The sequence below is a fragment of the Nomascus leucogenys genome, chromosome 24 (genome assembly GCF_006542625.1).
Source record: "Nomascus leucogenys isolate Asia chromosome 24, Asia_NLE_v1, whole genome shotgun sequence".
Taxonomy (NCBI): domain Eukaryota; kingdom Metazoa; phylum Chordata; class Mammalia; order Primates; family Hylobatidae; genus Nomascus; species Nomascus leucogenys.
Window position 1 is genome coordinate 26,722,527 of NC_044404.1, and position 139,078 is coordinate 26,861,604.

At 50.0% G+C, this 139,078-nt stretch overlaps 7 protein-coding genes and 2 pseudogenes across 11 annotated transcripts in view; 3 read left to right on the forward strand and 6 right to left on the reverse strand.

Annotated features, from left to right (window-relative positions):
- Positions 1-4,256: 4,256 nt before the first annotated feature.
- GPN2 (GPN-loop GTPase 2) lies at positions 4,257-27,985 on the reverse strand. 2 transcript variants are annotated; one of them, XM_030805675.1, is made up of 5 exons: positions 26,664-27,985; positions 25,943-26,099; positions 22,645-22,805; positions 20,587-20,717; positions 4,257-4,326 (listed from the first exon to the last, which is right to left on the reverse strand). In XM_030805675.1, the coding sequence occupies exons 1-5, from the start codon at positions 27,072-27,074 to the stop codon at positions 4,299-4,301; spliced, it is 888 nt and encodes a 295-aa protein (XP_030661535.1). In that variant the 5' UTR covers positions 27,075-27,985; the 3' UTR covers positions 4,257-4,298. The 2 variants fall into 2 exon arrangements, with proteins under 2 accessions (XP_030661535.1, XP_003271714.1); XM_003271666.4 differs by lacking the exon at positions 4,257-4,326 and adding an exon at positions 15,802-16,171.
- Positions 27,471-37,479, reverse strand: GPATCH3 (G-patch domain containing 3). The gene is made up of 7 exons (XM_030805668.1): positions 36,993-37,479; positions 34,293-34,717; positions 31,235-31,409; positions 30,372-30,431; positions 29,658-29,779; positions 29,399-29,526; positions 27,471-28,208 (listed from the first exon to the last, which is right to left on the reverse strand). Exons 1-7 carry the CDS (start codon positions 37,441-37,443, stop codon positions 27,992-27,994), a joined length of 1,578 nt encoding a protein of 525 aa, XP_030661528.1. The 5' UTR covers positions 37,444-37,479; the 3' UTR covers positions 27,471-27,991.
- An 11,736-nt stretch (positions 37,480-49,215) lies between these two features.
- Positions 49,216-51,796, reverse strand: NR0B2 (nuclear receptor subfamily 0 group B member 2). Its single transcript, XM_003271667.3, has 2 exons — positions 51,134-51,796; positions 49,216-49,812 (listed from the first exon to the last, which is right to left on the reverse strand). The coding sequence occupies exons 1-2, from the start codon at positions 51,663-51,665 to the stop codon at positions 49,571-49,573; spliced, it is 774 nt and encodes a 257-aa protein (XP_003271715.1). The 5' UTR covers positions 51,666-51,796; the 3' UTR covers positions 49,216-49,570.
- Positions 51,797-59,711: 7,915 nt separating this feature from the next.
- On the forward strand, positions 59,712-82,117 carry NUDC (nuclear distribution C, dynein complex regulator). Of its 2 annotated transcripts, none has more exons than XM_003271668.4 (9): positions 59,712-59,944; positions 62,105-62,182; positions 76,843-77,046; positions 77,139-77,204; positions 78,038-78,157; positions 78,252-78,446; positions 81,107-81,190; positions 81,285-81,403; positions 81,850-82,117. In XM_003271668.4, exons 1-9 carry the CDS (start codon positions 59,864-59,866, stop codon positions 81,899-81,901), a joined length of 999 nt encoding a protein of 332 aa, XP_003271716.1. In that variant the 5' UTR covers positions 59,712-59,863; the 3' UTR covers positions 81,902-82,117. The 2 variants fall into 2 exon arrangements, with proteins under 2 accessions (XP_003271716.1, XP_030661422.1); XM_030805562.1 differs by lacking the exon at positions 59,712-59,944 and adding an exon at positions 60,162-60,506.
- Positions 82,118-85,263: 3,146 nt separating this feature from the next.
- On the reverse strand, positions 85,264-96,245 carry KDF1 (keratinocyte differentiation factor 1). Its single transcript, XM_030805563.1, has 4 exons — positions 96,127-96,245; positions 87,051-88,121; positions 86,391-86,465; positions 85,264-85,861 (listed from the first exon to the last, which is right to left on the reverse strand). Exons 2-4 carry the CDS (start codon positions 88,087-88,089, stop codon positions 85,779-85,781), a joined length of 1,197 nt encoding a protein of 398 aa, XP_030661423.1. The 5' UTR covers positions 88,090-88,121; positions 96,127-96,245; the 3' UTR covers positions 85,264-85,778.
- Positions 96,246-111,201: 14,956 nt separating this feature from the next.
- On the forward strand, positions 111,202-112,104 carry LOC115833014 (annotated as a pseudogene).
- Positions 112,105-116,666: 4,562 nt separating this feature from the next.
- On the reverse strand, positions 116,667-117,115 carry LOC100584178 (annotated as a pseudogene).
- A 7,126-nt stretch (positions 117,116-124,241) lies between these two features.
- On the forward strand, positions 124,242-131,368 carry TRNP1 (TMF1 regulated nuclear protein 1). Of its 3 annotated transcripts, none has more exons than XM_030805635.1 (2): positions 124,242-125,190; positions 130,564-131,368. In XM_030805635.1, exon 1 carries the CDS (start codon positions 124,347-124,349, stop codon positions 125,028-125,030), a length of 684 nt encoding a protein of 227 aa, XP_030661495.1. In that variant the 5' UTR covers positions 124,242-124,346; the 3' UTR covers positions 125,031-125,190; positions 130,564-131,368. The 3 variants fall into 3 exon arrangements, with proteins under 3 accessions (XP_030661495.1, XP_030661494.1, XP_030661496.1); XM_030805634.1 differs by having other exon boundaries at positions 124,242-125,172; XM_030805636.1 differs by lacking the exon at positions 130,564-131,368 and adding an exon at positions 125,739-126,207.
- Positions 131,369-135,753: 4,385 nt separating this feature from the next.
- The window catches only part of TENT5B (terminal nucleotidyltransferase 5B), a 7,831-nt gene continuing 4,506 nt past the window's right edge, over positions 135,754-139,078 (reverse strand). The window contains exon 2 of the mRNA XM_003271669.3: positions 135,754-137,688. Within this exon, the coding sequence (XP_003271717.1) occupies positions 136,675-137,688 (1,014 nt within the window). The 3' untranslated portion in view covers positions 135,754-136,674. The remainder of the gene's footprint in view (positions 137,689-139,078) is intronic.

Genomic DNA, 139,078 nt, shown 5'->3' on the forward strand with positions numbered 1-139,078 from the left:
TTTCACTCAGGCAAGTTGCCACCCGTCCGGCCCGAGAGCTGGGAACCCTCTAGAGCAGCGGGACGAGGCAGGATCGCAAAATGCAGTGCCTGCCCGTTGAGTCATCAGCTCACCCGGCTGGGTCTGGGCCTGGGTCTGGGCCTGGGCCGGGCCGGCCGCGGGGTTGGCTGGAAAAAGGCCGCCAAGATGCCCCCACCACACTCCGGAATCCAAGCAGCCCTGGACCTGTCGCCGAGAGGCTTGGATTGTGTCCCTGGCTGGCAGGCTGTGCGACCTTGGAAAAGCCGTTATACCTCCCTGGGCCTCAGTTTCCCTCTTGTATCATAAGGGGCTTGGACTAAAGGCTAACACAAGAGTGAAAATGGCGGTTTTGGCCGGGCGCGGTGGCTCACGCCTGTAATCCCAGCACTTTGGGAGGCCGAGGCGGGCGGATCACGAGGTGAGGAGATCGAGACCATCCTGGCTAACACGGTGAAACCCCGTCTCTACTAAAAATACAAAAAATCAGCCGGACTTGGTGGCGGGCGCCTGTAGTCCCAGCTACTTGGGAGGCTGAGGCAGGAGAATGGCGTGAACCCGGGAGGCGGAGCTTGCAGTGAGCCGAGATCGCGCCACTGCACTCCAGCCTGGGCCACAGAGCGAGACTCCGTCCCCCAACCCAAAAAAAAGAAAGAAAGAAAATGTGCGGTTTTGGACTCAGACGGCCTGGGTTTGACTCCCAGCCTGCCTTGGCCAAGGCTCTTAATCTTGCTTACCTTTGTGTCCTCGTTTATAGACAGGGGAACTGAAAAACAGTACCTAACTTTTATAGTTGCTGTAAAGTAACCCATAGGACAGACTCAACAAATGTTAGCTTTTTTTTTTTAAAGACAGTCTCGCTCTGTCGCCCAGGCTGGAGTTCAGTGGCACGATCTTGGCTCACTGCAACCTCCACCTCCCGGGTTCAAGCAATTCTCCTGCCTCAGCCTCCCAAGTAGCTGCGATTACAGGTGCATGCCACCAGCCTGGCTAGTTTTTTTATATTTTTAGTAGAGACAGGGTTTCACCATATTAGCCAGGCCGGTCTCAATCTCCTAACCTCAGGTTATCTGCCTGCCTCGGCCTCCCAAAGTGCTGGGATTACAGGAGTGAGCCATGGCGCCAAGCCTTTTTTTTTTTTTTTTTTTTTTATACTTTAGGTTTTAGGGTACATGTGCACAATGTGCAGGTTTGTTACATATGTATACATGTGCCATGTTGTTTTGCTGCACCCATTAACTCGTCATTTAGCATTAGGTATATCTCCTAATGCTGTCCCTCCCCCCTCCCCCCACCCCACAACAGTCCCCGGAGTGTGATGTTCCCCTTCCTGTGTCCATGAGTTCTCATTGTTCAATTCCCACCTATGAGTGAGAACATGCGGTGTTTGGTTTTTTGTCCTTGCGATAGTTTACTGAGAATGATGTTTTTCAGTTTCATCCATGTCCCTACAAAGGACATGAACTCATCATTTTTTATGGCTGCATAGTATTCCATGGTGTATATGTGCCACATTTTCTTAATCCAGTCTATCGTTGTTGGACATTTGGGTTAGTTCCAAGTCTTTGCTATTGTGAATAGTGCCGCAATAAACATACGTGTGCATGTGTCTTTATAGCAGCATGATTTATAGTCCTTTGGGTATATACCCAGTAATGGGATGGCCAAGCCTTTTTTTTTTTTTTTTTTTTTTTGAGACAGGGTCTGGCTCTGTCACCCAGGTGCGACAGTGGCGTGATCTCAGCTCACAGCAAACTCAAGCTTCTGGTCTCAAGTGATCCTCCCACTTCAGCCTCCTAGTAGATGGGACTACAGAGGCCTGCCACCACACCCAGCTAATTTTTTATTTTGTTTATTTATTTTTAGATGGAGTCTCGCTCAGTTGCCCAGGCTGGAGTGCAGTGGTGCAATCTCGGCTCACTGCAAGCTCTGCCTCCTGGGTTCAAGCGATTCTCCTGCCTCAGCCTCCTTAGTAGCTGGGATTACAGGCATGCACCAGCATGCCCAGCTAATTTTTTGTGTTTTTAGTAGAGATGGGGTTTCACCATGTTGGTCAGGCTGGTCTCGAATTCCTGACCTCGTGATCCACCCACTTTGGCCTCCCAAAATGCTGGGATTACAGGCGTGAGCCACCACGCCCGGCCTATTTTTTATTTTTTATTTTTGAGACAGGGTCTGGCTCTGTCACCCCAGGCGTGACAGTAGCTTTTGGTCTCAAGCAATCCTCCCACCTCAGCCTCCTGGTAGCTGGGACTACAGGTGCCTGCCACCGCACCCAGCTAATTTTTTATTTTATTTTTAGTAGAGACAATGTTTCACCATGTTGGCCAGGCTGGTCTCAAACTCCTGGGCTCAAGCGATCCTCTTGCCTCGGCTTCCTAAAGTGCTAGGGTTACAGACTTGTGCCACCTCACCAAGCCTCAAATGTCAGCTATTAACGAATCTTCCAGCTTCAATAAGTCTAGGATTTGGCCAGCATTTTTTTTTTTTTTTTTTTTTTTTTTTTGAGATGGAGTCTCGCTCTGTCGCCCAGGCTGGAGTGCAGTGGCGCGATCTCGGCTTACTGCAAGCTCCGCCTCCTGGGTTCACGCCATTCTCCTGCCTCAGCCTCTCCGAGTAGCTGGGACTACAGGCGCCTGTCACCACGCCCGGCTAATTTTTTGTATTTTTAGTAGAGACGGGGTTTCACCGTGGTCTCGATCTCTTGACCTCGTGATTCGCCCGCCTCTGCCTCCCAAAGTGCTGGGATTACAAGCGTGAGCCACCGCGCCCGGCTTGGCCAGCATTTTTATGCCTAAAGCAGAATCATGAGGCAGGCCCAGTCCTGAGGGGCAGCCTTATTGCCAAAGCTGACCTGCACGCCTGCTGAGCCCCCTGAGAATGCTGCCCTCACATCAGGTAGTCACTCTTCCACCTGGCAAGATGGAGAGAGCTGAGCCCAGGGTCCAAGTTTGGCTACACCCATAGGACTCAAAACTGAAGGGTTTTGTCAGAACTCCTGCTTCTACAGGGGAAGCCGGCAGGAGCACTCTGATGCCTTCCGGGTCCCCTGTTTTCTCCCTTCCTTTCCTAGAGGTGGGTCAGATTTCAAGCCTCCAAACCAGGGACTCTAGGCAGGGCAAGTAAGTCCACTCAGCTCTAGAGGTGACCTGATTTCTCTCACCAGACAGGTCTGGTGACTCTCTTAATGTGCTGCATCCTGGGAAAGGAACTTCTTTCTTTTCTCTCAGCCTCTCACCTTTGTCTGTTAGCTCTGGACCGCTCGTAGTTGCCCCATATGGGGAGAAGTGAGCTGCCCTAAGGTAGTGTGTCAGTGTTGAAGGATTTTAAACCAGATGCTGTGCATTGGAATATCTCTAAATCAGATGCTTACTAGGGCTAAATGTGAGCTGGCTTAGGCACCAGCTTCTTTTATTTTCTTTTCTCTCTCTTCTTTTCTTTTCTCTGTCTCTCTTTTTTTTTTTTTTTTTTTTTTTGAGACAGGGTCTCACTTTGTCACCCAGGCTGGAGTGCAGTGCCATGATCTTGGCTCACCGCAGCCTTGACCTCCCAGGTTCAAGCTGACCTCCCAGGTTCAAGCTATCCTCCCACCTCAGCCCCTCAAGTAGCTGAGACTACAGGTGTGCAACACCACACCCAGCTAAATTTTGTAGAGACAGAATTTCACTATGTTGCCCAGGTGGGTCTTGAACTCCTCAGCTCAAGCAATCCACCCACCTCAGCCTCCCAAACTGCTGGGATTACAGGCGTGTCCAGGCTCTTTTCATTTTTTAATGTTTAGTTTTTATGAGTACATAATAGTTGTACATATTAGGCACCAGGTTCTGACCACAAGGATCCCAAACCTGTTTGTCTGTGACTTTTTTTTTAATCTCTTGGTGAACATTTCTTGCCAACTTTTCCTGGCCTAGATTTGATATTTGAACAATTTCAAGGCCAGGCACAGTGGCTCATGCCTGTAATCTCAGCACTTTGGAGGGTGAGGCAGGCAGATCTCTTGAGGCCTGAAGTTCGAGACCATCTTGGCCAACATGGCGAAACCCTGTCTCTACTAAAAGTACAAAAATTAGCCAGGCGTGGCGGCATGCGCCTGTAGTCCCAGCTACTTGGGAGGCTGAGGCGGGAGAATCGCTTGAATGTGGGAGGCAGAGGTTGCAGTGAGCCAAGATTGCGCCAAGGCACAAGATATCTTCTTGGAGGGCCTGGAGGAAATCTAAGAAATTACAGGTCCTGGAGGTGGAGGCCATGGGTAGGTGAGTCCTGGTCGTCTTCTTCAGTTGCTAGGAGTTGGTAGTGCCTGATGAGAAGCTGGTTAAAAGTCTGGTTAGATAAGGAGGAGATTCGTTGTTGCATGAACTTTATTAGGCAGGGGAGGAGAGTACAAAAGGCCGCTATTCCTAGGAGGGGTCCGAGAAATGGTAGGACCCAAGCTAAAAGAAGCATTTTTAGGGTGTCCCAAAGTGAGAAGCCTGTATTCGTTTTGAGGAGTTTTTGTCTTATGTCATTAAGATTTTTTATGTTAGTCTCGACAACCTGGGACTCATTAATAAAGTAACAACAGCTTTCTTGGAGGAAAATGCATGTGCCTCCTTTTTCAGCTGTCAGGAGGTCTAGGGCTCTGCGGTTTTGGAGGACTACTCCGGCTAAAGAGGTGATTTGTCGTTGCAGGGCGGCTAGTGACTGCGCAGTTTGTTCAATAGTGGATTCTAGGTGTATCTTTAATTCATTAACCTGCGAGACTCCGTGTCCGAGGGAGGTGGCCCCTAGAGCGGAGCCTAGAAGGGAGGTTGCAAGGGAGAGGCCAAGCATGGCAGGTATAAAGACAGCCCGTCTTCTTCTTGGGGCCTGATTTATGGGAGGGTGGTTAAGGTTGAAGGCGATGGTCCCTTCGGAAAGGGAGAGGAGGGTAAGTTGTGGCAGGAGTGTGACGGGGAAGCAGGTGGTATTGATGGAGGAATTGATTGTTTTGTAAAGAGTGTGGTTACACCAGAAGAAGTATCCATTGGGGGCGGAAGAGTTAGGGTAGGAGGTGGAGGTATTGTAGAAGGAAAAGGATTCAGGGGAGTCTGTGTAGCAGGTAACGGCCTGGGACGTATTGAAGAGGGGAACACCGGATATTAAGGGGGTGTTGGGGGGTGGTGAATGATCAGAAGTGTTGGTAATGTTTGGGAGGGCGACAGGAACAGCAATAAGCGGCGGTTTATTAAGGCTGGCACATAGGAAGCAGTTGGAGGGAGAGATATTAGAGGCGTTTAACAGTTGGATTCCTTCCTGTAGAAGTAAGAGCCAGGACTGCTGTACTGAGATGGAAACGGAGGCACGGCACCAATGAAAGGGTGACTCTGTGGGCTCAGACTCAGACCATGCCACACCGGTTGCAGTCAAGAGATCTTTATTGGAGAGCCGAAGTGGAAGAAGAAAGAGAGCGAGGGCTCTGCAGCCTCCGTCTTTTATGCCTAGGGACGTTACGTGGGGGTCGCTTGTTGGCTGAGGGGCTGGGTCTAGGCTGAGGCGGGAAGGCGTGACCTCTGATTGGCTCCTTTTGGCGGGCCTGTGTTGGGGAGGAAGAAGAACCCGGAACCAGCGCCATTAGGGTGCTCTTGTTACCTAACAACAGTGAGCCGAGATCGTGCCACTGCACTCCAGCCTGGGCAACTGAGCAAGACTCTGTCTCAATTTAAAAAAAAAAAAAAGTCCCAGAAGAAAAAGCAGGTAAGAATGCCAAGTTCCACTGGAAATTTCTTGGTGACCTCCCCTTCCCATTGTCCCCTCCACTTGATCATATTCTTTTAACCTTTTCCAAATTTCAAAGCCCATATCCAGGTCACAACTAGGTTAGCCACTCCCATTAACACATGTACAGAGCTTTGGATATGCTGTTTTACCAACCCTTTCCATGTATGTAGGTACATGTGTTCAGTTCTGATTTCATATGTACTTGATCCTACCTCTGGGTTTGCAGCTATCCTGGATTTCTCATCTCCTCAGAGAGCTACTGGATAATGGCATCTTTGTCCCATCATTCCTCCTTTCTTCCCACAGTGACTCCTGCAGGGTTTTGTATACTGGAAAGTGCTCAAAACTTGGATATATTTTTTATTTTTATTTTTGAGACAGGGTCTCGCTCTGTTACCCAAGCTGGAGTGCAGTGGCATGATGATAGCTCGCTGCAGCCTTGAACTGTGCTCAAGCAATCCTCTGGCCTCAGGTTTCTGAGTAGCTAGGACTATAGATGTGTGCCATTGTGCCTGGCTAATTTTTTGTTTTGTTTGTTTTTTGAGATGGAGTTTTGCTCTTGTTGCCCAGGCTGGAGTGCAATGGCATGATCTCAGCTCACCACAACCTCTGCCTCCCGGGTTCAAGCACTTCTCCTGCCTCAGCCTCCCAAGTAGCTAGGATTACAGGTGTGTGCCACCATGCCCAGCTAATTTTGTATTTTTAGTAGAGATGGAGTTTCTCCATGTTGGTCAGACTGGTCTCAAACTCCCGACCTCAGGTGATCTGCCCGCCTTGGCCTCTCAAAATGCTGGGATTACAGGTGTGAGCCACCGTGCCCAGCCGTGCCTGGTTAACTTTCTAAAAATTTTTTTTGGGCCAGGTGCGGTGGCTCACGCCTGTAATCCCAGCACTTTGGGAGGCCGAGGTGGGCAGATCACGAGGTCAGGAGATCAAGACCATCCTGGCTAACACAGTGAAACCCCATCTCTACTAAAAATACAAAAAATTAGCTGGGCGTGGTGGCGGGAGCCTATAGTCCCAGCTACTCAGGAGGCTGAGGCAGGAGAATGGCGTGAACCCGGGAGGCAGAGCTTGCAGTGAGCCGTGAATGCGGCCACTACACTCCAGCCTTGGTGACAGAGCGAGACTCCGTCTAAAAAAAAAAAAAAATTACTGTAGAGACAGGGTCTCGCTATGTTGTCCAGGTTGGTCTTGAACTCCTGGCCTCAGGTGATTCTCCAGCCTCAGCCTCATAAAGTGTTGGGATTACAGGTGTGAGCCACTGTACCTGGCCAGAACTTGATTTAAAACTACACTTCCAAATGCCTGGTAACCAGGATTAGTTCCAAATCATGATGGAAATGGAAATACAGCTGGTCCTGGGATGAGGAAGGGCTGTCCAGAGATTGAGCTCACACAGATTCAAGGGACCTCAGCCTTATCTTTTCTATAATGCCAGATTATCCCCCAGAAAATGGAGGCCCAGTGCTTGCAAATATCTTCTCCTCCCAAGAATTTGAATGGTATGGAGAAAATCTGCAACCTAAAATTACCTAGTGAAGAGATCTAATCTTCCCTCTGTTATGCATAGTTACTTCCAAATGGCTCTTGGAATCCACAGGAGTAGGTGATGGAGGCCAAGATTGCCTTCTCACAACCAGCCAGGCACCCCAGCAAGGCCAAGGCCACTGTGGCTACTTCCAGAAAAAGCAAGGTACTCTTCCCTGCCTCCATATCTCTGTCTCTCTCTCTCTCTCTCTCTCTCCTCTGTCACACACACATACACACACACACACACACACACACACACACACACACGTCCAGATGTCCAGAGGCTTACATCAAAGCTTGCTTTTCTGACCAGCAGTGTCCCATTTCTGCTTCTTCCTAGAGAATAGAGTATAGTAGCAGCAGCAGCAGGCATAATAAGTGTGTGTCAGGCAGTTTCATACCTTAATCCTCACAGTAATACGTTATTACCTTTGTTTTGCAAATAAAAAGACTGAAGCTCAGAGCAGCTAAATAACCTAATAACCAAGGTTATACAACTACTCGTGTGCTGGTGCTGGGGAGTGGAACAGGGTCTGACTCCAAGCCCCATGATTTTCTTTTTTTTTTTTGGAGACAGAGTCTTGCTCTGTCACCCAGGCTGAAGTGCAGTGACACGATCTCGGCTCACTGCAACCTCTGCCTCCTGGGTTCAAGCAATTCTCCCGCCTCAGCCTCCCGAGTAGCTGGGACTACAAGCACATACCATCACGCCCGGCTAATTTTTTGTATTTTAGTAGAGATGGGGTTTCACCATGTTGCCCAGGCTGGTCTCGAACTCCTGAGCTCAGGCAACTCGCCTACCTTGGACTCCCAAAGTGCTGGCATTACAGGTGTGAGCCACCATGCCCAGCACAAGTCCCATGATTTTTTTTTTCTCTTTTTTTTTTTTTCAGACGGAGTCTCACTCTGTTGCCCAGGCTGGAGTTCAGTGGTGCCATCTCGGCTCACTGCAACCTTTGCCTCCTGGGTTTAAGTGATTCTCCTGTCTCAGCCTCCCGAGTAGCTGGGATTACAGGTGCGCGACACCACAACCAGCTAATTTTTTTTTTTTTTTTTCCGTAGAGACGGGGTTTCACCATATTGATCAGGCTGGTCTTGAACTCCTGATGTCAGGTGATCCGCCTGCCTCGGCTTCCCAAAGTGCTGGGATTACAGGCATGAGACCGCGCCCAGCCAGTCCCATGATTTTTAAACTACAATAGCTGTTTTCAAACTGTGTTCAGGTGGTTTCCCAGAAGCTGCCATGGGGCAGGAGCCGAGTGGTCAGTTTCCCGTTTCCGTATACTTTGGCCAAAACAGCCACACATATGTCAGTTTTGTATATTAGAGTTTCACCAGTTAAAAAATATCTACATTTGGCCAGGTGCTGTGGCTCACGCCTGTAATCCCAACACTTTGGGAGGCTGAGGTGTGTGGATCACCTGAAGTCAGGAGTTCGAGACCAGCCTGGCCAACATGGTGAAACCCCATCTTTACTAAAAAATGCAAAAAATGGCGGCCGGGCGCATTGTCTCACACCTGCAATCCCAGCTACTTGGGAGGCTGAGGCAGGAGAATCACCTGAACCCAGGAGGTGGAGGTTGCAGTGAGCCGAGATTGCACCATTGCACTCCCGCCTGGGCAACAAGAGCAAGACTCTGTCTCAACAAAACAAAACAAAACAAACAAAAAGGCCCAAACTAACTACATTATGTTATGGTGCCCTGCTCCTATCTTAGACTTTCTAAGAATCAAGAAAGCCTTCTTCTGGCTGGGTGTGGTGGCTCACACCTGTAATCCCAGCACTTTGGGAGGCTGAGGCGGGCAGATCACTTGAGGTTAGGAGTTCAAGACCAGCGTGGCCAACATGGTGAAATCCCATCTCTACTAAAAATACAAAAATTAGCCAGGCATGGTGGCATGCACCTGTAGTGCCAGCTACTTGGGAAGCTGAGGCAGGAGAATCTCTTGAACCAGAAGGCAGAGGTTGCAGTGAGCTGAGATTGCACCACTGTACTCCAGCCTGGGCAACAGAGCAAGACTCTGTCTCCAAAAAATAAATAAAATTAAAATGAAAAGAAAGCCACCTTGCTCTCCTCTCAATCTAATTCCACCCTAGTCTCTGGCAGAAAATAATTGTCTTAAATGAGAAAAGACTGTGAACTGGACCAATTTCCAGGCTCATTCACCAAGTTTAGTTTCTCTTAACCTGATTCCACTCTTATTTCCTTTAAATTCTTCACCCTGTTCACAGGGTCCACCTCATCCCTGCTGTGTGGGGAGTGGAAAAGGCAGGTTTCTACAAGGAAGGTCCCCTCCTCTCAGAATCCCCTTAGTCCCACCTACCCACTGAGTCAGGAGCCAGGAATGTCTGTGGGGGCAGCAGACAGGTATGTCACCCTGGGGGTGTCAGAGGCTGATTCATCTCTCATCTCTACTCAATCTTCTCTTTACAGCTCTCTGGGAAATTTAACCCTTTGTCTAGAAATAAAAGAGTAAGGGCCGGGCGCGGTGGCTCACGCCTATAATCCCAGCACTTTCAGAGGCCGAGGCGGGCAGATCATGAGGTCAGGAGATCGAGACCATCCTGGCCAACATGGTGAAACCCCGTCTCTACTAAAAATACAAAAAAATTAGCTGGGTGTGGTGGCGGGCGCCTGTAGTCTCAGCTACTCGGGAAGCTGAGGCAGGAGAATGGCGTGAACCCGGGAGGCGGAGCTTGCAGTGAGCCAAGATCTCGCCACTGCACTACCCCAGCCTGGGCGACAGAGCAAGACTCCGCCTCGGAAAAAAAAAAAAAAAAAAAAAGAAATAAAAGAGTAAAATCCAGGACTCTAGGCTGGGCACAGTGGCTCACGCCTGTAATCCCAGCACTTTGGGAGGCCGAGGCAGGTGGATCACGAGGTCAGTTCAAGAACAACCTGGCCAAGATGGTGAAACCTGGTCTCTACTAAAAATATTTGCCAGGTGTGGTGGCAGGTGCCTGTAATCCCAGCTACTAGAGAGGCTGAGGCAGAGAATTGCTTGAATCCGGGAGGCAGAGGTTGCAGTGAGCTGAGATAGATAGCATCATAGCACTCTAGCCTGGGTGACACAGCACAACTTGGCCTAAAAAAAAAAAAAAAAAAAATCCAGGACTCTGAAAAGCATCAAGTCTTCAAATCAGTGGGGCTAGATACAACATTGAATACATATTATGGTATTAAAGAAATATTTGTTGAAAGAAGGAAGGCAGGGAGACATTCTCTCCCTTTTCTCCTCTAGAGTAAAGCTAATCTGAGATTTCCTTGTCTGACTGTAGAGAGGAATAACTTTTAGCTCAAAAAAAAATTATGTGAAACTTTCATCTCAAAAAAGATTATGTGACCAGGCGAGGTGGCTCACGCCTGTAATCCCAGCACTTTGGGAGGCTGAGGCAGGCAGAAATCCTGGAGCCCAGGAATTGGAGACCAGCCTGGGCAACATAGCGAGACACCGTCTCTATTAAAAAGAAGAAACTATGTGACCTCTGAGATTATATGATTTATGAGTTGAGGGAAATCTTAACCCATGTCCCAGTCTCCCTTTGCTGTTTCTGTGATTCCACAAAGCAATGTGGAGGCTCCAGGATTAAATATAGGAAGAACTTGGAGGTGACAATTCAGTGCAAAGGGAGGCACTAGGGGACATTCCTGGAAGCTACATTGACATGGCAAGCACACTGCATTAGACTTCACATTTGGCCGGGTGCTCATGCCTATAATCCCAGCACTCTGGGAGGCTGAGGCAGGAGGATAGCTTGAGCTCAGAAGTTCGAGACCAGCCTGGGCAAGATGGCGAAACCTCATCTCTACAAAAAATACAAAAATTAGTCACACATGGTGGCACAGGCCTATAGTCCCAGCTACACAGTAGGCTGAGGTGGGAGATGGCTTGAGCCTGGAAGGTGGAGGTTGCAGTGAGCTTGGGCAACAATGCAAGATCCTGTCTCAAAAAAGAAAAAAAATTCATGTTTATTTGGCATGGCTGTGAAAGGGCCTCTCATGTCCCTCCTCCACAACTGCTTCAGAGTTTTAGAATGAGGAGGAAAAAACAAACCTCGCTGTGCGTTCTCATCCAGAGCAATTTACCAATACTGTCTTTTTTTACTGTCTTTTTTCCACCTCAGTTGGCCCCTAAATCCCCACCCCATCTCGTCACAGCCCGTCTTGGCCCATCTGGACACCTGGGCTTCTGGGGCTGCCTGGAGTTAGCTCCCTGGCTGGAAAAGGTCACACTGGGCTCGAAATGACGCGCACAGGTTTCCCCATCTTTGGCAGGCCTGATGCCATGGAGGTATGTGCTGCAACTCCTTCTAAATGGGACAAGAAAAGAGTGAATGGCCCAGATCAGGCTGGGTATGTAAAGGCTCAAAAGCCAGAGACAAGAGAAGAAAAGAGAGAGGAGGGGACTAGTGTTTTGCTAGAGAGTTTCCCCCTAGGATTCCGGGATAATTGGGCCTCTTCACTGCTTTCAAAATTGGCGAGGGCCTTAATAGTGCTTGGGTGGGTCTGAAACCACTCCCCTCCCCAGTCAGGATTCTTGAGAAAGGGACAGGGAATTCCTCAAATCGGCCTTCCCTTTCTCTTTCCCACAGATCCTAATGGGACCATACTTCCTATATTCTCAGCCACCAGCAGGTGAGCATTTTGCTAATCCAGGCAGACTGGATGTGCTTCAGCTCTGTGGGCTTTAGGGCCTCACCCTCATGCCTAAGCCTCTTTGTCAGGCTGGAAACCTTTCCAATTACCTGTGGTCCCTGCTAAGTTCTTCCAATTCTACACTGTCTTCTAATTGTTGAGGTTCCCAATTCAGAGCCAAGAAATGCACATAACCTAATGTCAGTGGTTAGTAGGGATGACCAGGAAGGTCCCTTCTAAGACACTCAGAGAGGGCTTCCTCCCTCCCGAAGTTGTAGAGAATTGTCAAGGGAGGTCTGGAGATGAGAAGAGCAATTTCAGACGCTATCAGTGAGATGTAAAGTGGCAGATTTTTTGGAAAGCATTTTGGCAACATGAATCCAGAACCTGGAATATGTCAGTTATTTCATTTCCAGGACTACCTCACAAGTTAAACATCAGAGACTCAGACGATGACTTGGGTACGAGGATATTAATCACACTATTTACAAAAGTAAAAGCTGGTGATGACTTGTAGGCTGGTAGTATGTATAGTAGGCTAACCACAGGAGTATGGATAGGTAAACAGTGTTATAGCCAAACCATGGACTATTACCATAGTGACATTAAAAGGGTTATTTACTTGATTGTTTGAGACGGGGTCTCACTCTGTTGCCCAAGCTAGAGTGCAGTGGCACGATCATAGTTCACTGCAGCCTCCACCTCCTGGCTCAAGTGATCCTCCCACTTCAGCCTCCCAGAGTGCCAGAATTACAGGAATTGTATCTATTTTTTATTACATGGAATGGTGTTAACTGAAAAAGGCAGGATACAACACAATTATAAAATATCCCACTTATATAAATGCAATATCCACCCCTAGGTATAAAAATAAGACTGAAAGAATACATAAAATATCTCCAGGTGTTTACAGAGATGAGAAAAAAAGAGAATACACAAAATATACATTTGAATATAGAATTTATTTTTCTTTTAAACAGATGACCCCATAGAAAGTTTCTGTTATGGGATTCTGGGTGACTCATTTTCTCTTTTCATTTTCGTTTTTTTTTTCTGAGATGGACTTTCCATCTTGTTACCCAGGCTGGAGTGCAATGGCGCGATCTCCGCTCACTGAAACTTCTGCCTCCCGGGTTCAAGCTATTCTCCTGCCTCAGTCTCCCGAGTAGCTGGAATTACAGGCGCATGCCACCATGCCCTGCTCATGTTTTTGTATTTTTAGCAGAGACAGGTTTTTGCCATGTTAGTCAGGCTGGTCTTACACTCCTAACCTCAGGTGATCTGCCTGCCTTGGCCCCCGAAAGTGCTGGGATTACAGGCGTGAGCCACCGTGCTCGGCCTTCTCTTTCATTTTCTAAGTTTTTTACTTTCCTATATTTATTAGGAAATTTTAAAATAATCTTAAGGATGACTGCCACATGCCAGCCATAATGGAGGATGGTCTTTCTTCTACCCTAGACATTTCCCACTGAACAGGCCTCACTTGGATCTCAGACACCTTCCTTTCCGCACTGTGCAGATCCCCTCAGTATATGCAGAGAACAGAAAATCATTTTGCTGCCAGTGGAAGGTAGACAGAAGCTACATTTATTGGGGAAGAAAATACCCTTACTGTCAAACCATGGCCTGAAAATAAAGGCCTTGGATTACTCCCACCCATCTCCACTCCATGGCAGCAGAGAATGCTGAAGGTGCTTGCATACGAGGCCATAAAGTTGTAAAGGATGCCTTCCAGCCCCCATTTGGTTTGTTTTGGTGAGAGCTGGGGCCTCTGTGATGGGCATCAAAACCCACGACCACAGCCGTTGGTACTGCTTTCACCCACCTAACGCCCTGATAGAGGATTTGTCCAGTAGCCTGGGCGTCAGGATTCCTGGGCTCTAGGCCCCACAGGTGATTCACAGCTAGCCCCAGGCTGTGCCTCACAGCCTCAGTTTTCCTGGCTTGCTCTATTGGTTCTTCCTACCTACTCTGTGGGGTGTTAATAGGGGTGAGGTGCTTTGAACTTCTCAGATGAAAGAGGCTGGGAAGCAGCACCCAGTTATTATCCCCTTTACGGCCAGGCGTGGGAGCTGAGGTTGCTTTCATACTGTTCTAGCCACAGTAGCCTCCTCATAGCCCCTCATTCGTCTGCCTTTGGCTCTGGCTGCCACAACCAGAAAGCAAAGCAGTCAGTCCTATTTCAATGCTGTTTCAGAACAGATGTCCCTAAGTGAATTTGCCAACTGCCCAAACCACTGGTGAACTATCTATGATTCAGTAATACTTTACAGGTGCCTAATTTCTTTATCCTGATTGGCTGCAAAACCTGTGGGACAAGGGCTCTGACTTCTTACCAATAAATATACTAAAGGAGGGATACTCACAATTTAGTCAGCAAAATGGGTTATGAGAGAGCCAGGCTGACCAAAGTTCAAACTTCTCATGTTTCTGCTTCCTCACTGTAACATGGCTAATGGCTTATTAATTCTCCCCATCTTGTCTATCTCTAATGAGGATTGTGTGTGTGGAAACACTCTACAATACCAAGCACTTCATATGTGTTAAAAAGTCCAAATGTGGCCGGGTGCAGTGGCTCACGCCTGTAATCCCAGCGCTTTGGGAGGCCAAGGTGGGTAAATCATGAGGTCAGTAGTTCAAGACCAGCCTGAACAACATGGTGAAATGCCGTCTCTACTAAAAATGCAAAAATTAGCCAGGCATGTGGTGGGCGCCTGTAATCCCAGCTACTCAGGAGGCTGAAGTAGAGACTTGCTTGAACCTGGGAGGCGGATGTTGCAGTGAGCCGAGATTGCGCCACTCGACTCCAGCGTGGGCGACAGAGACTTTGTCTCCAAAAAAAAAAAAAAAAAAAGTCCAAATATATGCAAATAAAACTTGGCATAACAGTCTTGCCCGGACCATCAGTCCTGCCCCTTCTGCCACCAGGTTACAACTGCTAAAAAATTAGGCTGGGGTGCCACCTACTGGTTGAAAAATATATGAACTGCATCCAGCCAGTTGCAAGAGCAAAGAAAAAACTTCAAGCCCTCTTAATTTTTGCCACACTCTCATAGGAACTGCCATATTATATAATTAATATTTTTCTTTACACAACTTATTATTATTTTTTGAGACAGAGTCTCGCTCTGTCGCCCAAGTTGGAATGCAGTGGCACAATCTTGGCTCACTGCAACCTCCGCCTCCCGGGTTCAAGCAATTCTTCTGCCTCAGCCTCCCCAATAGCTGGGATTATAGGCGTACGCCACCATGCCCAGCTAATTTAAAAATTTTTTTGGTAGAGATGGGGTTTCACCATGTTGGCCAGGATGGTCTCGATCTCTTGACCTTGGGATCTGCCTGCCTCGGCCTCCCAAAGTGCTGGGATTACAGGCATGAGCCACCGCGCCTGGCCTTGAAGTAAACTTTTAACCACTACTGTAAATGGAAAACTAGTTAACACTTGTCAACAATAGAATAAAACCATAAAACAAATACAATGAATATAAAACATTAATTAAGGTCTAGCTAGGAAGTGCTGCCTGTGAAAGCTGAAGCTTGAGGCTCTGTTAAAACTGAAAATTGTGGGACATAGTGGCTCACACCTGTAGTCCCAGTTACTCAGGCATCTGAGGCGGGAAGATCGCTTGAGCCCAGGAGTTTGAGTCCAGCCTGGGCCATACAGCGAAAACTTATCTTTTAAAAAACAAACCTCAGAACCAGAAACTGAAGATTAATAAAAACACATGACTAGAGACTGAATGTAAATCCTATGTGACTGAATGTGAATTACATGCTTTGGGGAAATACTGATTTCCAAGGCAAGGTGACACTCCCTCATTCTTCCGCAAACCCCTGGGCCCAGAAGACTGAAGAAAAGTTTGGAAGTCACAAAAAGTAGAAAACAAACTCTTGTATTGTAGCACATTCCATCACAGCCTGACTAGGACCAGTGCTCGACTTTCCGGTGGCAGGTCCCAGAGCTCACGGACACCACTGACAGTATGGGGGCTGTTCTGCTTGGCGCCACGTCTGGCTTTTTGGCCAGAAGTCCTTTGCAGAGCTGAATATCCCCTTGCCAGCCCGCCAGCTCTGGCTGGGAGGACTTGCTCTGGGGTCTGCAGCCTGCCATCAGGAGCCTCCACTTTCCCCAGTGCTCGGTTATGCATCCTGCTCTCCAGGGTCCACCTTGTTGCTACAGCTGCATGGCTTCCTGCTCCACTGACTGGTTCGAGGGTGCCAGGTACTTCTCCTGGATGCCCAGTGTGCTGAGGAAGGGTGTGTCAAGGCTGATAGCATAGGCAGAGGATGGGGAGCTGGTCTGGGCAGGATCTGACTTCCACTGATGCCTACACTCCAACCATGTCCATCCCTCTCTTCCTCATAATTATAGGGACCAATCAGGTATGAGAAGCCTCCAAAAACCTCCAGACTCAAATGCTCCTCTATCTGCCTCTTCCACACACTGCTGCAGATCAAAGGACTGGAGAGTGCTAACCTTGCAATTTTGCATTATGGCACATGCTCTGGAGCCAGACCAAGGGAGTTCAAATCCTGATGATGTCTGGGTCTGGGGTCTGACGAGACGGAGGTTAGCCATGGCTAGGTTGGCTATGTTAGGACACCATGGCTGTTGTACTACCAAATGCTCCAAAGTAAGAAACTGAGATTCTACACCCAGCAAAACCATCCCGGGAGAGGGACCTTGGGCCTGTTGCTTCAATTATAAAAGGGGTTGAAATGAGGATTAAATGACCCTGCAAGTAAAGTACTTAGCCTACCAAATGATGTTCGAGTTACAGACCTTTCTTTTTCATTTTTTGAGATGGAGTCTCACTCTGTCACCAAGCTGGAGTTCAGTGGCACGATCTCGGCTCACCACAACCTCTAACTCCCTGGTTCAAGCAATTCTCCTGCCTCAGCCTCCAGAGTAGCTGGGACTACGGGCACATGCCACCACACCCAGCTAATTTTTCTATTTTTAGTAGAGACGGGGTTTCACCATGTTGACAGAGATGGTCTCCATCTCCTGACCTCATGATCTGCCCGCCTCGGCCTCCCAAAGTGCTGGGATTACAGGCATAAGCCACCACGCCTGGCCAAAAATAAATGTTTATACTTAAAAAAAAAAAAAAGAGAGAGAGAGAGAGAGATGGGGTCTCACTATGTTGCCCAGTCTGGTCTCAAACTCCTGGCCTTGAGCAATCCTCCCACCTTTTAACTCCCAACATGTTGGAATTACAGGCATGAAGCCATTACACTTGGCCCATGCCATCTTATTTGCAACCCTCGAAACCTGTCTCAACTTTGAACCCCTATGCCTTTGCATATACTGTTCTCTTTAACTTGAATTCCCTTTTCTTCTTCATTAGACTGGCTAACTCTCACCTTGAAATGATGCAACTTACGTGCCATGCCTCCATAAAGCTTTCCTTACTCACCTACCCTTCAGCAAAGCTGACCACTCCCTTATTTGTATCAGTCCCTACTCTCTTACAGAGAGCTGCTGAATCTTAAGGGGATTAGGGTCAGGGCAGAATCTAAAATCAGCACAAATGTTTATGGTTAAAAATACTCTTGAAAATTCCTCAAATTATTTGTTACATGCAGCATACATGGTTTGTGAATAGAATCCTTTATATATACGAATACATAAAGTAACGTACAGATGCTCCTTGACTTATGATGGGGTTACATCCTGATAAACCCATCCTAAATCAAAAATATCTTAAGTCGAAAATGCATTTAACACACATAACCTACCACACATCATAGCTTAGTCTCGCCTACCTTAAATATTCTTAGAACACTTACGTTAGCCTGCATTTGGGCAAAATTATCTAACACAAAGCCTATTTTACAATAAAGTATTGAATATCTCATGTAATTTATTGAATACTAAAAGTGAAAGATTGATAGGTACCCAAAGTATGATTTCTACTGAATGCATACAGCTTTCACACCATCATAAAGTGGAACCATCGTAAGTTGGGAACCATCTGTACGGTGTACAAAATACTACATTATTTAAATTGCTCCTCCCAGCCTAGGCTGCATGGTGAAATCCCATCTCTACAAAAATTAGCTGGCCACAGTGGCACATGCCCATAGTCCTAGCTATTCAGGAGGCTAAGGTGGGAGGATCACTTGAGCCCAGGGAGGTCAAGGCTGCAGTGAGCTGTGACTGTGCCACTGCACTCCAGCCTGGGCCAAAGAGTGAGACTCTGTCTCAAAAAATAAACATAAACTGCCCCTCCCAGCTGGGAATGATGGCTCATGCCTGTGATCCCAGCACTTTGGGAGGCTAAGGTAGGAGGGTAACCAGCCCAGGAGTTCAAGGTCGCAGTGAGCTATAATTGCATCACTGCACTCCAGCCTGGGCAAAGGAGCAAGACCCTGCCTCTAAGAAATAAACATAAAAATTGCAGGCCGGGCGCAGTGGCTCACGCCTATAATCCCAGCACTTTGGGAGGCCAAGGCGGGTGGATCACCTGAGTTCAGGAGCTCGAAACCAGCCTGGCCAACATGGTAAAATGCCGTCTCTACTAAAAATACAAAAAATTAGCTGAGCGTGGTGGCGGGCGCCTATTATCCCACTTACTCGGGAGGCTGAGGCAGGAGAATTGCTTGAACATGGGAGATGGAGGTTGCAGTGAGCTGAGATTGCACCTTTGCACTCCAGCCGGGGCAACAAGATCAACAGTCCATCTCAAAAAAAAAAAAAAAAAAAAAGGGCTAGGTGTGGTGGCGCATGCCTGTAATCCCAGCTACTCAGGAGGCTGAGGGAGGAGAATCACTTGAACCCTGGAGGTGGAGACTGCAGTGAGCCGAGACTGCGAAATTGCACTCCAGCCTGGGCAACAAGAGCGAAAGTCCATCTTAAATTAAAAAAAAAAAATTGCTCCTCCCCGCTTTTGCTGAGCACATGCAGTCCAATTGGCCTACATTAACTGCAGGTGTGACGCAGCTCCTTAGTACCTTCATCAGGGACTGCACACTCTACTGCCATCATTTGTAAGTCATTCCTCCAACCCCCAACCCATGAGCTTTGTTTCCCACATATGGCTCAAGAAAGATCAGTAAGTGCTGGCTGGAATTATTTTCCTCTATGCCCTAAGACTCTGAGTCCCCCTTGTCTCCAGCATGCTGCACAGATGCTGAATCTGTGAGAGCATCAGCCTAGAGGGCCTGGACTTTCCTGTCCTGCTTCACGCATGGCCTGTGACCTGATGGACACCTACCCATGACCTTGGCTCCAGCCTCACTAGTCACTAACCAAGCACCAAAGTCTGGCTGCCTCTTGGACAGCTCTGGATGTCCCATGGACCCCTGAACGCAGCACATCTGCCAGCTCTTGTCCCTTTCATCCATGTGACAAACCTCCTCCCTCCTCCTTTTCCTGCCTCAGTGATTAGTACAACCACCCACCCACTGTCTAAGCCAGAGATCTGGGAAGCTAAATTCTGCTCCAGCTCCATCTACCCCATTCAGTCACTGACTCTTACAGTCTATCTCCTTAGTATTTTTCCATTCCACACCTTTCTTTCTATTCTCACTACAAATCTTTCAACCCTTCTCACCTAGCAAGACTGTGAAACTCTTTTGCCCCCAATCACATCCCTTAAATGCATTTTCCACAATTGCAGGGGCTTTTCTAAAATGTACATCTGATCATGTCACACCCTGTTCAACAGTACTGCTTAAATACTGGTTCCCACTGCCCACCCATGAACCGAAGTACACATTCCTTAGTAGGGCACTCAGGCCCCTCCCTCAGCAGCCCTGCCTGTACCCCTGCAACGCCCTTTCCTCTTCACATGCGACACACCAGGCAACTGGACTCCTGCATCTCTCCCGAATGACTAATGCCCTCTCATTTCTGGGCCTCTGTATTTGTTACTCCTATTGATCAATATCCTCCCTTGTCCTCAGTACAACCAACTCTGAAGCCAAGGGACCACCTTTGCACATGAGAGACAGTCATCAGGAAGCCCAACTGATCAATATGAAATCAGTCATCCGCGGCCGGGCGCAGTGGCTCATGCCTGTAATCCCAGCACTTTGGGAGGCTGAGGCAGGTGGATCACCTGAGGTCAAGAGTTCCAGACCAGCCTGGCCAACATGGTGAAACCCCGTCTCTACTAAAAATACAAAAATTAGCTGGACACAGTGGCGCACACCTGTAATCCCAGCTACTTGGGAGGCTGAGGCAGGATAATTGCTTGAATATGGGAGGCAGAGGTTACAGTGAGCCAAGATTGCGCCACTGTGCAATCCAGCCTGGGCAACAAGAGCAAAACTCCCTTTCAAAAAAAAAAAGAAAAAAGAAATTGGGCGGATCACGAGGTCAGGAGATCAAGACCATCCTGGCCAACACGGTGAAACCCCGTCTCTACTAAAAATACAAAAAATTAGCCGGGCATGGTGGTGGGTGCCTGTAGTCCCAGCTACTCGGGAGGCTGAGGCAGGAGAATGGCGTGAACCCGGGAGGCGGAGCTTGCAGTGAGCTGAGATTGTGCCACTGCACTCCAGCCTGGGCGACAGAGCGAGACTCCGTCTCAAAAAAAAAAAAAAAAAAAAGAGAAATTGGTCATTCACAAGGTTGATGACTGTACCTCCTGTGGCCATTCCTGAGTCCCATGTCTCACCCTCTCTGCTATGGCCAGGAAGTTGGCAAGGATACGAAGAAAAATGGAAGTCAGCCCCCATTGCAGCAGACATCATGGCCTCCAGGCTTCGCTGCTCTTGGGCTCCGAAACAGTATCCATTGGCTTTATCCACAGCCTGCAGGACTCGCTGGATGCTCTCCTTGTCCTGAGCAGGGAGGAGAGAAACAGTTCTGTGAGTGAAACAGAAGTATGTAAAACTGCTTGCAATCTCTAAATACACCTTCCTCCATCTTGCCTCTGTACGTGTAGCTTTCTTGGCCTGGAGTAATTCTACATGTCCCCAAAGGCTGGATAAATCTCATGTTTCCTGACCACCAACTCACTCAGATTAGAACAGATAAGCTCCCCTATGCACATCCACAGTCCCCTGGGTTTACACCTATTGTACATGGTATCCCTGCCATGTAATAAACACCTATTAACTCACCTGCCTCCCCTACTCAACTAAGCACCCCTTAGGGCCAGGTCATCCGTCGCAGTATTCCCAGTGCCTGGCACAGTACTTCTCTTAAGTAGACATCCAATAAATATGCATGTTTTAAATCTATAACTGGGCCAGGCGCGGTGGTTCACGCCTGTAAAGCCCAGCACTTTGGGAGGCCAAGGCAGGTAGATCACCTGAGGTCAGGAGTTCGAGACCAGCCTGGCCAACATGGTGAAACCCCGTCTCTACTAAAAATACAAAAATTAGCTGGGCATGGTGATGGATATCTGTAATCCCAGTTACTTGGGAGGCTGAGGCAGGAGAATCGGTTGAACCCGGTCGAACGCACTGCACTCCAGCCTGGGTGACAGAGTGAGACTCCGTCACAAAAAACAAAACAATAATTGTTTCCTCGTCCACATACAATGATAAGAACAGTCTATATATCACATGGTGGGAAGGACAAAGCAAAATTATATATGTGTAGTCCTTAGCACAGTGCCCAGCACAGAAAGCCATAAATAAGGCCGGGCGCGGTGGCTCACGCTTGTAATCCCAGCACTTTGGGAGGCCGAGGCGGGCGGATCACGAGGTCAAGAGATCGAGACCACAGTGAAACCCCGTCTCTACTAAAAATACAAAAAATTAGCCGGGCGCGGTGGCGGGTGCCTGTAGTCCCAGCTACTCGGAGAGGCTGAGGCAGGAGAATGGCGTGAACCCGGGAGGCGGAGCTTGCAGTGAGCCAAGATCGCGCCACTGCACTCCAGCCTGGGCGACAGAGCGAGACTCCGTCTCAAAAAAAAAAAAAAAGAAAGCCATAAATAAGAGGTAATTGTTAGGACTGATATTATAGAGTTCATCTCCTCATATCAGAAAAGTGTGGCATTAGAAGGGAGGAGACAAGTTAGCTCAAGTCCACCCACTGCAGAAAGGAATCTAACATGCACCTGCATCTCCCAAGTTATCTCTGCAGGGTAAAGGCGAGAGACACAGGGGTTGGGCAAAGTCAACAGACAGTTGCCCAGTTGAATGGGCCTAAGAGACTTGTCCCTGGTCCTGGTGAACTTTCTTGCTGATGACTTTCTGAACTCACCCATTTTCACACTGAGGACAGAACATGTGAAGAGAGGATCCAGCAACACAGAATAGACAGGGCAAAAGTTTGGTCCACTCTCTTTACTGGAATTCTGCCCCTACAGCAGCCCCTGGTCCTGAAACTAAGGTTACTCTCAGTGATAGTCAACCCAGGGCAAAGACCATTCTTTTTTTTTTTTTTTTTTTTTTTTGAGATGGAGTCTCGCTCTGTCGCCCAGGCTGGAGAGCAGTGGCACGGTCTCGGCTCACTGCAAGCTCTGCCTCATGGGTTCACACCATTCTCTTGCCTCAGCCTCCTGAGTAGCTGGGACTACAGGCACCCGCTACCACACCTGGCTAATTTTTTGTATTTTTAGTAGAGATGGGGATTCACCATGGTCTCGATCTCCTGACCTCGTGATCCGCCCGCCTCGGCCTCCCAAAGTGCTGGGATTACAGGCTTGAGCCACCGCACCCAGCCGGCAAAGACCATTCTTTAAGCCCTCAAAGCTTCCTAGGCTTTTGGCTTGGTGAATCCCATGCACTGTCAGAGTCCTGTCTTAGCCCCTAGTACCTGGATGTTCAGAGGGATAAAGGAGACCAGGCTATAGTCTTCGATGAGCTGCACTAGCTTCTCATTGAGCTGGCGGTAGTGGCGGAAGAAAGGGTCAGAAGCCAGGTGGTCAAGCAGGTAGGAGAGGTCCAGAACCTCTGTGTAGTAGTCCAGGTTGAAGGCTAAAGAGAGAAACCCGTGTTCAGGAGCAACTAGTATCAGGCTAAAGACCTGAGGGCGAGGTTCGTTTTTCTTTTTTTCCTTTGTGCACTCATGCACTCAAATATTTCTTGACACAGTAGAATGAAGTTACTAAGAAAAAAAGCATTTGGTTTTACCTGCTGGCTCTGCTACTTACAAGCTATATAGGCAGGTACCTACTTCATAGAACTGTTATGAAGATTAAATGCTATAAACCCCAGTGTCTGGTACAGAGAAGTGCTTGATCAATAATTGCAAACAGGCTGGGCATGGTGGCTCATGCCTGTAATCCCAGCACTTTGGGAAGCCGAGGTGGGTGATTACCTGAGGTCAGGAGTTCAAGACCAGCCAACATGGTGAAACTCCATCTCTACTAAAAATACAAAATTAGGCCAGGCACGGTGGCTCACGCCTGTGATCCCAGCACTTTGGGAGACAGAGGCGGGCGGATCACAAGGTCAGGAGATCGAGACCATCCTGGCTAACATGGTGAAACCCTGTCTCTACTAAAAATGCAAAAAATTAGCCAGGCGTGGTGGCGGGCGCCTGTAGTCCCAGCTACTTGGGAGGCTGAGGCAGGAGAATGGCGTGAACCCGGGAGGCGGAGCTTGCAGTGAGCCGAGATTGTGCCACTGCACTCCAGCCTGGGCGACAGAGTGACAGAGACTCCATCTCAAAAAAAAAAAAACAAAAACAAAAACCAAAATTAGGCCGGGCGCAGTGGCTCAAGCCTGTAATCCCAGAACTTTGGGAGGCCGAGGCAGGTGGATCACGAGGTCAGGAGATCGAGACCAGCCTGGCTAACACGATGAAACCTTGTCTCTACTAAAAATACAAAAAATTAGCTGGGCGTGGTGGCGGGCGCCTGTAGTCCCAGCTACTCAGGAGGCTGAGGCAGGAGAATGGCATGAACCCGGGAGGCGAAGCTTGCAGTGAGCCAAGATCACACCACTGCACTCCAGCCTGGGCGACACAGCAAGACTCCATCTCAAAAAAAAGAAAAAAAAAATACAAAATTAGCCAGACATGGTGGCACATGCCTGTAATCCCAGCTACTCGGGAGGCTGAGGCAGGAGAATCGCTTGAATCCGGGAGCCGAGATTGCACCATTGCACTCCAGCCTGGGCAACAAGAGTGAAACTCTATCTCAAAAAAAAAAAGTTGCAAATAATGACATCAAGTATGTACCAAGAACTGTGCATGGTCGTCCTCACCTCACGGAGCTCATAGTCAGGTCATACCCTCAGGACCTGGCATATACACTGCAAAGACTCTGTAAATGGTTAAACTGAATAAATGCTACATTCTAGCAGGGTAGCCTCCTGGGTAAATCACTTTCCTTTTCTGAGCCAGTTATTTCTTAATGTAAAATAAGGACTAGATGATGCTGAGGTCCCTGATTCAGTTTTATAAATCATTTCTCACTAAAAGAAGTAAGTTGGACTTCCCCCTAGTGGCCTGTTTCTGCCCAGAAAACTTAAGTATCTGGGCTCCTTGGCAGCTCTATCCTAAAGTGAGCTGAGGACTCTACATCACTCTATGTCCAGACTAGAAGCTAGCTGGCCTCCCTGGACAAGGTCCCAACACCTCCCTTTCCCAACAACCTCCCTATTGCTCATGTGCTGGTCACTTTATCTGTCTTCTCTAGGTTCCTTTGTGGCTAGAGATGCTATTTAGGGAACAATGTCCCCAGTTCAGCAGAGTACTAATTTTTTTTTTTTTTTTTGAGACAAGAGTCTTGCTCTGTTGCCCAGGCTGGAGTGTAGTGGCACGATCTTGGCTCACTGCAAGCTCCCCCTCCTGGGTTCACGCCATTCTCTTGCCTCAGCCTCCTGAGTAGCTGGGACTACAGGTGCCCACCACCACGCCCAGCTAATTTTTCGTATTTTTAGTAGAGACGGGGTTTCACCGTGTTAGCCAGGATGTTCTCAATCTCCTGACCTCGTGATCCGCCCGCCTCGGCCTCCCAAAGTGCTGGGATTACAGGCATGAGCCACTGCGCCTGGCCTAATTTTTTTTTTTTTTTTTTGAGACGGAGTTTCACTCTTATTGCCCAGGCTCCAGTGCAATGGCGAGATCTCGGCTCACTACAACCTCCGCCTCCCAGGTTCAAGCAATTCTCCTGCCTCAGCCTCCCGAGCAGCTGGGATTACAGGCATGCGCCACCATGCCTGGCTAATGTTTTATTTTTAGTAGAGATGTGGTTTCTCCATGTTGGTCAAGCTGGTCTCGAACTCCTGACCTCAGGTGATCCGCCCACCTCGGCCTCCCAAACTGCTGGGATTATAGGCGCGAGCCACCACGCCTGGCCGAGAGTACTAATTTATCAAGAAAAAAAAGCTAGCCACCGGGACTCTAGCCAACTCCCCTGCCTCATACCAGCCTGCTTCTACCTCAATCTTCCCTATTTTGTCCCTGGCCTCCCACCCCTTCTCTGTCTCTCTGCCAGGTGAGAATATAGCCTCCTTCTGTGAGGACAGAAGGTGGCTTTCTAGGAGCCAGGAAGCAGACTCTCACCAGACACCAGATCTGCTTGTGTCTTGATCTTGGACTTACCAGCCTCCAGAACTGTGAGAAATAAATATTTATTGGCTAAGCCATCTGGTCTGTGGTATTTTTGTGATGGCAGCACAAACTGACTAAGACAAGGCCTTTATCCCTACTAGTGCCTCTGCACAGAACAGTCCTCCCTTGGCTGGCTCCTTCTCACCATTCGTCTCAGCTCAGATGCCACTGCCTCAGAGCAGAAGTGAGTAACTGAGGTCCAGAGAGATGAATTGACTTACCCAGATCACACGATGATTCAGGGGCAGAGCCAGAATTTAAACTCATGCCTGTTTTACTCCAAAGCTCACTCACCTGACTCCCAAATATTCACTGTCGTATCACTTTAATTTCTTTGTAACACCTAACACCATCTGTAGCTCTCTCGTCTCCAAAATCTACAACGGTATCTAGCACAGAGTGGCACAAAATAAATGGGCAGGAGTTAGAACCTGCCTGTGGCTACTATCACCAGACCACGCAAGGCACCAGAGGCAGCTACATTCAGCTGAGATGTCTGCTTCATTCTAGCCCAGCTGCTGCCCTGCTCTTCGCCTGGAACAGGAGCTCTTACCCAGCTTCCCATAATGCTCAATGAGGTCCATCTTGGAAAGGAGGTTGATGTGGGGCAGTTCCACGTGCAGCATGGTGGCCAGGGAGGTACACAGTACTGAAATGAACTTGGCAGGGTCTGTGCAGTAGTGAGAATCCACGAGGTGGACGGCAGTCAGCTGGGAGGGAAGAGACAGGGTGAGAGTGGCTTGGAGAAACAGGGATCAGCATTCCCTCATGAGAATGAGGGCTTGAGGACAGAGGGGAAGCTTTCCCCATTAGTCTCCTGCCTCTGTTGCTTTCTAGTAACCACCCTGGTTTCCTTCTCCCAGGAAATAGGAGTCATTTTTTTTTTCTTACAAGATGTCTTGCACTGAGCCTCCCAGTGGGCAAGAGGTTTAAATCCCATGGCATCTGACTCCACTCTTTCATTTACTTTTGCCCACCAATTTACAACAATCTCCATGCCACTTTCGACACTAACCCCTTCCATACTTCCAAAATCGCCAAGTTGGCTACTAACACATCCATTTTACACGTGAGGAAACTGAGGTTCAGAATGATGAACTGACTTATCAACACCACACAGCCAGTCAGTAGCAGAGCCAGATTTTGAACTCATGCCTGTTTTACTCCAAAGCGACTCAGCCCCTACCTCCCTGTGTGACATGGGGGCGTGGCGTCTGTCCTCCCTGTCTCAGTTACTCCATCCGCAAAATGGGCCTCCCCGACCTGAGACGCACCCTGAGGTCCCACTGCGCCATTTGGGAGAAGATGCTGCGCAGGGCGCCGTGATGCGTGCAGAGCTCCACCTGGCCTGGGCAGTCGAAGAGGAAGTAGTGGCCGCGGAGGGGGTCGAGCTTGGCACGCAGCCAGTCCAGGTTGGCTTCCAGGTACTCCATGCAGTACAGCAGGCCGCCGTTGGGCCCCAGGCGCAGCGCGTCCATCACGTCTCCCAGCCCCACCAGCTCGCCCACGTCCACGGCACACTCGTACGGCAGCCCCTCGTTGGCCGGGTCCAGGTTCACCACGGCCACGCGCCGGCCCAGCGCGCGCAGGAACTCACTCATGCCCAGGCAGTACGTGGTCTTCCCTGAGCCCGGCGGGCCGATCACCGCCTGCCCAAAGGCCGTGGTCGGAGCGGCCCCTGCCATGGGCGGCCCGCAGCCCGGAGCAAGTCAACTCACAGGGAAAACGGGGCGGGCAGCCGCGCCGGAGACGAGACTTGAGGGCGAGGGACCCAGTACGTATACCTCGTTGGCGGCCGGCGTCACCCGCCTCAGGCGCAACAGCTGAGACGGCGTCGCGCAAGAGGAGCTGACGCGCCTGTACTAACTAGACTAACTCGACTTCCGGAGGGCGTCGGAAACGGCGAGCCAAGGAGAGGAAGTCCCGCCCCCACGGCGGGGACGTAGCTAGACGCCGAGGGGCGGGCGGCGCCGCCGCATTTATCTCTCAGGGAGTGGGTCGAATGTGGGGTCTTTGCGGGAAAATCGCTCTGGGAATTTCCCTAACCTTCCTTCAGACTCGAATTAGAAAAGTCAGGGAGCTCCAGTAGTAAACGTCTTTATTCTTCCGTGACGTCGCACACCCAAGCCACCTCCCGCGGACTCTCCGCTGCAGTCCCACCCAGTGAGGGTAGAGGCGGTGGAGGGCCCGCCCAAGGCCGGCTCTTCCAAGCACCACAAATCCTCTCCTCGCCCAGGTCCCTTTCCCCTTTTCTGGCCTTCGTGGGGACACCTTCAGAGTCCCCAAGGAAGGCTGTGCTGATAGCCTCACTCCACCCAGCTTTTGAAGGTTCTGCAGGAGGCAAAGGGCAAGCCCAGAGACTAGGGTTAGAGACCAAAGACAAGCGGTCGTTGCCCCTAATATCCAAGGGGAGGTGACGGGAGGGGGCTTTTTGTAAAAACGCCCCTGAGGTAGAGACCCGCCGGGCAGGCAGGCTCGGAGCAAAGCATCCTGAACCAGCCACCAAGGCTGCTGCTCCCAGACTCCTTTCTGCTTCAGTGGTAGATGAGGCCGGGGCAGAGGGTTCTCATCATGTAGCAATGAAAGGAAGCCCCCAACCCGGTCAATCAGGCAATGAGGGGCTGTCTGAAGCACAACTGGAACCCCTCACAAAGGCCATGTCTGTCCGAAACTTCATGCTGGTGGGTGGCTGGCGGCGGAGCAGTGACTCCATCTGGTCCTGGGGTAGAGGCTCATCATAGATGGTGGAGATGAGCCCCAAGCCATTTCTACGGGGCCTCTTCAGTTGCCCAAATGCCTGTAGCTTCTCTCCATGGTACCTGGACAAAAACGGGCTCTCAGTGAGAAGGCTGCTCTCAAACTCCAGTTAAAGGGGTTGGGAGAGGACGGAGAAGTAGTTACTACATATCTGGTTTGTCCAAAGACAGAGGCTTTAAAGCTGGGTCTTTGCTCTCCAGCCCTCTTATCTATCAATTGACAGAGCCAGCAAGAAGGGGCCTCATATAAAATTTTCATTCTGTCACTACAGACTTCCTAATAGTAACCATCAAGTCCAAACTCCTCCAACAAAGGGTATGAATGATCTTGTTAAGCCTTAGGGCTTAGTCTTTAAAAAAAAAAAAAAAGTCAGATTTACTTATTTATTTATTTTTGAGATAGGGTCTCACTATGTCACCCAGGCTGGACTGTAATGGCATGATCTTGGCTCACTGCAACCTCCACCTCCTGGGTTCAAGCGATTCTCCTGCCTCAGCCTCCAGAGTAGCTGGGACTACAGGTGCATGCCACCATGCCCAGCTAATTTTTTTTTTTTTTTTTTTTTTGAGACAGAGTCTTGCTCTGTCGCCCAGGCTAGAGTGCAGTGGCGCGATCTCGGCTCACTGCAACCTCCGCCTCCTGGGTTCAAGCGATTTTCCTGCCTCAGCCTCCTGAGTAGCTGGGATTACAGGCACCCACTACCATGCCCAGCTAATTTTTTGTATTTTTAGTAGACACAGGGTTTCACCATCTTGATCAGACTGGTCTCAAACTCCTGACCTCCTGATCCACCCGCCTCAGCCTCCCAAAGTGCTGGGATTACAGGCGTGAGCCACCGCGCCCGGCTAATTTTTGTATTTTTAGTAGAGACGGGGGTTTCACCATGTTGGCCAGGCTGGTCTCCAACTCCTGACCTCAAATGATCTGCCCACCTGGGCCTCCCAAAGTGTTGGGATTACAGGCGTGAGCTACCACACCCGTACTTTTTATTATTCTAACAGAGACAGTCTCATATGTTGCCCAGGCTGGTTTCAAACTGGGCTCAAGGAATCCTACCACTTCGGCCTCCCAAAGTACTAGGATTACAGGCTTGAGCCACTGTGCCTGGCCCAGATCCACTTTTTCCTCTTAACTGTTTTGAATTTCATCCCGCACGAGTACCCAGCAGCCATGCCAAAACCAGTGGGAAGAGGGAAACCAGGGCATAGCTGAAAGGCTTGGGCCCCCAGGGAAGTCCCTTGGTCACACTTACCCCAATCCACGCTTGCATCTGGGGTGTTGGCCATCACCATCCAGGGCCTCAGGCACCCCTGAGCACCTGCTGCCCAGGCCCTGGCCCTCAGCCCAGCCCTGCCGCTCCATCACCTTCCGCCCAATGCCCTGCAGAGTGAAAGGACAAGACTCAAGAAATGGGGCTCCTGCTGGGAGCAGGGAGAATGGGGATGGGAGAAGGAATTAAAGTAGAGAAGGAAAAGAGAGGGGTCCATGGGGTGGGCACCGTGCTCACTCACCTTGGTGTGGCGCTCAAACGTGCCCACCTGGCGTTCGATCACAGAGCCGGCTTCCTGCCCATCTCGGAGTCTCTGTTCCAGACGCATTTGGACAGAGTCTCGGGCATCCTTGTCTCCACCATCTGAGGAAACAGAGCTCAGTTTATGGAAGCGCCCCTCCCAAAGAAGGGGCAAGAGTCAGGTTGCTAGGACCCCCTCATAAGACTGACTTACTCATTTTCATAGTGTTCTGTATCTCTCTCTTTAGACTGGGAGCTCCCCAAAAGTAGGAACCATGGCTCTCCCCAATCATACAGATTTGAAGATTGTGGTGCAGAAAAGTAACAGAGCCAACAAATGAGAGAGAGAGGATTAGAACCCAGGTCTTCTCCCCTCCCCCACTTGGCTATTTCTCCCACCCAGGTCATTTCCTCTTCTAAAATCTAAACCCTTACTAGAGCCTGAGCTCCTGACCAGCCCATCCTACCAGGGCCTGACCATCAGACCAGAGCCCCTGTGGGCTATCTATCCCTCCTCCTCCTCCAAGAAAGGAGGAAGGCTCTGTCCAAAACTAGCACTTAATGTACACAACCAAAGATGTTTTAAGAGGAACCCTCTCAGTGGGCTACCCCAAGGGAACAGTCCCGTCTCAGCCTTTGCTAGCTCTGGTAAGGTGTCACTGCAAGGCCAGGGCACCTGTTTCACCTCCCAGTATTGCCACTGCTTGCCCAGTACCTCTGTCATAGTACACACTCATGTCCACATCCCAGTCATCGGCTGTCTGTTCATCAAAATCTGCAGGGATAGAAAAGGATCCAACAGAGTGCATTAAGGACTCTCAGTTCTATTAAGAGTTAAACCTAGAGTTTTTTTTGGCATTTTTGTTTTTTTGTTTTTTGAGACAGAGTCTCGTTCTGTCCCCAGGCTGGAGTGCAGTGGCGTGACTTTGGCTCACTCCAACCTCTGCCTCCCGGGTTCAAGTGATTCTCCTGCCTCAGCCTCCCAAGTAGCTGGGACTACAGGTGTGCGCCACCATACCTGGCTAATTTTTGTATTTTTCGTAGAGATGAGGTTTCACCATGTTGGCCAGGACGGTCTCGATCTCTTGACCTCGTGATCTGCCCGCCTCAGCCTCCCAAAGTGCTGGGATTACAGGCATGAGCCACCACACCCAGCAGGGCATTTGTTTGTTTTAGAGAAGGTCTCACTCTGTCCCCCAGGCTGGAGGGAAGTGGTGGGATCATAGTTCACTGCAACCTTGAACTCCTGGGCTCAAGTGATCCTTCTGCCTCAGTCTCTTGAGTAGTTCGGACTACAGGCATGAGCCACTGCACCCAGCTTGTTTGTATTTTAAGATCCTTCCTCTGGGAGGGTTATTCAGAATTTGCAGGGGGCGGGGTGGGGGGGGGGCATTTTCTCTCCATCTCACTGATCCCCACTCTTAAAAAGGATGATTGGTGTCTCGTATACAAGAAAGGTCAGCCTGTTCCCTAGCCTTTTGTTTGGGCTCACCACTAGGGAATCTACCGTGTGAAACAGGGAACCCCAGGAGAATGCAGCAGGGGTCACCCCTGCCTTTGCCTGGGTACCAGCATTACCTCCTTCTTCCTCCTGCCAGAACTGGGCATCAGTGTAAAACACCAGGCCAGAGCCACCCTTCTCCCACTTGAGCTCAGTCTCCTCCTCAAAGAGCTGCCCAGCGGTCCGCTCCTGCCTGGTCACGTCCTCATGCAGTGCTTCATGCCGTTCCCATTCCTCACCCCGGTCATCGTCCTAAAAGGCAGGGAGAGGTGATCTGCCTGAGCTTCCTGACCTCATGCCCAGAGGAAGGGAAGCTCAGGGCACAGGAGGCATGTGTGGCTATAGCCTCAGCCCCATCCCTTCAGATTTCTCCAAGAAGCAGCACATATTTGGCCCCTGACCAACACGTCTCCAGCCCCTGATAATTCTCAACAGTTTGCTCCTGTCCCCACAAGCCTAACTCGCCTCTGCACGTTTGGCCATGTCATTCCCTGCCTGAAATACCCACTTTCCTCTCCCACACCCTTCTCTTCTCCACTTGATTAAATCCTCCTCATCCCTCAAGTCATACAGCCTACATGAAGCCCCCCACAATTAGGCCCACAGCTCTCGCACCAGTCTCTGAACTCTCAATGCTAATCAATACACACTGGTTAGGCCTTTTTATGTGATATCACAAAGAAAGAATGGAAAAGAACGCTTATTGTCTCTGGTGTGTCAGGCCCTTCCCATAGCTTAGCTCCTTTAATCATTGCAACAACCCTGTGAGATAAGTACCATTATTCCCATTCTACAGATGACAAAACCTAGGTTCAGGGGAGTAAAAAGTTATTCGTCCAAGAGTACACTGAGGGAGCAGCAGAGCCAGCAATGCAAACCCAGGTGGCCACATCCAGGTGTAGCATCTCCAGATGCTGGTTCTTGCTCTTCAGGGAGATTTTAGGCTCTTTGAGGGCAGGAAATGGGTCTTAGAATGCCTTCGGAATCCTACACTAGCCCTTGGCTTGACGGGACTTGGGGAATGATAGAATGACTCCTAGCTTGGAACCCTGCAGGCCTTCAAGTGCTGAAGAAAAGTCAGGATGGGGCCAGATGCAGTGGCTCACGCCTGTTATCCCAGCACTTTGGGAGGCCAAGGTGGGAGGATCCCTTGAGCTCTGAGGTTCGAGACCAGTCTAGGCAACAAGTCAAAACCCTATCTCTACAAAAAATTTAAAAATTAGCCAAGTGTGGTGGTGTGTGAGTGTAGTCCTAGCTACTGGGGAAGCTGAGGTGAGAGGATGGCTTGAGCCCAGGGAGTTGGAGGTTGCAGTGAACTGAGATTGCACTATTGCATTCCAGCCAGGGCAATAGAATCAGATACTGCTTTAAAAAAAAAAAAAAAGGAAAGGAAGGAAGGAAGGGGAGAGAAGAGGGGAAAGGAGGGGAAGTCAGGATGGTGCCACACTAAGGATGTGGTCCAGATGTCTTAGCAATCTTGGCTGGGAGCTTTTTTTTTTTTTTGAGACAGAGTCTCACTCTATCGCCCAGGCTGGAGTGCAGTGGTGCGATCTCAGCTCACTGCAACCTCTACCTCCTGGATTCAAGCGACTCTCCTGCCTCAGCCTCCCAGTAGCTAGGACTACAGGCCCCACACCTGGCTAATTTTTGTATTTTTAATAAAGGCGGGGTTTCACCATGTTGGCCAGGCTGGTCTCGAACTCCTGACCTCAAATGATCCACCCATCTTGGCCTCCCAAAGTGCTGGGATTACAGGTGTGAGCCACCACACCTAGCTGGCTGGAAGCTTTGAAACATGGGTGAATTACTTTTTACCTAGAGTACACATTTTTAAAAAAGTTTTCCCAACAAATCACATCTTACTCGATTTTATGGATGTGCAACCAAGTTTGGAGAAAAGAACCAAAGAAATGTCTACGTCACTAATGAAGTTGAGAGTGGAGGCTACTGCTGACTCTGGGTCAGAAAATAGAGATGACTGCTCAGCCACATTATGACAGCACGCACAGGTTAGAGAAGAAGCAAGAACTGGGTTCACATCCCAGCTCTACCTCTATTTCCTGAGATGATCTTAGACAAGTCACTGCACATGTCTTGGTCAGCACATTTTCATCTATGAAAATGAATTCTCCTTATCTGGTCTTTCACGTGGAAATTTTTTTTTTTTCTCAGCTCACTGCAACCTCCGCCTCCTGGGTTCAAGCGATTCTGTGCCCGGCTGGAAATAATTTTTAAAAAAGAAAAAATAGGCCTGGCGCAGTGGGTCATGCCTGTAATCCCAGCACTTTGGCAGGCCGAGGCAGGTGGGTCACGAGGTCAGGAGATCGAGACTATCCTGGTTAACACGGTGAAACCCTGTCTCTACTAAAAATACAAAAAAAAAAAAAAAATTAGCCGGGCGTGGTGGCACATGCCTGTAGTCCCAGCTTACTCGGGAGGCTGAGGCAGGAGAATCACTTAAACCCAGGGGGTGGAGGTTGCAGTGAGCCGAGATCGCACCACTTCACTCCAGCCTGGGTGACACAGTGAGACTCTGTCTCAAAAAAAAAGAAAAAAATGAATAAAGAGGAGCCATCCTGGCCAGGCGCAGTGGCTCATGCCTATAATCCCAGCACTTTGGGAGGCTGAGGCAGGCAGATCACGAGGTCAGGAAATTGAGACCATCCTGGCTAACACGGTGAAACCCCACCTCTACTAAAAATACAAAAAATTAGCCGGGCATGGTGGTGGCCGCCTGTAGTCCCAGCTACTCGGGAGGCTAAGGCAAGAGAATGGCGTGAACCCGGGAGGTGGAGCTTGCAGTGAGCCGAGATTGCGCCACTGCACTCCAGCCTGGACGACAGAGCAAGACTCCGTCTCAAAAAAAAAAAAGGAACCATCCTTATATATCCCTTCCAAGGGAATGAAAAATAAGACCCACTTACGAATCTTCTGGTAAAAGCTCTGGACCATCTCCCTAGAGAAATACAGAAACACACTTGCAAATGTAGTTTTACATTCCTTCTTGGACTCCTTGGAACCCTCCTGAGGACCCCAGGTTAAGAACCCTTGTAATAGACAATTGAAGAGTGGTATTATTAATGCCTTCGGCCTCTTTCAGCTGCCAGCAAGGACAGGGTAGCACACTGTACTCACATCATCTGAGTGAGACTCTTCTTCCTCTTCCTTCTCCACTTCTTCCTCAGGCACTCCACAGGGGCTGGCTGGTATATCTGCCAGGTAGGTTCCTTGGGGTATTTCCTCACCCTCTGCTGTATACACAAGCTCTTCCTGCTCCACAGTCTCTGAGTCCTCATACTCAAAAGGCACATTGCCGTAGCGCCGGGAGGAACCTGTCTTGGGGAACTGGAGCTGCAGCTGGGTGATGATCCGAGGGGGTAGGCGGCAGGCCCGGATCAACTCCAAAAAGACCCGCAGGGGAGTCCCCACATTCCCATTGGGCATCAGCACTGGTGGGTTCAGCTCCGGCAGTTGCTTCAGGTCAGCCAGGGTGAAGGCTTCATTCTCAGCCTTCCGACTCTGCAGTTCCTTCCGGGTCTTGAAGGGAAAGGAGCCCAGACCTTGGGAAGGAGGGAGAATAGATCTTGAAACCCGGAAGCCTCCAGCAACACTTGAGCCAGAAATTGGCCAATGTTTAAATCTGTTAGCCTTTCCCTAGTAAACAGACTTAGGCAAAATAAAAATAAATAAATCTAGTCCGACACAGTGGCTCACGCTTGTGATCCCAGCACTTTGGGAGGCTGAGGTGGGAGGATTGCTTGAGCTCAGGAGTTCAAGACCAGCCTGGGCAAAATGGTGAGACCCTTATCTCTACAAAACATAAAAAAATTAGCTTGGAGTGGGGGTGCACCCTGTGATCCCAGCTCCTTGGGAGGCTGAGGCAGGAGGATTGCTTGAGCCTGGGAGGTGAGGCTGTAGTGAGCCAAGATTGCATCACTGCACTCCATCTCGGGCAGCAGAGTACCCTGTCTCAAAAATAAATAAATAATAAAATAAATCCATTAGCCTCATGCTGTTCCTCCCTCTCAAACTTCTCCAGGTCTTTTCATCTCTCCCCAAGCGGAACTACAGAACTACTTAGTAGTTTCATGTCATTTCTCATCACCTTGGCTGGGCATACAAATTTCTTCCAGCTCTGGCTCTTAATGAACTTTTTTTTCTTTCTTTTTTTTTGAGAGAGATTCTCACTCTGTCACCTAGACTGGCGTATGCAGTGATGCGATCTCAGCTCACTGCAACCTCCGCCTCCCGGGTTCAAGTGATTCTCATACTTCAGCTTCCCGAGTAGCTGGGATTACAGGCATGTGCCACCATGCCTGGCTAATTTTTGTATTTCTAGTACAGACAGGGTTACGCCACCACGTTGTCCAGGCTGGTCCTGGCCTCAAGCGATATCCACCCACCTGATGACCTTTTGATTCTCAACTGTCACCAATTCCCACCTCCTGCATGTCTTTATACCATGTGTTCCAGCCACACCAAACAATTTTTCTCCTAATTTCTTTTTCTTCTTCTTCTTCTTTTTTTTTTTTGTTTGAGATGGGGTCTCGTTCTGTCACCCAGGCTGGAGTACAGTGGCGCGATCTTGACTCATTGCAACCTCCACCTCCTGGGCTCAAGTGATCTCCCCACCTCAACCTCGCAAGCAGCTGGGACTACAGGCACGCGCCACCACAACTGGCTAATTTGTATTTTTGGCAGAGACGGGGTTTCACCATGTTGCCCAGGCTGATATTGAACTCCTGAGCTCAATAGATCCGCCCACCTGTGCCTCCCAAAGTGCTGGGATTACAGGCAGCCACTGCAACCCAGCCCACAATGAACAATTTAACATGCCCTGAAAGTTTTTCACGGCATGTGTCTTTGCAAATGCCATTTACCCTGAAACCCAGAAACACCATTCTCTCCTATTAACTCCTATTTATTTTTCAAGACCCAGATGGAAAGCCACATTTCATGATCCGTCTAGGAAGTTAGTTTCTCCCTTCTCTGTCATCTCACAGCACTTGGTGATAAACAGTATAGGCTCTGGAACAGATGCCTAGGTTTGTTGTAGCTCTGACGCTAACTCTGTAACCTCAGGCAAGTCACATAACTTCGGCTTCCCTCAGTTTCTTCACCTATGAAATGGGAGAAACAATAGTTCCTATCTCGTAGGACTGTTGTGAGGGGTAAGAAAACAAAAGGCTTAGAACAGTGTCTACTAAATACAGAGTGCTCAGCGAATGCTAACAATTATAATGACATCTCTGTGGCAATTACCTTTTTCCAAATGTCTTCCTTTGTGGATTCTGAGCACACACTATGTCCAACTGTTCCCTGCATACCCAGCTAGTCATACTAGGTCTAGCAATATAAGCATTTGTTGAATGTGTGAATTGGAGGGCTCTGCACTGTCCTGTTTCCCCATCAAACTGATTTCCCATGAAAGTGGGAGCTGTCCAGAGAAAAGATTGTCTCTTCATTTCTATCTGACTGAAAGGACTGGGTAGGAAGCAAGGAAGCACAGAGACAGCAAGAGAGAAAGACAGTAAGAGGGTTAGAGACTGGATTTCCTTTCTTCCTTCTGTGTTACTGCAAAATCAACCCCTTGGATACAGAAAGGGTCTCAAAAGGGACCTAACAAAATGAAGGATCTTCCGAATAAGCCTCTCCGGTTTATTTTTCTCCATGTATTGAACTAACTCCCTGCAAGTTGAGCCTGAAGCTCTGTCTAGAATATGACCTAAACTCATAGAGTCCTGACCAGAGGCCTGACTTGTCCTCACCACTCCTCTGAAAAGGTGCCTCTGTTCCAGGCCCGTAGGCCCAGTCTGTTAACTTTCTCACTCTTACCTGATGCCTCCGTAGGTAGCCGAAGTCTGCGGATGAGACAGCGACCCGGCAGCCAAGTCCCGTGAGAATCCAGCCACCGGCGGCCCGAGTACATGCGAAGAAGCCTCTGAGCTTGAGCCAACCCCCTTACCGAGATGACGCAGCAGCAGGTGCGGGTCTGGATCGGAGTAGAGTATCGAGTGGAGAGAGGCCGGACATCGGTGGCCGAAGTCTGAGAGAGAAGCTGGCCCTCAGCGGCTGGGACGGCAGGAGTTAGGGCAGAGTCAGGAGCGGCCTGCCCAGGGGCCCGCTCAGGCCGATGCCGGTAGTGGAAACAGAGGAAGCCACCGCCGCGCTCTTCTCGGAACTGGCTAAAGTAGCTCCGTAAGTGGGCCGAGCGCAACACGGAGGGGATACCGCTCACTACCAGGTAAACTGTTGCCTCCTCCTCCGCCTCGCCGGGCACCGCCATCTTGGATTGTCACATGATCGTCTGGAACCAAGTCTCGCGAGAACACCGCGAGCGTCGCTCCAGCGCCTGCGTTACGAGATTGTGAAAATTCTTACTAGTCCGTTGGGGTTGGGGTTGTGGAACCTGGAACTGGAAGATCCGAAGTCTTCTGTGTTCCTTTTCCACAGAGGGAAGCCGGCGATGATGGAAAAACTCACCTGGAAAATGGGGTCATAGAGTTTTTTCATAAAGCTCTCATGAGGACCAAATAAGAAGCCTGCGGGAGGGGTCATTTTTGAGGTATTTAGTTGTGGATCTTGCACAGCTAATCTCAGCCTTCCTCAGTTCTGAACCTTTAGTCGTTCTTCCATTTATTTTTCCAAAATGTGTTGACGAACTCCCACAAATCGGTAAGAAAAAGATAACCCAGTAGAAAAATGGGCCGCAGATGCTTCACAAAAGAGGAGACACGCAGGTCCAATTTACAATGAAAGTGCTATGAGTTGCTAGAGGCTTACGTTAAAGAAAAGATACGCAACTCAATAATAAAGGAAATGCAGCGAGACCCACTTTGCATCCACTAAGTTGGCAAACTTTAAAACCTTCGAGTCGATGGCAACATGGTGGAACTGGAGCTCTCATACGCTGCTGGTGGAAATGTAAGTTGATACAACCACTTTGGAAAACAATCGGCGTTATCTAGTAAAAGCAAAGCTACATCATTTGACTCAGCACTTGTAGGTCATATTTTATTTATTTTTGAGTTGGGGTCGCGCTCTGTCGCCCAGGCTGGAGTGCCGGGACCACAGATGCAACCCACTATGCCTGGCTAATTTTTTAAACTATTTGTAGAGATGGGGTTTCACTACATTGCCCAGGCTGGTATTGAACTCCAGGGCTCAAGTGATCCACTGGCCTCAGCCTCCCAAAGTGTTAGGATTACAGGCGTGAGCCACGGTGCCCCGCCTTTTTGTCTTTTTTTTTTTTTTTTTTTTTTTTTTTTTTTTTTGAGATGGAGTCTCGCTCTGTCATCCAGGCTGGAGTGCAATGGTGGGATCTTGGCTCACTGCAACCTCCGCCTCCCGGGTTCAAGCAATTCTCCTGTCTCAGCCTCCCGAGTAGCTGGGACTACAGGTGCATGCCACCACGCCTGGCTAATTTTTGTATTTTTAGTAGAGACGGGGTTTCACCATATTGGTCAGCCTGGTCTCGAACTCCTCACCTCAGGTGATCCACCCGCCTTGGCCTCCCAAAGTGCTGGGATTACAGATGTAAGCCACCGCGCCCGGCCCTCTTTGTCCGTTTTTTAATTGGGTTATTTGATTACTATTGATTCATTGATTCATAATTCAGACAAAGTTTACACATTATACTGGGTGATAGGAGGAACCTGTAGATTGAGAGACCTCAAACAAAAACAAAAAATAAAGGGCCGAGCGCAGTGGCTCACGCCTGTAATCCCAGCACTTTGGCAAGCTGGCGTAGGAGGATCCCTTGATCTTAGGAGTTTGAGACCAGCCTGGCCAAGTTGGCAAGACCCTTGTCTAAACAACAACAAAAAAAATGACTGCACCTGTTTATCAGAAGACTTATTGATAATGTTGACTTTTACCCAAGCCCTGTGATCCTGGAAAACTAAAGCTTAAGAAACGCCTTCCCACTGTTTTGTATTCTGGAACACGGCATACTGCAAAAAAAATCCTTCCGCAAGTGAGTTAGATAAGACTGGTGTATGCCCCTCTGGTTCACCAATGACAAAACCAGACACAGACTCCAAATTCCAAATCTCCTCATGAAAGCTTTGAGGAACTTCTTGTCCCCACTGATCAGCTGGAACAAACTTTGGTTAAAACTTCTCTCCTTCCCCCAACTTCCTGAACTTTGGCTTACCCTCAGCTTGAGCCAGCGCACATCTCCTCCTTAACAGCCGCTCTTGAGAATAGGCTGGCTTCAGGGTAAAGCATTATCTGATCTACTGTCCCATCATGCCACTCCTGATCATCCCACTTCCTCCCACCCAGTTCTGCCCTGTTTACTCCTCTCTATGAGAGAAGAACCCTTTTTGCCTAACCCTTGAGTCACTTGCAGATATTATGGTCAGAGGGTCCTCCCTGCTGCAATATTCTTCCTCCCCCTATTGCAATAGTTCCTTTCTTCCCTTGCAATAATCCTTTCAAATAAAATCTCTCCTGGCAGGGTGTGGTAACTCACACCTGTAATCTTAGCACGTCGGGAGGTTGAGGTGGGAGGATCATTTGAGCCCAAGAGAGCAAGGCTACAGTGAACCATGATTGTGCCTTGCACTCCCACCTGGGCAGCAGAATGAGAATCTGTCTCAAAAAAAAAAAAATTATAATGGCTGGGTGCAGTGGCTAATGCCTGTAATCCCAGCACTTTGGGAGGCTGAGGTGGGCGGATCACTTGAGGTCCCGAGTTGGAGACCAGCCTGGCCAACAGAGTGAAATCCCGTCTCTACTAAAAATACAAAAATTAGCCACGCGTGGTGGTATGCGCCTGTAATCCCAGCTCCTCAGGGAAGCTGAGGCACGAGAATCGCTTGAATCCAGGAGGCGGAGGTTGCAGTGAGCCGAGATCACACCACTGCACACTCCATCCTGGGCAACAGAGGGAGACTCTGTCTCAAAAAAAAAAAAAAAAATTATAGTAAAATCTCTCCTTACCAAGTCTGGATTTGTTTTTTATTTCATAGTATATATAAATATTCATAGCTACAGTCTTTTTAAGTGCAAAAAGCTGGCTTTTTGTACTAATAATCTCAGGCAAACCTAGTCAGAAAACACAGAATTGTTTTATTTATGCAAAGTTCCAAAAATGCAGACTAAAAAATATTCTGAGGGCTATATAAATAAATATGCTTTAAAATCAGGAAGAAAAGCAAATAACTGATTAACATAAAATCCAGGGTAGTTGTTACCTTTGGAGGGAAATGATAGATTTAGAAAGGGACTTCATTATTACCATTAGGTAATAATGACCTGTGAAACAATAATAGAGTTCATTCTGTTATTCTTTATACTTTACACATATTTATGAATATTATTTTGTTTTACTCAATATTTAAAATGTAAAAATATTAAAAGTGAAAATAACTCATTTCAGAAAGCAATAGTTACCTTGTGATAGCAAATATACAGCTATATGATGAATTTTAAAAATTGAAAAACATGGCCAGGCATGGTGGCTCACGCTTATAATCCCATTGCTTTGAGAGGCCGAGGCAGAAGGATCGCTTGAGGCCAGGAGTTGGAGACCAGCCTGGGCAACATAGTGAGACCCTGTCTCTACAAAAAATAATAAAAATAAAAAATAAGCCGGGCACGGTGGCTCACGCCTGTAATTCCAGCACTTTGGGAGGCCGAGGTGGGCGGATCACAAAGTCAGGAGATCGAGACCATCCTGGCTAACACGGGGAAACCCCATCTCTACTAAAAATACAAAAAAATTAGCCGGCTATGGTGGCGGGCACCTGTAGTCCCAGCTACTTGGGAGGCTGAGGCAGGAGAATGGCATGAACCCAGGAGGCGAAGCTTGCAGTGAGCCGAGATCGCGCCACTGCACTCCAGCCTGGGTGACAAAGCAAGACTCTGTCTCAAAAAAAAAAAAAAAAAAAAAAAGAAAAAATAAATAAAAAGGCCGGGCGGGGTGGCTCACGCCTGTAATCCCAGCACTTTGGGAGGCTGAGGCAGGCGGATCACGAGGTCAGGAGATCGAGACCATCCTGGCTAACACAGTGAAACCCCGTCTCTACTTAAAATACAAAAAATTAGTCGGGTGTGGTAGTGGGCGCCTGTAGTCCCAGGTACTCTGGAGGCTGAGGCAGGAGAATGGCTTGAACCCGGGAGGCGGAGCTTGCAGTGAGCCGAGATTGCGCCACTGCACTCCAGCCTGGGCGACAGAGCGAGACTCCGTCTCAAAAAAAAAAAAAAGAAAAGAAAAAAGAAATAAAAAATAAAATAAAGTAAAAATAAAAAATAAAAAAGTTTTCTAATGAGTGAGAAATTGTAGATAGGACCATCTTATCTAGGTTTAAACCCACATCATATCTGGATTTTATTTATTTTTTATTTTATTACATACTTTTTTTTTTTTTGGTCACCCAGGCTGGAGTGCATGCAGTGATGCAATCTCGGCTCACTGCAACCTCTGCCTGCCGGGTTCAGGCCATTCTCCTGCCTCAGCCTCCTATCTTAAGTAGCTGGGACTACAGGCAAGCACCACGCCCAGCTAGTTTTTGTATTTTTAGTAGAGACGGGGTTTCATCACGTTGACCAGGCTGATCTTGAACTCCTGGCCTCAAGTGATCCACCCACCTCATTATTACACACATATTTTTTAGAGATAGTGTCTCAGTCTGTCACCTAGGCTAGAGTCCATTGGCACAATCATAGCTCACTGCAGCCTTGAACTGCTGGCCTCAAGCCATCCCCCTGCCTCAGCCTCCCCAGTAGCTGGGATAACAGACTTGAAACACTGCACCTGGCTCACCCCTGACTTTTAAAGACACAAGTATAGTGTTTAAGAGCATGGGCCCTGAAGACAGATCATCTAAGCTCAAATCCTGATTCTGTCACTTATTAACTGTGTAACCTCGAGCACTTTACTTAACCTCTCTGTACTTCTGCAGGAGAGTGAGAGATCACTTCCAACCCCCCTTAGCTCTTATGGGACTTCTTCTGCTGGATATAGAAACTAAGTTCACACATGGTAAATTAACAGGAGAAAATCATACATTATTATTATATAATTTTTTTTTTCTGAGACAGAGTCTTGCTCTGTCACCCAGGCAGATCTTGGCTCACTGCAACCTCCGCCTCCTGGGGTCGAGTGATTCTCCTGCATCAGTCTCCTGAGTAGCTGGGATTACAGGCATGCGCCACCACACCCGGCTAATTTTTGTATTTTTAGTAGAGATGGGGTTTCACCATGTTGGCCAGGCTGATCTCGAACTCTTGACCCTTAGATGATCTGCCTACCTCGGCCTCCCAAAGTGCTGGGATTACAGACGTGAGCGACTGAGCCTGGCCTATTATTATTATTATTATTATTATTATTATTATTATTATTATTTTGAGATGGAGTCTTGCTCTGTCGCCCAGGCTGGAGTGCAGTGGTGCAATCTCGGCTCACTGCAAGCTCCACCTCCCAGGTTCACGCCATTCTCCTGCCTCAGCGTCCCGAGTAGCTGGGACTACAGGTGCCCACCACCACGCCCAGCTAATTTTTTGTATTTTTGATAGAGACGGGGTTTCACCGTGTTAGCCAGGATGGTCTCGATCTCCTGACCTCGTGATCCGCCTGCCTCGGCCTCCCAAAGTGCTGGGATTACAGGCGTGAGCCACCACGCCCGGCCATGAGCCTGGCCTATTATTATGTAATATTTTAACATTATATAATATTTTATTAGTTTTACATGTACGTGGGGATCTTCACAAGAGAGTGAAGTCTGAAGAAGTGGTCAAAACAAGATGCTTCTTTTTTTTTTTTTTTGAGACGGAGTCTCACTCTGTTGCTTAGGCTGGAGTGCAATGTCGTGATCTCGGCTCACTGCAACCTCCACCTCCTGGGTTCAGGCGGTTCTCCTGCCTCAGCTTTCTGAGTAGCTGGGATTACAGGAACCTGCCAACAAGCCCGGCTAATTTTTGTATTTTTTGTAGAGACAGGGTTTCACTATGCTGGCCAGGCTGGTCTCAAACTCCGGACCTCAGGTGATCCTCCCGCCTCAGCCTCCCAAAGTGCTGGGATTACAGGTGTGAGCCCGGCCACAAGATGCTTTTATACTTTTTAGACAACAGTAAATTTGAGAAGTCACAGGACAAGCGACATCCGGCTAGGGGCAGTAAATTTCTAGGTGAGTGATGAGATATTTAGTGTAAAACTAGTGGAAGATAAGGGTTACTTTGAAAAGTATATTTATTCAGATCCGTTGCAGCCCTGAGTTCCCAGTCTCTGGTAATCAGGGGTAATTTTTTGCCCTGGTATAGGGAGGGTATCCCTCACAGAGGAATCTTGATGGCTTGCTGCATGCAGGAAGAGGCAGGTCAGCTTGCCCTTTCTGAAACTACAATTTCTCCAAGATTTTCAACGCAAAATGATCAAGATACCAGTTTGGCACGTTGGCATGTCCTTCACTCCTTGAGTTTCTTTGTCTGTGAAATGGATGGAGGCCGGGCGTAGTGGCTCATGCCTCTTATCTCAGCACTTTGGGAGGCGGAGGCGTGCGGATCACCTGAGGTCAGGACTTTGAGACCAGCCTGGCTAACATGGTGAAACCCTGTCTTTACTAAAAAATACATAAAAGGCCTGGCACAGTGGCTCACGCCTGTAATCCCAGCACTCTGGGAGGGCGAGATGGGCGGATCACCTGAGGTTGGGAGCTTGAGACCAGCCTGACCAAATGTAGAAACCCCGTCTCTACTAAACATACACAATTAGCAGGGCGTGGTGGCACAGGCCTGTAATCCCAGCTACTTGGGAGGTTAGACAGGAGAATCATTTGAATCTGGGAGGTGGAGGTTGCGGTGAGCTGAGATCGCTCCACTGAACTCCACCCTGGGCAACAGAGTGAGACTCTGTCTCAATAAAAAAAAACAAAAAACAAAAAACAAAAAAATACAAAAAGCATCAGCTGGGTGTGGTGGTGCATGCCTGTAATCCCAGCTACTCGGGAGACTGAGGCATGAGAACTGCTTGAACCCAGGAGGTTGCAGTGAGCCGAGATCGCACCACAGAACTCCACCCTGGGCAACAGAGTGAGACTGTGTCTCAAAAAGAAAGATAAAGCGGTTGGAGATAATGATACTACTTCCAGCACAGAGTTGTGAGAATGAAATACCATAATCCAGGAAATGTGTTTAGAGCACAGTTCTCAATAAATGTTATGTGGTTATAGTTTAGTAGCTACCCACAGTGAGCAGCTACAGCCTGGGGTTTCTTCTGGCCATACCCTGCCAGGAAGAGGAGGTCTCCTTTGTTAACTCTGACTCCCCTGAGATCTTAGCATTGTCGCCTCCATCAGTTTCACTGAGATTTCTTTTCTCTGCTGTCTTGTTCTGTGAGGTGGTCCCTGTCATCTCTCCAGGCCCATTTCCTGCTACCCTGGGCCCCACACATCACTTGCAGTTAACTAAGCACCTCTTGCTCTCTGACATCTCTGTGCCTTTGCATATATCTGTTTGGAATGCCCATCCCTTGGGTTGCCTAGCAAAACCCTATTCCTTCTCTTTAGCTCAAACCAGTCACCACTTGGGTGAAGCATTTTTCCCACCTTCAGGCAGATTTAATCTCTCCTGTTGCCTGTTGTATGTACCCCTATCACAGCTCAGATCACTCTGCATTACAATTACTTATGTGTCTTCCTCTGCCACAAACAAGATGTTTCATGAGAGTAAGAAATGCATCTTATTTATTCTGTGCCCCCTACCCAGCATCTAGCACAGGGGTTGGTACAAGTGGAGGTTGAGAGATATTGAGTGATAGAATGAATTAATGGCTGGATAGTGGGTGTTGGCTTTTTGCTAGCATCATGGATTCTAGGATATTTGAATGCCCCAAGGACAGGGTGGGGTTAGTTCGGGGCACAGCATGCATCAGCTGTCTGACTACTTAATAGGCAGTCAACGATTTAGCTAATGAAGATAGAGATAATGACGGCAATAAAATGGTACTCTAGGCTGACCCAGAGCCACAGCCACTCTCCTGCTTTCCAGTGAGTCATCCCTGGCTGGGCCTGAGGACAGGAATCGTGGCTGAGAGGTAGATGGTCAGTCAGCAGTGGCTGAGCTGGTTCCAGACCGCTTGATCCTGGCAATGACTCACTCCAGCTTGTGCTGCTGACAAGAACCCTCCAGAACTACACAGGTTTGAGTACAAGTCTCAGCACAGGCCAGGTGTGGTGGCTCACGCCTGTAATCCCAGCACTTTGGGGGGCCAAGGTGGGTGGATCACCTGAGGTCAGGAGTTTGAGACTACCCTGGCCAACATGGTGAAACCCTGTCTCTACTAAAAATACAAAAATTAGCCAGGCGTGGTGGTGGGCGCCTGTAACCCCAGCTACTCGGGAGGCTGAGGCAGAGGGGAATCGCTTGAACCCGGGAGGCGGAGGTTGCAGTGAGCCGAGATCGCGCCATTGCACTCCAGCCTGGGCAACAAGAGCGAAACTCTATCTAAAAAAAAAAAGTCTCAGCACAGACAGTGATCAGCCCAGACCTTAAGTTACATACACCATCTGAGCCTGTTTCCTCCTCTTCCCTCACTGGCAATGAGACACAGATCCCAACCCAGGATGCTGATCATGGAGACATACTTCCCCACTTTTGGAAAGCCTACAGTCTCATGGAGAAAGCACGATTCCCCTTACCACATTGTGCCATAATTCTCTCCTTAGTTTTGCCATATTTGTCTATGTTCCTTGCTCAAGGCAAGGAAGTAGGGCACGGGGAATGACTCAAGAAATGCAGACAAGAAACAGAAGTGTAGCTCCCCAACCATGTGGATTGGTAGGGAAGACATTTGAAAAGGATCAAGGTAGCGACTTCTTGTTGTTTTTTTATTTGTTTTGAGGCAGGGTCTTGCTCTGTCACCCAGGCTGGAGTGCAGTCATGCTACCATGCTCACTGCAGCCTCCAACTCCCAGCTCAGGTGATCCTCCCATTTCAGCCTCTCGAGTGGCTGGGACTACAGGCATGAGCCACCATACCTAGCTTACTTTATTTTATTTTATTTTACTTTTAGTTATTTATTTTTTTGAGACGGAGTCTCACTTTGTTGCCCAGCCTGGAGTGCAGTGGTGCAATCTCGATTCACTGCAACTTCTGCCACCTGGGTTCAAGTGATTTTCCTGCCTCAGCCTCCCGAGTAGCTGGGAGCCACCGCACCTGGCTAATTTTTGTAGTTTTAGTAGAAACGGGGTTTCAGGCCGGGCGCGGTGGCTCACGCTTGTAATCCCAGCACTTTGGGAGGCCGAGGCGGGCGGATCACGAGGTCAGGAGATCGAGACCACAGTGAAACCCTGTCTCTACTAAAAATACAAAAAAAAATTAGCCGGGCGTGGTGGCGGGCGCCTGTAGTCCCAGCTACTCGAAGAGGCTGAGGCAGGAGAATGGCGTGAACCCGGGAGGCAGAGCTTGCAGTGAGCCGAGATTGCGCCACTGCACTCCAGGCTGGGCGACAGAGCGAGACTCCGTCTCAAAAAAAAAGAAACGGGGTTTCACCATCTTGGCCAGGCTGGTCTTGAACTCCGACCTCGTGATCCGCCCGGCCTTATTTTTTAAATTTTTTTGAGACAGAGTCTCACTCTGTCGCCCAGGCTGGAGTGCAGTGGTGCGATCTTGGCTCACTGCAACCTCCGCCTCCCGGGTTCAACCGATTCTCCTGTCTCAGCCTCCCAAGTAGCTGGGATTACAGGCGAGTGCTGCCATGCCCGGCTAATTTTTGTATTTTTAGTAGAGACAGGGTTTCACCATGTTGGCCAGGCTGGTCTTGAACTCCTAACCTCAGGTGATCCGCCTGGCTTGGCCTCCAAAAGTGCTGGGATTACAGGTGTGAGCCACCGCGCCCGGCCCCTAGCTAATTTTATAATTTTTTGTAGAGACAGAAGTCTCACTACGTTGCCCAGGCTGATCTTGAACTCTTGGGCTCAAGCAATTCTATCACCTCAGCCTCCCAAAGTTCTGGGATTACAGGCATGAGCCATCAGTGGTGCCTGGCAAGGTAGAGTTAATAAGGGAAGCTGTGTGGATGATGGAAAAAATTAAATAAGTTGAGGGAAAAAGCCTAGGGTGGGGCATGGAGAGGAATGCTTCCTAATGGTTGTTCAGGGCCGGAGAAGGGGAAGGGTAAGAGGTGGGAAGACCCAGCTTGAGGATTCAGAGAGATGTGGCAATTAACTAATAGAGGCAGAAACTGGTAGGGCATAAAAGATGTAGAATGACCCTAAATCCCTGAATCTTCTGGATTTGGGTCCTATGTGGGAAACAGGGCTTCTGCTCTTGAAAGAGTGGTTTCATGCGTCTACGAGGTTACACGGGGTGGCATGTGCCAGAGGGATGGGGAGGGCAGATCAGAGAGAGACCTGGGGGCCTCAGGTCTGAGTTTGGGACATCTGGTGGGAGGTGGGGGGATACAGGGCTTGTTCTGGGCCCTGAAGGATGCCTTTATTGGGGGTTTGATTAGGTCCCGGTGGGGACAGTTGTTGAGCTGAGAGGAGGATGGACATTGAAGTCACCATGGGGAAAGAGGATGAATGGTTAGTTGGGGTCCCAAATGCCAAGTTGAGCAGTTTGCCCTGGGCTCACAGACTCCAAGAGGATCCTGAAGATGCACAGACACAGGTCTGCCTACTTAGGGGCCACTTTTCCCTTTACTATGACGCAGGGAAGATGAACACACTCTGGCATGGGGGTGTCTCCACACTGTGTGCCCCACCCTCAGGTGCAAGTGTGCGTGCTTCTGCTGTGTGACTGTGTGGGGGTCTGCAGTACATTGCTGAGTGACTGTATCTGGGCAGTGCTTTTCTGGGCTATAAGTGGGTGGTTGGAGAGTCTGTTTTATGGGTCCGTGTAGGTGTGCCTGAGTTGTACATCTTAGTATGTGTGTGTTGGGGGGGTGTCCAAGTTGTGTTGTTTGTATTTGTGTGAGATCTCAGCTGTGTTTTTGTCTCTGTCTGGTGTCTGACTTGTGAGTGAGAGGCTGGGTAAGGGATAGGGTTCCCCTTGCTGCGGGCACTGGGTCACCATAATGGGTACGAGGCCAATCAGCTATAGTCCTAACCTGGGCGTCTTAGAGAAAGGCCTGAATGATGATGCCTAGACTGTTATCCCCAAGTGAATGGCCTCTTATTGAGCAATCATTAACTTCGCCCCTGTGAGAAGAATCCAAACTGTTATGGTGAAGGGGGTGGGAACTGGTCAGGGCAGGACTTACTGCAGGTGAAAGGGGGAGGCTGGAAAATCCTATAGGCATGTGTGTTGTTATCACTCCTTCCTGCCCAACCTTCAGGTCACTCACCCTGACCCATGGCGACTGAGTCAAAATATTTAACAAACAGTGAGGCACAGATATTGACCAATCAGAATAGACACAAGTCATATTCTGAATGGAGCAGTCAGGGAGGTCATGGCTATGCCAAGAGTTGCCTCTTTAGTTGCTAGACAGTGGGAATGTCTGGGAGGAGAATCCCAGGAGAGGGGCTGGGGCAGAGGGGCAGGGAAGGAAACTGGGGAGGCCTCAGGGCGGTGGCTGTGAACCAAGTGTCATGGAAGGGTTTCAGACTTAAACAACTGATGTAGTCAAATCCTGGTGGTCCAGCTAAACCTTGGTCTGCCTTGGCCTTCAAGCAGTTGCCAGGCCAGCCCTGGGTACCCTTGTCCCTTCCCTATGGGAAAATAATGGACCACTCTCTTTTGTCATCTGCAGGAATGGGGGAAGTTAATGATCTCAAACGGCAGAAATGGCAGTGACCCTGTCTGTTTCAATTCGGGAGTGGGCTGCTTCCTGATTGGCTGTGATTGGCTTTCACTGTGGTAAGAGGGCTCCTGAAGTGGGCAGGAGCCAGGGGAGCAGTTAGTGAAGGGTTTGGGAATGGGAGAGCAACCTCCTTCCCCTGAGGATAAAGACAATGAGGTGATGGGATTGTGAACTGATACTGTTCCCTGGAAAATTGGCTCCAGCAACCCTGTGGATTTTTTCCCTTGGGCTACCTCTGATAGGAGCAGGGTGGGCCCTGGAGGTGAGACAGTCCCTTCCATATGCACAAATGACAGTATCAGGCTCCAAGTGTTTCATACCTTTTATTACAAAAATCAATAACTTAATTCAGTTCTGTATAAAGTCGGTAGGACTTCTGGTCCAATGAGCAGCCTAAGCTTTCATTCCCATCCCAAGAAGGGACAGGAGTCTTGGCCCAGAGGCTGTGGGGACCACCAAAAGCCTGCCAGGCAGCTGGAGCACTGTGTCCAAACCAAGGAAGTCCAGTGTGGGGTGTGGCTGAGTGAAGGGCTGTTCCTAAGGAGCCAAGTGCTGTCTATACAGCCTTGCCCCTCCAGGAGCATTGGGTCACCTCTGGGGATTGCCAGGCTGAATCAGCACTGCCAGCCTCTGCCCACCTGATCTCTGCCTGGGCTGGTACAGGTCACCTGAGCAAAAGCATGTCCCCAAGAAGGCCAGCGATGTCAACATCTCCAATGATAGGGCGAAAGAAGAGGTCCCCAAGCAGGCTGGTCGGAATGGACTTGAGGGTGGAGGCCGTGAGGAGGACACGGGCCAGGCGGCCTTGGGCTGCTGGGCACCAGGGTTCCAGGACTTCACACAACGCCCAGTGAGCCTCCTGCTGCAGGTGCCCAATGTGGGAGGCGGCTTGGAGGCCTGGCACATCTGTGGGCAGAGAGGAAGAAGAGGGCTCGTGAGCACCCTACTCCCAGCCACCAAAGGACGAGACTGGCCCAAGATCTGGGCCATCAGAGACATCCCTCTGCCTCCTTTGCTCGGCCTCTGAGGTCCCACTACTACCTCCTCCAAAGGAGGAGGTAATTTATTTATCAATTTTCAATGGATTCATCCATCCATTTATGAAGAGGCAGTGTGGAGTAATGGTTAAGAATTAGGTTTCCTGGGTATGAATCCCAGCACTGTCACTTATTAGCTGGGTGACCTTGGGCAAGTCACTTAATCTCTGGGCTTCAGTTTTTTTATCTGTAAAACGGGGATAATACTATTAATAGGACCTGTCTCCTAGGCTTTTATGAGATTTAAATGAACTAGTATATGTAAAACCCTTAGAATAGGGCCTAACATATGTAAGTGTGATATGAGTATTGGCTACTACTATTACAATTAATTACTACAATTTATGCGTGCCACAAGGGACTCCTGGGGAACTCTCATCTCAGATGCTCTCCAGATTACAAACAGCACTGTCTCCATCTGCCGCTCTCCTGGCCAAATTCCATAAAGACTCCTTTCCTGTCCTCCCTACACCCCTTTCAGTCATCTCTTCTATATGATCTTTCTGAACCCACAGAGGAGTTTTAGCTCTAGAGCTTCACCATGCAGCCTTCCTTTGAAGACGTGACCGAGACACAGCTGTGTCTGCCCACCCCACCTCCCCGCAGCCTTCTGTAAAGGTCAGAGCAAATTTCTCAGGCAGAGTGGCAAGGGCCAGTCTCTGGAGTGAATAGACCTGAGTTGCCATCCTAGTCTGTCCCTACCTGGCTGTGTTACCTTTAGCTAGTCACTTAGCTTCTCTGTGCCTCTTTGTGAGATGGCTATCTGATGAAAATGAGGAACCGGCCAAGCACGGTGGCTCACGCCTGTAATCCCAGCACTTTGGAAGGCCAAGGTGGGTGGATCACCTGAGGGGTCAGGAGTTCAAGACCAGCTTGACCAACATGGCAAAACCCCATCTCTACTAAAAAGTACAAAAATTAGCCGGGAGTGGTGGTGGGCACCTGTAATCCCAGCTACTCAGGAGGCTGAGGCAGAGAAAATTGCTTGAACCCAAGAGGCAGAGGTTGCAGTGAGCCAAGATTGCACCACTGCACTCCGGACTGGGTGACAGAGTGAGACTCTGTCTCAGAAAAATAAAAAGAAAATGAGGACCCAATGAGATAACAGATATCAAACCCTTAGAAGCTACCTTCCCTGGCTGGCCCCTGCTTCAGCCTTGCCCCCTACCCAGGAGTGTCTGGGAGCTCACCGGGGTTGAAGAGGATGGTCCCTTTCAGGCAGGCATATTCCTTGGGGCTAAGCTCCAGGCTCCAGAAGGACTCCAGACAGCACTGAAGCCACTGCACCGCAGCCAGGGAGGGCTGGGGTCTGTCCGGCAGCTGGCCACTGCCTCCACTGCTGCTGGGCTCCTCCAGCAGAATCTTCTTGAGTATGCTGGGCACCGGGGCCTCAGCGACCTCAAAGGTCACAGCATCTTGGGCCAACCCAAGCAGGAAGAGGGGGCCCCAGCAACCCTGCAGCAGCCGCCGCTGGTCCTGGGGAGGCAGCTGCCAGAAGGATGGCAGGTTCCTGAGGAAGGCCACTGTCTTGGCCAGAACATCCAAGGCCTCCCGGCAGGTGCGATGAGGTGCACATAGCTGGACGGGCCGGTGCTGCCTACATAGGCAGCGGCTACGGGGTCGGGGGACAGCCCTGAGGCTGGAGCTCAGAAGTGTGTAGAGAATGGCAGGGCGGCTTGCAGCTCCCTGGCATGGGCAGGCCCCTGGTTGGCTGGTGCTCATGGTTAGGGCTCTGCTCTTACTTCCAGCTCTCTGGCCCTCTGTTCTGTGCTGTGGGTGCTGTTTATATTCCCAGTGAGTGGAAGGGGGGGGAATGGCCCAACAACCTTGACTCCAGAAGTCATGTTCATTGAAAAAAACACAGACATTGCCCCTGGCAGGAATGGTGGGGAAGTGGTGGGGGAGGAGGCATTGGGAACCCCACGTGGCGCTGATATCACCTCAGTCAATGAAGTGGCCGGTGCAGGGCACAGGGCCACCTGCCGCTCACTCAGCTGCCCCTTATCGGATGACTCAAGTGGATAAACAAGGTCATTAACTCAGGCTGTACCAGGGCACCAAGGCCCCAGGTGCACAATCAGCAGGTGTCCCCATTGGTGCCCGCTCTTGTGTGCACAAAAGACTAGGGCTTTTGCTAAGCCAGGAAGCTAGCCCCAGAGCTGGGTGGGCCTTGAATGCAAGGCCCAACCTGGAAGTGCCTTATCACTAGCTTGTTTGCCTAACCTTGGGGCCCTGCTTCTGCTGTCAGCCAGGAGCAGGCTACAGGGAAGGGAGCCAGGACCCTGGGGGGCTGGGAGGACTTTGCCCGCTGTCCAGTCTAGGAGGCCTCCTTCCTCTGATTCCAGTTCTGGGCCCCCTGCAGGAATAAGGTCCTTCAGAATCCTTATCCCCAGCCTGATTCCTACCACTCCTGAAAGGCCAGGTCTGCTGAGAAGAACTCACAGAATTATAATAAAAGATAGTTGCCGGCCGGGCACGGTGGCTCATGCCTGTAATCCCAGCCCTTTGGGAGGCTGAGGAAGGGGGATCATTTGAGGTCAGGAGTTTGAGACCAGCCTGGCCAACATAGCAAAATCTCATCTCTACTAAAAATACAAAAATTAGCTGGGCATGGTGGCGTGTGCCTGTAGTCCCAGCTACTCTAGAGGCTGAGGCAAAAGAATCACGTGAAACTGGGAGGCAGAAGTTACAGTGAGCTGAGATCATGCCACTGCTCTCCAGCCTGGGCAACAGAGCAAGACCCGGTCTCAAAAAATATGTATATGTATATGTATATGTATTTATATATGTATATGGATATATATACATATATAAATACATATACATATACATATAGTTGCCATTCTCTAAGCACCTATTATGTGTCAGGCACTTCCCACTCTAATATTGGCAGCCTCCTCCTAAGGCTAGATTCTTACTTTATGAGACTAAAAAGGTTAAAGTGACTTGCCCAAGGTCATCCCACCAGGAAGACAAAGCCCAGATCTTGCCTGACTCCAAAGTCCTTGTTTGTTTCCCTGGACCCACTGGCCCAATTGTGCAGCCAGAGCCTGAGATTCTCAGAGCTTGTGGCTAGCTGCCCCCACCTTGCTGCTGCCTACTTTGCAGACGTTGCCCACTTGTGATCTGGGCAGAAATGTTGCTCTGCTGCCACGTGGCTCCTCTGTCCCGGGCATCTTTCTCAGATGGTGGAGCACAGGGGATGAGAGAAGGTGGAGAGGCCCTTGGTTGTGTCATGTTCCCGGACCTTGGCCAGTCCAGCGTGGCAAGCCTTCTGCTGCATGCTGTTGGGCAGCCTGGTGCCCTGGATGGGGAGAGAGAGGCTCTGGCATCACCGGCCCTGGCATCTGCTCCAGAATCCATCACTTTTCGGTTGTGTGACTTGGGTTGATCCTCGAACCTCAATGAGCCTCACTGGGACAATAATGCCTGCCTGTAGGGCTGCCATGGGGACAAAATGAGGTCCTGGTTGTTAAATTCCAAGTGGTTTCTGGCATACGGGAGGAGGATTTTTCTGCCCCTTTCCTCTGTGGAGCTGAGAACCAGTGGACAAACAGGCACACCTCTTTCATTTGATTATTAATCTTAATCCTTAAATTTATAAAGTTCCTTTCGTGTCTTTAAATCTCACTGAATCCTCGCAGTGTCCCCTTGAAGCAGACTCTGGAGTCAGACTGGCTGGGTTCAAATCCTGCTTCTTCACTTAGCTGAGTGACCTTGGGCAAATCACTTTCTCTTTCTGTGCCTCAGTTTCCTCATTTTTAAAACGGTGACAAGAATGTCTGGAGGTGGATATTGGTTTTATGGGGCCTGAAGGTTATGATTTGGAGGACCCTCTTTAAGAAGGTATGGTGGCTCACGCCTGTAATCACAGCACTTTGGGAAGTTGAGGTGGGAGGATCACTTGAGGCTTCGGGAGTTCAAGATCAGCCTGGTCAACATAGTGAGACCTCATCTCTACCAAAAAAAAAATTAGCCAGTGTGGTGGGGTATATCTGTAGTCCCAACTACTTGAGAGGCTGAGGCAAGAGGATGGTTTGAGCCCAGGACTTCAAGGCTGCAGTGAGTTATGACTGTGTTACTGCCCTCCTGCCTTGCTCTAGACAGAGCAAGACTCTGTCTAAAAAAAACAGAACAAAACAAAACAAACCCCCCCACACACATAAAACCTCCCCCCAAACCCTGAATATTTATATTTATTTGATCAATGTGGTCAATGGAAACCCGTTCAAGCTGGTGTCCATGTCATTTTGGCCTGCTTCCATAATTCCTGGAACACTTGCTTTCTGGTATAGCAAGATATCAACTTTTCCAGCCCCTGGAATCAACCAATACTCCAAAGAGCTCTGATTCAATCTTTTAGTGGAAAATAATATTTAGAAAGCATGAAGTAGGCACTAGAATAATACTAAAAAACCAAGAACTGGCTGGGCACGGTGGCTCACACCTGTAATCTGAACACTTTGGGGGCTGCAGTGGGTGAGCTGCTTGAGCCCAGGAGCTCAAGACCAGCTTGGGAAACATGGTGAAATCCCATCTCTACAAAAAAATACAAAAATTAGCCAGGTAGGTAGTGCACACCTATAGTTCCAGCTACTCGAAAGACTAAGGTGGGAGGATCACTTGAATCCAGGAGGGCAAGGCTGCAGTGAGCTGTGATCATGCCCCTGCACTCTAGCCTGGGCAACAGAGTGAGACCCTGACTAAAAATAGATAAATAAATAAAAATTGGGCCAGGCGCAGTGGCTCACGCCTGTAATCCCCAGCACTTTGGGAGACCATGGCAGGCAGATCACGTGAAGTCAGGAGTTCGTGACCAGCCTGGCCAACATGGTGAAATCCTGTCTCTTCTAAAAATACAAAAATGGGTCAGGCGTGGTGGCATGCACCTGTAGTCCCAGCTACTAGAGAGGCTGAAGCAGGAGGATAGCTTGAACCCGGGAGGCAGAGGTTGCAGTGAGCCAAGATCGTGCCACTGCACTCCAGACTGGGCAACAGAGTGAGACCTTGTCTCAAAATAATAATAATAACAATAATAGGGCTGGATGTGGGGGTTCACACCTGTAATCCCAGCACTTTGGGAGGCCGAGGCGGATGGATCACCTGAGGTCAGGAGTTCGAGACCAGCCTGGCCAACATGGCAAAACTCCGTCTCTACTAAAAATACAAAAATCAGCCAGGTATGGTGGTGCACGCCTGTAGTCCCAGCTTTTCGGGAGGCTGAGGTAGGAGAATCGCTTGAACCCAGGAGGCAGAGGTTTCAGTGAGCCAAGATCATGCCACTGCAGCCTAGACTGGGTGAGACACAGTGAGACTCTTTCTAAAAATACTACTAATAAAAATAAATAAAAGAAACCATCTGGGCATGGTGGCTCATGCCTGCAATCCCAGCACTTTGGGAAGCTGAGGCGGCCGGATCACTTGAGGCCAGGAATTTGAGACCGGCCTGGCCAACATGGCAAAACCATCTCTACTAAAAATACAAAAATTAGCCAGACATGGTGGTGTATACCTGTAATCCCAGCTACTCGGGAGGCTGAGGAAGGAGAATCACTCGAACCCGGGAAGCGGAAGTTGCAGTGAGCCAAGATCCCACCACTGCACTCCAGCCCAGGCGACAAGGGTGAGACTGCGTCTCAAAAAAAAAAAAAAAAAAGAAAGAAGAAGAAACCAGAACTGTTCATTGTTATGAGGGTCACTACTCCCAGTCCTTCCTAGAGCTAATGAATGTGTACACACACGCACACACACACGCACACACACACACATTTACAATTATATTTATTTCTATAATTATACATACTAAACAACATGAATTCAGACTATCATCTCCAATTCCAAGCTCATATCATGGAGTTCATTCTAGTTTTTGCCCCTTGTGTATTTATACTTCCTGTCTTTCACACTGAGAAATCTGGTGTCCATTATTCTTGATTTATCTTTTTTTTTTTTTTTTTTGAGACAGGGTCATGCTCTGTCCCCCAGGCTGGAGTGCAGTGGAGTGATCTTGACTCACTGCAACCTCTGCCTCAGGGTTCAAGTGATTCTTTTTTTTTTTTTTTTGAGATGGAGTCTCACTGTCACCCAGGCTGGAGTCCAGAGGCCCAATCTCAGCTCACTGCAACCTCCGCCTCCCGGGTTCAAGCAATTCTCCTGCCTCAGCCTCCTGAGTAGCTGGGACTACAGGCGCCTGCCACCACGCCTAGCTGATTTTTTGTATTTTTTAGTAGAGATGGGGGTTTCACCATTTTGGCCAGGCTGGTCTCAAACTCCTGACCTCGTGATCTGCCCACCTCGGCCTCCCAAAGTGCTGAGATTACAGGCATGAGCCACCGTACCCAGCCTTTTTTTTTTTCGAGATGGAGTTTTGCTCTTTTTGCCCAGGCTGGCGTGCAATGGCACAATCTCGGCTCGCTACAACCTCCACCTCCCAGATTCAAGAGATGCTCCTGCCTCGGCCTCCCAAGTAGCTGGGATTACAGGTTCCCACCACTATGCCTGGCTAAGTTTTTGTATTTTTAGTAAAGATGGGGTTTCACCATGTTAGGCAGGCTGGTCTCGAACTCCCGACCTCAGGTGATCCACCTGCCTCAGCCTCCCAAAGTGATAAGATTACAGGCGTGAGCCACTGCACCCGGCCTAAATAATTCTTCTACCTCAGCCTCTCGTGTAGCTGGCATTACAGGCACACACCACCACGCCCAACTAATCTTTGTATTTTTAGTAGAGACGGGGTTTCACCATGTTGGCCGGGCTGCTCTTGAACTCTGGGCCTCAAGTGATCCACTTGCCTCGGCCTCCTAAAGTGCTGGGATTACAGGCATGAAATACCACATCCAGCTACTTTTTTGTGTGTGTGTTTGTTTGTTTGAGACAGGGTCTGGCTTTGTCACCCAGGCTGGAGTGCAGTGGCGTGATCACAGCTCACTGCAGCCTTGACCTCCCAGGCTCAAGTGATTCTCCCACCTCAGCCTCCTGAGTAGCTGGGATTACAGGCTCCCGCTGCCATGCCCCGCTAATTTTTTTTTTTATACTTTAAGTTCTAGGGTACATGTGCACAATATGCAGGTTTGTTACATGTGTACACATGTGCCATGTTAGTGTGCCGCACCTATCAACTCGTCATTTAACTCCGCTAATTTTTAAATTGTTTTGTAGAGACAGGGTTTTGCTGTGTTGCTATGTTTTGCTAAGTGTTGGGATTACAGGCATGAGCCACCGCAGCCGGCCTGGATTTGCTTCTTGTTCCGCACATAAACTTGTTTCTCTTTCACTGCTGACATACTTCCAGGTGTCTTGGGAATCATTTATATTGGGATAAGACTTCTGATCCTGTACAGCAAGGGTCATGAGGTACAGCGAATGGTAGGAATATTCCTGGAAGCCCTTTCCACACACCAGGACAGCTCACAATGACTTAACTATACACAAAACTGACTGCCAGCCACCCAACTCTATCCCACCAAATCAATCTAAACTGAATGTATTTCCAACTCAACTTCGCCTTAGCTGGATCACCAAATCCTCGTGGCATCTCTGATATCACCTGATTCAAGGGAAAGTGGGATAGACTGGGAAGAAATAATAGTCTTAACCAATTGCAATTTTAGAATTTTGCTTTTGCAAGTTAAAAGAAAAATATATATATATGTATTTGACGCTATGAAGACATTGCTGGGGTTGCTCCCAGTGCCTAGGATGGGCCCGTGCAAGTGCAAGGCCCTGCCCTCAAGAGCCCTCAGTCTGAGGGAGAAGACGCAGATCAACTCCAGGAATCTCTAATCTTTTTTTTTTTGAGACAGTCTCGCTGTCGCCCAGGCTGGAATGCAGTGGCGCGATCTCGGCTCACTGCAGGCTCCGCCCCCCGGGGTTCACGCCATTCTCCTGCCTCAGCCTCCCGAGTAGCTGGGACTACAGGCGCCCGCCACCTCGCCTGGCTAATTTTTTGTATTTTTAGTAGAGATGGGGTTTCACTGTGTTAGCCAGGATGGTCTCGATCTCCTGACCTCGTGATCCGCCCGCCTCGGCCTCCCAAAGTGCTGGGATTACAGAAGTGAGCCACCGCGCCCGGCCGCAGAATCTCTAATCTAAAGGGAGAAGTCTCTAGTCTAAAGTGGGGAACACGCAATTCCAACCACAAGAGAAACCTAAAGGAAAAAAGGAAAGAAGAAGGCGTCAACTGTGTCAAATGCACCTGAGAAGTTGAGTAAGATAATAGTGGTTCATTGGCTTTGGCAATATGTAGCACTGTAACCATATCAGAGCCTTTAAAGAATAGACTAGAATAGGCCGGGTGCAGTGGCCCATGCCTGTAATCCTAGCGCGTTGCGAGGCCGAGGCAGGTGGATCACTTGAGGTCAGGAGTTTGAAACCAGCCTGGCCAACATGGTGAAAACCCCTCTGCTAAAAATACAAAAAAAAAAATTAGTTAGGCGTGGTGTTGCCTGTAATCCCAGGTACTTGGGAGGCTGAGAATCACTTGAACCTGGGAGGCAGAGGTTGCAGTGAGCTGAGATCGTGTCACTGCACTCCAGCCTGGGCGACAGATCTAGACTTCGTCTAAAAAAAAAAAAAAAAAAAAAAAGAAGATAGACTAGAATAAACTGTAGAGAGATGGAAGGTGAGGGAGTAGAAAAACAAGCAAACAAGTTTGCTGCAAATGAGAGCTGAAAATTGGAGAGGTAGCAGCAGAAGAAAGTGGGGTCATGGAATAATAATATAAAAAACAGGGCTGGGCATGGTGGCTTACACCTGTAATCCCAGAACTTTGAGAGGCTGAGGCAGGAGGAGTGCTTGAGACCAGGAGTTTGAGACTTAGCCTGGGCAACACAGACTCCATCCTCCACCTCTACCAAAAAAAAAAAAAAAAATCAGTGCGTGGTGGTGTGAGCCTGTAGTCCCAGCTACTCTGGAGGCTGAAGTGGGGGAGGATGGCTTGAGTCCAGGAGTTCAAGGCTGCTGTAAGCCATGATGACACCACTGCACTCCAGCTTGGGTGACAATGCGAGAACCCCATCTCTAAAAACAAACAAAATGACATTAAAGTGTGTTTGTAAATTGAAGGGAAGAAGATATTTGTGATGCAGAAGCTAAAAAAGGGATAATTAACAGGGTTAGAGTTCCTGAAAAGGCTAAGATGATGAGATTCATTGCACAAGTGGAAGGATTAGCTTGGATGGCTGGGTCCTGTACCCGCATTAACAGAAGTGAAGGTCAATTTCAGCACCTGTCGTAATTTCCTGGGCCCAGTGCAAAATGAAAATGTGGGGCTCCTTATTCCAAAATTATTAAGAATTTCATGACTACAACAGAAGAGCATGAAATCAAGCGTGGAGCCTTTCTAAGCCTGGGTGCTGTGCGACTGCAATTTGTACTCCCATGGAGCTGGCCCTAGTCAAGTACGTAATGAGGTCGATGAGGAGGAGGCTGTCCTGTGTAAGTCCCTTCTAGGATTGGAAGAGATGAGTAAGGCTACTTTCAGCTTCACTGTTCTGCAAGCTGGGGGGTCACTAGCAAGGGAGAGGAGCAAAACTTGTCCATTTTTAACTTCCAACCCTGCCAGATTTGAGTCCAGGGCTTTCTAGAAGTCTCCACGGCATCGGGTGACCATAGCAACTCATGACAAACTCTCGGGCCCATGGCTCCGCCCACCGCTGCCTGGACGCGCTTGTTGATTGGCTCAGAATGTCGACCAATGGTCGGCGAAGTGGATTGCTTGCCGCACGGTCAATGGCCGCAAACCGGGAGGAAGGCGGGAAGAGAGGAGGAGGAGGCGGGCCTGGGCGGCCGCGCGCGTGCGTGTTTCCGGCTCCGCTGCGGAAGGCGGACGACTGGAGTCGTTGGGCCCGGCGCGACCCGAAGGAGCGTAGAGAGCGCGGGAGTAGAGTGCAGAGCTCGGGACGTGGATCGGAGCCGGCGCGATGGGCGGAGAGCAGGAGGAGGAGCGATTCGACGGCATGTTGCTGGCCATGGCTCAGCAGCACGAGGGCGGCGTGCAGGAGGTAACGGCCCGCGCGGCGTCGGCCCACCCGGCGGCCCTGGCCACGCTCCTTCCGCCTTTCTCTGCCTTCGAGGGCTGAGACCCACCCCAGCGGCTCGCGGGCTTCTGGGATGCCCCCACATTCTCACCGCGCCCAGCTTCCGGCCTGGCCACCTGCCAGCGGGTCTCACCCGGTTCGCATCAGTCCCGGGCCCCCGGCGCCCCTCAGTAGTAGCAAATTATCGCGTCCTGAGCTTTGGATCCCCCTTTAGTTTCACATATGCCCCCACCTCCGTTTCCACTTTGATGGCGGCTTCCGAGGAGCATCCCTTAGTAAGAACCGTCCCAAATATCGTGATTTGGATCCACCAAGGCTTGCGGCGAGCCGTGGAATGTGTGTGTTAGGGGCGCGGGGTGATGTTAGCACGTGGTCTTGTTAGGCCTTGAATGGGGGAATAGGAGGCCTGTGTTCACGATTAGTTTCCACCACCTGCCAACTTGGAACCTTTACATCTCTCCAAGCCTGAGTTTCCCTGTCTGTGAGACAGCTGCGAATACCGGTTTCCGGAGAGTAGTGAAGAACCGTAAGTTCTCAGTAATAAGGCTTTCAAGTATTTGTCGTGTAATTGATGTGTGTCCCACACTCAACAATAAGGGCCAACTGTTACAGATCCTGGAGTTGGTTTTTTTGGAACAAACTCAAAGTTGGAGGTAGAAAAGTCTGTCAGGATCAGAACTCTCATTCTCAGAGCCAGAGAAGTGGCAGGGATTTGCCTAGATCAGGCAACATGGTCCTCACCTAGACAGGTCAGTGTGCTTCCCAGAGTCCATGGCTGATTATGTCTTACTGGAGGTAGGTTTCCATTGGACTTTCTATTCTTATATAACCTAGGTGTCTGGTGACCAAGGACTTCTAAGCCCTTTGTGGTGGGGAGAGTGTTTCTCATTTGCAAGTGTGAAAAGCCTTCCTGTCTCCATTCCTCTAAACTGTTGACACAAAACTAGATTTGGGAGCGAGTTCATTTTTGAGCAAATTGAAAAAGTGTCTAGAAGCAAGAATGAAAACCATTGAGATATGTTCTAACATCAGATTTAATCAGATTTAGACCCACTCTTGGGCAAATAAAGGGCTTGGGTGTGCTGACCTTAGGTCACCACTAGATTGTTTCATTCAGCAAGAATTTTACTGAGCATGTACCTTTAGCCATGTCTGGTGCCCAGCATTTAGCCATTGTCTGGCAGACAGACTAAGCCATGGTTCATGGTTCCTATTTGTAAGGTGTTTACCCTCTGCCAGTGGGTCTCTTGCTCTGTGCCATACATTGCTAAAGGCCTCACCTCCATGACCTCATGATCCTCACCAGGTCCCTAGAAATAGGTACTGCATCTTATTCCTGTTGTACAGAGTTAAGAAACTTCTGCAAAGTCAAAAGGTAATATATGTCCATCTGATGCTCAAACCATTGGCTACACTTGTAGTCCAGCCAGAGTTAATCCATCTTATCACCCTTTGAAGTGGCTTCATTTGCTCTCCTCCTTCTTGCTTTGACCCAGTAACTTAGCCAGTGTCTTTTTTTTGTTTAGACAGAGTCTCACTCTGTCACCCAGGCTGGAGTGCGGTGGCACGATCTTGGCTCACTGCAACCTCTGCTTCCCGGGTTCAAGCGATTCTCCTGCCTCAGCCTCCCAAGTAGCTGGGATTACAGGTGTCCATCACCTGTAATCTGGCTAATTTTTGTGTTTTTAGTAGAGACGGGGTTTCACCATGTTGGCCAGGCTGGTCTTGAACTCCTGACCTCAAGTGATCCGCCCACCTGAGCCTCCTGAAGTACTGGGATTATAGGTGTGAGTCAGTGTCTTGATGGGATTTTTACTTCTGGAGAGGAAAGCTGGGCCCAGGCTTTTCATGCCCTGGATGCAGAGGAGTGTTCCATACGCTTAGGCTTCTTCTAGCATCACAAGGAAAGTGAAAGGCGCGCACACACACACAGGATATGAGAAATCTGCTTCATGGTGGAAGTGACTAAGAGAACCTGCTGGGGAGATGTCTCCTCAGTTGGGAGGCTCAGAGGAAAAATAGTCAAGTCCCAAGTTCCCTCCTAGACAAAAGAAGTTGACTTGTGTGCAGTTGAAGGGCTCGCAAATGCAGCTCTACACCTTTAATCTTCTCCCCCTCTTTCAGCTTGTGAACACCTTCTTCAGCTTCCTTCGACGCAAAACAGACTTTTTCATTGGAGGAGAAGAAGGGATGGCAGAGAAGGTAAGTGTTGGAAACCACTGTCCTTTGGGCGGCTCTGTCTCTTCAGAAGAAAAGCTCACCTGTCCTTCCTTTGGCATAACAGTAACTCAGCAGAAGCGAAATGCCAAAGGTGAGGAATTGGGGAAGGGAAGGAAGCTGTCATTTCTTCAAGCTGCACTCCTTGCTCAGCGCTCTATCTACCTTGTTTCCCATGATTTTTGCAGTTCTACAAGAGGGGCAGCTGTTAACTATCCCCACTGAGGAAACTGGCTTAAGAGAGTTTCGCACCTTATCCAAAGTCTTGAGCTGAGCTGTGGGAGAACCAGAGTTGAAACCAGTCGGTTGTAAACCTGTCTTCTGCCCCGACACAGTGCCTCTCAGTTCCTTTTCCAATGAGGAGGTTTTATTTATTTATTTATTTTCTGGGACAGAGTCTTGCTCTGTCACCCAGGCTGGAGCGCAGTGGTGCAATGTCGGCTCACTGCAACTTTCGCCTCCTGGGTTCAAGCAATTCTCCTGCCTCAGCCTCCCGAGTAGGTGGGATTGCAGGCGTCCGCCACCACACCTGGCTCATTTTTGTATTTTGATAGAGACGAGGTTTCTCCATATTGGCCAGGCTGGTCTCGAATGCTTGACCTCATGATCCACCCACCTCAGCCTCCCAAAGTGCTGGGATTACAGGTATAAGCCACCGTGCCCAGCCAGGAGGTTTTATTTTTACTTTTATTTATTTTATTTTATTTTATTTTATTTTTTGAAATGGAGTCTCATTCTGTCGCGCAGGCTGGAGTGCAGTGGCATAATCTCGGCTCACTGCAACCTCTGCCTCCTGGGTTTAAGTGACTCTTGTGCCTCAGCCTCCCAAGTAGCTGGGATTACAGGCAGGTGCCACCATGCCCGGCTAATTTTTGTATTTTTAGTAGAGATGAGGTTTCACCATGTTGGCCAGGCTGGTCTTGAACCCCTGACCTCAAGTGATCCACCCACCTCGGCTTTCTAAAGCGCTGGGAGTACAGGTGTGAGCCACTGCACCTGGCCTGAGGAGGTTTTAACTAATTACCTAGGAGATGAGACTGGGCAAATATTAGAAACTGATGCTTAGAAATAAATTTAGAAATACTCAGGTATGTCTTCCCAGATGCTGTGACTCAGAGTTTAAGGATTTCTGTTTTGTAGTATTGATTTTGAGACCTTGAACTTCTTTCTGATTCCTTAAGGTTGTAATTATACTTTTGAAAATTGTTATATCATGAGGATTTTTTTTTTTTGAGACAGAGTTTCACTCTTGCCCAGGCTGCAGTGCAATGGCATGATCTCGGCTCACCACAACCTCCGCCTTCCGAGTTCAAGCAATTCTCCTGCCTCAGCCTCCCAAGTAGCTGGGATTACAGGCATGCACCACCACGCCTGGATAATATTTGTATTTTTAGTAGAGATGGGGTTTCATCATGTTGGCCAGGCTGGTCTTGAACTCCCGACCTCAGGTGATCCACCCGCCTCGGCCCCCCAAAGTGCTGGGATTACAGGTGTGAGCCACTGCGCCCAGCCTTTTTTTTTTTTTTTTTTGAGACGAAGTCCCGCTCTTGTCATCCAGGCTGGAGTGCAATGGTGCGATCTTGGCTCACTGCAATGTCTGCCTCTTGGGTTCAAGCAATTATTGTGCTCAGCCTCCTGAGTAGCTGGGATTACAGGCGTGAGCCACCATGCCCAGCACCATTATCTTTATAATAGACATAAATAAGAGACATAATAAGAAGGAGACGTTCTTTGCAAACTGTTTTCTGTGGCTTCAGGATTCTAACAAGTTGGTAAACTCTTTAATGTGTCCTGAAGGTCTGAGGCCACTCTGTCATAGACACATTACCTAAGAGTAGGAGTCCCAGGTTCTTGGTCTAGCTATGTCACCTAGTCGAGTTCCCAGCAATGCTGTGGTTCTTTCCATCTTTCCATCTGTAAAATGGGAGAAAGTAGACCCCTTGTAGCTCAGATATTCTTTCTGTATTGTCACTAACACCTCTGGCTTTTCTGTGGGCCAGACTACCTGTAAAACCTCATGTCGCAAACTTACAAAAAAATACAAAAGCACTTTTAGTTTTTATAGCTTTTGGGACTAGTCGTTTATTTTTTTTCCTTTTTTTTTTTTGACACGGAGTTTCATGTTTGTTGCCCAGGCTGGAGTGCAATGGCGCGATCTCAGCCCACTGAAACTTCTGCCTCCCAGGTTTTAAGTGATTCTCCTGCCTCAGCCTCCCAAGTAGGCAGGATTACAGGCATGCGCCACCATGCCTGGCTAACTTTGTATTTTCAGTAGAGACGGGTTTTACCGTGTTGGTCAGGCTGGTCTCAAACTCCTGACCTCAGGTGATCCCACAGCCTCGGCCTCCCAAAGTGCTGGGATTACAGGCGTGAGCCACTGCACCCGGCCTGCTTTTTTCAATGAGTGTTTATTGAACACTTAACACTTTGGATTACGTTAGGTGCTATATCAAACCCTTTGGGATTGCAGAGGTGAATACAGATTTGTTCTTTGTTTTCATGGATCTCAAAGTGTAGCCAAAAACAAAAAAAAAACAAGCAGTGAAAAAGTAGTGGGTGTTGGGGCAGAAGCCCTGGGAGCATAAAACTAACCTAGGTTGGGGGCTCAGGGAAGACTTTGTGAGCAAGTGATGCTTCAGATATGAAGGATGAATAGCTGTAAGAAGGGAGAGAGATGAACCCTTTGTGTGTGTGTGTGTGGGGCGGGGGGCGGGGGGCAGGGTCTTGCTCTGTTGTCCCAGCTGGAGCACAGTGGCGCGATCCAGCCGCCTTAGCCTCCCAAAGTACTGGGACTACCTAATTTTTCTTTTTCTTTTTTTTTTTTTTTTTGAGACGGGGAGTCTTGCTCCATGACCTAGGCAGGAGGGCGGTGGAGCGATCTCAGCTCACTGCAATCCCCGCCTCCCAGGTTCAAGCGATTCTCCTGCCTCAGCCTCATGAGTAGCTGGGATTATAGGCACCCACTACCATACCTGGCTAATTTTCGTATTTTTAGTAGAGCTGGCATTTCACCATGTTGGTCAGGTTGGTCTTGAACTCCTGAGCTCGTGATCTGTCCGCCTCGGCCCCTCAAAGTGCTGGGATTACAGACATGAGCCACCACGCCCAGCTCCTAATTTTCTTAACTGTAAGAGGGAGTAGTCCTTACCTTACAAGGATGTTACGAGGACTTAAAAAAAGGCAAAAGACCACAATCCACTTCAGAATCCCTTGGGGCCACATGTGTTTTGGTGTTTAAAATTATTTGGATTTCAGGAAGGCAATACAGTGCATATAATGTGCATTACATACAATAATCTAATCCCAGGCCAGGAGCTGCATCCTGCAACAAAACACATTAATATTTCTGCAGAGAAATATATATCAATATACATACCAAGTGGAAGAAATGAAGGCTGTAAATACCTCATGCCGCAAACTTACAAAAAAATACAAAAGCACTTTTAGTTTTTATAGCTTTTGGGGCTACGAATTGTAGACTTGAATACAGCCATAGTGATCTAATCAATATGGTATTGATAGAAGAAGAGAAAAATGGACCAGTGAAGCAGAATAGAGAATCCTGAAATAAAGTCTAGCATTTATGAGGATTTAATGTGTCTACTGTGGTAATTCAGTTCATTAGGCAAAGCATGATTTAATAAGTCATGCTGCTACATGGATTTTTTTTGGTTAAAAAAAACAAAACTTGCCATCTGTCATACTCTATAAAAATACAGATAAGAAAAATCCTGTAAGGAAAGCTAGGAAACTATAGTCTTATGTGGGGGAGACTTTTCAACATTAGAAAACCGGAAGCTATAAAAGAAGAGATAGCTGTTTCCCTTTTCAGATGCTGAAAATTTGTAAATGGTAAAAGACATTTAAGTCAATTGAAGAACACTAGATTATGAGAAAATCTGCAGTGCAGAGGAAAAATAACATTTAATTGTGAATTTCATATTTAGGAACTCATAAATAAAAATTAGCCAGGACTTGTGGCACACACTTCTAGTCCCAATCACTCAGGAGGCTGAGGTAGGAGGATTGCTTGAGCCTGGGAGGTTGAGGCTGCAGTGAGCCGTGATTGTGTCACTACACTCCAGTCTGGGTGACAGAGCAGGACTTTGTTTCCAAAACAAAACCCACAATGAGATACTATTTCACATCTGTTAGGATGGCATCTGTTAAAAGAAAAAACAAAATAACAAGTGTTGACAAAGATAGGGAGAAACTGGAACCCTTGTACACTGTTGGTGGGAATGTCAAATGGTGCATCTGCTGTGGAAAACGTTATGGCAGTTTCTCAAAAAATTAAAGAAAAGAACTATCGTATGTTCCAGCAGTCATGCTTGTGGGTGTATACCCAAAAGAATTAGAAGGAGGATTTATTTGCACACCCATGTTCATAGCAGCCTTATTCATAATAGCCAAAAGGTGTAAGGAACCAGAGGCTCCATCAGCAGGTGAATGGATAAACAGAATGTGGTATAGACATACTCTGGGATGTTATTCTGCCTTAAAAGGGAAAGAAATCCTGTCCATTGCTAAATGTATGTACCTTGGAGGACATCATGTTATATGAAATAAGCTGGTCACAGAAGGACAAATATAGTTGATCCTTTGTATCCGTGGGCTCTGCATCCATGAGCTTAACCAACCACTGATGGAAAATATTTGGAAAAAAAATTTTTTTAAATGACAGTACAATAATAAAAAATAATATGAATTAAGCCCGACGTGGTGACGCACACCTGTAATCCCAGCTACTTGGGTGGCTGAGATGGGAGGATGGCTTGAGCCCGGGAATTTGAGATCAGCCTGGGCAACATAGCAAGACCCCATCTGAACAAAACAAAAAACAAATTAAAAAAATACAATCTAATTACTTACATCCATAGCACTTACATTGTATTAGATATTAGGTAATCTAGAGATGATTGAGATTATACAGGAGGATGCATGTGGGTTATATGCAAATAAAATGTCATTTTATATAAGGGACTTGAGCATCCTCGGAAATTAGTGTTGGGGAGTGGTCCTGGAATGAATCTTCGTGGGTACGGTGGGACTGCCCTGTTGCATTCCACTTACATATAATTGAAGGCATATTTTTTGGTGAGTAAATATTATGTGACTGACTATCTAAAAGAAAAGTTACTGTTTAACAACATAACTGTAGGGCTGGGCGCAGTGGCTCATGCCTGTAATCCCAGCACTTTGGGAAGCTGAGGCGGGTGGATCACCTGAGGTCAGGAGTTAGAGACCAGCCTGGCCAATATGGTGAAACCCTGTCCCTACTAAAAATTAGCTGGGGGTGTTGGTAGGCGCCTGTAATCCCAGCTACTCGGGAGGCTGAGGCAAGAGAATCACTTGAATCCAGGAGGCGGAGGTTGCAGTGAGTCGAGATCGCACCACTGCACTCTACCCTGGGCAACAAGAGTGACTCTGCCTCAAAAACAACAACAACAAAAAATAATAACTGTAATGGTATTACCTTCTCCAAAAAAGCATACTAATTCTTTAAATATTACCAGAGATCCACATCCAGTCAGGGTTCTGATTTCCCTCAATGCTCTCTTACTATTGTGTTTTGTTTTGTTTTGTTTTGAGACAGGGTCTCGCTCTGCTGCCCAGCTTGGATGGTGTCCAGTAGTGCGATCATGATTGACTGCAGCCATGACCACTAGGCTCAGGTGATCCTCTCACCTCAGCCTCCTGAGTAGCTGGGAGTGTAGGCGTGCCCCACCACACCCAGCTAATTTTTGTATTTTTTGTAGAGTGGGGGTTTCACCATCTTGCCCAAGCAGGTCTCGAATTTCTGATCTCAAGCGACCTACCCGCCTTTGAGGCCGCCATTGTACCCAGCTCTTTTGTTTTTTAAAAAAATATGGGCTGAGGTGGGGGGATCACTTGAGGCCGGGTATTCAAGACTAGTCTGGTCCAACATAGAGCGTATCTGTACAAAAAATAGAAAATCATAGCCAAGAGTGGTGGCACAAGCCTGTAGTCCCAGCTACTGTGCAGACCCAGGTGGGAGGATCTCTGGAGCCCAGGAGTTTGAGGCTGCAGTGAACCGTGATAAACAGCACTGTAATCCATCCTGGGCAGCAGAGCTAGACCCTGTCTCAAAAAAAAAAAAAAAAAAAGTGAGCTGGGCATGGTGGCTCACACCTGTAATCCCAGCACTTTAAAAGGCCGAGGTGGGCAGATCACCTGAGGTCAAGAGTTTGAGACCAGCCTGGCCAAATGGTGAAACCTCATCTCTACTAAAAATACAAAAATTAGCTGGGCATGGTGGCGGGGGCCTATAATCCCAGCTACTCGAGAAGCTGAGGTGGGAGAATTGCTTGAACCTTGGAGACAGAGGTTGCAGCGAGCCGAGATCATGCCATTACACTCCAGCCTGGGCCACAGAGCGAGACTCTGTCTCAGAAAAAAACAGTGTGGTAAAAAGCACATCATAAAATTTACCCTCTTAACCTTTGTTTTGGTTTTTTTGTTTGTATGTTTGTTTGTTTGAGATGGAGTCTCACTGTGTTGCCCAGCCTGGAGTGCAGTGGCACCATCTCAGCTCACTGCAAACTCTGCCTCCCAGGTTCCAGCAGTTCTCCCACCTCAGCCTCCCGAGTAGCTGGGATTACAGGCGTGTGCCACCATGCCTGGCTAATTTTTGTATTTTTAGTAGAGATGGGGTTTTACCATGTCAGTCAGACCTGTCTTGAACTCCTGACCACATGATCCTCCTGCCTCAACCTCCCAAAGTGCTGGGATTACAGGTGTGAGCCACTGCACCCAGCCAGTTTTTAGTTTTTTGAGGAAATGCCGTGATCTTTTCCATAGCAGATGCACCATTTGACACTACCACTAATAGTACATGAGGGTTCTGTATTAGTCTGTTCTCATGCTGCTATGAAGAAATACCCTAGACTGGGTAATTTATAAAGAAAAGAGGTTTACGGCTGGGCACGGTGGCTCACGCCTGTAATCCCAGCACTTTGGGAGGCCGAGGTGGGCGGATCACGAGGTCAGGAGATCAAGAACATCCTGGCCAACATGGTGAAACCCTAGCTCTACTAAAAATACAAAAATTAGCTGGATGTGGTGGTGTGTGCCTGTATTCCCAGCTACTTAGGAGGCTGAGGCAAGAGAATCGCTTAAACCCGGGAGGCAGAGGTTGCAGTGAGTCGAGATTGCGCCATAGCACTCCAGACTGTTGAGAGAGCAAGACTCTGTCTCAAAAAAGAAAAGAGATTTAATTGACTCAGAGTTCTGCATGACTGGGGAGGCCTCAGGAAACTTAAAATCATGGAAGAAGGCATTTCTTCACAGATTGGCAGGAGAGAGAATGAGTGCCAGCAGAGGAAATGCCAGATGCTAATAAAACCATCAGATCCTGTGAGAACTCACTCGTATCATGAGAACAGCATGGGGGAAACCACCCCAGTGATTCAATTACCTCCACCTGGTACTGCCTTTGACATGTGGGAATTACAATTCAAGGTGATATTTGGGTGGGGAAACAGAGCCAAACGGTATCATTCTGTCCCTGGTCCCCATCCCCCCCAAATCTGATGTCCTCACATTTCAAAACATAATCATGCCCTTCCAACAGCTCCACAAAGTCTTAATTCATTTCTGCATTAACCCATAAGTCCAAGTCCAACGCTCATCTGTGACAAGGTATTACTTTGTTCTCATGCTGCTGTGAAGAAATACCCAAGACTGGGTAATTTATAAAGGACAGAGGTTTTTTTTTTTTTTTTGAGATGGAGTCTCACTCTGTCGCCCAGGCTGGAGTGCAGTGGCGCGATCTGGGCTCACTGCAAGCTCCGCCTCCTGGGTTCACGCCATTCTCCTGCCTCAGCCTCGAGTAGCTGGGACTACAGGTGCTCCCCACCATGCCCAGCTAATTTTTTGTGTTTTAAGTAAAGGCGGGGTTTTACCGTGTTAGCCAGGATGGTCTCGATCTCCTGGCCTCGTGATCCACTCGCCTCGGCCTCCCAAAGTGCTGGGATTACAGGCATGAGCCACTGCGCCCGGCCAGGACAGAGGTTTTTTTGTTAATGTTTTTTTTTTTTCTTTCGAGACAGAGTCTTGCTCTGTCACCCAGGCTGGAGTGCAGTGGGCGATCTCAGCTCACTGCAATCTGTGCCTCCTGGGTTCAAGCGATTCTCCTGCCTCAGCCTCCCGAGTAGCTGGGATTACAGGTGCCTGCCACCACGCCTGGCTAATTTTTGTATTTGTAGTAGAGACAGGGTTTCACTATGTTGGCCAAGCTCGTCTCGAACTCCTGACTTCAGGTGTTCCACCCTTCTTGGCCTCCCAAAGTGTTGGGATTACAGGCATGAGCCACCACACCTGGCCAAGAAAGAGGTTTAATTGACTCATAGTTCTGCATGGCTGAGGAAGCCCTGGGAGACTTACAGTCAGGGTAGAAGGTGAAGGGGAAGCAGGCACCACCTTCACAAGGTGGCAGGAAGGAGAAGTGCCAGGCAAAGGGGGAAGAAAAGCCCCTTGTAAAGCCATCAGCTCTCATGATAACTCACTATCAAGAAAGCAGCATGGGGGTAGCCACCCCCATGATTCAAATTACCCCCCACCAGGTCCTTCCCATGACGTGGGGATTATGGGATTCAATTCAAGATGAGATTTGGGTGGGGACACAGAACTAGATGATATCGTATATCATCTAGTCAAGACATTTGTCTTTTTTATTGGGTTATTTGATTACGATTGATTCCTAATTCAAATAAGGTTCACACATTACACTGGGTGATAGAAACCTGTAGACTAAGAGACCTCAAACAAAGACAAAAACAAAAAATTAAGGATCAGGCACAGTGGCTCAGGCCTGTAATCACAGCACTTTGGGAGGCTGAGGTGGTAGGATCACTTGAGCCCAGGAGTTGAAGACCAGCCTGGGTAATACAGTGAGACTCCATCTCTGCCAAAAAAAAGTTTGTGTTTTTTTTTGACTTGGAGTCTCTGGTGCTGAGGCGGGAGTGCAGTGGCATGATCTTGGCTCACTGCAGCCTCCACCTCCTGAGTTCAAGCAGTTCTCCTGCCTCAGCCTCCCAAGTAGCTGGGATTACAGGCACCCACCACCATGCCCGGCTAATTTTTTTTTGGTTTTTTTGTTTTTTTTTTTTTGAGACGGAGTGTCGCTGTTGTTGCCCAGGCTGGAGTACAATGGCCTGATCTCGGCTCGCCACAACCTCTGCCTCCTGGGTTCAAGCGATTCTCCTGCCTCAGCTTCCCAGGTAGCTGGGATTATAGGCATGCACCACCACGCCTGGCTAATTTTTGTATTTTTAGTAGAGACGGGGTTTCTCCATGTTGGTCAGGCTGGTTTTGAACTCCTAACCTCAGGTGATCCACCTGCCTCGGCCTTCCAAAGTGCTGGGATTACAGGCGTGAGCCACCGAGCCCGGCCTAATTTTTGTATTTTTAGTAGAGGCAGGGTTTCACCATGTTGGCCAGGCTGGTCTCGAACTCCAGTGGTCTAAATCCTGACCTCAGGTGATCCACCCGCCTTGGCCTCCCGAAGCGTTGGGATTGCAGGTGTGAGTCACCCTGCCTGGCCTACAAAAAAAAATTTTAGGATTTAAAAAATAAAACACAAGAGACCTCTTTTTTCCTTGCAATTTGTTTTTTGAATAAATGGTTGTTTGTCCTGGCAAAGTTTCCCACAATCTGGATTTTGCGTATTGCATCCTAAGAATGGTTTTTACTCACAGCTGTTCTGACACTAAATGTGTGGGGTTTTTCCACCACTTGACGACCAGTTCTCCAGTTCTCTGGACACCAACTGGGTATCCTACAATTCAATTGAATTCTGACCGTAACTACCCAGAATTACTGCAGACTCCACAGGTTAAAGACTCAGTCCCATAAGACGGCGCCCACTTGACACACCAGTCATAAGTTCCAAGTTGCCTCGTCTACTTCTGACCAACCAGCTGTAAACTGGGGTTTGCCATGACCACCTTTTCAGGTTTCATAATTTGCTAGAATGATTCAGAACTCAGGAAAGTGCTTTATTTACTGTTACTGGTTTATTGTAAAAGACATAACTCAGGAACAGCCAAATAGCTGTGTAGGGCTAGGTATGGGGATGGGGCCTGGAGCCTCCGTACCCTCTCTGGGTGTGCCACCCTCCCGACACCTTGATGTGTTCACCACCCTAGAAACTCCAAACCCCATTGTTTAGGGGGGTTTTTTGTTTTGAGACAGGTTCTCTCACTCCCACGCAGGTTGTAGTGCATCGGCGCAATCTTGGCTCACTGTAACCTTCAGTTCACAGCAACCTCCGGCCCCCAGGCTCAAGCAGTCCTTCCATCTTAGCCTCCTGAGTAGCTGGGACTGCAGGCATATGCCACCGTGTCCGGCTAATATTTTCGTATTTTTGGTATAGACGGGGTCTTACCATGTTGCCCAGGCTGGTCTTAAACTCCTGAGCTCAAGCGATCTGCCTGCCTCGGCCTTTCCAAAGTGCTGGGATTACCGGTATGAGCCACTGTACCTGGTAAACTTAAATTTATTTGCACAGATGTAGTTCCCCAGTGTGCTAGCATTTTATTTATTTTTATTTATATTTATTTGTTTATTTTTTTTGAGACAGAGTCTTGCTCTGTCACCCAGGCTGGAGTGCAGTGATGTGATCATGGCTCACTGGAGTCTTGACCTCCCAGGCTCAAGTAATTCCCCTACCTCAGTCTCTCGAGTAGCTGGAACTACAGGCACGTACCATTACACTCAGCTACTTTTTGTATTTTTTATAGAGACAGGGTCTTCCTATGTTGCCCAGGCTAGTTTCAAACTCCTGGGCTCAAGTGATCTGTCTGCCTCTGCTTCCCAAAGTGCTGGGATTACAGATGGGAGCCCCCATGCCCAACCTGGATTAGCATTTGAATAACAGCTATTTCATAAAATTCCTCTGCCTTCTGAAAAGTATTTGAGAAGGCTGGCATGGTGGCACATTGGTGGTACTGTCCTGGGCCTCTTCTGGGGGAGAGCAACAGGCTTGGATTCAGAGCAGGCCCAGCCCTCCCCACCCTGGTTGGCTGTGGTTCCCAAAGATGTGTCCAGTGACTGAAGCTTGAGTCTGTGACAGCCTCTGGGTAGGCTTCCACACCCCTGGGGTTATCTGTCTGAGGCTGGACCTAGGTCAAGCTGATGGGAGGATGGGTCAGAGGCTGCTGTGATTGGCCTTGACTCTGCCCGGTGGTTTAGCCCTGCCCTTGCTTAACCTCCAGGAGCTAGGAAGGAACAGTACAAATGGGATGTGACATGATTCAGTGGAGCTGGGAGAGGGGAGGGCCCTGCTCCCACCTCCCTTTGGCCACTGGTTGGCAAATGCCTTTAGTTCAAGGTCTCTCTGATTAGGGACTTGGGACCAAGGCCCTGTGGTGGAACAGCCTCTGCTGGCGTAATTATGACCTATTGTTTTACTGACAGCAGAATGGCCTCCCCTACCAGTTTAATTCGTGGTTTAGGGGGTACATTTGGTGTTCTTTAACCTTGTAGAGTGTGGAGCTACTGTGGTGTGGCATGGGACAGGGGGTTTGGGCATAGCAGGAGAATTTGGCGTCAAATGGGTGAGAATCCACAGGGCATTTAGCAGAACCCCAGGTCTGGGGGCCCGTGGGTGACTTCTGTGACCTTGAGCCCCTGCAGAGCTTTCCCTGCAGTTCTGCCTTAGAGATGCTTGAAAGAGGGTTTATTGACCACTGATCACATGGCGAGTGCCCTGCAAGGCCTCTAGGGGTATGTGCGTGTGTGCACATGCACACTGTGTATGGGTTGGCATTGAGTTGAGTGTCCTAAGGGTATGTTCCTGGCCAGAGGTGAAACTTTGACACTTGACTGGTCATGGAGGATGAATTGGTTTGCCAGGTGACCTGAGAATGGGGATGAGACGTTCTAGGCAAAGAACAACACATGCCAAGACTGCTTTTATTTATTTTCAGACAGGGTCTCGCTCTGTTGCCCAGGCTGGTGGCGCGATCTCTGCTCACTGCAACCTCTGCCTCCCGGGTTCAAGTGATTCTCCCACCTCAGCCTCCCAGGTAGCTGGGACTACCGGCGTGTGCCACCACACCGGGCTCGTTTTTGGATTTTTAGTAGAGACACGGTTTTACCATGTTGGCCAGGGTGGTCAAGAACTCCTGACCTCAGGTGATCTGCCTGCCTCGGCCTCCCAAAGTGCTGGGATTACGGGCATGAGCCACCACACCTGGCCAAGACTGCTTTTAGAAATAATAACATAGACCAGGCATAATGGCTCACACTTGTAATCCCAGCACTGAGGGAAGATGAGGCAGGTGGATCACTTGACCCAGGAGTTTGAGACCAGCCTGGGCAACATGGCAAAACCTTGCCTCTACAAAAAATACAAAAATTAGCCAGGCATGGTGGCATGTACCTATAGTCCCAGCCACTGGGGAGGCTGAAGTGGGAGGATCACCTTAGCCCAGGGAGGTTGAATGCATTCCAGCCTGGATGAGTGAGACCCTGCCTCAAAAATAATAATAACGAGATAGAGGCACAGATTCATGACCTCAGGGTCACGCAGGTAAGAGTAGACCAGGAACTCAAATCTAGGTGTGACTTTGAAGTATGCATGGAAATTGGCCAGGAGGGCTTGTTAAAAATACGGATTGCCTGGCCATACCCCAGAATTTCTGATCCAGTAGATCTGGAGTGGGGCTTAAGATTTAGCATTTCTAAGAGGTTCCAGGTGATGCTGATGCTCCAGGTCAGGGGAACCCTGTGATGTGGACCTCACTAGGCTCTTGATTTGTGCTGTCAAACTCAATCCTCATGACGGATAAGGAAACTGAGGCTTAGAAAGAGTCAAAGTTGTTCACTTGTCTAAGGCCAGGAGTCAAATAATGACAGGTGGCAATAGTATGGGTGGAGGGTTGCCCTTGGGTAGCAGGGAGGCTAGCTAGCACATCCTAGAGTGGAAACCTCCTGGGAAGGTGTAGTGGAGAAAAAGGATTTGAAGTTGATAGTTTGCTGGCTGGAGAGAGGGTGAACAGGCTCTTCCTTCAAGAAAGCTCCCTGGCTGGCCGGGCACGGTGGCTCAAGCCTGTAATCCCAGCACTTTGGGAGGCCGAGGTGGGCGGATCACGAGGTCAGGAGATCGAGACCATCCTGGCTAACACGGTGAAACCCCGTCTCTACTAAAAATACAAAAAAAAATTAGCTGGGCGTGTTGGCGGGCGCCTGTAGTCCCAGCTACTCGGGAGGCTGAGGCAGGAGAATGGCGTGAACCCGGGAGGCGGAGCTTGCAGTGAGCCGAGATCGCCACTGCACTCCAGCCTGGGGGACAAAGACTCCGTCTCACAAAAAAAGAAAAAAAAAAAAAAGAAAGCTCCCTGGCTTTGACCTGGCGCGGTGGCTCACACCTATAATCCCAGCACTTTGGGAAGCTGAGGCAGGCGGATCACCGGAGGTCGAGAGTTGGAGACCAGCCTGACCAACATGGAGAAACCCCATCCCTACTAAAAGTACAAAATTAGCCAGGCGTGGTGGCACATGCCTATAATCCCAGCTACTCGGGAAGCTAAGGCAGGAGAATCACTTGAACCCGGGAGGCGGAGGTTGCAGTGAGCCAAGATCACGCCACTGCACTCCAGCCTGGGCAACAAGAGTGAAACTCCATCTCAAAAAAAAAAAAAAAAAAAAAAAAGAAAGCTCCCTGGCTTTCTGCTAACGTGGTCTTTTTGGGTGTGGTGTCAAGTCTTGCATAGCTGGACTGTGGTCTTGGAGACAGGATGCACTAAGAGTAAGAGTGATTAGTCAGAGGAGCAGGTCAGTGTGGGTCTGAGAACTCAGGAAAGGCCTGTGAGGGACTGAGGCTTGAGTTTTTACTTTTAACAGCGCCACTTTTTTTTTTTTTTTTTTTTTTTTGAGACAGTTTCGCTTTGTCGCCCATGCTGGAGTGCAGTGGCCTGATCTCACTCAGCTCACTGCAACCTCCACCTCCCTGGTTCAAGCAATTCCCCTGCCTCAGCCTCCTGGGTAGCTGGGATTACAGGCGCACACCACCACGCCTGGCTAATTTTTTTGTATTGTTAGTAGAGACGGGGTTTCACCATGTTGGCCAGACTAGTCTCCACTTCCTTTATTTATTATTATTATTATTATTATTATTTTTGCGATGGAGTCTTGCTCTGTCACCAGGCTGGAGTGCACGATCTCTGCTCACTGCAACCTCCCAGGTTCAAGCGATTCTCCCACCTCAGCTTCTCGAGTAGCTGGGATTACAGGCCCCCGCCACCACGCCCAGCTTTTTTTTTTTTTTTTTTGTATTTTTGGTAGAGACAGGGTTTCACCATGTTGGCCAGGATGGTCTTGAACTCGTGATCCGCCCTCCTCAGCCCCCCAAAGTGCTGGGAGATTACAGGTGTGAGCCACCGCGCCCGGCCAAGCATCACTTTTTAAAGCAGCCAGTTTATTGAGACAGGTGCTTTACAGGTATTGTCATTACAACCCTATGAGATAGATACATTTTCCTCATTTTGCAGATGAGGAAACCGAGTTTCTGGGTGCAGTGCTTTGCCCTTGCACCCAGCAGGTAGAGAGTGGGGCTGGACTCCAGGCTATGGGACACTGTCCCCTGCTCTGATGCCTCATGGCCTTTCTTCCCTCTCCAGCTTATCACACAGACTTTCAGCCACCACAATCAGCTGGCACAGAAGACCCGGCGGGAGAAGAGAGCCCGGCAGGAGGCCGAGCGGCGGGAGAAGGCGGAGCGGGCGGCCAGACTGGCCAAGGAAGCCAAGTCAGAGACCTCAGGGCCCCAGATCAAGGAGCTAACTGATGAAGAGGCAGAGAGGCTGCAGCTAGAGATTGACCAGGTGAAGGGTGGGCTTCCCTTCTCCACCCCTCAGATCCCCACTGGCACTGAGCAGTGGGGTCCTGTTGCCAACTGCTGTGCTCTTTGCCCCAGAAAAAGGATGCAGAGAATCATGAGGCCCAGCTCAAGAATGGCAGCCTTGACTCCCCAGGGAAGCAGGTGAGATGGACTGCAGGGACTTGGGATGAGCCAGGAGCTTGGAACTTACAGGAAATCTCGTGCCTACTGCTTTCTCTGAAATACCCTTCCTTATCCTATCCCCTCCCCTCCTGGCTTTGGGAATCTTCCCCATACTTTAAGATCCTACTCAGAGACATTGCACCAAAGGATCCAGGTTAAAAAAATAAAAACCTGCCAGGCGTGGTGGCTCACACCTGTAACCAGCACTTTGGGAGGCCGAGGTGGGTAAATCACGAGGTCAGGAGTTCAAGACCAACTTCGCCAAGATGGTGAAACCCCATCTCTACTAAAAATACAAAAATTAGCCAGGCGTGGTGGCGGGCGCCCGTAATCCCAGCTACTCGGGAGGCTGAAGCAGAGAATTGCTTGAACCCGGGAGGCGGATGTTGCCATGAGCCGAGATCGCGCCACCGCACTCCACCCTGGGCGACAGAGCAAGACTCCGTCCCAAAAAAATAAAATAAAAACCGACTGGCCTTAACCCATTTATGGCAAGAAAACCCAATAGCCAGAGAGGGCAGTGCCTATTACAGGTCCCATCTGAGGTTGGCTGGCTTCTGTGGGTCCAGCCATATCCTTTGTTACATGGTGTAATAGTCTGAGCCCCTCTCAGACTGAGATCAGAACCAAGTTTTACCTGGTTCCCAGTGGACCAAGGCTTGGGGGTCTGCCCCTCTGTGGAGTGGGCAGGGACCAGGTCTGTTTTCTTTTGTGGCTGTATGCCCAGTGCTAGTCCTGGGCTTGGCCCAGTGAGGGTTCAGTCTGTGTCTTGTCTGTCAAGTAAGTAGCTGAGTGTCCCTGATTGTAAGCAGGAGACTGAGGAAGATGAGGAGGAAGAAGATGAGAAGGACAAAGGAAAACTGAAGCCCAACCTAGGCAACGGGGCAGACCTGCCCAATTACCGCTGGACCCAGACCCTGTCGGAGCTGGACGTGAGTGTCAGGGACCAGAGGTGAAGCTTAGGGAGCCAGCCTGGGGTACCAGCAGCACTTAGTGGCCTCTTCTGACTGCCTCTGCCCTATGCAGCTGGCGGTCCCTTTCCGTGTGAACTTCCGGCTGAAAGGGAAGGACGTGGTGGTGGACATCCAGCGGCGGCACCTCCGGGTGGGGCTCAAGGGGCAGCCAGCGATCATCGATGGGGAGCTCTACAACGAAGTGAAGGTGGAGGAGAGCTCATGGCTCATTGAGGACGGCAAGGTGGTGACTGTGCATCTGGAGAAGGTATGTGAGGCCCAGCCCTTCTAGCCTGGGGTGTTGATGGAAGGAGAAGGGAGGATGTGTGCTTATTTTACTCAGGAGCCATGCTGGGGGCATTGTGGGATTATCTTAATCCCCATGACAACACTCTATTTAAAGTAGATCTGTCCCTATTTTATTTTCTTAAAGACAAGGTCTCACTCTGTTGCCCAGGCTGGAGTGCAGTAACAGCTTCTTAGTTCACTGCAGCCTTGAACTCTTGGGCCCAAGCAATTCTCTCGCCTCATCCTCCTGAGTAGCTAAGATTACAGGTGTACACCACCACGCTCGGCTACTTTTTGTTATTAATTTTTTTTGTAGAGACCGGGGTGGCGGGTCTCACTATATTTCCCAGGCTGGTCTTGAACTCCTGGCCTCAAGTCATCTTCACACCTCGGCCTCCCAGAGTGCTGAGATTACAGGCTTGAGTCAGGAAAAGAGCTCGTTGATTTACCCAAGCTCCTACCTCTGGGAAGGGGTGGAGTCAGAATTGAAAGTCTTAGGTTCTAAAGCCACTTCTTTTTCACTAGGTTTGTACATGCATTCAATTCATCAAATTCTTGAACACCTACTCTGTGCCTGGTACTGTTCTTGTTCTAAGTGCTGGAAAGAGAATAGTGAACAAAACAGGAAAATCTGTGCCCTCAGGAAGCCTTCATTCTCAACCTCACTGCATTACAGAGAGGTGGGACACAGAGATCAGTAAAAAAAGGTGGTGTGAAAAAGGCCAAGGGTCTGAGGAGAACTTCCCAGGGCACATAAGACCCTGTCCCAACTTGCCCGACTGGCACTGGCTGCCCTCACTCACCCCTCCATGCCTCCGCACTTGCTTTGTCGCCCAGGCTGGAGTGCAGTGGCGCGATCTCGGCTCACTGCAAGCTCTGCCTCCTGGGTTCACGCCATTCTCCTGCTTCAGCCTCCAGAGTAGCTGGGACTACAGGCACCCGCCACCATGCCTGTATTTTTTTTTTTTTTTTTTTTTTTGTATTTTTTAGTAGAGACAGGGTTTCACCGTGTTAGCCAGGATGGTCTCGATCTCCTGACCTTGTGATCCACCCACCTCGGCCTCCCAAAGTGCTGGGATTACAGGTGTGAGCCACCATGCCCGGCCCTTTCCCTGCCTTTTAAATTTATTTTTTATTTTTTGAGACAGGGTCTTGTTCTCACCCAGGCTGGAATGTAGTGGTGCAATCACGGCTTACTGCAGCCTTGACCTCCCGGGCTCAAATGACCCTCCCACCTCAGCTTCCTGAGTAACTGTGAGCGCCACCCTACCTGGCTAATTTTTAAATGTTTTTTGTAAAGACAGGGTCTCATGTTGCCCAGGCTGGTCTGAAACTCCTGGGCTCAAGGGATCTTCCTGCCTTGGCTTCCCAAAGTGTTGGGATTACAGGTAGGAGCCACTGCGTCTGGCACTTCCCTGCTTAAAAACTTTTTCTGGCTGGGCATGGTAGCTCATGCCTATAATCCTAGCGCTTTGGGAGGCTGAGGTGGGCAGATCACGAGGTCAGGAGTTTGAGACCAGCCTGACCAAGATGGCAAACCCCATCTCTATTAAAAATACAAAAAAATTAGCTGGGCATGACGGTGGGCACCTGTAATCCCAGCTACTTGGGAGTCTGAGGCAGGAGAATCGCTTGAACCCAGGAGGAGGAGGTTGTAGTGAGCTGAGACTGCACCACTGCACACGGTGGCTCACGCCTGTAATCCCAACACTTTGGGAGACTGAGGCAGGCAGATCACCTGAGGTCAGGAGTTTGAGACCAGCCTGGACCAATATGGTTAAGCCCCGTCTCTACTAAAAATACAAAAGTTAGCTGGGTGTGGTGGTGCATGCCTATAATCCCAGTTACTCAGGAGGCTGAGGCCAGAGAATTGCTTGAACCTGGGAGGCAGAGGTTGCAGTGAGCCGAGATGGTGCTACAGCACTCCAGCCTGGACAAGAAGAGCAAGACTCTACCGCAAAAAAAAAAAAAAAAAAAAAAAAAAATATATATATATATATATATATATTTATTTTCTTCCCATTTTATTTTATTTTATTTTGAGACGGAGTCTCGCTCTGTCGCCCACGCTGGAGTGCAGTGGCGCAATCTCGGCTCACTGCAAACTCCGCCTCCCAGGTTCACGCCATTCTCCTGCCTCAGCCTCTCCCGAGTAGCTGGGACTACAGGCGCCCGCCACCACGCCCGGCTAATTTTTTGTATTTTTAGTAGAGATAGGGTTTCACCATGGTCTCGATCTCCTGACCTCGTGATCCGCCCGCCTCGGCCTCCCAAAGTGCTGGGATTACAAGCGTGAGCCACCGTGCCTGGCCTTTCTTCCCATTTTAAATCTGGAACACTGCTTTGTGTCTTAAGGCTTAGCCCGAGTGTCACCTTCAAACTTCTATCCCTCCACTCTGGATGAATATCTCCCTTTCTGCTTTCTTCTTTCCCTTATCACACTGATTTGTAACTCTTTGCCTCTGTGTTTCCCCTAGCTGCAGGAAGGGCAGAGTCTTGTACCTCTGGACCCAGTATAGGCCTGCAAGGGTCTCAGGTGCAGGATGTGGATAGGAGAGAGTTTGGTTGTGAAAGGGTTAAGGGGTGATTCCTGGTGCACAGAGCAGGCCACCTCCCACCCTCTGGTTGTTCTCTTCACAGATCAATAAGATGGAGTGGTGGAGCCGCTTGGTGTCTGGTGACCCTGAGATCAACACCAAGAAGATTAACCCTGAGAATTCCAAGGTGAGCCCTGGCTGGCTGGGGGAGCTTCAGCAGGAAGGTGAGGGGCCTCGGTGTTTCCAGAGCTTCACCAATTCCTGTCACTGCCTGCCCTCAGCTGTCAGACCTGGACAGTGAGACTCGCAGCATGGTGGAAAAGATGATGTATGACCAGAGACAGAAGTCCATGGGGCTGCCAACTTCAGATGAACAGAAGAAACAGGAGATTCTGAAGAAGTGAGCAATTCAGAGACAGGGTTGGGGGACGGTGGCTGCCTGGGGGCTTAGATTTCGGTGACAGCAGTGAGTGGATCACTGAGCTGCCTCAGGAGCTGCCCTGCCCCCTTTCTAGCCATGTTTATGGCTTTATGGCTTTGGCTTGCCTACTCTTGTCACTTGCTGAGGTCATCTTGAGGGCAAGGCCGGCTCATGGCACATGATAGGAGGGAAGGGGTAACAGGCGGTCATTGCCACCTACAGGAAAACAGTGCCAGTGTTGGTGCCTCAGCCTCCAGCCTCTGGACTCACATGGGTCTCAGATACCCTGGGCCCTGCTCCTGCCCAGCCTGGCTTCGTGTTGCTGAGGTCTAAAGAGATTAGACTTGACACGGGGGTGCTGGGAGAAGGGACAGCTTTAGAAGAGAAGGATGAGCTGTTTCATCTTCTTGCTTCCCTTTCTCCAGGTTTATGGATCAGCATCCGGAGATGGATTTTTCCAAGGCTAAATTCAACTAGCCCCTGTTTTTTCCTCCCTGAACTCTTGGGGCTGAGCTGCAACCACCCACCTTTCTTGCCCACTCTTCTCTGGGACTTGTGGGCCTCAGGGCTTGGGGCAGGCATGGGACTGGCCCAGGCACACAGGTCCCAGGGCATCAGAAGAAAGGCTGGGGCTTGGGACCTTGTCCTCCCCAATTGGCCTACTGTTACACATTAAAACGATTTGCCCAGCTCCTTCTGTGTCCTCTCTTGCCTCTGGCCTTTCTCTGGGGCACAGGCGTCTTACGGCTGCTGCTGGGAACTGGGAGTTTGGCCTCTAACCCGGATTCTGCCATGTGACCTAGGGCAAATCTTTGCCCCTCTCTGGGCCTCAGTTTCTCATTACTTAAACAAGGCTTGGCCGGGTGTGGTGGTTCATGCCTGTAATCCCAGCACTTTGGGAGGCTGAGAGGGGCAGATCACCTGATGTCAGGAGTTTGAGACCAGCTTGGCCAACATGGAGAAACCCAGTCTCTACTAAAAATACAAAAATTAGCCGGGTGTGATGGTGCACACCTGTAATCCCAGCTACTCGGGAGGCTGAGGCAGGAGAATCGCTTGAACCCGGGAGGCGGCGGTTGCAGTGAGCCGAGATTGCACCACTGCACTCCAGCCTGGGTGACAGAGACTCCATCTCAAAAAAATAAATAAAATAAGGCTTTTAGTCTATGTATGTTTCTGAGCAAAGGTTGAGTTTTTCTGGCTACAGAGACCAGAACACATGTCAGATTCTCAAAGGGGCGCATGACCTAGCAGAGTTTTAAGACCGCTGGACTTGTTGATCTGACTTCTACTTCCCACTGCAGCGGGTCTGCCCTCTAGCCATGAATCAAGTATTCTTCAAACTAGAGACTATTGTGTCCCAAGGCAGAAGAGCAGCAAGGGCCAAAGTGACACTACCTGGCTCAGGGGAGGGGTACCAGGAGGACAGCCCAGGCCTCAGATCTGGTGTGTGTGGTACAGGGACCTTACCAGGAGGACAGAGTAAAGTCCAGTGAGGACTCATTGTTTGTATCTCTGACCTGGACCTCTGCAGATTCTAGGCCTTCTCAAAGCCAGCTCCCAGGGCTAAAGAAGTGCTCCCCTTTGCTCAGATCCAGCCCACAGAGCTGACCCTGGCCCCACTTTGGCTAGAGGGTGGAGGTCAGAATGCTTGGGCCACAGAGATTATAGCAAGAATGTCCAGGTTGACTTGCTGTGAGTGCTTAGTCCTTTGGCTCCTAAATTTCTGGAATATAGATGTCTTTTTTAGAATTGGAGAATAGCTGGGCACAGTAGCTCACGCCTGTATTCCCAGCACTTTGGGAGGCCGAGGCGGGCAGATCACTTGACGTCAGGAGTTTGAAACCAGCCTGGCCAACATGGAGAAACCCCATCTCTGCCAAAAATATAAAAAGTTAGCTGGGTGTTGGCCAGGTGCGGCCCACGCCTGTAATCCCAGCACTCTGGGAGGCCAAGGTGGGTAGATCATGAGGTCAGGAGATCGGACCATCCTGGCTAACACGGTGAAACCCCGTCTCTACTAAAAATACAAAAAATTAACTGGGCATGGTGGCGGGCGCCTATAGTCCCAGCTACTTGGGAGGCTGAGGCAGGAGAATGGCGCAAGCCCGGGAGGTGGAGCTTGCAGTGAGCCGAGATCGCGCCACTGCACTCCAGCCTGAGCAACAGAGCGAGACTCTGTCTCCAAAAAAAAGAAAAAGTTAGCTGGGTGTGGTGGCACGTGCCTGTAATCACAGCTACCTGGGAGGCTGAGGCAGGCGAATCATTTGAACCTGGGAGGCTGAGGTTGTGGCGAGCTAAGATTGTACCACTGCACTCCAGCCTGGGCAATATAGCGAGACTGTCTTGGGAAAAAAAAAATTCAGAATAGCTTGTTAAAGATTTCAGAGAGGCTATGCGGTACATAGCTTTGTCTGTTTTCCAAACTTGCTAAACCCTTTTTTTTTCTGGGAGTGCAAGTGGTGGTTTAAAAGGCAGGGTTTGGAAAATGGTGCTGTGGGGCTGAGGCTAGAGTGGAGGGTTTGTGGTGTCACTCTCACACTCTGTGCTCCTGTTCTGCCCCGTGGTCATTTTAATCTTTCGGAGGCCTTGACCTGGATGCGACAGCAGAGCCTGGAGTTAGAACTGAACCCCATGTTCATAGCCCTGAGAGATCATCCTGTTTCCCTTAGGAAACTGGACAAACAAGTACAATTTGTCTAGTAGTTACTTTCCAAAGGGTGCCTTTTGGAGCAATAAAAAGGGCGGTGGGCGCAGCAGGTCAAATGGGAGCTGGAGTGGGGGGATCCTCAACACTTTCTAGCTTGTTTGTTAATTAAGAATGGGCTGGTGGGCCTGCCCCGGCCTCTCTGCTGAAAGAGGACCAGTAGATAAGCCTGTGTGTGAGGAGCAGCCAAGTGGATCCTTCTAACTCATCTGGGCTCTGCTACCTAATGAAGGGATTCTGCATCTGCCCCAGCAAGGCCAGAGCCACAGTTAGTAACTGCGTGTCCCACTAAGTGCCTTGACCTCACTGTAAGCCCCAGGTTTCCTCTCTGTGAAAGAATAATGTCCTTTCTCCGAGGTTATTGGAGAGGCCAAGAAGATACTGGTGAAAACCACAGTGCTGGACAGGCGCGGTGGCTCACACCTGTAATCCCAGCACTTTGGGAGGCCGAGGCGGGTGGATCACCTGAGGTCAGGAGTTTGAGACCAGAGACCAGCCTGACCAACATGGAAAAACCATGTCTCTACTAAAAAATACAAAATTAGCTGTGCGTGGTGGCGCATGCCTGTAATCCCAGCTGCTCGGGAGGCTAAGTTAGGAGAATCGCTTGAACCCGAGAGGCGGAAGTTGCGGTGAGCCAAGATTGCGCCATTTTACTCCAGCAGCCTGGGCAACAAGAGCAAAAACTCCATCTCAAAAAACAAAAAAAAGAAAACCACAGTGCTCTGTTACTACCAGAGAGAGGGGAAGGGGAGCAGCAGGTCCAAGGCTGGGTAGGGCCAACAAATGATCAGGGCTTTGGGGAAACTGGGCTGGGCAGAAGCAGGCCAGCCTGCAGGCAGTGGACTGGGAGAGCAGAGGCAGTTCAGACAGGCCTCCCTAGAAGAACCTCTCAAACTGTCAGAAACCATTTATCCAACCTTTCTCAGGCACAGACTCTGTGCTTGCTTCTTTATCTCCTGGAACTCACAGTGAACCTGAAATGGGGGCAGGATTACTCCCATTTTATCCTTCCTACTTCAACTGCAGGGCACTACGCCAGGCTGGACACCTATATCCTGTCTCCTGCTCTGGGCAGCAGTTAAGTGAGGCAGACGGGAAAGGACAGCCAAGATAAGCAGGCAGATAGCAATTACCTTTGTCCTTACAAACTATGGTCATGTTAACATACAGAATATCAGCCAAGAACCAGAACCAACTGCTTAACATAACATAGAGTGGGCCCTGCCCACCCCCCAATACAATACATTTAAGATAAGCTTCTTTTAACTGTTGAATTACTCCAGGGAGGGAGAAGTTTGCATGATTGGTTAGGGTGGCAAGAGGGGGATGGAGTCAGGGCTCTCACTCCCAGAAGGTAATTCCTAAGTCCTTACTTTCCATGATCAGGCCACCTGAAGACCATGAGCAGGAAGGAAGAGGCCCAGGCAGGGATCAGACCAGCTGGGGATGCAAGGAGACGTAGACCCCACGGCCCAGTGAAATGCACATGGTCCAGGAACCCAGTCAGCCAAGGCAGGAGGAGCCAGAGTGGGCACTGCTTCATGTCTAAGGCCCAGCCTCTCCCACAGGGGTTCCTGGTCCCCCTCTTCATTCTGTAGGCTGTGCTTCTCCCAGAAAGGGTGTGGCAGCTGGGCCTGGCAGGGGTTAGCAGTACACCTGGAGCAAGGGTGCCCCCGATGAGTCTGTGTCGGTGCCCTGGAAGGATGAGTCATGGCTGGCTGGGTACCCTGGTGGGAAGGAGAGGAGAGGAGGAAACAGGCTCAGGGGAAGGAGCTCATCCAGATCCCACGACCAGGGAGAAGCCTGCTGAGAAGGAGCAGAGTGGGACTTGAGCCTGGGTCAGTCTGATCCTGGCTGGATGACCCACTCAGTTTATTGACCTCTCTGAGCCCTAGCCTCCCTTTCTGTAAAAGGATAATGACCCCACTCCCAGGGGGTTGTTGTCAAGGGCAAGAAGACCACAGCAGAAGCACACGGGTGTCTTTCCAGCACCATGCTGGATGGCCCCCACCCACTACTTTCCTAGTCATCTGGGCTTGAAGGTTGGGGTCTGATCACTTTCAACTTGCCTGTTCTGGGCACTTGCACCCACTTTAAGCCAGCTTGCTAGATGGAGACGGGTCTGTGGCTGCTTAGGTCCCCGTCCCTTTTTGATGTCATCCTCATCACCCCAAGAGAAAGCTGGGAGAGGAGCAGGTGAGGGGCCCCTAGGGTAGTCCCCCACCCTCCACACCCCTCGTTAGGTCAAGACCACACCTGGAGCTCCATAAGGCCTCAGCTTCCGGGCGATGGCATCTGCAGTCGTCTCCTGGGAGATCTGCACTGTCAGCTCTAGGGAGGGAACGTGAGGCAGGCAGTGGTCATTAGCACCTTCTTTCAACCCTATTTCCTACTCCTGTTCCCAGCCCGATGAGGGAGGAGCCACTCACTCCTGGGCAGGGCTAGAAAAATCATGCTTGAAGACAGACACATAGACAACGTGTGCATGAGCAGAGTGATGGATGAGTGGGAGTTTTGGTTAGCCCAGAACAGGTCAGAGGCCCAAGTTCATGTGGGTCCCTAGGTCCTGTTAACCAGACCAGGCCTAGAAGCTACTCTGGCAGGAGACAGCAGGGGAGAGGAGCCTTTTGGGTAAACTCGTTGAATGCAGAGGGAACGTTGTCCTTTCTGGGGACAGCAGCGACGGCCAGAGAGCTTTCCCAGGTTCTGCATGCTTCTCTCAGCCTTGCTCAGACCTCACCGGGAAGGGCCAGAGTGGGAGCTGGGGAGAGGGGATGCAAGAGTTGACAGAAAGAAGGAGGAAGGGCAGGGACTGGCTGAGGGGTAGACCCACAGTGGCTAAAGACCCCATTCCAACCCTCCCCTGGCCAGAGCCTCCCCTACTCTGCCCCTCAGCTCCATGGGGCCCCCACCTACCATCCTGGCTGAGACCTGAGCCCACCATGGTCTCATGGCCACTGTCAGGGGCAGCAGCGGTCGGGGCAGCAGCCCGAGTTGAACGACCCTCTGAGGTCTGTGGGCGAGCACGGCTTTTTCGGGTACTAATGCGAATGATGCCGCGTACCAGGCGGCCCTCAGCATCCTGCTCATCCAGGTGGTAGTCCTGCGTGATGCTGCTGATAAGGTCGGAGATCTTACTGGTCTTCTCCAGGAACACAGTGTCTGACGTGCACTTGGCCAGCTCATCGATCTGGTGTACGCTGAACAGCTCTGTCAGCTTCTTAAAGATGAGCACATCAATCTCTCGGCTCGACATGGAGCCACTGCCCATCTCGGGCAGGTCCAGGTCCGACTCATGGAAAGAGTAGTACTCCTCGGAGCCACGAGGACTACTGGCAAGGGTGCTGGGCAGGCTGTGTCGCATGGGTGGGGGATCAGCCAGCGGCTCCTTGCAGCAGGAGTCCGCATCAGGGGCTGGGGAGGTGGCCCTCGGGTAGGGATACACAGGGATGCCTTTGAGCTTAACGTCGGGGTAGCTGAAGCTGCTGCCCATGGTTGACTTGAGCCGCTGGCCATCCCGCCGGCTGGGGGGTGCACGATCAGGGCTGGGGGGCACTCCATTGTGCTCCTTGGCCCAGTTGGCTTCGGCAGCCCCCTCAGTGGAGTCCTCGGTAGACAGGCAGGGGCTGCATCCCCGCACGCAGGCTCCACAGCGCTGGAGGCAATCCCGGCAGCGGCGGAAGCAGAAGGCAGCCCGGCACCACTCCCACACCCAGGGTCGCCAGAGCAGGCAGCAAGTCGGGGACTCAGGGGCCGGCTCAGCAGAGCCAGAGATGAAGGTAATGCTCTCTGGCCCATGGTGGCCAGGGTCCTTGGGGTCTGGTCTACGGGTGCGGCGGCTTGGTGGGGGCTGAGGTGGTTTATCATATGTCTCCAGACATAGCTCTGTTGGCCGCTCCCAGGGTCCCAAGCGTGGAGGCCCAGATGCTGGGCGGGGGTGTCCAGGGCGGGGCATGGCTCATTGCATGGTTTGCAGCAGCCAGGCACCTGCGGGGGGAGAGGCCAGGAAGGAGTCAGGATCAGAGGTGAGGAACAAACTCCTGGGCTGACTTGAGCAGCTTCACACTTCTAGTTTCTGAGAGGCCTGGGATGTGGATGGACCCAAGTATGCCCCAAAACCCTCATCTCTTGTGGCCCTCCGTACACAATGAGAAAGTCTCTGTGGTCTAACCCAGATTTCAAAATTCCCTGTGACTTAGACCTATTGGGATGGCTATGAAAGGTTGAACATTGGCCGGGCGCAGTGGCTCACGCCTGTAATCCCAGCACTTTGGGAGGCCGAGGCAGGCAGATCACCTGAGGTCAGGAGCTCAAGACCAACCTGACTAACATGGTGAAACTCCGTCTCTACTAAAAATACAAAAAAAAGTTAGCCAGGTGTAGTAGTGGGTGCCTGTAATCCCAGCTACTTGGGAGGCTGAGGCAGGAGAATCGCTTGAACCCGGGTGGTGGAGGTTGCAGCGAGCCAAGATCACGCCATTGCACTCCAGCCTGGGCAACAGGGCAAGACTGTGTCTCAAAAAAAAAAGAAAAAAGAAAAGAAAAAAAGAAAGGTTGAACATCTTATCTGAAATGCTTGGGTCCAGAAATGTTTTGGATTCTGGATTGTATACATTATACTTACCTGTTAAGCATTCCTCATCCAAAAATCTGAAATGCTCCAATGAGCATTTCCTTTAAGTATCATGCTGGTGCTCAACTTTCAGATTTTGGAGTGTTTTGGATTTTTGGATTAGGGATACTCAATCTCTCAATCTGTGTTTAAAAATAATCTCCCTTCCCCCAGAAAATAATGAGTGTTGGCAATAATGTGGAAAAACTGGAACTCTTGTGCATTTCTGGTGGGAATGTAAAATGGTGCAGCTGCTATAGAAAACAGTATGGTGGTTCCTCCAAAAATTAAACATCGAATTACCACATGACCCAGCAGTTCCACTTCTGGGTACATACCCCATCTAATTGAGAGCAGGGACTCAGATGTTTAGACAATGTTCACAGCAGCATTATTCACAATAGCCAAAAGGTGGAAACAATCCCAGTGTCTACCAATGGATGAATGACTAAACAAAATGTGGTATATACATACAATGGAATATTATTCAGCCTTACAAAGGAAAGGAAATTCTTATACATGCTGCAACATGGATGAACCTTGAAGAACTTATGCTAAGTGAAATAAGCCAGACACAAAAGGACAAATAGCCCGGGTGCGGTGGCTCATGCCTGTAATCCCAGCAATTTGGGAGGCCAAGATGGGTGGATCACTTGAGCACAGGAGTTCAAGACCAGCCTGGCCAACATGGTGAAAGCCCATCCCTACTGAAAATACAAAAATTAGCCGGATGTGGTGGTGCACACCTGTAGTCCTAGTTACCTGGGGGACTGAGGTGGGAGGACCACTTGAGCCTCGGAGGTGGAGGTCGCAGTGAGCTGAGATCATGCCATTGCACTCCAGCCTGGGCAACAAAGCCAGACCCTGTCTCAAAAAAAAAAAAAAAAAAAAAAGACAAATATTGTAAGATTCCACTTATATGACATCTCTAGAATAGTCAAATTCATAGAGACACAAAGTAGAATGGTAGTTGCCTGGTGCTGGGGGCAGAGGGGACTGGGGAGTTAGTGTTGAATGGGTAGGGAGTTTCAGCTGGGGAAGATGAAAAAGGTCTGGAGATGGATGGTGGCAATAGTTGTACAACAATGTGAATGTATTTAATGCCACAGGAATGATGCTTAAATATGTTTTGTTTTTTATTTTTTTTTTTGAAACAGAGTCTCACTGTCACTGAGGCTGGAGTGCATCCCCCCCCCCCCCCCCCCCCCCCCCCCCATCTGGTTACCACGTCCACCATGCCAGCTTTTTTTTTTTTTTTTTTTTTTTTTTTTTTTTTTTTTTTTTTTTTTTTTTTTTTTTTTTTTTTTTTTTTTTTTTTTTTTTTTTTTTTTTTTTTGCCAGGCTGGAGTGCATGTCCATCTCGGCTCACTGCACCTCCGCCTCCGGCACATTCCCTGCTAGCCTCCCAAGTGGCTGGGATTACAGGTAAGCACCACCACGCCTGGCTAATAGAGACGGGGTTTCTCCATGGTCAGGCTGGTCTTGAACTCTCGCCCTCAGGTGATCTGCCTGCCTCAGCCTCCCAGAGTGCTGAGATTACAGGCGTGAGCCACCGCACCCAGCCAAATGTGGTTTCTTTAAAAAAAGGTTAGGCCAGGCGCAGTGGCTCATGCCTGTAATCCCAGCACTTTGGGAGACCGAGGTGGGCGGATGATTTGAGGTCAGGAGTTCTAGACCAGCATGGCCAACATGGTGAAATCCCATCTCTACTAAAAACACAAAAATTAGCTAGGTATGGTGGTGGACACGTGTAATCCCAGTTACTGAGGAGGCTGAGGCAGGAGAATCGCTTGAACTCAGGAGGCAGAAGTTGCAGTGAGCCGAGATGGCGCCATTGCACTCCAGCCTGGGTGACAGAGTGGCAAGACTCTGTCTCAAAAAAAAAAAAAAAGATTAATAAGGTACCTTTTTTTTTTTTTAGTAGTCTCATTCTGTCACCAGGCTGGTCATGGCACATTCTGCTCACTGCCCTCTGCCTCCTAGGTTCAAGTGATTCTCCTGCCTCAGCCTCGGAGTAGCTGGGATTACAGGTGTACGCCACCACGCCCAGCTAATTTTTGCATTTTTAGTACAGATGGGGTTTTGCCATGTTGGCCAGGCTGATCTCGAACTCCTGACCTCAGGTGATCTGCCCACCTCAACTTCCCAAACTGCTGGGATTACAGGCATGAGCCACCGCACCCAGCCTAATATGGTAACTCTTATAGCTATTGTACAGAAAGATCTCCTGGATCTCACTTTCTGTAAAGTGGTCTCCCCCAGTTCCTCCCTGCTGTTGGTAAGTTTTTCTTGTTGAGAGCCTCTGTGGTTGCTCAACAAATGCCTTTCCATAAGACTTGCTATGGAACCTGATCATTAACACCTTTTTCCCTCCCCTGGTCCTTCAAATCAGATATGGGAATTTAAGAGGTCCCCTGTCAATATTTCAGTCTTACTCACATTTGCCCTGCTAGCAACATTTAACACCAAGCACTGTTGGTGTCTTTTGATTAGATAAAAAAGCTGAGCCACAAAATATGTCTTCTTTCCCATTCTGACCTGGTTGCTAGGAAGCTCAGAGCTAAGACTTCCTCTACTTCATAAACACTGAGGCTGACCCTGTGCTGGCTGCCGAAGAACCAAAGGTGAATGAACTACAGATCCCGCTCTTGATGATTCACATACGGTTTTGTAGGGAAAACAGATGCTTAAAAGTTTGTAAGATGAGGGCTGGGCACAGTGGCTCATGCCGGTAATCCCAGCACTTTGGGAGGCTGAGGCAGGTGGATCACGAGGTCAGGATTTCGAGACCAGCCTGACCAACATGGTGAAACCCTGTCTCTACTAAAAATACAAAAATTAGCTGGGTGTGGTGGTGCGTGCCTGTAATCCCAGCTACTCAGGAGGCTGAGGCAGGAGAATCGCTTGAACTTGGGAGGCGGAGGTTGCAGTGAGCCCAGATCGCACCACTGCGCTCCAGCCTATGCAACAGAGTGAGACTCCATCTCAAACAAACAAACAAAGTTTGTAAGATGGAGCATGTAGGATATATGAAGCATCATGGGAGTAAATAACTCTGCCTGAGAGAGTCAAGGAAGATTATGCAGTAGTGTATTTGGGAAGGTCCTTGATCTCATGTAGGGGTTTGCCAGGCAGTAACTATCCTTAGCTTGGATTTTCTGAGACACTGATCCCTTATCCTTTTATTCCTGAATGAATGGCACTGGGGTCTTAAACTGGGGGTATATGAGGAACGTGGAACTGGGCATCGGGATATCTGTGTTTTAGTTCCAGTTCTGGCCCTAATCTAACCCCAGATTTGGCACTTGGGAAAATTAATGCCACCTCCCTAAAGAGGGCCATCATTATCTCTCACCCAAATACTCTCACAGTCCCCATTCTGGCCACCTCCATTCCCTCTTACTTGCTATAGCAAGTAAAAACTTTAAAATGTTTACAGGAACACGGCAGACACCACTTTAATCAAATGACCAAAGATAATATCACCATAATGGGATGAACTGACATCAAGTTCCTCCTGATACTATGTACTAAGGAGGATACAACTCACGAAGTATTCCTGTCAAAAATACATAACCTGAATGTAATAATGAGGAAATAAAATACAAGCCCAAGTTGAGAAACATGACAACTAAATGCAGTGTGATCCTAGAAAGGATCCTGGATTGGGAGGAAAAAATTGGAAACTGGATAGTGTGAATAACTGGTGAAATATGTTATTTGATGGTATTATATCAATGTTACATTTTCTGAATTTGATTACTGTGGTTATATAAGATAATGTTCTATTCTTAGGAAACATACACTGAAGCACTTGGGGATAAAGGGGCAGGTATTATCTGCCACCTAATCTCAAATGGTTCAAACACAAAAGAACAGAAGTTATGTGTGTATAGAGAAAGGGAAAGAGGAAATGTTACCCATGGTAAATGGGGATGTGAAGGATAGAGTTCTTTTATTTATTTTATTTAATTTTAGAGATAAGGTCTCCCTCTGTCACCCAGATTGGAGTGCAGTGGTGCAACCATAGCTCAATGAAGCCTCAAACAACTGGGCTCAAGTGATCCTCCTGCCTCAGCCACTTGAATAGCTAGGACTATAGATGCATACCACCCTGCAGTTTTTTGTTTTGTTTTGTTTTTTGGTAGAGATGGGATCTTGCTATGTTGCTCAGGCTGGTCTTGAACTCCTGGCCTCAAGTGATCTCCTGCCCTGGCCTCCCAAAGTGCTGGGATTACAGGCATGAGCCTCTGTGCCTGGCCTAGGATACCGTTCCTACAACTCTTCAACCTACTCTCCTGGCCCTACTCAGCACTCCTTCTCCAGGGACCCTCTGGAACCACTAGTCAGCTGGGAGGCCCTCTCCCCATGGCCTTCTGCTGGGCTGTCAGCTGGGTCAGCCTTCTACTGATTGTTTGAGGATAAGTCTATGTCCCCAAGGACCATGACCCTGAAGTGCAGGGACTGTGTGTAATTTTTTTCTGCCTCAGAGTCTGGAACAGGGTTTGGTACACTAGGTGCCTCAGGGGACTGACAGATTTCCGGTTGCCTCAGGGTAGAACCAGGACCATTGGGTACAAAGAAAAAAAGACTTAGGCTCTAAGTTGACCAGAGTATGGATGGGGGATAGGAGGTGAGGGGGGAGTGAAACCCCATCTGCAAAGGTATCCCAACTAAAATTGTAACAGGTGATTTTAAATTCCCTTGCAATCCGAGGCAAGTGGTTAAAAATTTTTGTTTTAGTTTGAGAAATGTGGGGTATGGATTCACACATTCACGCAATTAACAGATATTTACTGAGGGCCCACTGTGTGCCACATGCTGGATTTATTATTATTATTATTATTATTTTTTGAGACAGTCTTACTCTGTCACCAACTCTGGAGTGCATGGCACGATCTTGGCTCACTGCAACCTCTGCCTCCCAGGTGGAGGCAATTCTCATGCCTCAGCCTCCCGAGTAGCTGGAATTACAGGTGCATGCCACCATACCCAGCTAATTTTTTTGTATTTTTAATAGAGATGGGGTTTCACCATGTTGGCCAGGCTGGTCTCGAACTCCTGACCTCAAGTGATCCACTGCCTCAGCCTCCCAAAGTGCTGAGATTACAGGCATAAGCCACCGCGCCTGGCCAGCTGTTCTAAGTTCTTTTTTTTTTTTTTTTTTGAGATGGAGTCTCGCTCTGTTGCCCAGGCTGGAGTGGAGTGCAGTGGCGCGGTCTTGGCTCACTGCAACCTCTGCCTCCTGGGCACAAGCAATTCTCCTGCCTCGGCCTCCTGAGTGGCTGGGACTACAGGTGCCCGCCACCACGCCTGGCTAATTTTTTGTATTTTTAGTAGAGATGGGGTTTCACCGTGTTAGTCAGGATGGTCCGATCTCCTGACCTCGTGATCCAGCTGCCTCGGCCTCCCAAAGTACTGGGATTATAGGCGTGAGCCACTGCGCCCGGCCCAGCTGTTCTAAATTCTATGGATAAAGTGATAAAACAGACAAAATCCCTCAACCTCAGGAGTTTACACTCCATGAGAGTTGATTATTGATGGCTTACACTGTTCTAAGTACTTCAGATAAAATAACCAATTAATTTTCACAACCCTCTTTGTAATATTATTACCTGTATTATTAAACTAAAGCACAGACAGGTTAAATAAGTTGTCCAAAGCCATACATCTATCTGTACACAACTGGCCTGGCCCCAGACTCTTATCCACTACCGCATCCCATCTATTACTTGGGAGAAAAGAGGCAGTCAAAGCTGCCAGCTCCATGGAACAGCGTGTGCCCAGAGAGCCCTGTCTTCCAGGCTCAAGCCTTCAGGAGAGTGAACAAATCTACAGTTAACCATGCTGAGCTCGGAAGTACGTGGGGCTCCTGAGGATGGAATGGCTATTGTCTTCTCCCCAACCTCCAAAGCTTTAGGACTCGCTATTATTGATTAAATTAATCCAACAGGTATTTATTGAGCACCAACGAGGTGCCCAGCGTTGTGCTAAATGCTGAGAAAACAGCAGTGAATGGGCCAGAGGACTTTCACCTTATTTGACTCTCACAATTGCTCTGTAAATAAGTAGTATATCTCCATTTCACAGATCAGGAATCTGAAGCTCAGAAAGGTGAAGTGACTGGCCCAGAGACACCTAGCAAGAGAGGGCTGGAGTAGGATTTGCACTGTGGCCCGCCAGGCTCTGGAGCCTGCGTACTTTGTGTGTGCCACACATCTCCAGCGGTGGTGGGATGAGAAGAGAAGACCTGGGATAAGGACAATGCCTGCCTCAGTTCCCCACTTCCCTCCAGCCATTGAACCCTCCTGAAGTCAAACTCAGGCAGTTTCTTCCACGCTGTATCTCCCCGACCCTGCTGCTGCCACCGCCCCGCCACCACCCCGCCCAATCCTAGGAACCTGGTCACTTGGTTTAGTGAGGGGAGGCTCCCTGTCCCTATTGTGGCTTGAGGCAAGATTCTTAACCTCACTTTCCTCATCTTTAAATAAGGAGAGACTAGTATCTTCATGCCCCGCCAGTCCCGTGAGATTTAAATGAAATATTGAGTGCAGGGGGCTTCCCGCAGTGGCCTTGCACATGGGAGGGGCTAGGTCACTGGGCGATCTAAGGCACCGCAAGGATCTTCCCGGGGGTCAGACGGTCCCGGCCCGCTCTCCCTGGATTTCTCGTTGATGCTTCCCTCTTCCCCCTTAGTCCCGCGAACACACACACACACACTCAAGGGTCTATGTACCGTCCCCTCCTCCCAGGGGCCCCAGGACAGACCCGGCCACACCAGCCTCTGCCCCCAGCTCAGTGCCAAGCCTCGGACACCCGGCCGGGGAGGACCACCCCAGTCCTGCTCGAGAAACAGCCGTCGGCTCAGTGCACCCTCGGCCCTCAGCCCCAGAAGTGCAGCCCGAGAGTCCCATATCCGCGGGCACCTCGTCCTGGGGACAAGGAAGAACCAGACCCTGGCACTGTCCCCCGGGCTACCACAGCCCCTTCACCAACTCTGCCCTTGGGGCGAGCACTACCCTCTTCAGCTGCAAGGGCCCTACCCCGCGGGCGGACCCAGCCTTCCTCCCGTCCCGACGCTGTTCCTCGGGGTGAGCACCACCGTTTGTCCCATCCCGACGCTGCCTCCCGGTGAGTGCGGCCCCTGCACCCAGCCAGTGCAGCCCTGAGGGCGAACGCGGCCCCTCACCCCATTCTGCGCGCCCAGCCCGGGCGCCCGCTCAGGCCGCTCCCCAGCCCGGCCCGCGCACCCCGGAAGTAGGAGGGTGGCCCCCGAGGAACAGGGCCCAGGACCCTCTCCTGTCCAGGCTCAGCCTCGGGGGGCTCCCGACAAACGGCGCCGCCCTGGTTTGCGCCCCCTTGGGCCCGCGCGGGGCTTACCTGTCCCACCAGGTGAGCCGCCTCCGGCTCAGCCCCTCCCCCGCCCCCTCGCCACTCACCTGGGGCGCAGGTGAGCGTCTCGCGGGAGCGCTGCACGGGCCGCCGCTAGGGACACACTTCCTGCCTCCGCGAAGCGCCGCCGCGCACCTGGACCGAGGCCCCGCCCCTGGGCTCTGTGGAGCTGCGCGTCCCCCCGCTCGGGTGCTCGGCGTCCGGGTAGGTGAGGTGTGGCGGGGAGGGGTCGAGAGGCGCTGGGGCTCAGTCTCTTCTTCTGTTCAACAGGCTGGTGGTCCTGTCAGTCTCTGAGCACCTGTGGAGCTCCTGCCCGGCCATAAAGCTCCAACTCAAAGGGAAGCTCTCTTCTGGGAAGCTTTCCCTGGCCCTAAGTCTGTTTTTCTGTCGGTTAGAACAGTCCCTGTACTCCGCACACTGTCGTTTTCTTGTCTTCTGTCTCCTCCTTTAGCCTCCTACCTTACAGGGTTTGGTCTTGTTCCCCTGTGTTCCTGGTGCTCAGCACAGGTCCTGGCAAATACTAGATGCTCAACAAATATTTTCCACTGAATGAGGCCCCGGGCCCCAATTTCTCCCTTTGCCCTGAGGCAGAACTGGGAGCCTGGGCCGCTGATCAGTTTACCTTTTCTTTTGTTCAGAGAAATCTGCAGGTAAAGACAGGAACCTCAACTCTGGGGCCCGGAGTAGAGTAGAGGAGGGGGCTAGGATATGCAGCTCTGAAAGATAAAACGATTCCCTGGTTAGGATTCTGAAAGCAAGGAATTTAATGCAGAAGTACACCGGAAGCACATCATGGGCCAGAATGTTGCAGATTACATGCTCTACTTAATGGAAGAAGATGAAGATGCTTACAAGAAACAGTTCTCTCAATACATAAAGAACAGCGTAACTCCAGACATGGAAGAGATGTGTAAGAAAGCTCATGCTGCTATAGGAGAGAATCCAGTCTATGAAAGGAAGCCCAAGAAAGAAGTTAAAAAGCAGAGATGGAACCGTCCCAAAAAGTCCCTTGCTCAGAAGAAGGATCGGGTAGCTCAAAAGAAGGCAAGCTTCCTCAGCGCTCAGGAGCGGGCTGCTGAGAGCTAAACCAAACAATTTTCTATGGTGATTTTTCAGATATAGACGACAATAAACTTATGAACAGCAAAAAAAAAAAAAGAAAAAGAAAAAGATACATCCAGGATCAGAAGTGGTGGCCAAAATGGGCCATGGTCACTACATCCAAAAAAGGTCTCTGCAAGAGGCAACACCATTGAATGTCAAGAAGGCAAGGCTCAGACTATCCTGGGTTGCTGTTCCCCTTAATATTAATAGCAACTCAATAACTTAACAATAGCATTAATAAACAAGTGACTTGGCCGGGCGTGGTGGCTCATGCCTGTAATCCCAGCACTTTGGGAGGCCGAGGCAGGCAGATCACCTGAGGTCAGGAGTTCAAGACCAACCTGGCCAACATAGTGAAACCCAGTCTCTACTAAAAATACAAAAAATTAGCCGGGCGTGGTGGCGGGTGCCTGTAATCCCAGCTACTTGGGAGCCTGAGGCAGGAGAATGGCTTGAACCCGGGAGGCAGAGGTTGCAGTGAGCCGAGATCACGCCATTGCACTCCAGCCTGGGCGACAGAGCGAGACTCTGTCTCAAATAAATAAACAAACAAGTGACTTTTAGGGAGCATCTCCAGGAGCCATGCATGCCCAAGCCGTTAATCTGTGAAGTGGGTCAGGTATTATATCCATTTTACAGTAAGAAGAAGCTGAAGCTTAGAGAGGGGACATTGTTTGCTCAGGCAGTTGGCACAAACTGACTTTTGGCAAGGCACTTTCCTTCTCTAAACCTAATCTCTGGAGACAGTAGTACCTCTCTTCAACTGGGAGGATTAAAAGAGATCATGGATGCAACAGGAAGATATCACTGGGATGCATTAGGCATAGGTGTTCAATTTCCACCAGAGATCCTCCACCCCAGCGCCTCCCACCACGTCTTGTCCACATTCCCTCCTGAGGAAAGTGCACATTGTATTCTTATTTGGAGCTCAGAGAATGAGTCACATCCTCACTTCACAGTCACATCTTGTGCAGTTGAACATCTGTGTACTCTAAACCTAGCAAGTCCATTCCTATGGTACAGCCACAATAAGCTCTTGTACAATGCACCAGGAGAGAATGTGTACAAGAATGTTAGTGAAAACATTGTTTGTGGTAGCCCCAAACCGAAAACACGGAAATGCTACTGACAGGAGAGAGAAATGTGGGATATTCATGCAAAGGAATTAATTATAGAGCAGTAGAAAATGAATGAAAAATAGCAACATGGCTGGATCATGGTAATATAATATTGAATTGAAAAAAGGCAAATCTCAGAAGACTACATATGGAATGACATCCTTTATATATGATTCAAAAATAACTAGAACTACTACACCTAAGCATATTTGGTTGAACCATATGAATTTACTGTTATTTGACCCGTTTTGATCTAAAAGTAATGGCAAATTCAAGTGCTTCAGCCTAATTTTTATGTGAAAAAAGACTAAGAAAAGAGCAAGGGGTTGGGTGCAATGGCCTGGGCCTGTAATCCCAGCTATTTGGGAGGCTGAGGCAAGAGAATCTCTTGAGCCAAGGAGTTCGAGAGCAGCCTGGGCAACATAGCAAGACCCTATCTTAAAAAAGAAAAGAAAGAAAAGAGCAAGGGAATGAGAAACACAAAGTTCAGAATAATGAATACCTGGGGGGCTAGGCATGGTGGCTCATGCCTATAATCCCAGCACTTTGGGAAGCCAAGGATTTGGGAGGTTTGGTTGAGCCCAGGACTTCAAGACCAGCCTGGGCAACATAGAAAGACCTGTCTCTACAGAAAAAAAAAAAAAAAAAAAAGGCTGGGCATCCATCTGTGGTCCCAGCTACTTGGGAGGCTGTGGCAGGAGGATTGCTTGAGCCCAGGAGGTCAAGGCTGCAGTGAACCATATTAACACCACTGCCCTGCCCTCCAGCCTGGAACACACACGCATGTGCACACACACACACACACACACAAAATTTCCTGGGGGAGGATGCAGGGATCCTCCTATTAAATCTACCTGTGGGAGAGAATCCCATAGGTAGACTAATTTTTAGCAAGGTTCTGGTTTTTGTGTTGAATAATGGATTCAGGGGCTTTCATTTTATAATGAATGATTGAAAAAATAGAAGTTTATGCTCTAATGCTAAATAATTAGAGTTAGTATCACTTGCAAAGTTCTCAAGATATGCAAACACATGAGAGTCTGGGGTCTTATTTTATTTTATTTTATTTTTTTGAGATGGAGTCTCGCTTTGTCACCAGGCTGGAGTGCAGTGGCATGATCTCGGCTCACTGCAACCTCTGCCTCCCTGGTTCAAGCAGTTCTGCCTCACCCTCCCAAGTAGCTGGGACTGCAGGTGTGCACCACCATGCCCAGCTAATTTTTGTATTTTTAGTAGAGACAGGGTTTCACCATGTTGGCCAGGATGGTCTCAATCTCTTGACCTCAATGATCCACCCATGTCGACCTCCCAAAGTGCTGGGATTACAGGCGTGAGCCATTGCGCCCAGCCTAGGTTCTTATTTAGTTTTTTTTGTTGTTGTTGTTGTTGTTGCTGTTGTTTGAGACAGGGTCTCACTTTGTCACCCAGGCTGAAGTGCAGCGATGTGATCTTGGCTCATAGAAGCCTCCGCCTCCTGGGTTCAAGGAATCCTTCCACCTCAGCCTCCCGAGTAGCTGGGAGTATTAAGTATTATTTAGTTTTCTCACCATTTATTTATTCATTCTTTTTTTTTAATTAAGGTATAATTTACCTATAGTAAAATTCACCCTTTTTAGTGTACAGTTCTGTGAGTTTTGAAAAATGCATACGGTGGCACAACCGCCACAGCAATCAAGATATAGATCAGTTCCATCACCCCCCAGAAATTCCCCTGAACCCCTCTGTGGTCAGTTCCTCCCCTCGACTCCAGCCCTTAACAACCACTGATCTTTCTTCTGTTTCCATAGTTTTGCTTTTTCCAGAACTTTAGTTGTAGAAGTGCAGAACTGCTCTACAAAATTCTAATTCTGTGGTACCTAAAATGCTGTAGATTAATAACAATATGATGACTGAAGCAGCTCAGAGCTACTTTCCTTGCCTAGAAAGAATAAAGGAAGAAAAGAAGGAAGGAAGGAAGGAAGGAAGGAAGGAAGGAAGAAAGAAAGGAAGGAAATGAATAAATATGATCTCTGAACCTCTGGCTACGCTTTCTGGTGAGTGTTTTGTGAAGAGTTTTGCAATAGGCACAAGGTAGCTGTTATTCTAATTATAGCCGCACTGAAACCTCCCCTTTCTCTGCTCGTCTCCCTCCTTCACTCGAAGATACTGGGCCCTGTTCCCAAGGGTCCTTCCCATTGACACAGTGCGTATTCAAAAACTCTGTCAAAAATCAATGACACTCTTGGGCCAGGCACAGCGGCTCATGCCTGTAATCCCAGCAATTTGGGAGGCCAAGGCAGGTGGATCACTTGAGATCAGAAGTTCGAGACCAGCCTGGCCAACATGGTTAAACCCCGTCTCTACTGAAAATACAAAATTAGCCAGGCGTCGTAGTGGGTGCCTGTAATCCTAGCACTTTGGAAGGCCGAGGCTGGCAGATCACCTGAGATCAGGAGTTCGAGACCAGCCTGGCCAACATGGTGAAACCCTGTCTCTACTAAAAATACAAAAATTAGCCGGGTGTGGTGGCTCACGCTTGTAATCCCAGCACTTTGGGAGGCTGAGGCGGGCGGATCACGAGGTCAGGAGATTGAGACCACGGTGAAACCCCGTCTCTACTAAAAATACAAAAAAATTAGCCGGGCGTGGTGGCGGGCGCCTCTAGTCCCAGCTACTCAGAGAGGCTGAGGCAGGAGAATGGCGTGAACCCGGGAGGCGGAGCTTGCAGTGAGCCGAGATTGCGCCACTGCACTCCAGCCTGGGTGACAGAGCGAGACTCCGTCTCAAAAAAAAAAAAAATAATAATAATAATAACAATAATAATAATACAAAAATTAGCCGGGCATGGTGGCAGGCGCCTGTAATCACAGCTATTCAGGAGGCTGAGGTAGGAGAAACACTTGAATCTGGGAGGCGGAGGTTGCAATGAGCCGAGAACACGCCATTGCACTCCAGCCTAGGTGACAAGAGCAAAACTCTGTCTCAAAAAATAAAACCAAAAAAAATCAATGAAACTCTAGATACATACACAAAATAATCAAAACAGGGCTTCAAACAGATACTTGTATGCCAGTGTTCATTGCAGCATTATTCACAATAGCCAAAAGGTAGAAACAACCCAACAGATGAATGGATAAACAAAATGTGATATATACGTACAAGGGAATATTAGTCATAAAAACAATGAAGTTCTGACACATGCAACAACAGGGATGAACCTTGAAGACATTATGCTAAGTGAAATAAGCCAGACACAAAGGACAAATATTGTATGATTCTCACTTACATGAAATATCTAGAATAGTCAAATTAATAGAGACAGAAAGGTTAGCCGTTATCAGGGGCTGGAGAGAGAGGGGAATGGGGAGTTACTGCTTAATGGGTACAGAGTCTCTGTTTGGAGTGATAAAAAAAAGGTTTTGGAAATAGATAGTTGTGATGGTTGCACAACACTGTGAATGTAATTAATGTTACTGAATTTATACTTTAAAATAGTTTAAATGGCAGATTTTATGTAGAAGTATTTTCCCACAATTAAAAACCAAACAATAATAAATATAGTAATAATTTTGTTAATTAATTTAAGTAAATAAATTTTTATTAGTCAATTTAAGTAAATAAATAAATTTTTTAAAATAAATAACAAAACAAGCCAGGCGTGGTGGCTCACCCTGTAATCCCAACACTTTGGGAGGCCAAGGTGGGCGGATCACCTGAGGCCAGGAGTTCAAGACCAGCCTGACTGACATGGTGAAACCCTGTCTCTGGTAAAAATACAAAAAAATTAGCCAGGCGTGGTGGCTCATGCCTGTAATCCCAGCTACTCGGGAGGCTGAGGCAGGAGAATCGCTTGAACCCAGGTGGCGGAGGTTGCAGTGGGCTGAGATTGTGCCACTGCACTCCAGCCTGGACAATGAGCGAAAATCTGTCTCAAAATAAATAAGTAAATAAAAATAAATAAACAAAAAATAACAAAACGAACCCCCTCCCTACAAAATAAACAAACAAACAAAAAAAGACACTCTTTGAAGCAAAACAGAGTACCTTACAGGTCCATCATTCAGCCGGCAAAGGAGAGAAAGGTCTACTGGGGTGAGTTTTCCAGGTCACAACCTGCCTCTCCTGTGCACTTTCCTTTACACTTTACAAAACAAACACATTTTTTATTTGATCCTTATTACAGCTCTATGAGGTCGGCATCGTCATATTCATTTTTACAAGTGGGGAGACTGAGGCCATCAAGGTTAGACCATTTGCTCAAGGCCACACTTCTAATAAGTAGTAAAGCTGGGTGGGAGCCCCGTCTTTCTGACTCCCTGTACAGTGCTCCTCACTGTGCCCTCCTCCAAGCCCTTACAGCTGTGTCTGGGTTTCTTTCTCTTTTTTTGAGACAGAGTCTCGCTCTGTCTCCCAGGCTAGAGTGGGGTGGCGTGATCTTGGCTCACTGCAAGCTCCGCCTCCCAAGTTCAAGTGGTTCTCCTGCCTCAGCCTCCCTAGTAGTAGCTGGGACTACAGGCGTGTGTTGCCACGCTTGGCTAATTTTTTGTATTTTTAGTAGAAACGGGGTTTCATCGTGTTAGCCAGGATGGTCTCGATCTCCTGACCTCGTGATCCGCCCGCCTCGGCCTCCCAAAGTGCTGGGATTACAGGCGTGAGCCACCGCACCCAGCGTGCCTGGGTTTCTTTCTAAGCAGAGTGGACAACTGCCTCTGTCATCAGCCTCTTGAGCTCAGTTTTTCCTTTTGGGCTTGACCTGGGTCCATTGTCCCAATCCCCTGCTTTCCCCATGGTTGCCCCACTCTGTTCAATTTTTACTTTCCTGATCACCCTCCTCAGCCACCATTTAGGCCCCTGGGCTGGTGGTGACAGCTTGGTGGGAGGAGGGAGGTATCAAGGATGACGGCTGGGCTTCTGGCTGTGTTACTGGATGAATGGAGATGACTGGGGAGGACAAGTCTGGGGTGTGAGAATGCAAACGTAGTGTTAGACCTGAATTTGAGGATCTGTAAGATAGCCCAGACATATCACCATCGTATCCATGGATGCCATTTCGGAGTGCTGTTTAGGAGCTGCAACATGTACGGCGCTGGGGCTGCGGAGGAGCCGTGGGTCAGGGGAATGTGGGCAGTGGTGTGTGGAGCCAGCTTCAGTGGGCCTGCTTCCCTTCCTTCCCTGGGTATCTGCTGCTTGCCTCTGGTGTGCTTCTCCATAAGGGCACTAGGGGACAGCACACAACAGTGGAAATTGCCAGAACTTCAGGGTCACAGGTTCTGACTTGGAAAACTAGATGCTCAGCTGAGGTGTGAACTTAGCCTCTTTGGACCTCAGCATTTCCTTTTTTTTTTTTTTTTTTGAAACGGAGTCTCGTTCTGTTCCCAGGCTGGAGTGCAATGGTGCGATCTTGGCTCACTGCAACCTCTGCCTCCTGGGTTCAAGCGATTCTCCTGCCTCAGCCTCTGGAGTAGCTGGGATTACAGGCACAGGCCACCACGTGCAGCTAATTTTTGTATTTTTAGTAGAGATGGGGTTTCACCACGTGACCGGGCTGGTCTCGAATTCCTGACCTCAGGTGATCCGCCCACCTCGGCCTCCTAAAGTGCTGGGATTATAGGTGTGAGCCACCACGCCTGGCCTGGACCTCAGCATTTCTCATCCAAAAATGGGTTTAACATGAGGTAAGATAACACAGTGGTTTAGAGTGTGAGTTCTGGAGCCACAGGATCTGAACTCGTGCCCCAGCTCATACACGTACCTGCTGTGTGTTCCTTTGGCCAAGTTATTAAACTCCTCTGTGCCTCAGACACCCCATCTGTAAAGTGTGGGTGATAACTTCATGTGGTGATTACAACGGAGACCAGCACATGGTAAGTGCTAAACAGATGTTAGCTATTTTATATTAACCCCTTTCCTCACCACACCCCACCCTCTGGCTCCCTGCCCCGCCATTCTGGGGCTGGGACTCTCAGAGGCAAGACCACTGCCTCTGAGAATAAGCCGAGCAAATTACTGGTATTGACCATGACTGCCTATAACATGTTAGGTTTATTATGTGCCTTAATCCATTTAATCCCCATAATAAGGCCAGCAGGGTGGCTCACACCTGCAATCCCAGCACTTTGGGTGGCCAAGACAGGAGGATCGCTTGAGCTCAGGAGTTCAGACCAGGCTGGGAAACAGCAAGACCTTGTCTCTGCCAAAAAAAAAAAAAAAAAAAAAAAGGAAAAAAAAAATTAGCTGGAACCATGGTGATGCATGCCCGTGGTCCCAGCTACTCAGGAGGCTGAGGCAGGAGGATCACTTGAGCCTGGGACGTCAAGGTTGCAGTGAGCAGTCATCATGCCATTGCACTCCAGCCTGGGAGACAGAGCAAGAACCTGTCCCCCGAGCAAAAAAAAAAAAAACCCTCACAACAACTCAGTGAATGGATCTCAAACTCTCGTTTCACAGCTAAGAAAACAGAGGCTCAGAGATTTCAACCACTTGCCCACAAGCTAGTAAGTGGCAGAGGCTAGAGCTGAGCCCAAGTTCATTCTGGTTCAGAGCCTGAGCTCTTTGCAGTGGCTCCTCTGGGCCCCCCAGACACTGGGCCCTTGGAGGCCGGGCGCGGTGGCTCATGCCTATAATCCTAGCACTTTGGGAGGCCGAAGTGGGCGGATCACCTGAGGTCACGAGTTTGAGACCAGCCTAACCAACATGGAGAAACCCCATCTCTACTACAAATACAAAATTAGCTGGGCATGGTGGCTCATGCCTGTAATCCCAGCTACTCGGGAGGCTGAGGCAGGAGAATCGCTTGAACCTGGGAGGTGGAGGCTGCGGTGAGCCGAGATCACACCATTGCACTCCAGCCTGGGCAACAAGAGCGAGACTCCGTATCAAAAAAAAAAAAAAAAACTGTTACGCTGGTGGGGTGGGGGTGGCGGTGAAGGGGGTGAGGGGCAAGCGAACGGGGCTCTGTACTGTGTGGGAGCTGTGGAGAGAGGTGCAGGGGGAGCCCCCTGGAACCCCAGGCTGCACTGTTAGACGGGAGGCCCCAGGGATTCCTGGGGTTCTCTGGCTTGAGCCAGTGCTGCACCCCATTGGCTGGGCCTAGAGGGAGCTGCAGGCTGAGGAATCCTATCTTGTGCCAGGTTGAGGCAGGGTCTGCTGGCTGGTTCCAAGTCCCTAGTAAAAGTATTTTCCAGAGTCCTTGTGCCAAAAGAAGCTTCACCCAACCCCCTCAATTTGCCAATGAGAAAATGAGGTGTGAGAGGGGAATGAGCTTAGTTGAGGTCACATAGTAAGTAAGGGGTGGGCCTTGGTGAATATGGAACTCTGCTTCCTCACCTGGCTCTGTGTGGTGTCAGGTTAAACCTGGGTTCAGATCCTGCCTTTACTGCTTGGTGCTTTGTGAGCCTGGACAAGTGACTCAGACTCTCTGGGGTTTAGTTTCTACATCAGTGAAATGCATTTATTCATTCAGCCCTTCTCTTGGCTGCACCCTCATCCCCCACCATACTACTCCCTCACTGTTACACACACACACACACACACACACACATACACACACAGGCAAGGCTACACATGGCCGAGCTGAGGCTCCTGGTCACTCAGAGAGAGCACTGCAGCTCTGGCCACTGAACACCACCCCCACTTTCTGCCCACACCAGCCAATGTCACTTCCAAGAGCCATTGCCTCTTGGAAGCCTTCCTAGAGAGCCCCCAGCTAGAAGGCTGTCCCCTATGCTAAGTCAAGGCCACCTGGGTCCCTGAGTGATCTTGACCTCCCCTGCTGCCTTTCCTGCCTTCAGACTGAAGCTCCCAGAGGGCAAGGTCTTCATCCCTGAGTCCCCAGCACCCAGCCCAGGGCAGAGCCCAAAGGCTCTGGCTGGGAGTGTTTATGGAGGGGGTAAGTGAAGGAGGCCCCTCCAATTCTTCCCCTTTCTCAGGAGCCCATGACCACCAGCTTTGCCTCCCAAACCATCGATGTGGGAGAAAGTGCCCTGGAGGGAGGGTCAAACAGAACTGGGTGGAATCCTGGTCCAGCCTTTTCCTAACTGTGTGAACTTGGGAAATGACCTCACTTCTCCAAGCTTCAGTTTCCCTTCTTTTTTTTTTTTTTTTTTTTTTTTTCTTTTCACCAGGCTATGCAGTCCTCCCCCCCCCCCCCCCCCCCCCCCCCCCCCCCCCCCCCCCCCCCCCTATTATAGACCCCCCCCCCCCCCCCCCCCCCCCAGCTTCAGCCCCCCCCCCCTTTCCCCTTCTATAGATAGCATTCCTGAGGAGGAGACACTTAAGCTGAGAATGGAAAGACCTAGGTGGAAAGGCTGAGAGGAAGAGTGTTCCAGGCAGGGTGAACAGCCAGTGCAAAGGCCCTGAGGTTGGGATAAGCTCAGCACGTTAGAGGAACAGGAAGGAAGCCAGTGTTGTCTGAGTGCAGTGAGCAAGGGGGAGAGGGACTTCTTTTAATCTTTTTTTTGAGACAGAGTCTCGCTCTGTCGCCCAGGCTAGAGTGCAGTGGTGCGGTCTCGGCTCACTGCAACCTCCACCTCCTGGGTTCAAGCGATTCTCTTGCCTCAGCCTCCTGAGTAGCTGGGATTACAGATGCGCACCACCATGCCCGGCTAATTTTTGTATTTTTAGTGGAGTAGGAGTTTCACCGTGTTGGTCAGGCTGGTCTCAAACTCCTGACCTCGTGATCTGCCCGCCTCGGCCTCCCAAAGTGCTGGGATTACAGGCGTGAGCCACCACGCCTGGCCGGGACTTCTTTTAATCTAAGGGATATGGGAACTGACTGGAGGGTGTTGAGCCAGGGAGTGGCCCTGGTTGCTGTATGGTGATTGCAGGAAAGCAATGCTCGCGCGGGGAGTCCAGATGAGAGATGATGGCACCTAGGGACATCGTGAGAAGTGGTCAGATCCATGAAATATTCCAGAGGCGGATCCCACAGGACTGGATGTAGAGGGTAAGGGAAGAGGGGACTTAGGGTATCCCTTGTTTCAGTTACTTATTGCTGAGAAACAAACTATCCCCAAAACTTAGTGGCATAAAACAACAATTATATATTATTTCTAAAAATTCTGTGGTTTGGCTGGGGCTCAGCAGGGCAGTTCTGGTTCCGCCTGGCTGATGCATGTGGCTGGGAGCTTAGCTGGGACTGGATCGCCCAAAATGGCTTGTCTTCCTCCATGGCCTCTCATCATTCAGGAGTCTAGCCGACCGTGTTTTAGCGTGGCAGCTGGCTTCCAAGAGGACAAGCCCCAGTGTTCAAATGCTTATCAAGCCTCTGCTTGCTTCATGCTTCTTGGTGTCCCATTGCCAAACAAGTCCTACAGCCAAGCCCAGCGTCAACATGGGAGGGAACCATACAAGACCATGGATCCATGGAGGCCTGGTTCATTGGAGGCCACCAGTGTAACAGTTTAGCACCACCCCCTACGTTTGTGGCAGAAGGAAATGAATGAAATTCAAGGGTAGAGGGGAGTGGGTGGGGTTTGCCAGAGGTCATGGGGTGATGCTGCAGGGTCCTGCCCAGGACCTCCCAGATTAGACACAGGAGGACAATGGGCTTGGGAGAGTCAGCAGCAGTGGAGACACAAAGTCCCTGGCAGGTATGGTGAGGCAGGGTGGGGTGGGAGTGGGGATGGGGAGGGGGCAGTAATCGAGGTAGGGAGCCCAAGAGGTCTCCCTGAGCCCCTACTCTGTGCCTAGCCCTGGGCCAAGCACTGAGAGAACAGAACTCAGCCGGTGACCTTGGGGAGCCCACAGTGTGTTAGGACACAGAATATGCCCAGAGGTGCCAACACAACGTAAGAGGCAACAGTTTAATGCTGCAGCAGAAGGTTATCCAGGGCCCGTGGGGTCCCAGGGGAGGGATTCCAGGAGTGCTTCTCAATTTGAGGAGGCACTAGAAAATAGTTGTTGGTCAGACAAGGTGGTGCAGGGTGAGATAGTAGCCGCCTTCCATCCCTGGCAGCAATAGGTAAAAGCAGACACACAAGAGAAGGCCATCTGAAGATAGGATTCTTCCCATTTTATGAATAAGCAAACTGAGGCTCTGAGTGAAGAAGTAACTCAACCCAGACCTGTCTCCCCACATCCTGGGCTTCTTTCCATCCTGTCCAATTCTTGCCTAAATCATAGGGAAAGTGAGGGAAGGGAGGACTGTCTGCAGAGCTGGCATGGGATGGGGAGGAGGTGCTGTGGGAGTGCCCCTCCCTCTGTCCTAAGTTTGTGCTACTTCCCCTAAGGAAGTCTTTTCTCACTGTGGGCAGAACCCTGTGAGGACACATCAAGGGAGCTGGTGCCATGGACTGGGGATGGGCAGACCCAGACTTGTCCCCGAGGAGCCCCCAATCTGAGGAGGGAACCCCAGCTTTGCCTTCAGGCCCCCCTCTGTGGAATCCAGGTCTCAGAGGCTCCCTGTCTGAGGGGGCAGGGAAACATTGGTCTGATCTCAGGAACCCCAAGTCTACAGGGATGAAGGGGAACTGTGAAGGTCAGAAGCCATAGGTCAGGGCCAGGAAGAGCATGGAGTATCTCAGGTTGGTCTGAGCAGGGTTCCCTACCAAGTGGGGAAGGAGAGTCATTGCCAGGTTTAGCCCTTGGGGCTCAGGTTGGGGAATAGGAGGGAGTCTGGGAGCTCAGAGCCTGGTCTAGCTCAGCCTTGGTCTGAGTGACCTTGAGTTTGACCTACTCTTCTAGGCTGGTCCTGCGGGTCTCCAGGACTCTGCCAAGCAGAGCTGCAGCACAGGAGCTCAACGACACATAAGCCATCCCAGAGGAATATGAATGGTAGAAAAAAGGAAAATATACACGAGCCAGCTGAACTCTGGCCTTCTGCAGAAGGGAAAGGCAGCCCCACATTCGACCACAGCCTGCGCCCTGCTGTTCCTCCCCCCAGCATGTCTGGGGGCAGGGTGGTGGGGGTGGCTGCTATGTCCTCAGAAATGGGAGGAGGAGGATGGAAGGGATGGAGGGAGAAGAAGGGGAGGTCCTGGTGTCTGGTGTGCTCACAGCAAAAAGCCTCTTTTCCTTGGAACTAGAGCCTGCTGTAGGGGGCTGGAAGCCAGCCTGAGAGCCTGGGGTCTCAGGAGGGGAGGGGACGGGGGGCAGGGCAGGCAGAATCTGGGAAAGAGAGGGAGATGGAGACAGAGACCTAGTCAGAAGAGACAGAAGGGAGAAAAAAGGCAGAAGCAGGTGTAGTGGGGATGAGTACTGGTGCACACACTTAGGTAGGCAAGAAACAGGCTATTTTGAAAAACGCACTTAGAACCCTCATTCTACCTGGCTGTTGCGAAATCCAGTCTCCATCATTGTTGGGCTCTCTTAACCTGTGACAGCCCCTAGAGTTTGGCTAAGGCCCAGAAATGTTACAGAACCAGATATGAACAAGACCCTTCAGCCGGGTCCGATGGCTCACGCCTGTAATCCCAGCACTTGGGAGGCAGAGAGGGCAGATCACTTGAGGTTAGGAGTTCAAGACCAGCCTGGCCAATATGGTGAAACCCCATCTCTACTAAAAATACAAAAAGTAGCTGGGTGTGGTGGCGGGTGCCTGTAATCCCTCAGCTCGGGAGGCTGAGGCAGGAGAATCGCTTGAATCTAGGAGGTGGAGGTTGAGGTGAGCCGAGATTGTGTACTCCAGCCTGGGCAACAAGAGCAAAACTCTGTCTCAAAAAAAAAAAAAAAAAAAAAAAAAAAATTGCACTGAGCATGTAGGAGAGATGGTTCTCCACAAAATATAAAGTCACTGTTACCAAAAGTAGGACAAATGGATGCTTGGAAGGCAAAAGCCACAGCTGCCTACTCCATCATCCTTGACTTCCCTTTCTACTGTAGGTTTCCTTGGTTATTCCCTACACTTCACTGTTCACTTCCTTCATAACACATATTACCTTATTTGTGTAGACTCTATGGCCTTTCTCTCTTGCCCTGGCTTCAGAGTGCTCAGAGGGCGGGGGTCTTGCCTGTCTTCATCACTGCTACATCCCCAGCACTTGGAGCAGTGTCTGCACACAGTAAGTGCTTAATAAAGGCTTGTGGCAGGAATGAACTTGCTGGAGAGCCAGGCTCTCATGCTTTCTTTTTCATTTCAACTTCTTTTATTATTATTTTTTTGGAGAAGGGGGTCTTGCTCTGTCACCCTGCTGAAATGCAGTGGCACCATCATAGCCCACTGCAGTCCCAACCTCCCAGGCTCAAGCAATCCTCCTCCCTCCGCCTCCCTAGTAGCTGGGACTACAGGAGCATGCCACCACACACAGCTAATTAAAAAAAAAAATTTCTTTTGGCCAGGCACGGTGATTCATGCGTGTAACCCCAGCACTTTGGGAGGCCGAGGCAGTGGATCACCTGAGGTCAAGAGTTCGAGACCAGCCTAGCTAACATTGTGAAACCCTGTTTCTACTAAAAATACAAAAAATTAGCCCAGCATGGTGGCACGCTCCTGTAATCCCAGCTACTCGGGGAGGCTGAGGCAGGAGAATCACTTGAACCAGGGAGGCAAAGGTTGCAGTGAGCTGAGATCACGCCATTCTCCCTCTCAAAAAAAAAAAAAAAATTTGTACAGGCTGGGCACAGTGGCTCACACCTGTAATCCCAGCACTTTGGGAGGCCAAGGCAGGCAGATTACTTGAGATCCGGAGTTCTAGACCAGCCTGGCCAACATGGTGAAACCCTGTCTCTACAAAAATACAAAAATTAGCTGGGCATGGCAGCGTGCACCTATAATCACAGGTGCTCAGGAGGCTGAAGCAGAATCACTTGAACCCAGGAGGCAGAGGTTGCAGGGAGCCAAGATTTCGCCACTGCATCCCAGCCTGGGCAGCAAAGCAAGACTTCGTCTCAAAAAAAAAAAAAAAAAAAAAAAAAAAAAGTTCTCCTTTCGGCTCAGAGGAGGCCAAGATGCAACTTTCTTTGGTCATCCAGAATCCGGGTTCATCCGACACCAGCCACCTCCCCAGTGCCGCCGAAGTTTGACCCCAACGAGATCAAAGTCATATACCTGAGGTGCACCAGAGGTGAAGTTGGTGCCACTTCTGTGCTGGCCCCCAAGATCGGCCCCCTGGGTCTGTCTCCAAAAAAGGTTGGTGATGACATTGCCAAGGCAACGGGTGACTGGAAGGGCCTGAGGATTACAGTGAAACTGACCAGTCAGAACAGACAGGCCCAGATTGAGGCGGTGACTTCTGCCTCTGCCCCGATCATCAAAGCCCTCGAGGAACCACCAAGAGGCAGAAAGAAACAGAAAAACATTCAACACAGTGGGAGTATCACGTTTGATGAGATCTTCAACATTGCTCGACAGATGCAGCACCAATCTTTTTTTGTTTTTTTGGTTTTTTTTTTTTTGAGACGGAGTCTCGCTCTGTCGCCCAGGCTGGAGTGCAGTGGCATGATCTCCCGCTCACTGCAAGCTCTGACTCCTGGGTTCACCCCATTCTCCTGCTCGGCCTCCCGAGTAGCTGGGACTATAGGCGCCCGCCACCACACCCGGCTAATTTTTTATATTTTTAGTAGAGATGGGGTTTCACCGTGTTAGCCAGGATGGTCTCGATCTCCTGAACTCGTGATCCACCCATCTCGGCCTCCCAAAGTGCTGGAATTACAGGCGTGAGCCACCGTGCCCGGCCTGCAGCACCAATCTTTAGCCAGAGAGTTCTCTGGAACCATTAAAGAGATCTGGGGGGCTGCCCACTCTGTGGGCTGTAATGTTGATGGCCGCCACCCTCATGACATCATAGATGACATCAACAGTGGTGCTGTGGAATGCCCAGCCAGTTAAGAAGCACAAAGGAAAATATTTTAATAAAGGATCATTTGACAACTGGTGAAAAAAAATTATTTTTGTAGAGATAGGGTCTCACTCTGTTGCCCAGGCTAGTCTGGAACTCCTGGGCTCAAGCAATCCTCCTGCCTTGGCCTCCCAAATTATGAGGATTACAGGTGTGAGCCACTGCTCCCAGGCCCAAAAATTCTTGACCTTGATTTCTCAGCCAGATCTGCTGTTTCTTGGTTTTCCCCATTTCAGACAAGGGTACCCTAATCCACCGTGCTGCTTCATCCACAAAGCCAGAGGGCATTCTCTCATCCCCACACTAATCCATGTATAAGTCCTTTTGTTCACCTCCAAATAAAACTCAAACCCATCCCCCATCCCAGCCCTTGCTAGCACGCCTGGCACCATCCCCTCTCAGCTGGGATTATGGCAGTAATCTGCTAACTGGTCTCCTTCATACCCTTCTTCCTCCCTTTTAGTCCATTCATTTTACACAGCAAACAGCATGATCTTTTAAAAACAAATCAGATCATGTTGATCCCCAACTTAAACCATTTAAAGGCTTCCCCTGCAATTAGAGTAAAATCTGAAATCCTCACCCTGGGCTTCAGGCCCAAGCTATGTCTCTACCTTAGTCCTTCTCACTTTCCTGCTGGCCCACCAGGCACTGCACACACTGATTTTTCTGCCTCAGGGCCTTTGCACTTCCTATTTCTGCTGCTGGGAAATCTCACTCCCCAATTCCACATGTCTGGTTCCTGCTCATCTTTCAGGTCTCAGCTTAAATGTCGCTAAAGGAGAACATTTAATACCTCCCTGACTCCCTTTTCTATCATGTCACTAGCTTATTCCTTGATCATGATTTCTAGGGAAGAACTCTGGAGGCACACTACCAGGGTATTGAATCCTATTTCCACTGCTCCTTGACCATGTGACCTTAGCTATTCATCTCTCTGCCCTTCAGTTTCCTCATCTGCAAAATATAGTACCCTATAGGACCAGTCCTGGCACAGAGGAAGCACTAAGTAAATATTTTAATTTAAAAAAAAAATTTTAGGCCAGGCTCATGCCTGTAAACAAATTTTTTTTAGAGACAGGGTCTCTGTCATCCAGGCTGGAGTGGAGTGGTGCGATCATAGCTCACTGCAGCCTCAAAATCCTGGGCTCAAGCAATCCTGCCTCAGACTCCCAAGTAGCTAGGACTACAGGTGTGAGTCACTGTGCCCAGCCATAAATATTAGAAGGTATTTTATTATTCCCTCATGGTACATTTCTTGGGATTTAACTGTTTTGATTTCTGATATGTAAGCTTTGTGGAAACAGGGATTGCATTGCACCTCTTGTGTTTACTGCTGTGCCTCTAGCACCTTGCACAGTGGCTGGTGCATAGTAGGTGCTTAATGACATTGAATGAATGCATGAAAACAGATGTGACCTCGGCCCTTATGGAACTGACATTGCCCCTACTTGCCCTTCAAGATATGGCTATTTTAGAGGTGTGAAAACTGAGTCCCTAAAGGTGGGGTGATTTGGCTGGGCGCGGTGGCTCACGCCTGTAATTACTTTGGGAGGCCAAAGCGGGTGGATCACTTGAGGTCCGGAGTTCGAGACCAGCCTGGCCAACAGGGTGAAACCCCGTCTCTACTAAAAAAAAAAAAAAAAAAAAAATTACAAAAATTAGCTGGGCATGGTGGCAGGCACCTGTAATCCTAGCTACTCGGGAGGCTGAGGCAGAGAATCGCTTGAACTGGGGAGGTGGAGGTTGCAGTGAGCCAAGATCCCACCACTGCGCTCCAGCCTGGGCGACAGAGTGAGACTTTGTCTCAAATAAAAAAGAAAAAAAAAAAAAAAGGAGGGGTGATTTGAGTACTGCTTCAAGGGAGAAGGTATAATTTCTACTTATCAGAAACGTGGTAAGTTTCTCTTCCTCGGGGCTGTCTACAGAAGTGGGAGCCATCTTCTCAGCATCATGGCCACCCTCACACCCCTCAGGAAGCCCAAGATCGTCAAAAAGAGGACCAAGAAGTTCATGTGGCATCATAAACAGTCTGATGGATGGAGCAGACTGTTAAGTGAAAATTAAGTGTAACTGACAGAAACCTAGCGTTATTGGCAGTAGGGTACAGAGAAGATTCAAGGGCCAAATCTTGATGCCCAGCATTGGGCATAGGCAGAACAAGAAAACCAGGCACATGCTGTCCTGTGGGTTCTGGAAGTTCCTGGTCCACAATGTCAAGGAGCTGCAAGTTCTGCTGATCTGCAGCAAATCTTACCATGCTGAGACTGCTCGCAATGCTTCCCCCAAGAACCATAAAACCTGAGTGGAAAGAGCAGCATAACTAGCCCCCAGAGTCTCCAACCCCAATTCCAGGCTGCACAGCAAAGAAAATGAATAGACGGCTCACTTGCATGCATGCTTTATTCATGCTTAAATAAAACCACGAAAACTGCAAAAAAAAAAAGTAACACCAAAAATGTGATGAAGCATCAAAAGCACGTGGAACCTGCTACCGCCACTGTGAACACAAGTCATAGCCTTTTATTCTAGGAATAATAACTAGGGCAAAGCTTTCTTCACAAAAGAAATCAAACACAGATAAATCTGGGCTCCCTGTATAGAGCAGCAGGATAGATGGATTGTAGTGCTGTTGACTGAGATGACATTGACACTGCAATTGTGCCTTCCTGAGGAAGACATCCAGTCCCCTATTCAAGTAATTGGCACCCACACCAACATTTTGTTCATGTCATATTTAGGAATCCAGAGGCCTCATTTCAAAAAAAAATTTTTTGAAACAGGGTCTTACTGTGTTGCCCAGGCTGGAGAGCAGTGGCACAGTCTCAGCTCACTGCAGCCTCGACCTCCTGGGCTCAAGCGATCCTCCCACCTCAGCCTCCTGAGTAGCTGGGGCTACAGCCATGTGCAACCATGCCCAGCTAATTTTTAAAGTTTTCTGTAGAGACGGGGTCTCCCTATGTTACCCAGGCTGGCCTCAAATTCCTGGGCTTAAGTGATTTTCCTGCCTCAGCCTCCCAAAGTGCTAAGATTACAAGCATGAGCCACTGCGCCCGGCTTCCAGTGGCCTCATTTTACAAATGCAGGAACAGAGACTCAGAGAGGTGAAGGACTTCTCAGGTCCACACAGTGAATTAAGCCCAAGTCTTCTGGCTTCTAGGAAAGATTTCTTTATTCTTTTCTTTTCTTTTTGAGATGGAGTCTTGCTCTGTCACCCAGGCTGGAGTGCAGTGGCGCAGTCTTGATCTCAGTTCACAACAACCTCTGCCTTCCGGGTTCAAGCGATTCTCCTGCCTCAGCCTCCAGAGTAGCTGGGATTACAGGGAAGCGCCACCACGCCCAGCTAATTTTTGTATTTTTAGTAAAGATAGGGTTTCACCGTGTTGGTCAGGCTGGTCTCAAACTCCTGACCTTGTGATCTGCCCGCCTCGGCCTCCCAAAGTGCTGGTATTACAGGTGTGAGCCACCGCGCCCGGTGGAAAGATTTCTCTAAGCCCTAATTGATATAAAAGCTTTTTGTTTGTTTGTTTGTTTGAGACAGAGTCTCACTCTGTCGCCCAGGCTGGAGTGCAGTGGCGCGATCTCGGCTCACTGCAACCTCCACCTCCCGGGTTCAAGTGATTCTCCTGCCTCAGCCTCCAGAGTAGCTGGGATTACAGGTGTGCACCCTCACACCCAGCTTTTTTTTTTTTTTTAATTAGAAAAAGTATTTATTTCTGCTCCTTTCATACATCTTATTGTTCAGGAAACAGTCTTACATACAATTCTGAAATAATCTACCATCGCACACTCTGGTTAAAGCAAAGCACCATAGTTAAAGCTGATCAGCTGTCCACAGTCCTCAGCTTATGTAATCTTGCTTCTTGATTTTATGTTAATTTCTGAAAATCGGAAATGTCATCTCTAAAAAATGCTAAGGGGGTTGTAAAAAATAATCACTTTACTTGATATTATAGTTGAGATATAGAGTATATTTTCTTTAAGAAATGAAAAACTAAGAAGAAAATGCCACTCAACATCGTTGGTACAGCAATAGGTCCGCAGGAAAAAAAAATACTGTGATAAACTTCTCTTTAATACCAAGAAGAAATTCTAATCCAAGCTTCAATACGGTTCCTGTGGCCGGGCGCGGTGGCTCACGCTTGTAATCCCAGCACTTTGGGAGGCCGAGGCGGGCGGATCACGAGGTCAGGAGATCGAGACCACAGTGAAACCCCGTCTCTACTAAAATACAAAAATTAGCCGGGCGTGGTGGGGCACCTATAGTCCAGCTACTCGGAGAGGCTGAGGCAGGAGAATGGCGTGAACCGGGAGGCGGAGCTTGCAGTGAGCCGAGATTGCGCCATTGCACTCCAGCCTGGGCGACAGAGCGAGACTCCGTCTCAAAAAAAAAAAAAAATACGCTTCCACGCTTCCTGTTTTTTCACTAGATATGTCTTTTATTGCTGCTCTTCATTCTTTTCCACATTTCATATTAGAGGATTGGTACAGCCTTTAAAACTTCATTGACAAGAAAAAATCCAGTATCCACTGATTTCTTCTCAAAGGCAATCTAACCCATCAGATAGCTCGGCAGTTTCATTCTCATGAATACTCTAGCCATGAAAAAACTCAATAGGACACAGACGAATCCAATGAATAGAATAAGAAATCTATTGAGTTTTGGGATATTTGGTGCATTCGATTGGTCCAGGATTATGAAACCTAAACCTCCCATTGTAAGCAGGAAGCTGGATGCAAGTCCTTCCATAATATATTGTCCATTTACTCTATAGGCAAAGAAAGCTACTGGCCTCTGATGCCCACGTTCCTCAGTCAGAGCCGACACGTGGAGGTTCAACAATAACATCATAAATAATTCCTCCGGTGATGAGGAAGTAAGACGCCACCACCAGAGCATACAGTCATGGTCAATGGCATGTGCAGCCAGGGCGGCTTCTTCAGCTGCAGGTTAGGACATTCGAGTGCTAAGAACAGGATATGGTGCAAAATCTCCATGTTGGTTGCATCAAGGCAAAACCTCTTTATTTTATTTGTTATTATTATTATTATTATTATTATTATTTTTGAGATGGAGTTTCACTCTCATCCAGGCTGGAGTGCTGTGGTGCAATCGCAGCTCACTGCAATCTCTGCCTCCCAGGTTCAAGAGATTCTCCTGCCTCAGCCTCCCAAGTAGCAGGTGTGTGCCACCATGCCCGGCTAATTTTTGTATTTTTAGTAGAGATGGGGTTTCACCACTTTGACGAGGCTGATCTTGAACTCCTGATCTCAGGTGATCCACCTGCCTCGGCCTCCCAAAGTGCTGGGATTACAGGCGTGAGCCACCGTGCCCGACCCATATAAAAGCTCTTGATATAACAATGGAGAGAAAGGAGTGAGGAGGAAGAGAAGAACGAGGAAGCATTGATTCAGGTGTTCACTGGCAGGCGGGAACACTGACAGGTGTGTAGGGCAACCAGAGACCTTGCGGGGAGGGCAGGGGAGTCTGTTAAGGAAAGGGAAGGTGGAGGCTGGGGCCTGACTGGGTTATTTTTGGAGCTGCATCTGCTAAATTATTAAACTGAGATCACTTCCTAGAGGGTGCCAGGCCAGGTTGCTAGGGAGAGGCTGAAAGGGAGAGGTTGGATCTCTTAGCAGAGGCCTCAAATATTCTAGGCTGGGATGCACATAGACTCCTTAGGCCTTGACCCCTTCCCCACCCCACTCTCAGCTAATGGAGGGGACTGGGGATCCTGCTTGGGGCCACAGCCACAGTCACTGTCCCCTCCACAAGGCTGTCTCTTCTGGCTGTTGTCCTGGAGGCAATAGATACATCCTGCACCAGACTCTGGAACCTGGTCCCATCTCAGCTGCCTCTTCTCTTTCAAGGTCTCAAACTCAGGCCACAGGCTTTGAGTCAGATAGATACGACCAGATATGACCATAGATATGTGAGATCTTGGGCGTATCCTTGCATGTGTCAGTGCCCTTGTCTATGCCATAGATATTAGCCGTTCCACTCCTCAGATGAAAACCCTGAAGTTCAGAGAACAAAGGTGCCTCTCTCAGGGTTGCCTAGCTAGAAAAGGACTGAACTTCGATTCAAACATAAGTCTTTCTGATTTCAGCCTCCTTTCCTCTATTCTGTCTTTTTCTTTTTTTTTTTTTTAATTTTTTTGAAATGGAGTTTCGCTCTTGTTGCCCAGGCTGGAGTGCAATGATGTGATTTCGGCTCACTGCAACCTCTGCCTCCTGGGTTCAAGCGATTCTCCTGCCTCAGCCTCCCAAGTAGTTGAGATTACAGGCGCGCACCAACACACCTGGCTAATTTTGTATTTTTAGTAGAGACGGTGTTTCGCCATGTTGGCCAGGCTGGTCTTGACCTCCTGACCTCAAGTGATCCACCTGCCTCGGCCTCCCAAAGTGCTGGGATTACAGGCGTGAGCCACCGCGCCAGCCTTTTTCTTTTCTTCTTCTTGTTTTCTTTTTTTTTTTTTTAAGAGACAGGGTCGGCTGGGTGAATACTAAGAATATAAAAATCAGCCAGGCGTGGTGGTGGGCGCCTGTAATCCCAACTACTCAGGAGGCTGAGGCAGGAGAATTGCTTGAACCTGGGAGGTGGAGGTTGCAGTGAGTTGAGATCGCACCATTGCACTCTAGCCTGGGTGACACAGTGAGACTCTGTCTCAAAAAAAAAAAAAAAAAGAGAGGGAGGGTCTTTCTGTGTCTCCCAGGCTGGAGTGCAGTGGTGCAGAGGCTGCTCACTGCAGCCTCAAACTCCTGGGCTCAAGGGGTCCTCCCACCTCAGCCTCCCATGTAGCTACAGGCGTGCACCACCAAATCTGGCTAATTTTTAAAATTTTTCATAGAGACAGAGAGTCTTGCTATGTTGCCCAGGCTGGTCTCAAACTCCTGGCCTAAAGTGATCCTCCCATCTTGGCCTCCCAAGGTACAGGATTATAGGCATGAGCCACTGTGCTTGGCCTATTCTTTTTTTTGTTTTTGAGATAAGGTCTTGCTCTGTCACCCAGGCTGGAGTGCAGTGGCAAGAGACAGGTCACTGCAGCCTCGACTTCCTGGGCTCAAGTGATCCTCCCACCTAAACCTCCTGAATAGCTGGGACTACAGGCATGCACCACCATGCCCAGGTAATTTATTTTTATTTTTCATAGAGATGAGGTCTCACTATATTGCCCAGGCTGGTCTTGAACTCTAGGTGCTCAAGTGATCCTCCTGCCTCAGTCTCCCAAAGTGCTGGGATTACAGGCATAAGCCACCTTGCCTGACAGCCTATTCTTTTTTAGTATTTTAGTATTTTATCTGTTTTCCAGATTTTCTGCAAAAGGAATGTACTTTATAACTTTTATAAAGATTAGAAAAACACAATAATCATTATAGTTATGGATGGATTTCTTCGTTCCAGATGTTGTGTTTGCTGGGCTGGATGTGCACTAACAGGTGGTAGACTGTGGCTCCTGTCCACTCTGAGAGTGTGGTGCTCAGGCCAGTTAAGAAAGCTGACAAGAAGCTGGGCACGGTGGCTCACGCCTGTAATCCCAGCACTTTGGGAGGCTGAGGCGGGCGGATCGCTGGAGGTTGGGAGTTCGAGATCAGCCTGACCAACCTGGAGAAACCCCGTCTGTACTAAAAATACAAAATTAACCGGGAGTGGTGGCTCATGCCTGTAATCCCAGCTACTCGGGAGGCTGAGGCAGGAGAATCGCTTGAATCTGGGAGGAGGAGGTTGTAATGAGCCGAGATTGCACCATTGCACGTCAGCCTGGGCAACAAGAGCAAGACTCCGTCTCAGAAAATAAATAAATAAATAAATAAAATAAAATAAAAAAGAATAAATGAATGAATGGAGAAGGGGACTCTCCATTCTCAGCAAGCTCTACCCTTGTGTTATTTTTCTTTTCTTTCTTTCTTTATTTTTTTTGAGATGGAGTCTCTCTCTGTTGCCCAGACTGGAGTGCAGTGGCGCGATCTTGGTTCATTGCAACCTCTCCCTCCTGGGTGCAAGCAATTAATTCTCTGTCTCAGCCTCCCAAGTAGCTGGGATTACAGGCGCCCACGACCATGCCCGGCTAACTTTTTTGTATTTTTAGTCTTGAACTCCTGACCTCGTGATCTACCCGCCTCTGCCTCCCAAAGTGCTGGGAATACAAAAGTGAGCCACCGCACCCGGCCTACCCTTGTGTTATTTTTATTTTTCTTTCTTTCTTTTTTAATGGCGTCTTCCTCTGTTGCCCAAGCTGGAGTGCAGTGGTGTGATCTTGGTTCACTGCAACCTCCGCCTCCTGGGTTCAAGTGATTCTGCTTCAGCCTCCCGAGTAGCTGGAATTATAGGCATGCACCACTATGCCCGGTTAATTTTTCTATTTTTAGTAGAGATGGGGTTTTGCCATGTTGTTCAGGCTGGTCTCGAATTCCTGACCTCAGGTGATCAGCCTGCCTTGGCCTCCCAAAGTGCTAGGATTAGAGGTGTGAGCCACTGTGCCCGGCTGTGTTATTTTTCTTTTCTCTCCCTTTCCTTTTCCCCCTCCCCTCCCCTCCCCTCCATTTCCCTTCCCTTCTTTTCTTGCTTTCTTTTTTTTTTGACACGGTGTCTTGCTCCTGTTGCCCAGGCTGGAGTGCAATAGAGCAATCTCAGCTCACTGCAACCTCCGCCTCCCAGGTTCAAGCGATTCTCCTGCCTCAGCCTCCTGAGTAGCTGGGATTACAGGTGTGCACCACCATGCCCGGCTAATTTTTGTATGTGTATTTGTATTTATTTATTTATTTATTTATTTACTGAGACGGAGTCTCACTCTGTCACCAGGCTGGAGTGCAGTGCCATGATCTCAGCTCACTACAACCTCCACCTCCCAGGTTCAAGCGATTCTCCTGCCTCAGCCTCCCAAGAAGCCGGGACTACAGGTGTGCCCCACCACACCCAGCTAATTTTTTGTATTTTTAGTAGAGATGGGGTTTCACCACGTTGGCCAGGCTGGTCTTGAACTCCTGATCTCAGGTGATCCATCTGCCTCGGCCTCCCAAAGTGCTGGGATTACAGGCATGAGCCACCGTGCACGGCCTAAATTTTTCAATTCAGACAAATGTTTATTGAGTGCCTTATGGGGCCAGGCACTCTGCTTGACTTCAGGGGATTCTAGTGATAAGCAAAACCAGTCAAGGGGAAGAGACTATTAATAATTAAACAATAAATACATATATATGACTCATGGGAAATACCACAGAGGAGAGCAACACGGAGCATTGTCAGAGAACAGGGAGGTAAGGAGTGACCATGGAGTGGGTCATATCTGTGTTTGAATTCTTGCTTGGCCATGTACCTGCTGTGCGAACTCGGGCAAGCTTCTTCACTTCTCTGGACTTTGGTTTCTCATCAGGAAGAGAAGGCTATCAGTCTCCCTTTCTTAGGGATGATATCACGAGACAGAGAACATTCATTCCTCCAATAAATATATACTGTGCATCTTCTCCCACTCAGATAAATTACTTGCCCAAGGTCACCCAGATGGGCAGTGTGTGTTGGTTTTGAACCCAGGTCTGACTGGTTCTCTGGATCTGGCCAGTGGTGGGGGGTGGGGATAAGTCCTAGTCTTCTTCCCCTGAATCAGTCCTTCAGGAGTTGGGAGCAGTGATCTGCCTCATGAAGGCAAAACACCTGTCCATCTCCCCACCACCATGGCAATGAGGGGCTTCTGCCCTGAGAAAGACCTATGATTTCATGATACAAAAGAGACTGTTCAAAGAGACACCATCGTTCAGCAGGGCAAGCCTCCTTGCTGGGGGCAACCTGGTAGCTCCTGAGCCTCCCTCATCTTCACTGAGCCCCTCCAACTCTCTGAGTTCCCATGCCCCTCACTGAACCTCCCTTCCCCCATGGCGAGCCTCCACCAGCACCTTTGCACACACTCAGCCCCTTCCCCCTACTGAGCCCCAGCACAATCACGGAACAGCTCTTCTTCCCCTCTGACTGAGTCATCCTTCCAAGCCCTCCCCTTCCCCTCACTGAGTCTCCACCACCCCTGGTCACTGGGCACCGTGCTTCTGACCCCCTCCCTCCCCCAACCCCTCCACCCTTCCTCTTCACTGAGCCTGGCGCCTCTCACCCACCCGCCTTCCTCTCCCAGCCGCTTCTGAGCTGCCTCTTTGGAGCCCAACTGTCTCGCCCACGAGACCCCATCACTCAGTGTCACTCAGTCTAAGACACCTGAAAGCACTTAGAGAACATGTGTTCGTGGGGGGAGGACGAAGGCTCTGTCATCATCCTGCACATCATGCCAGCATGCCATCTTCCTCCTCTTCAGGCTGCAGCAGTCACACTGGCCACAGCTTCCGCAGGTCCTCCTGAGCCCAGGGTCTGCTGCGGTCCTTCCCAATCGGGTTCAGAGCTGGTTTCTGGACCCCTGGCCCTTGCCCCCACCCACCACAGAGACCTCCCATCTCTGATGCCACCTTCAAGTAGATGGAAACTGAGGCAGGCCCATGGTGTCTGGGCCAGTGTTTGGTATGGCAGGGTCATTTCTGTTGGGGGAAAAGTGGGCAGGGTTCCATTCTATCATTTTGTCAGGGCCAGATGAGAAGCGTCAGATAAAGTCCCACATAAGGAACGTCCCTCCACCAAGAGGACTAGACCTAGGTATCTGAGCCCCCAGAGGGCATGAATGGCTGAGCTGGTGCATTTCTGTCCAGATTGAAAAATCTGGATTCAGCCACCAGTCAGCAATAAGACATTGGGCAAAGCACTACTGCCCTTCAGGGTCTCAGTTTCCCCTTCTTTATTTTTTATTTTTATTTATTTTTTGAGACTGAGTCTTGCTCTGTCGCCCAGGCTGGAGTACAGTGGCACAATCTCTGCTCACTGCAACCTCTGCCTCCCGAATTCAAGCGATTCTCCTCCCTCAGCCTGCTGAGTAGCTGGAACTACAGGGGTGCGCACCACATCTGGCTAATTTTTTTGTATTTTCAGTAGAGACAGGGGTTTCACCATGTTGGCCTGGCTGGTCTAGAACTCCTGACTTTAGGTGATCCACCCACCTTGGTCTCGCAAAGTCCTGGTATTACAGGCGTGAGCCACCGCGCCCGGCCAGTCAGTTCCCCGCCCCCGCCCCCACCCCACCCCCGGCTTTTTTTTTTTTTTGAGACTGAGTCTTGCTCTGTCGCCCAGGCTGGAGTGCAATGGCGCGATCTTGGCTCACTGCAGCCTCCACCTCCCAGGTTCAAGTGATTCTACTGTCTCAGCCTACCGAGTAGTTGGGATTACAGGCGCCCATCAGACGACTGGCTAATTTTTTTGTATTTTTAGTAGAGATGGGGTTTCGCCATGTTGGTCAGGCTGGTCTTGAACTCCTGGCCTCAGGTGATCCGCCCGCCTCGGCCTCCCAAAGTGCTGGGATTACAGGCGTGAGCCACCGCGCCCGGCCAGTTAGTTTCCCCCTCTTTAAAAGGTGTAGGAACACCCGCTGGGAGGAGTAAACACGAGCGGGGCAGGGAAAGAATTTTGCACACCGTGGGGTCCGGGGCTCCTCTGTGATGCCACCAAGGTTTGCAGGCTCAGCGGCAGCGCTGAGGTATTTGTTCTGCGAATAAAGGGCTCTACCTATCGTGGAATCAGCCCAGCCAGATCCCCGTCCCACCCGGACGGCAGTCGCCCCTCTGCGTTAACCCTTCCACTGCCCTAGTGAGTTGGGAAAGGGGGTCCCGGAGAGCCCTGTGGCCCAGGAGAGACCGGGCAGAACTGATTCGGCCAAGGGCAGCATGAGGTGTGGGAGGAGCACTGCACAAGGGGTCAAGCCTCCTGCGTTCTAGCCCAGGCTTTCTTCGCACAGAGGCCTTAGGCAAGACTCTGCCCCGGATGGAGACCGGATTCCATGATTTTCTAAACACCAGCTACCAGAGCTTATGACTCTGAGCGGCCAAACCAGGGAAGATGAGGCTCCCTTTGCACCCAAAATTTGGGGAGAGGCGAAAGGGGACCGGATGTCCTAGCGGGGCAGAATCAGGCGAAGGGCAGGACCTGAAGGGTTTGGGGAATGCCCTGGATGTGCAGCGCGGGGGACGGATTCAGGGCGTGCCCGTCTCTGATTGGCTGTGCCGCCCGTCGCTCCGCCCCGTGTTCTATAAGATGCACGGACAGCGGGCGCGGCTCTGGGGTGGGGGCTGTGGCCGTCGCTGGCTCTTCAGGTGTGCGGTGCTTATCCTCCCTGCGCACCTACAGCCGCAGACCGCCGGGGGGCGGGGGATGCCGGGCTGCCGCATCAGCGCCTGCGGCCCGGGGGCCCAGGAGGGGACGGCAGAACCAGGGTCGCCGCCGCCGCCCCGGGATCTCATGCCGTCCTCTCAGCCCCCGCCCCCAACTCCGACCTTGACCCCTACCCCGACCCGGGGTCAGTCCCCGCCGCTGCCTGACGCAGCCGGGGCTTCGGCAGACGCGGCCGAGGGCCAGGAGCTGCAGCGCTGGCGTCAGGGCGCTAGCGAGGTCGCGGGGCTCGCCGGCCCCGGAGGGGGCTCTGGCGCGGCGGCGGGGGCGGGGGGCCGCGCGCTGGAGCTGGCCGAAGCACGGCGGCGGCTGCTGGAGGTGGAGGGCCGCCGGCGCCTGGTGTCGGAGCTGGAGAGCCGCGTGCTGCAGCTGCACCGCGTTTTCTTGGCGGCGGAGCTGCGCCTGGCGCACCGCGCGGAGAGCCTGAGCCGCCTGAGCGGCGGCGTGGCGCAGGCCGAGCTCTACCTGGCGGCTCACGGGTCGCGCCTCAAGAAGGGCCCGCGCCGCGGCCGCCGCGGCCGCCCCCCCGCGCTGCTGGCCTCGGCGCTGGGCCTGGGCGGCTGCGTGCCCTGGGGCGCTGGGCGACTGCGGCGCGGCCACGGCCCCGAGCCCGACTCACCCTTCCGCCGCAGCCCGCCCCGCGGCCCCGCCTCCCCGCAGCGCTGACCTCCACGCCCGGACCCCTGGCCACCCCGAGAAGCTTCGCCGAGGTGCCGACCGACCGACTGATCGCGGACGCCGGCTAGATGGACTACGGATCCGCAGGAAGAGACAGTGGGGGGCCAGGGGCCCAGTAGAGGAGGCTGAGGTGCGGTCTTAGCGGCTGGTGCGTTCGAGGGTTAGGGCGTGTGGGGGGCTGGTCCAGGGCCCGGGAACTCCCTTCCCTGGAGCTTCTGGCGTCTGCTGGGTCCCTAGTAAAGCTGCCACTTTCTGTTCCCGCCTCTCCCCGACCATCTGGGTAGTGAGAGGTGGTAGCACCAAGTCTCCATTGTAAGAGTTGGACTCTTGAGGGGGCTCAGATCCCAGGAACGGGTTGGCGGCAAACTTTTACCATTTGGAACCTGCCGCACGGATGCAGCACCCCCCATCCTCACCCCCACTTGCGTGGCCTTTCCCGGGCCCCTCGAAGCTGTGAGCAGTCTTGCCCTTGAGGATGCTGCTTCCTGGCGCCGCCCAGCTCCGTGCCTTCGGGAAGTCAGAATAATGAGGCCCCAGGATGGGGTGGGGGCTGGCACAGGGCTGTACCACTGAATTCCCCCTCTAGGCCTGTTTCACCTCTGGAGAGACGGAATCCCCGAGCGGTTTAGGATTTGTTCTCTTCATACTTAGGCCCTTCTTCTTCTAGGAGACAGCTTTTCTTATGCCGTCATGCAGGTTCGCTAAAATTACGGCCTGACTCACATAACCAGGACAGGATGTCTGGCATCTGCTCACCCAGGGATCCTTACATAGCAGAACCTAGAGGCTTAACTCCCGACCTGTCACTAAGATGGTTCGGCCAGGGTGGAACCAGGTGATACCCTTTAACAGGCCCCAAGGGGGCAGGTATGGCATCAGCTTCCAGGAAGGGGGGACTTAAAGAGCCAGATGTGAGGTTAGATATGCTTCTCTTCCTGTCCAGATGCCCTTCAGCCTCCCATTCCTCTGTCCCCTCTGTGAATGACCTGGCTACCGCATTGCTGCTCACCAGCTGAGTTAATGTCACTCTCACTTATCAGTCTGCGAAGTGGATCTCTTAACCTCCCAGAGGGGCTGTGGTGATGTTAACCCAGGGCAGAGGTCCTTCTTCTTCCTCACTAAATCATGGAAAGATAATTTATTTTGTTGTTGTTGTTTATTTTGAGACAGAGTTTCGCTCTTGTTGTCTAGGCTGGAGTGCAATGGTGCGATCTTGGCTCACCGCAACCTCTGCCTCCCGGATTCGAGCGATTCTCCTGCCTCAGCCTCCCAAATAGCTGGGATTACAGGCATGCGCCACTACGCCCATCTCATTTTGTATTTTTAGTAGAGACGGGGTTTCTCCATGTTGGTCAGGCTGTTCTCGAACTTCTGACCTCCGGTGATCTGCCCGCTTCAGCCTCCCAAAGTGTTGGGATTACAGGTGTGAGCCACTGCACCCGGCTGATAATGTATTATTTTAATTCACACCTGGAAACAGGCACTGCTTTTGCTGATAGAGCCATGAGCTAATTTAAAGTCCTACTTTTGCAGAGTGGAGAAGGGATTTCTCAAGGTCATATGCCAGTGAGGGAAGAACCAAGGTTCCTGGCCTGTGTGTGCACCTCCCACAGTACCCTGGGCAGGGGCTAGGGAGAGTTGTCCTCTGGATCCTGTCTGCTCTGTGACTTAGAACAACTCTGCCCCGTCTCTGGGCCTCTTTCCTCAGTCCCTCCTTGATTCAGGGCTTGGGAATGGGGTGAAGTGGGGAGGATGCTTCCTTCCACAGGAATCTGGGAGGGTCAGGTGGACTGCTCTGACAGGCTGAGGCTTGGGGCCCTTATGGGACCCTCCCTCATCAGCCCTTCTCCCTGGATACCAAACTTTTTGGCTGGTTTCTCGGCTAACAGCAAGGCTTTCCTGAACCCTTTCTTAGCTGGGGAAGGGAGGTTCAGGAGGGGGTCTCAGAGCCTCTGACAAAGGTGGGGAACCCCAGGGAAGTAATGAAGGGGGCAATGCCATCCTCTGGTCTTTCCAGACAGGGAACACCTTGCAAAGCCACTTGGGTCATTTGGGGTCTAGAGGCTTAGAGAGGACAGGACATCTTGGAAGGAGCTCAGCTCAGGCCTTGGTGCTGGGTTGCAGCCAGGACCGTTTGTTTTCTGGGTTGCATGGGAGGGGGCACTTGGTCCGGAGAAGCTTTTAGCTAATGGTGTAAAGTGCTTGGTGCCATCACAGTTTTGGCTTTCTCCAGGATTTATTTGTAATCAGCTTGTCCTGATTTGGGGGTGGGGTGGGTGAGTAGAGAATTAGAGATGACACTGGCTAGTGTGTGTGTGTGAAGGAGAGGGTAGTAAATGGAGATTGGTCCTGGTGTCACAGGCAGCTCTGCCCCCTCCCTCCACTTCCAGATGTCCCACTGCTCCTCATCAAGCTTCCTGGCCAGGGCACACACATGCAGACTGGAACCCCAGCTCCTAGTTAGTGCTATGTCCATTATCACATAGCCAACCAACAAAAGGCACCTTCCCACACCTGCCTGACCCTCCAGGGCCCCCTCTAGACACTCACCCGTCTGGCTTTATTCAGGCTGGGTGCGGTGGCTCATGCCTGTAATCCCAGCACTTTGGAAGGCCCACGAGGGCCGATCACTTGAGGTCAGGAGTTCAAGACCAGGCTGGCCAACATAGTGAAACCCCATCTCTACTAAAAATAACAAAAATTAGCCGAGTGTGGTGGCAGGTGCCTGTAATCCCAGCTACTCGGGAGGCTGAGACAGGATAATTGCTTGAACCTGGGAGATGGAGGTTGCAGTGAGCCGAGATCATGCCACCGCACTCCAGCCTGGGCAAGAGAGCAAGACTCTGTCTCAAAAAAAAAGCTCACCCATCTGGCTCCATTTTCTTCTTCATCAGCAAATATTGATAGGGGCTCAGAAAGCAGAGCCAAATCAGAGGAGGGTCTCTACTTTTAAGGGCTTATGTCTCCTGGCTCTTTTCCAGGCAGCCTTTCCTGGCTGTCACCACCCCAGGGGACCCCTTGGGGGCTGAACAGTTTGTTGGAGGCCAGCTCTAGCCTCGGACAGAAGGCTGACCCACCCCTTTTCCCCACATGACTTTCAGAACACTTTCTTGATGGCCCCCAGCTCTGGGGACAGGACTGAGTACAGTGATCTTGGGGGACCTGTGCATTGAGGACACTGACGGCCACCAATGAATTTATATCTCAGCAAAGGGAAATGAAGGGAACAGGAGCCTTTCTTCAGGCTGGTGCTTGGGGCTGGGAGACCAGTTCAACGTTCTAATCTGGGACTTGCCCCTCAACTGGATAACCACGTGGGCGGTGCCACCAGAGGGCAGTGTGGGGCTGCTTTCTCGAGACGAAGGGGGCGCGGCCTGGAGGAGGTTCAGTCCTTTATTGTTCCTGCCCCCAATCATCCCTTTCCCTGGTAGTCCCCGGGCTTCCTAGACCTTGAGCTGCAGGGGTCTGGGAGAACGAGCAGGGTAGTCACGGTCGGCGCAGCCCTAGAGCGGGAGTGTAGTTCTGGGGATAGCTTCCTGGGTGGAGTGGGACTAGAGGCCAGAGCTGTGCCCATCAGCGGCTCCCTAGGGGCGGGAACCCTCTTTGAAAGGGGAGCAAAGGAAGCTCCTTTGGCTGGGCTGAACCTGGAACCCCAGGGAGACCTATTAGGAAAGACTTCCAGGAAAGACAGGTAGCCCTTGTTGGGGTCACTATCAGGATGAAAGACCAGAGTCATTTTGTATTCACAGATTTGTTACATTAAATGATCAGAATCCAGGGTCCCACGGCCAGTGGTGGCCAGGGTTGCCTCTTAGAGATGAGGCTGGAGGCACAGTACGTGGCCGAGGTGGTCCAAGCCTGCAGCCGCTCCCCTGTTGGTGGCTTCTTCAAGAACAATTCGGGTGCTTAGGCTTCTCAGAGCTGAAGGAGAGGCCTGCTGTCATGAGAGCAGTGCAGGAGGAGGTATTTGGGAAAGCTTGGAGGTCCCCAACCTACTTCTTCCCCCATTGGTCCTTGACTGCACCCTGGCCAGGGGCGATGGGGGAAGGGAACCTTTGGTTCTGGAACTTTTTTTTTTTTTTTTTTTTTTTTGAGACGGAGTCTCGCTCTGTCGCCCAGGCTGGAGTGCAGTGGCGCAATCTCGGCTCACTGCAAGCTCCACCTCCCGGGTTCACGCCATTCTCCTGCCTCAGCCTCTCTGAGTAGCTGAGACTACAGGCGCCCGCCACCACACCTGGCTAATTTTTTGTATTTTTAGTAGAGACAGGGTTTCATCGTGGTCTCGATCTCCTGACTTCGTGGTCCGCCCGCCTCGGCCTCCCAAAGTGCTGGGATTACAAGCGTGAGCCACCGCGCCTGGCCTTGGTTCTGGAATATTATCTTAACCATCTCCTCTATGCCAGGCCCCTGAGCACTTTACACCCATTAATCTGTTCCGATCCTCCCAAAGTAAAGGTTATTATTCCCATTTCCACAGGTGAAGAAACAGAGAGGGACAGCGGGTGACTTGCCCAAAGACATAGGAGCTATAAGTGAGGGATCCTTTAAACATTAGGCTATATGGTGATTCATTTATCAGGCTAAAGAGAGGTCCGTTTAGGGGGATATCTGGGCTCCCACATTCAAGGCTGTGTATAGTGACCCTTGGTCCTTGGGTATTGGAAGGGACATGAGATGCTGGAGGGGTGGCAGAAGGTGCCTTTCCCAGAGTCTGGGCATACCCCAACCTGGCTGGGCCCTGGGGGTGAATCAGGCTGAGTCAGCAACCTGGCTTCTGACGAGAGTGGGCCAAGGATGCTCAGGGCTCAAGCCTCCCAAGGGCTTGCCTTGGAGGGCTGCCTCCTCTCCCTGTAGATCTGGGCTGGCTAACGGGTGAAATCCCGTCTCTCCTAAAAATACAAAAATTAGCCGGGCGTGGTGGCATGCGCCTGTAATCCCAGCTACTCGGAAAGCTGAGACAGGAGAGTCGCTTGAACCCGGGAGGCAGAGGTTGCAGTGAGCCGAGATTGCACCATTTCACTCCAGGCTGGGCAACAAGAGCAAAACTTCATCTCAAAAAAAAAGAAAAAGAAAACTTGAGTATTAAATGAGAAGTCATACTAAGTACCTGGCACATAGTAGAGATCCATAAATGATGGAACCAATTTGCCCAGCCCTGGAGAGGCCGCCAGGACAGAACCCCCCAGGCGGTGTGGGCCTCTGCTTCTCTAGAGCATCACCATATCAGGAATCCCTGGAATGGGCCCTGGGGAACTCCATAAGGGGAGAAGTGGAGGAGGGGCAGGCTTTTCATCCCAGGAACATTCCATTCTAAGTGCTCAGGCTAGGGGATCCCAGCCAAGGACAAAGGCCCAAGGGAACCTCTGCTTCCCCAGGAGCTCCATTCCATACTATTGCCTCCTGCATCTTCTCTCCACAATGCCCCCGCCCCCTTCAGGCAGATTTCAAGTTGAAGGACTTGGGTGGGGCTGGGTGGCTGTGGGAAAGAGGCCATTAAAGCTCTTGGAATTATTCTTTCCAGCTCCTTCCAACTCCTCAGAGCCTCCACTCTATGGATCTGGACCTCTGGATTCGGCTTTCTCCCTGGGCACTTCCTTCAGGAAGACGTTGAGAATTGACCTTACACAATCCCAGCGCCCTCCTCACAGGAGCCTTTCACTTCACAGTGGCAAGGGGCTGGTTCTGGGGAACTGGCTGACGCTCTGAATTTCTTCATATACCCCACATTTGACTTTGGCTTACACTGTACAATTGGAGATGTTGCTACAGGCCCCTGAGATGCAATCAGATTAAGCATAGCAAGCATTGCCAGTGGGAAACTCAAAATAATTTTTTTCTCTTTCCCCCTACCCCATCCCCGGCCAAGAATTTCTTTTAAAGATATCGTCATCATTCTTAAACAACATTCTTAACCCCCAGCTGGGGTCCCCATTTTAGTAGATGTCATTGCTTCAAGTCTAACGGTGCGGGGAGGCCTGTTTGAGGGAAAACATTAGTTTGAAAAATCCCTGTTCCCTTCATCCACTGCCCTTGTTCTCCACGTGGGAGTGTGCCTGTGGCCCCTCAGAAAGATAGTCTGGTGGCTCCTAGGGGTTGGGGTGGGGGACACACCTTTTTCTCAGGAAGAGGTGGTGGCAATGTAAAACATCTAAGCAAAGTTTTAAATGAAAAAAAGGAAGCACATTTAAACATCCTGATAATGGAGGGAAGGGGGGCACATTTACACATAGCCCAGAACTTGTAGAATTCTGTAAAGTGAATGTATATTGAATTAGTCTCCTGCCTTATACATTCAGGAAGAATAAATTTCCATAATGTAAGGCGAATGCATGGGGTTCTGAGGTTTACTTTGCAAGTGTCCTTGTTGCCTTTCCTCTGTCTATTATGGCTCTTTAAGTTGACAGTTCCTGGAGCAGCTTCTATTTAATTTCGTTTGGCAGTCTGGCCCTGTTGACTTTGATTTGCAGACCAATTGTCCTTGACCTGACTCACAGCCACCTGCTCTTACCCCCCCTCCTCAGGAAGTCTTCCTCATTAAAGGATGTGATGAGGGAGCTCACGGATGAGAATGCACATGTGAGACTGTGTGACACCAAGGGGGGGGTTGTGTGAATTGGTGACAACATGGCAGCACAATGGCCTGTGGGGGTTGTGTGACTGTGTGACTGCTGGCAACCATATGGACCTGTTTGTCAGTCGCTGTCTAAGCAGGAGACAGCACACTCAAACTGGGAAGTTTTAAAAATAGGCTATTCTGGCCTGGCATGGTGGCTAACACCTGTAATCCCAGCACTTTGGGAGGCTGAGGCAGGAGGGTTGCTTGAGCTCAGGAGTTCAAGACCAGCCTGGGAGATCCCTGCTCTATAAAAATGAAAAAATTAGCCAGGTGGGATGGGGCATGCCTGTGGTACCAGCTACTTAGGAGGCTGAGGTGGGAGGATTGCTTGAGCCCAGGAGGTCAAGGCTGCACTGAGCTGTGATCCTACCACTGTGCTCCAGCCTGGGCAACAGAGCAAGACCCTATCTCAAGAAATAAAACAGAAAGACTATTTCCTAAGGCGTGGGCTGGGCTTAAGAAACTAACAAGGGGCTGGGTTTGGTGGCTCACATTTGTAATCCCAGTACTTTGGGAGGCCGAGGCGGGCGGATCACCTGAGGTCAGGAGTTTGGGACCTGTGTGGCTAACATGGCAAAACCCCATCCTATTAAAAATACAAAAATTAGCCGGGCATCGTCGTGTGCACCTGTAGTCCAAGCTCCTTGGAAGGCTGAGGCATGAGAATGGCTTGAACCTGGGAGGCGGAGGTTGCAGTGAGCTGAGATCGCGTCACTGCATGCCAGCCTGGGTGAGTGCCCCCCCCCCACCCCAAAAAAATGTAATGGGATGATGCAGCTCTCTGGGGCCAGCAACAGTGAGAAGGCTTTGCAACTCCTGAGTCTGAGGGTGAGGAGAGGTCACTGTGTGGAGTGGGCCCCCTGACAAGAGCAGTGACCTTTGGTTGAGGGATGTGGCCAACCATGGCAACCTGGTAGAGAGGGAACAAAGAGAATAAACATCTTCTACTCCTCCCTTAAGTCTCCTTAAGACGCTGGGATGTCTCATTGGCAACCCAACAGGAAGCCGGGGAACAAGGGAGCCATTGATGCAGTCCACAGATGCCAGGCCCCAGGGCACAGAGCAGAAGTGTGGCGAGTGAAAGCGGAAGGGCAGCATATCATGTAACTGTCTGAGGCTATGCCTTGTTCCTCAAAGTCCACAGCAACGCTCCTTCCCCAGCTGGAGCTCCCACCACCCTCGGGTCTGAAGGGGTGGGTGGACTGTTGCTTGGAGAGCACAGTGAGGTTGGAAAGTAGAGGACAGGGCTTCTCCCTCTCAGCCTTTGCCTTGCTGGCTCTGAGTCCCAGTTCCTGATTCCAGCCTGTCCTGGTGTCTTAGGTAGCCGCAGGAACTGTCCACAGGAGGAACCATGTCAGCCACTGAGACGGTGTTTTTCTCACTCAGAAACACTGCACCACTCCCAAACAAAACCACAGGCATGCTGCTGCCATCATGAGCCCTGGACAGTCATCACAAGCCATAATTAGTGTCACATGTATATCAAGAAAACGTACATCTTAGCCAGGTGCGGTGGCTTACGCCTGTAATCCCAGCACTTTGGGAGGCCGAGGTGGGCAGATCACAAGGTCGGGAGTTCGAGACCAGCCTGACCAACATGGTGAAACCCTGTCTCTACTAAAAATACAAAAATTAGCTGGGTGTGGTGGTTGGCGCCTGTAATCCCAGCTACTCAGGAGGCTGAGGCAGGAGAATCACTTGAACCCGGGAGGCAGAGGTTGCAGTGAGCTGAGATCGCGCCACTGCACTCCAGCCTGGGCGACAGAGCGAGACTCCATCTCAAAAAAAAAAAAAAGAAAACGTACATCTTGCCACACTGCTACACTGTGCCATAGTCACATATAAAATGACAAATGTCACAGTAATGTCAAATTATGCCCTGTCACATACATACAGGAGACAACTGTCACAATCATGTGAAATCTCAGTGCAGGAGCAGGATGGAATAGAGGTTAACGGCAACGGCTCTGGATCCAGACAAACCTCTTTGACCTCTCTGGTCTCAGTTTCTGTGTCTGCCAAATGGAAAGAATGCTTTCTTTCCCCTTGTGGAGTTGTTGCAAGGATGATATGGGAGATCATGATTGGGAAGACCTCAGCATAGTGCCTGCCGGAGTGAAGCCCACCAGGAATGGTGGCTGCTACTGTGAACACCTGTCTCACACACACCCACTGCCTCACGTCCGTGCGTGTGTACAGTACCAGCACCTGGACGAGGCCAGCCAGACACCCTCAGGTGCATGTGCCAGAGCGCATGCACATTCACAGGCAAGCTCTCTGCCCGGAATGCTCTTTCTCTAAACATCTTCATGCCCACCTCCCACCACCTTTATGTCTTTGTTCAATCAAATGTCACCTTTCAATGAGTTGCACCCTGACTTCTTTTTTTTTTTTTTTTTTTTTGAGATGGAGTCTCACTCTGTTGTCCAGGCTGGAGTGCAGTGGTATGATCTCAGCTCACTGCAACCTCCGCCTCCCAGGTTCAAGCGATTCTCCTGCCTCAGCCTCCTGACCAGCTGGAATTACAGGCACACGCCACCATACCCAGCTAATTTTTGTGTTTTTAGTAGAGATGGGGTTTCACCACGTTGGCCAGGTCGATCTCAAACTCCTGACCTCGGGTGATCTGCCCACCTCAGCCTCCCAAAGTGCTGGGATTACAGGCATGAGCCACTGTGCCAGGCTACTGACTTATTTTTCAATTTGCAAAACCCAGCATTTCCAGTTCTTTACCCTGCTGTATTTTTACATATCACTGATCATCTAAGACCATACGGTTCAGTTTATTTTCTGGCAACTCTGTTAGAATGTAGCCTTCACAAGGACAGGGGTTTTGTTTGCTGATGTATTCCCAGCACCCAGAACGGTGTCTGGCACATGGTGGCCTGAATGCAGTGTATATACACACGTACCAAACGGGTTTCTGGCTTTTTCAGCCCTTAACACAAGCACATCCAGGTGAACTCCACACCCCAGCCCAAAAAGGTAAGTCTGTTGTGTTTACACTGTGAGCCTCTCATGCCAAGGCTGAAATGGCCAACTCGGGAGGTGGGACAAACTTAGTCCTTCCCATCACCATAGTTGGGTGGTCACAGCTGGGATAGAGGTGGGAGCTGGTTTTAGTCACCAAGCAAAGAAAGCCTTTCTGCTCACTTTCCAGCCATTTTCAGCCCAGCAGCAGAAGGGACAAACCTCTTTGACCTCTCTGGTCACCTGTCTGAGCAGGTGAGGTGGCTGGACTCACCCTGGTGACCTGGGGCCTCCTCTGCAGCATTGTTTTGTCCGCCCTGGCTGGAACCATCAAAGTCACCACTTCAGAGGCCCCTAATGAGGCTGAATATGTTAAGGGCTTTGCAATCCCTGGATCAAAGAGGCTGGGCAAACAGCGGGCAGCGTCCAGGCCCATGACTGACTGGCTGATGCCCTGAGGGCGCAGCATGCTAGGAGCTTGCGGTTGACACTCCTAGACAGCCTGGCATGGCCCCATATGGGTTTGGGAAGGGGAGACCCTCCCCATCCAGGGGATCTGATTAGAGCGAGCCAGAGCACACCCATCAGTGCTCGGGGCAAGGGAAGGAGCTGGAGGACTGAGGGAGCCTCTCCCAAGTAGAGGCCCTACCTGGGCTCAGGCTTAGGAGGGACCCTAGAAGTTCCCCAGTCTCAGCCACCTTTACTGGAGGGGCCTCCAGTCCAGATTCACCCAGCCTGTTCTCTAGCTGCTCCCTTGGAGAGACGGGGTAGACAGAGCTGGGAACAAGTACCCCTGAGCACCAGAGTCTGAGTCTAGGCCCAGAGCTATTTGGAGGATTCCAGGTAGGAAACATAAAAATATTTACACCTTAACAAGAGCCCTAGACCTGCTAAGGCAATGTGCAGGTGCAGGTCACACATGTAGACAGCAGCTCTCAATATACAGCTGGTCAGGCTGGGGCTGGGGTTGGGAGAAGGAGGGGCAGTCCCCCAGGCTTCAAACCCCGCCCCCCCCAAATGCTCCCTTCCACAGTACAAGCCAGACTCCAACTGGGGGAGGCAGCTGCAACCCCCACAGCTATGGAAGGTCCTTCTTTCCCCAGAGAAAGCATGGCACTAAGGTTTAGTGTAGACTGTCTTTATTGGCAGGTGTTAAGAGTGCAAAATATCAACAAACCCAGGGGAATATGCAAGGGGGTGGGAGTATGACTCCCCTACCCCATGTGAGAGCCCTGTAACCAAGCCAGTGGGGTGGGAACGTTGACCGTGGCAAATTCAGGCTCAGCACCCTCCAAAGAACAAGCTCCCAGGCAGGAAGGCTCCTTGCAACACAAGGGGGAAAGGAGTGGCACCCTGGAAGGGGCCTGGGCTTCGACCCACCCTGGGCTGCTTGGCTCCTGTACACTGCCCACCTCAACCCCTCAAGAGGAAGGCTTCACAGCTTGGGGTATGTAGTTCAGAGAACCGGGCTAAACCCAGCCCTCCCCTAACCCAGGTATCTGCCTCAGGCCTCAGTTTCCCTCCTCCCAGTGATTACCCAAGTTGGACCATCAGGCCCTGTAATGGCCCAGCCTGATCCAAAGCGACAAGTCCCCGTAACATACCATGTATCAGTCAGTGTGTGGGCTGCAGGCCCTCCAAAGCTGCTGGGATCATCACAGGCTGGTCTTAGTCAAAAAGACCCTCTTAGGCCATGGGAATCAATCCAAGGTGCTGGGCATTAAGGCTACCCTACCACCCCAAACTTGCTTTGTCTCCTGAAGGCAACTGACTTCCAAGACAAATGGCTCCTGCACCCCACCGTCAAGCTGGTCCAAAAGTGTGATGCAATAACCAAAGGGTCCTCCTGCTGAGAGCCCCAGGCTGGCATTAAGCCCACAGGGGCCTTGTGCTCGGGGAAGTCTGGTCTGTTCAATCGAAGGCCCAACCCTGCAGTGCTGGGCCTCCTGGCATATACTGCCTCTCTGGTCAAGTCCTCCACACACTCTTGGAGGCCCCACCCCACCCCGTGAGGCCCAGTCCCTTCCCTTCTGGCCAGGGTCTGAGTCAGTTACAAGGCAGCCAGGTGGGATAGGCACGAGCCAGGAGAGGCTGCACAGGGGTCACGTAGTAATTGACAGTGGCTGGCACAACCCCGTCGGTGCCTGGAGGGCGCCAGGCCAGGGCGGCAGTGGCAGCCGGGCCCTGCTCAGCCAGTGCTTGCAGAGCCAGTGCGGCAATGAGGTCCAGCGTCTGGCGGCGCTCGTGGTTCATGAGGCACACGGTGCTCTCGTTGACCACCCGGTGCAGTGTCACCAGGCAGGCGTAACGGCGGGCTGCATCTGCCCCACCGAAGTGGGCCTCCAGGTAGCGCTCTAGGGTGCGCCGCTGCTCCACCAAGTCTGGAAAGTCGATGAAGAAGCGGGAGCACATGTAGCGCTGCAGGGCGCGCACATCGGTGCTGGGCCGGGGCCGGAAGCCCCGCACCAGGAGGTGGCAGTACTTGAGGAGGCCACCACCTCGGATCTCCTCGGGACTGCGCGTGGCGATGACACGGTGCCGCAGGTGCTCCAGGGCCTCGGTGAAGTCCCCGTACAGGCTTTCGCCTGTGACCGTTGGGTGGAAGGCCTCAGACATGGGAGTAGACGAGCACTGGCCAAAGAGCAACAGGGAGTCCAGGATGATCTGGAAGGAGTCTATGCTGAATTCAAACTGGCGTCTCACCGAGTCCACAAACTTGAGCTCCACGTTCTTGCCGCTCTTGTTGGACAGTGAGATGAGGCTCCAGCGGTCCGAGTCAGTGCACACTTTCACCAGCTTCTGCACGTATGCCTCCTTGAGTGTCAGTGGCGTGATCTTGGCCCGGCTCACACCGGCAGGCAGGAAGTCTAGCAGGCAGGCCAGCACCACTGCCTTGGTCAGCTGGAAGGATGCCTCACTGCGCAGGTCCACCCGGAACACCAGGTCCAGATCCTTGTAGCCCAGGCCACTCTCAGGGTGCAGCACGTGGCTGGCAGCTGAACCATGCAGCCGGACACTGTGCACATGCAGGCCCTGCTCCTCCAGGCTGCCGCGGACCACCTGCAGGGGAGAGCAGGAAGGAGAGGTGTCAGGAGCGAGCCCCAGGGGTCCGCCAAGGACTTCCGTTTACTTATCACAGTAACTTCAACCACTACTGGCCCCTAACCAGCTGTTATGCCTTTGGAAAATCATTTAACTTTTTTTTTTTCTGTGGGGGGGGGGGGCGCGTGGGGGGAGTCATTTAACTCTTTAAACCTAATTTGAGAATGGCCCATCTGGAGGAGTAACTCAGCAAGAATAGCAATGATAATAGCACACATCTGCATAGAATTTACTAAACAGCAGGTCACTTTATCCTCACAATAACCCTGTGAGGTGGATACTATTATTCACACTTTACGGATGCAAAAATGGAAGTACAGAGGGGCCAAGTAACTAGCCCAAAGGCAAACAGCTGGTGAATGCAGAGCTGGGAATAAAACTCTGAGTCCAAGTCTTCTTTTTCTTTTTTTTTTGAGACGGAGTCTCACTTTGCCACTCAGGTTGGAGTGCAGTGGCATGATCTTGGCCCACTGCAACCTCCATCCCCGGAGTTCAAGTGATTCTCCTGCCTCAGCCTCCCGAGTAGTTGGGATTACAGGTGCCTGCCACTGTGCCTGGCAAATTTTTGTATTTTTAGTAGAGACAGGGTTTCACCATCTTGGCCAGGCTGGTTTTGAACTCCTGACCTCGTGATCCACCCGCCTCCGCCTCCCAAAGTGCTGGGATTATAGGCGTGAGCCACCGTGCTTGGTGGTCCAAGTCTTAACCATGCTATTCTGCCTCTCAAACTGCTAGTAAAACAGTTCTGTACCAGGCACTGCGCTAACTGCTCAAGTGTGTTGGGAATATGGTTAGCAGTTCACATTCATGACCACATTAAACCTCCCCATAATCCTACATTTGAGTATTATTTTGACTGATAGATGGAGGACCTCAGGTGCAGAGAGGTTTAAGTCAATCAAGGTCACAGAGCGGTCAGGCTGAGACCAGAACCCAGGTTAGTTGGATTCTCAAGTTCATGTATGTCCTTTTGACTACAATACACTCATCCTAATTCATCCTTACAAGGACCGAGTGAGGCAAATATATACTTTTTTTGCTCTCGAATGAGGAAACTGAGGTTTACAGTGGTGAAACAGCTAAGCCTCAATGAAAACTCTCAGCCTTCAGGCAGTCCCCAGGCCTGATGGCATAGGACAGATAAACCTATAAGTGGTCCCTCCGCTGAGGTACCAGGTAGGGAGAAGAGTGAAGCTGGGGGTTGGGGACATTCAGTTTTCTCAGTAACCCGAAGTTGTCCTGAAAGTGACCAGGCAGCATTCCTGTCCTGAGTGATTCTGCAACCCTGCCTTGCTGCCAAGTCAGCACCCAGCTCCAGACCAGGCTGTTCTCCGTGCCTCCCAGGGAA

Coding starts and splice junctions, on each gene's coding strand:
- GPN2 (XM_003271666.4), bottom strand. CDS start 27,074: ATGGCAGGGGCCGCTCCGACCACGGCCTTTGGGCAGGCGGTGATCGGC. Junction 26,100..26,663: donor TGGCGCAGTGGGACCTCAGG/GTGCGTCTCAGG, acceptor CTTCCCTCCCAG/CTGACTGCCGTCCACCTCGT. Junction 22,806..25,942: donor TGAGCATTATGGGAAGCTGG/GTAAGAGCTCCT, acceptor TTCTCTCTTTAG/CCTTCAACCTGGACTACTAC.
- GPATCH3 (XM_030805668.1), bottom strand. CDS start 37,443: ATGGCGGTGCCCGGCGAGGCGGAGGAGGAGGCAACAGTTTACCTGGTA. Junction 34,718..36,992: donor GCTACCTACGGAGGCATCAG/GTAAGAGTGAGA, acceptor CTCCTTCCCAAG/GTCTGGGCTCCTTTCCCTTC. Junction 29,527..29,657: donor CGTTTGAGCGCCACACCAAG/GTGAGTGAGCAC, acceptor TTCACTCTGCAG/GGCATTGGGCGGAAGGTGAT.
- NR0B2 (XM_003271667.3), bottom strand. CDS start 51,665: ATGAGCACCAGCCAACCAGGGGCCTGCCCATGCCAGGGAGCTGCAAGC. Junction 49,813..51,133: donor GACCATCCTCTTCAACCCCG/GTGAGCTCCCAG, acceptor CTCTGCCCACAG/ATGTGCCAGGCCTCCAAGCC.
- NUDC (XM_003271668.4), top strand. CDS start 59,864: ATGGGCGGAGAGCAGGAGGAGGAGCGATTCGACGGCATGTTGCTGGCC. Junction 77,205..78,037: donor TTGACTCCCCAGGGAAGCAG/GTGAGATGGACT, acceptor GATTGTAAGCAG/GAGACTGAGGAAGATGAGGA. Junction 81,191..81,284: donor TTAACCCTGAGAATTCCAAG/GTGAGCCCTGGC, acceptor GCCTGCCCTCAG/CTGTCAGACCTGGACAGTGA.
- KDF1 (XM_030805563.1), bottom strand. CDS start 88,089: ATGCCCCGCCCTGGACACCCCCGCCCAGCATCTGGGCCTCCACGCTTG. Junction 86,466..87,050: donor CTCAGGTCTCAGCCAGGATG/GTAGGTGGGGGC, acceptor TTCCCTCCCTAG/AGCTGACAGTGCAGATCTCC. Junction 85,862..86,390: donor GAGGCCTTATGGAGCTCCAG/GTGTGGTCTTGA, acceptor CCTTCCCACCAG/GGTACCCAGCCAGCCATGAC.
- TRNP1 (XM_030805635.1), top strand. CDS start 124,347: ATGCCGGGCTGCCGCATCAGCGCCTGCGGCCCGGGGGCCCAGGAGGGG.